At 38.4% G+C, this 144,179-nt stretch overlaps 1 protein-coding gene and 4 pseudogenes across 1 annotated transcript; 2 read left to right on the top strand and 3 right to left on the bottom strand.

Annotated features, from left to right (window-relative positions):
* Nucleotides 1-8,290: 8,290 nt before the first annotated feature.
* LOC118574985 lies at nt 8,291-8,883 on the top strand (annotated as a pseudogene).
* A 26,939-nt stretch (nt 8,884-35,822) lies between these two features.
* Nucleotides 35,823-36,692, bottom strand: LOC118574996 (annotated as a pseudogene).
* A 43,174-nt stretch (nt 36,693-79,866) lies between these two features.
* Nucleotides 79,867-104,610, bottom strand: LOC118574987 (vomeronasal type-2 receptor 116-like). The gene is made up of 8 exons (XM_036175735.1): nt 104,369-104,610; nt 94,999-95,290; nt 93,836-94,642; nt 93,299-93,517; nt 91,639-91,762; nt 87,537-87,539; nt 85,141-86,012; nt 79,867-79,920 (listed from the first exon to the last, which is right to left on the bottom strand). Exons 1-8 carry the CDS (start codon nt 104,608-104,610, stop codon nt 79,867-79,869), a joined length of 2,613 nt encoding a protein of 870 aa, XP_036031628.1.
* On the bottom strand, nt 80,043-80,849 carry LOC118574997 (annotated as a pseudogene).
* Nucleotides 104,611-117,032: 12,422 nt separating the features above from the next.
* Nucleotides 117,033-139,182, top strand: LOC118574986 (annotated as a pseudogene).
* Nucleotides 139,183-144,179: the final 4,997 nt, after the last annotated feature.

The raw sequence follows: 144,179 nt of genomic DNA, 5'->3' as shown, positions 1-144,179 counted from the left end.
ATTAACCTCCCAACTCTTCAGGCCTCCTAGTAACAACAGGGAAGGGGCATTTTGCACTTCTGGCTTTGGCTCCTCAACCCACTTCCCGGTCCTCTCTCACTAGGTATACCAGCTTTCTTTGTGAAGGCCATACAAACTTCATTTTAGGGTAGGGCCTCCTACTGTGCTTAGTTCCAAGAAGGACCTCAGGAATGTTCAATATGTTCCTGCAGACATTCTGTCTGCAGTCTATGGCCCTTGAAGATATCCAGATAATACTGTTCAGTGGATTGTGGTTCCCCACCAAAAGTCTAACCCAATGGTTTCAAATGTGGCTTCATGTTGAAAGTCTAGACCAATAGTTTAAAAAAAAATCACCTTTCCCCATATCCCTTCTACCCAGTCCCATGCATGTAATTCCCAGCTTTTGAGATTCTCAGTAATAACTCTCTACACCTGAGCTAGCAGCCACAGCCACATTTTCTTTCATCTCCCTTGTGATGGCCCAGATAGAACCTGACAATAAAAGGAACCTTATTTGCTTACATCGGAAACTGGCTTCTTGGTGGTCTTTGGGGCTTTAGTGAAATGGGTGCAACACCCCTTAGGTCACTCTTCTAAACCCATCCACTCTCCTCTCTTCCTCTACACCCAGGCAATATGGCACATTCCGCCAATCTCTGTTTCCCTCCCTCTTAGTCTCAGACTGCCTTCCACACACTCCAGCTGTCAGACTGCTCTGGACCAGCTCTGCACAGTCTTCCCATGTGCTAGCTGCCAGCATAGACTGGATCCTAGAATTGGATATAAGAGAACACTGCATTCCCCATGTCTGACCCTCTTATCCTGAGTTTGGACTACTTCATATTGAAATTGTCCAGTCTAATGTCTCATTTTGGGATTCCAGTTCCTGGCCTATAAACTCACATAGATAAAGTCAACCATCACTGGAAATCCTGATGCTCAGTTTCCATACTACCACTGAGCTAAATCTCCAACCTTCAGAAGCATTTTCAATGAAGGAAGAGGAGGTGGGAAGGATATAAGAAGGGGTGGACCAGACAGTGGTGGCGTATGCCAGGCAGAAGCAAGTTCCAGGAAAGGCGCTGTGCGACCCCCAGAGAGACCACCAAAGACAAGCATGCTGGATGCAAAAGCAAGGTTTAATTCTGGATATACAAGCCTAGGCAGGGACTTCATCCAACAGATCCAACACAGTGGAGGCTGGAGGAAGTCCCCACCTCTGTGCAAGCTCAGTTTTTAAAGGCAAAAACCACAAAGTTACGTCATTTAGGGGTGCTAGTATGGGTACAATTCTGATTGGCTCGATTCCAGGGACTTTCTAAAAATCATGGCTTAATCTTTACTTCTAAGGGAGTGGTTGCCTGCCACCATCTCTCATTGGCTGCCCTCAGGTGGGGACATTTTTCTGGTTAGTTACCCTGGAAACCAGGGTTGGGACATTCTTTGGTCAAACAGTTACCTAGGGAACCAGGGAGAGGACATTCCATAGTCCAGTAGTCATTACCCCATGACTACCTTATGACTCTATACTTTGACACTTCCTGGTTTCTGGAATCTGGACTGACTGGTTTCAGTAACTCATGGCCTGTATCTAAAAGGAGAAATCTTAGGTATTAGTTTAAGGGTGAAAGCATTTTGGTCTTATTTCTAAGGTGGCTCATTTTGGTCTCAGAGTGCAAAGCTATGCAGAGAAACTCTGTCTCAGAAAAAAAAATGTAGTTCATTGAAAAAAAAAAAAGGGGGGGGGAAGAGTGAAAATTGACATGATTTACCATTCTGCAGACTTCATACTGTGGTGATATTTTATTTGTGCTGAAATGTGATTTTATTTGTATGTTAATAAATAAAAGTGAGTGTGGGTCAGAGTTAATAGCAAGCCATAGCAGAAGTCTGGCAGTGGTAGCACACGCTCTTAATCCTGATCACTTCACAGGCAGATCTCTGTGTGTTCAAGGACACCACCAGCATGGAGACACGTGCCTTTAATCCTAATACCAACCATAGAAGACCTGGAGGTCTGTATAGACTGGCAGTGATGAGGTCATGTGGTTGAGTTTACAACCAATGAGAAGGCCAAACAGAAATGTAGTGCGTAGCCATTCCAGTGTTGGCCTAGAAGTTCCAACCCCCATTAAGGCTTCGGTAATGGTCATGCCTACAAGGCAGGGCTGAGAGAGGATGCTGAAGACCCAGGATCCTAATGAGAGGGATCTCTTGGTGCCCAGTCCCTGGATGCTGGAGGTAGAAAGAGCAGAGTTCTCCATACCTTTGCCAGACCCTACCACCTACCTATCCCTTCATTTGTAAGTTATGCCACAAACTAAACTTCACTTTTAACTACGTGGAGTGGCCTTAATAATTTCACCAATATCTGGAGCTCACATGGAGCAAATTCCAAAGGCCTGGGCGGCTCCCACCCTCAGCCTCCTTCCTGGCTGGCAGGTACCTAAACCTGCCTGCAAAGTTCCATATAACCAGGCAATGCCTACATGGTTCCATTCCCAAAAGAGGGAGCAGCTAGTCCTGTCTCGGTTCCCTAGCTTAGCCCACAGACCAGCAAATACCACTGTGACTGAGGCATTTCCCCCTCCTCCCTTAGTGCCAGCTCCCTGCCATCTTGGCTCCTGTCTTTAGCTGCTGCCAGCCTAGGTCGCCAGCAGGCCCTGCTTGGGAGCTATTCCAACACCTCCTGCTGGCTGAAAAGTGCAAATGCATCACCCAAAACCATGGAAAGGTAAGCTAGGTAAACAAGCATCTTCTTTCAAGTAATAGTACTTGATAATTTTAAACCTTAAAACTGACTAACAAATTTTGCATAATTCTTGTAATATGGCTGACAACATTACCTTACAAGAATTTAAAAACCTTTTTGCCTGTATGATGAATGACATTTTCCTGGAAATATATGACCTCCCTAAGGCATATCTGGCCTGTACCATTTTGGCACTCATTGTAATAATACACACAGTGTTCCAACACTAGTTTAATAATAAGAACAAAGATGAGTCATTATTGAGACTGATACAGGCTTTAAAAGAGGATTTACAGGCTTTCAAAATAGCAATGAAGGCTTACAAAAAAAGATTTTTTCTCTGGAATCTGCAAACCAGGATTTACAGGCTTTCAAAGATAGTAATGAAGGCTAACAGAAAAAGATTCTTTCTCTGGAATCTGCTAATCAGGATTTACAAAACAGGCTTGAATCAAAAATTGACTTTATTGACAATAAATGTGAACATTTAATGGATAGAATACTAACTCTCCAGACACTATAAGGAAGAAAGATTATCATTAATTGATGAGATAAGGTCCATGGAATCATGTGTTTCTGAAGAACATAAAAAATTCCATGATCCCATGAGAAATCTGGAGTCCCTTGCAGGAGAGGAGGCTCACTCCCTAGAAGAGACCAAGGTGCTCGTTTGCAAGCCCTGGAAGAAACTCTCAGTAAACATGACAAGGGACCTAATAAGCAGAAGGGCAAGACCATACAGGTTATAACATCTCTAAATGGCTCTCATACAATGGCTTATCCTGTTATCATCCATGAGAAACCAGCAGATGACACACACCCCGAGCCATATACGACATATACATTTACAACCAATTTCAACAAGGGACTTTAAAAATATAAAGGAAGCAGTAATTACATATGGGATACACTCCACATATGTAAAACAGATGTTAAACTCGTGGTCTACTTCACATAGAATCATTTCAAATGACTGGCATCAGTTAATTTCAGCTGAGTTTGGCTGAAACATTTGTCAAAAGATGGACTACTAAAAATGTGTTGGATATGTCTGATATCTCTTGGCTTAGTTTTGATGAAGGGCTTTTAAGGCTCAGGGAAATTGTAATAGTAGAGTGGCTATGCTGCTTAATACCTGTCCTTTCTTAATGGGAAAACACAGAAGACATAGCCTTCACAAATCACATAAGATGCAAAATGGTGATAGGAGCACCAGCAAATTTTAAAGGTTTTCTTATTGCCCCTATTCTTGTGCCAGACCTTAGGGAGGGACATACTGCTGCTCAATTCGATGAATTAAATGCATGTAGGCTTAATTGGGCTCTGAGATAGGAGAGGGTAAGTGGAAGCACTTAATTGTCAAAGGTAAAGTAATTATAGTTATTGTATTTGGCAGCACCGACAAAGTAGTGTCCACAATGGCCTAACATAAAAGGGTCAGCACAGGCAAAATTAACTTTATGGTGGCATCACTCATACTGAGTTTTTTATACTGGTTATTCAATCATTATGTTTCCAGGCACCAAATAGTTAAGAAGCATACAATTTTTTTTCTTTGATTTGTATAAGTAGAAAAATTCTGAAATGTCCTCATTTGTGTATGATACTCCATCCCATTTATCAAGTGACTCAGAAAACTACTTGCTTTGTCTGGGTTCTGGAACAGGAAAAGGCTTTACAATAGATCCAGGCTGCAATGCAGGCTGCTCTACTATGTGCACCATATGATACAGAATAACTAATGATACTTAAAGTATCATTGGCAGATAGAGATGCTGTTTGGAGCCTTTGGCAGTCCCTTAGAGATGAATCACAGAAAAGGCATTTGGGATTTTGGAGTGAGGCTTTACCAAAATCTACAGACAATTATTCTCCCTTTGAAAAATATCTCCATGTCTGCTACTGGACCTTAGTGAAAACTGAATGTTGACAGTGGACCATCAATTTACCATGTTACCTAAAATTTTTATCTTTAGTAGGATGTTATCTGACCTGCCAGTTCACAGATTAGGATATATACACTAGCAATCCATTATCCAATGGAAGTGGTATATATGTGATCAAGCCCAACATGGTCCTGAAGAAAAGTAACATATAGAAGTTGCCCAATTGCCTATGGTTTATACTCCTATTTCAAGGCCATCTCCTAGCAAAAAATGTACCTATAACCTCATGGGATGTTGCTTATATACATTTGACTGAGGAAGAGAAGATAATGGTGTTGTTTATGGATTGTTCTGCATGTTATGCAGGCACCATCCCTCAGTGAACAGCTGCAGAATTACAACTCCTTCCTGGGAGAGACCTAAAACATACCTGCAAAGGGAAATATTCTGAGTGGGCAGAACTTCTGGAAGTACACATTGTTATACATTTTCCTTGGAAGGAGAAATGGCCACATGTTCAATTCTTCATTGATTCATGAATTTAATTGGCTGAATGGTCATGGAATTAGAAAGAGCTTGACTGGATAATTGGTGAGAACAACTTCTGGGGAAGAAGTATGTGGATAGAGCTCTTAAATTTGGTAAAGGATTGGAAGATATCTATGTCCCATTTACATGCATATCAAAAGAAGCCTTCAGCTGAAGTGGAGTTCAACAATCAAGTGTATTGGATGACCTATTTTGTGGACAGTCAGCCTCTTTCCCCAGAAGTCTTTGTCATTGCCTAGTGGACCCATGTATAAAGTAGTTATGCTGGCAGAGCCTGAGATTATGCATGGACTCCACAACACAGATTTTCAATCACTAATGATGACCTGCCTGTGGCTGCTGCTGAGTCTAAGATCTGCCAATATCAAAAACTAACACTGAGCCCAATATATGAGACCATTCCCTGGCTAATTTAACCTTCTCATGCCCTTAATCCTAGAAGTTAAGAAAGGAATAAATGTATGCAGAGGGGTGACTGATCCAGATTACCCTGGGGTGGTTGGATTGCTTCTCCAAAAATAGAGGTAAGAATCAATATTTGTGTCGTGCAGGACATCATATAGGTTGTCTCTTGGTGCCACCCTGTCCTGTCTTTAACATCAATGGAAAAACACAACAGCCTAATCCTAGCAGAACATCAATGGACACAGACCTGTCAGGAATGAAGGTATAGGTCACTCCTCTAGAAAAAGAGTCAAGAACTATTGAGGTGCTTTCCTAGGGAGAAGAGATTACAGAATTGGTGGTAGAGGAAGGTAGTTATTAAACACTAGTTAAGGTCATGCAATCAAATGCAGGATCAAGGATTATAATTAACAGGAGTGTTTCTGACATATTTTGTTAAGAATGCATTTGTATAGATATTTGTGTTTTCTTTCCTCATTTTATTTACAGTGTGATGTAATCTCAGGTTAAACATTATTAATGGTTATCACATTTAAGTTTGAGATATTGAAAGAATATGACCCATGGTAAATTACACTTATTTTGTATTTGTAATGGGGTTATAACTGTGTGGGATAGTTCTGTCATGTTTATATATTATTTAGACCTGGTTTGGCTTTCATTTGGAAATTAACCATAATAACATAAGGAGATAAGATTCTCTGCCAAGCTGACAGGGAGCAGACTGTTGATGGCTATTTTTATCTGTCGAATGACCACATTGGGAATTAACTAAAACACAAAATTGGAGTGGTATACTTGTCAAGGATTGTGCCTAATTTGAAGTGGGAAGATCCGTTTCTACTCTGGATTTTAAAGTAGGAATATACAACTTCAACCCAAATATTTTGAGTTGGGTAAAACCCACTTTTTATCTGGGCCACACTTTCTGTTGAAAGCATATATAAGAACATGGATGAAGGAAACATTTGCTGTTTGCTTGCTTGCCTCAGCTAGAGAGCATGTCCATTCCTTCACTGGCATTAGAGCCTATTTTGGGATTCCCATGAAGACTGAGGACCTGATGAGATATCAGGCCTCATAGACTGAGCAAATTATGGATTATCTGACCTTCCTTTCATAGGAAGCCATTGTTGAATTAGTTGGAACAGAGCCTGTAAGTACTCGCAATAAATTCTCCATATATATACATACATACATACATAAATACATACATATATATATATGTATGTATACACACACACACACACACACACACACACACATATATATATATATATATAAAGTCATTCAATAATTTGTCTTATCCAAGGGAACCCTAACTAATATTCCATCTAAGCTGATGACTCCTGCCTTTACTTCTCCATTACTTTCCAGACATCAGTGAAGGATTTTCTTATTGCCCTATATATGACAGTGAGCATTGTTTAAATAGGCACTCTGGATGGATTCCCAAAATCTGTTGTACTCATCACATTGAATTCAGCATAAGAAGCCAGATCAGTTGTTGTTGAGATTCAATAATGGTAGTTAAGTTTACCTCTTCAGAGGTTGGAATGATGAGAGCAAAAGATAGATGTTTTCTAGTTACGTTAAGATAAAAGATACAAAAATAGCCAAACATTGCAAGGTCCTTTTTGTATTAAATATGATCTTCAATTTTGGAATTCCTAAAGACTCTACTCAAAGTCATTACTATTACTTTTTATTAGTACTCAGAAGCAATGAAGTGTTATGTTAGAGAAAATAATAGTATTTATGTGCACCAATTGAAACGTGTGAAAGTAATTTAACTAAACAATGTTATACATAGATTATTGTTTAAAAAGTAACACATAAAGGAATATATCTCACCAAGTGTTTATTGGATATACCCAGGCTCCTATGCTTGAAATCTTGATTCCCAGATGATGGTGTTGTTTTGAAATGTTTGAGAATCCAAAGAATGTACAGCTGTGATGGCGTCAAGCCTTGAATTTCATAGCCTATTCTTGTTTCCAGTGTTCTCCATAAACCTTATTCCACCGAGGCATAAGGAGATGAGGACCCCCAATGGCCCAGTCTTGCTCACATGGTAATGTCTGACACTAGCTCTTCCCCACCATGAAGGATTGTTTCTTCTTAAACCGCGAGATAAAATAAACCTTTTCTCTCTTAATTCCTTTCATTAGATGTTCTGCCATGGTATTGAGAAAACAACTTATGCCGCAAGGAATAAAACAATCTGAAAATTCAGCATAGTAAATTTTATGAAAACAATTAGAGGTACAGTAAAATAAAGACAAGCATGTGCTTCTTGGAAGATTTAATATTGTTGACATAACCAAATCTATAGGTTCAGTGCACTCTAGCAAAATATCAAATAGCATTTATTTTCAATACAAGTTATCAAAATTGTATTGACTAAAATTGGATCCAAAGACTTAAAAAAAAAAAATCTTGAAACAAAACCAAAGGGGGAAAAAAACAACAACCTGGAGCCGGAGTGTCCAGATGGTTGCAGCTGATGGACAATCATCCTACACCCTGTGAGGCGCCAGAGGTCCAGGGATGAACGAACCCTGGTGGACATTTCCACTGCTCAGACTGGAAGGGACTGGGTGCATTGGGAAGGGAAGCTCCTGCACAGATCACTGTGTGCAGAACCTTGGAGAACACCCCAAGGCGTCTTCTCTGAATCAAACTATGGTGAAAGATGTTTTGCAAAGGCAAGAAGCAACACAGCAGCAGCAGTTCCCAGAGCAGTGAGATCAGCATGAAAAGCAAATCTGTGGATTCCAGACTTAGTGGTCTCTTGAGATCCAGCACCATTGTCAGCCTTGATACGGACTCCACCAAAATCTCAGGACAAAGCAACAATTTAGATACGTGTGCCAAGTTTTGAATAAAGTATGTTGGTGCCATCGAGAAACTGGACTTGTCTCAGGGGAAGAGTCTCCAAGGACCATTGGACCTGATAAATTATATAAATGTCACCCAGCAAGATGGAAAGCTGCTTTTTGTTCCCCTGGAGGAGGAGTTTATTCTGGGTGTTTCTAAGAACGGCATAAAAGTCTCAACCACGGATCAGCATGACGTTTTGCATAGGCATGCCCTATATTTAATCATCCAGATGGTGTGCTAAGTCGATGGCCTGGGAGGCGGGAAGAGCTTGCTGGCACTCAAGACCATAGATGCTGGCAATGAAGAATGCAGCCCGTGGGTTTGCCTGTGTAACAGGCTGGAGCAAGCCCAAGCAATCTGCAAGGTTTTATCCACAACTCAATGTTGACATCCGCCAAGTCCTGAACTCTGCAGTCAAGTGGAAGCTGACCTTGAGAGCTCACCTGGTCCTCCATCTTTCAGCTTTCCATATGCAGTGGTGAACTATTAGAGGCTGTAATGACATGACCCAGTTTTCTAAAGAAAGTGCAATGTGTAAAATATCAGTCATCATTAAAAGTCATTAACAGCAAACAAACAAACAAACAAACAAACAAAAAAACCCAAACCAAAACAAAACAAAAAGCCAAAAACCAACCTCTCAAACAAAGCCAAAGGAATCACATTGTTTTTCTTGAAGCATAGGACACAGAGGAATCCAGATAGGAGAGACCTAGCATTATCCCCCTTGGCTACCTTTCACAGGACTAGAAAGGGCTGTTCTGTCTCCTGTTGTTCATTGTAACACTCTTCACAATAGTCTTGAGAGGAATCGACAGAGATGTCCATTACCTTGTGACTCGGTAGAGATCTTGTGGTTAATAAATTTCAGGAAACACTATTTGGCCCTTAAAGAAAGAAGAAATAAAATAAAATAAAATTAAAAACAAGAAAAAAGTAAAATGCTTAAACTTGGCATATTTTCAAGTGTCATTCCAAATGTTTATATTCATGCCTGTAGACTACTATCACTTTCAGTATGGGGTAGAGACAAATCATTTTGCAGAGGCTGATAGTTAATCCAGAGATTGACTCCTGGTCAAAGTCCTGAGAACAAATGACCTGTGAATGCTCAGCCATAAATAGGACATCTATGTTATCTCTTACCAGGCTCTAAGTACCTCTCAGGAAAAAAAAAAAGGTGTATATAATTTCAGAGCAGTAGAATGGGGAAGGGGTACCATGCAGATACAACATGGTCATTACAATCCTGACACTCAGCAGCCATGGATTCCTACCCAAGATTGGACCTTTCAACATTCTATTGGTAGAGGAAGTACCCATACATCACAAAATTTCTTGAGGATCTAATGGCTATTACTGGCTAGTAGAGGAGGGGACACATTTTTTTTCAACAATGTAGCCTTTAGGGAATTAGGATGATGAACAGGGTTCAGAGGGAAAGAAATGAATAAAAGAGGGTAATGGGCATGAATATAATCAGTATATATTGTATTTATGAATGAACTAACAAAGCAAAAATAAAAATTAAAATTAAAAAAATACAACATACCTGTGATTTATAGTCACATGGGTGGGACAGGAGATCATTACATTTAATAAAGCAGCTGTAGAAAAGCAAAGAGCCCATAGTGTTAATTATATTTCATGAAAAAGAGTTAATATTTCAGAACTGGAAAGTAAAAATCCAATTCTCAGCAAGTTGGAAGAGTAGGTGAGATACAAGGACACAGAAAACTTACATTAGATGATTATTAATGACTTGTGATTCTTACAAATCACCAACTGGAGAAAACTACTCAGAGATACTGCTGGTTACTGAGGCTTGCATTGTCAATTGCTCTAAATAGGACCTGAAGTGACAATTCCCACACTTTGAGAAGGTGAGGTCACAGAGTTACCAGTCTTTATCTCAGCTTTGCTTTGTACCTCCCATATATCCAAATGGACAATCAAGCTGGTATGGAGACTGAGTCAGGTGAGCAATATAATCTTAGGGTAGTCTGTAAGGGAAGTGAGCCTTTCATTTTTACTGTAGCCAACAATGACTTTAGGAAAGAACAAATCCACTACAAAACTCATTAACAAAGAAATCAATTCCAAGATATGAGATAGCTGAGTTATTAAGAAAATGGAATAACATATGACCTTGTGCCAATCTTGTTGTGACTCATATTTTATTTCCTTGATAATGGCTTTTTAAAAATAATCTACCTGAATTTTGACATCTGAGGGCTATAAAGCCACTCTGCTACTCAGATGTTATAATAGAAAAGATAATCAAAAAATTCAAAGTTTCTATAAGCTTGACTTTTAAATTATCATGATGATAATAAAGAGAAGAGTGGGAAGGCTAGCGAGAAGGCTGATAGTTAAGAGCACTTCCTGCTGTTACAGAGGACCAGGGTTCAATTCCCAGCCCTACACAACAGTTCACAATGGTGTGTAAGTGTACCTTAAAGAGGCAGAGGCAGGTAGGCAGAATGGCATGGACGACGGCTGCAATTGTAATAAAAACCAGAAACGGAGCTACCACCCACTGAGGAGTCAATGAAAATAAGCTCCTAATCAAGAGCTTGGAACAGGGATGCCTTTAATCCCAACACTTGAGGAATGAGCCATCTCCATGGGATGAGACCAGAAGGGAGCTACACACTGTCTGAGGCCAACCCAGAGCCCAGCTGCTGATCCTGTGTAACCCAACAATTTGGAGGTGTTGCTGAGACCACCATACTCAGTTGAAATCCATCCGGGAGAGGAATCAGAAACCTACAGTTTGCAGCCTGAGGAAATAAGAACAGCTGAGAAGTTGATAAATGAGCAAAACATGACCTGAGAACACAAAAAAAGGCACTGCCCAACCACCTAAACAGATCACCAGAATCATTAAGTATACATTTCACTGACTGAGAACTGGTAAGCTCCCATTTCCAGACCAGCAGATCAAGTCTCTAACTCCTAGGCCCTACCCATTGGAGTCCTAGTGACCAGACAGCTACCTTTCCCTACTCTACCATCCCTCCACAAAAAAAAAACTCAAACAAGAAAACAAACAAACAAAAAAACTAACCCCTATGAACCTAACAACCACCGAAGCCATAAGCACACCCTACATCAACCTGGAAAACTGCTCCCAGAGACAGAACCCACTAACACTGATTTGACTAAGCTGATCATGAAGAAACAGAGCCCAACAGCACCAATTTAACAAAAAATCCTAGTGAACCAAGACTAACAATTAGAACAAGAGAGGCACCTTCATACACAGATACTGCCTGTACTGAACAGAGGAAAAGATGAGTAGACACCAGTGCAAAAACACAGGCAACCTGCATGGGACTAAACTAGGCCCACTGAATGTGGGTGACTGTTTTGTGTCATGATCTGTTTGTCAGATCCATGGCAGCAGGACCAGGACCTATCCCAGGTGCATGACCTGACTTTTTGAGATCCATTCCCTGTGGTGGGATACCTTGCTCAGCTTTGATACAATGGGGAAGGGCTAGGCTCTCCTTCAACTTGGTATGCCAGACTTTGTTGACTACCATAGGAGGCCTTACCCACCCTGAGGAGTGGATGGGGGTATAGTGGGAGGGAGGTGAGGAGGCAGGAGAAAGGGAAGGAGGGAGAATTGGGGTTGATATGTAAAATGAAAAAAAATTTAATACATAAATATATTGAAAAAAGTTTACCAACCAAAAAAAAAAGCCCAGGACCAGATGATTTCAGTGCAGAATTCTATCAGACTTTCAAATAAGAACTAATATCAACACTCTTCAAATTATTCCACACAATAGAATCAGGGGGAACACTACCAAGCTCTTTCTATGAAGCTACAATTACCGTGATTCCTTACCCAAAGAAAGATGCAAAAAAGAAAGAGAATTACAGACCAATCTCCCTCATGAACACTGATGCAAAAATACTGAACAAAATATTGGCAAACCAAATACAAGAATACATCAAAAAAATATCCATCATGATCAAGTAGGTTTCATCCCAGGGACACAAGGATGGTTCAACATATGAAAATCTGTCAATGTAATATACCATATAAACAAACTCAAAGGAAAAAAATGACGTGATCCTCTCATTAGATGCTGAAAAAGCCTTTGACAAAATCCAACACTCCTTCCTGATAACGGTCTTTGAGAGATCAGGAATACAAGGAACATTTCTAAACATAATAAAGACAATTTATAGCAAGCCAACAGCCACTATCAAATTAATGATGAGAAACTCAAACCAATACCACTAAAATCTGGAACAAGACATGGCTGTCTACTTTCCCTATATTTTACTCAATTAGTACTTGTAACTAAAGAGTTTCTCTCTGGGTCCCATCAAACCACAGCAGTCCTGCAGCCCACTTATAAAATAAACACACAGACACTTATATTATTTAAACTGTTTGGCCCAATGGCTCAGGCTTCTAGCTAGCTGTTTTTATATTTTAAATTAACCAATTTCTATTAATCTATACATTGCCATGTGGCTCATGGCTTACCATTACCTTACATCTTCCTAGTCATGGCAGCAGCTGGCCATCTCTCTCCACCCCAGCCCTTACCTCCCAGAATTCTCTTCTCTCTTGTCCTGCCTATACTTCCTGCCTGGCCACTGGCCAAACAGCATTTTATTTATACAGAGTGATATCCACTTCAAGTACTAGAAGTTCTAGCTAGAGCAATAAGACAACACAAAGAGATCAAAGAGATACAAATTGGAAAGGAAGAAGTCAAACTTTCACTATTTGCAGATGATATGATAGTATACATAAGTGACCCAAAAAATTCTACCAGGGAACTCCTAGAGTTGAAAAACTCATTCAGTAAAGTGTCAGGATACAAGATCAAATAAAAAAAAATCAGTAGCCCTCCTGTACATAAATGATAAAAAAGGGCTGAGAAGGAAGTCAGAGAAACATAACCCTTTACAATAGCCACAAATAATATAACATACCTTGGGATAACACTAACTAAACAAGTGAAGGACCTTTAAATCTCTAAAGAAAGTATTTGAAGAAGATATCAGAAAATGCAAGGATATCCCATGCTCATGGATAGGTAAGATTAACATAGAAAAAATTGCAATCTTACCAAAAGCATCTACAGATTCAATGCAATCTCCATAAAAATCCCAACACAATTCTTCACAGACTTGGAAAGAAAAATACTCAACTTCATATGGAAAAACAAAAGACCCAGGATAGCTAAAAGAATCCTGTATGTTAAAGCAACCTCTGGAGGCATCAACATTCCTGACCTCAAGCTCTATTTTGAGATACAGTAATAAAAACAGCCTGGTACTGATATGAAAAGCAATATACAGACCAATGGAATCAAACTGAAGACCCTGATGTTAATCCACACACATCTGAACACTTGATTTTTGACAAAGAAGCCAACACAATACAATGGAAAAAAGAAAGTATCTTCAACAAATGGTGCTGGCATAACTGGATGTCTATATGTAAAAGATTGCAAATAGATCCATATCTGTCACCGTGCACAAAACTCAATTCCATGTGGATCAAAGACATCAACATAAATCCTGTTACACTAAATTTAAAAAAAGAGAAGGTAGGAAATACTTTTGAATTCATTGGCACTGGAGACCACTTCCTAAATATAACACCAACAGCACAAACACTAAACACAACAATTAATCAATGGGACCACTTGAAACTTTTGCAGGGCAAAAGATATGGTCAATAAGACAAAAAGACAGCCTACAGAATGGGAAAAGATCTTCACCAAGCACACATCTGACAGAGGATTGATTTCCACAGTATATAAAGAACTCAAGAAATTAGACATCAAAATAGTGAACAATCCAATTAAACAATGGGCTAAAGAGCTAAACAGAGAATTCACAAAACAAGAATCACAAATGGCTGAAAGACATTTAAAGAAATGCTCAGTATCCTTAATTATCAGAGAAATGCAAATCAAAATGAGTCTGAGATACTACCTTACACCTGTCAGAATGGCAGTGATCAAAAACACTAATGACAATCAATGTTGAAGAGGATGCGGAGCTAAAGGAACACTACTCCACTGTTGGTAAGAATGCAAACTTGTACAATCACTTTGGATGTCAGTATGGTGGCTCCTCAGAAAATTGGCAATCGAAATACCTCAAGACACAGCCATACCACTCTTGGGCATATACCCAAGGAATGCTCAATCATACCACAAAGATACATGCTCAACTATGTTCATAGAAGCATTATGGATGACTGTTGCTTATAATAAGATTTGGTTTTGTTCAATTACTGAGCAACCCTCAATGAAATATTACACTATTAAGGTAAAAATTCATACTGTATCAAACTGATAATAGAAAAATAAATAAATTAATTAATCTAAACAAATAAAAAAGAGGTTGGGGATTTAGCTCAGTGGTAGAACTCTTGCCTAGCAAGCACAAGGCCATGGGTTGGATCCTCAGCTCCCCCCCACAAAAAAAAAGAAAAAAGAAAAGAAAAATTTGAGCTATTAAAAAAAAAACAGGGTTGGGGATTTAGCTCAGTGGTAGAGTGCTTGCCTAGCAAACACATGGCCCTGGGTTTGATCCTCAGCTCTGGCAAAAAACAAACCAACCAACCAACAAACAAACGTATTTTTGCTAAAGCTAAAAGAGGAAACTAGGAGTTGATCCTTCCTCTCCACATTCTATTCTTTCCCTTGTATTATATATTTTAAATTTTTATTGGTATATTCTGCTGGAGTATCCACTACAGACAAGCACTGCAGGGCTCCAATTGCAATTCACCCTCTGGAGCGATGGAAGGATCTTTCTACTAACACTTGGAGGGGAACCTGCCTAGGACAATTTTAAGAGCCATGCCATATTGCCTGCCTGAGTTAAGTTTCTGTTGTCCAGTAATGAGCCACTAACCAGAAACTTTTGACATGCCTGGACAAGTCTTGATTTATTAGAATATAACTTAACATTTCCTTATCTTTCTGCTATAGTGACCATTAGTAACAATGTTTTGTGGTTAGGTTGCTTCGTTGTGTTGCTTGGCAACTCGACAGTGCCCTGATCTTTTCCCATAGGCAGTTTCCTGGTCTGCTTACTATAAAAATCACCTGAGAAAAACAAAATTTTGCAGTTTGGTCAGAATACTGTATTGCTGTCAATTCTTTGTGTTTCTTGTCCCTTTCATTCACCATTCCCCCTTCTAGGGTTTCTGCTGAAGATCCCACTGGTTGGGACAACTGGAACCAATCTGATGTTGCTGTGGGCCCAGACTTCTGCTTATGTCTTTCCTCAGGACAATGAAATTCTTCATTGGGTTTCTGAGCACTGAGTGCACCCTGTGGCTACAGCTGAAGCCCAACATGGCAGAGACCTATTGGGCCTTCATGAAAAACTCTCCCCTTCTGACGCCAATGGGGATTGAAAGCCCAATAGGGCCAGTGTTGGCAAGCATTAACATGAGCCTAGGAACTGCACCCATGCGGTTGGATTCTCCAGAAGGTAATGTATGGTAATTTAAAAGCTGTACCTTAAAAAGAACCGTCTTACCAGTCATCCCACAATTTGTCGGTATAAACTTTGTCAGGTTCATGGGTTGGGGTGGAAGAGGCACAAGGAAGGAGAAGAGGAAGGTAGGTAGAGGAAGAAGGAGTTAGGGTGAGGGAGAAGGAGAGGGAAGAGTATAGGGACAGAGAGACAGAGACAGAGAGAAAGAGAGAGACAGTGCTCGGGAAGGAGAGAAGGAGAGGAAGGTAGGGGCATGAATTGGGAGGGAGAGATTGGTGAACTAGGAAAGAAGAGGGAGGAAAAGGGATGTAAATATTTTTATAATGCAAGTTTATCACAGCAGTTCTAAATCCATTCAATAATGCAAAGGTTTAGATATAATCTGGGGGTTGTGGAGAAATCTTTGATTTTCAATTGTTTAAAGATTTCTGATGACTGGGCAGAGAACTTTTGGAAAAAAGACAAGAAAGACCCATATATATGAGATAACCATTCATGAAACCTGATCTTTTATAAAATCACCTGTACTAAAGCTGGAGAGAAACAGCTTTCAGATAGAACAGAAATTTTTTTTTTGATTTATTTTACTTTTTTTGTTGCCTGACGTTTTTTTCCATTTACATATGAATGTTAGGCATTTTCCCTCTCTTTTCCCCTTTCTCATTTCCCTACTCTCCCAGAGAAACCAGGGGGTGTCTATAAACAAATTCAAGTACTGTGCATTTTTATAAAAGGGACTTGAACTGTAACTGGAGTTTTTCTGCCTGGCCCACGGTCAGGACAAATCTCTCTCATCTGACATTCATACAGCCTCTCAGACCCAACCAAGTAAACACACAGAGACTTATTTTACTTATAAACTGTACGGCCATGGCAGGCTTCTTGCTAACTATTCTCATTTCTTAAACCAACCCATTTCTATTCGTCTATAAGTTGCCACGTGGCTTGTGGCTTATCGGTATCTTACATCTTCTCATGGCAGCTGCTGGCAGCATCTCCCTGCCTCTCCTTTCACTTCCCAGAAATCTCTACTCTGCTTGTGCTGCCTATACTTCCTGCCTGGCTACTGGCCAATCAGCATTTTATTTATACAGAGTGATATCCTCAGCACAAAACTTTTGTTTATTTACAGGGGGACTAGAAACCAGAACTTTGAAGATACAAACAGATAGATGACATGTGATTCCTTGTTGCTCTGGTCATTGTTTCACTTAGGGTAACACAGTCTCCATGTTGGAGCAGATAATTTAATTATCTTTACATTATTTTCTGACTCTTGAAGCCTCTAGAAATCCAAATAACTGTTAAAGTTAAAAACCTTCCTTTTTTGATTTGACAGAAAAGTGGAAATGCTGTGAGATAATGCTCTTGTACACTGCTTTAATAAAACAGTGATCGGCCAGTAGCCAGGCAGGAAGTATATAGAGAAAAAGGAATATATGCAGTTATATAAAAGAAACAGATAGTTTTTTAAAAAGTGTTTAAAGGGACAGTAAAAATGATATAAAAAATAAGCCATGTAAAGATGGAAATCACACAGTGAGTCTGGATTATATTGTCATTGGGATTTTTAATTGAAGAGAGGCATTGATTGTAAAGGCTACTCAGGTAAACCAATATGCATATTTTAAAGGTATCTTGACACCAAAATTTATGTCTAAGGATATGTTGCTTTGGAAAAGAGGTTCTGCTTTTGTTTCCACAGAAGATGAGAACTCTTGGATTGTTTCTAGGCTCATATGGTTTGATCAAGTATGACCCCCTGAGAGGTCTCCAGATGTTTCAACATCCAGAACAGCTTCAATGTAACTGGCACAGACAATGCAGCCTCACAGACTACTCCAGTCAGGACTTGACTATAATTCTTAATTTTCTCAGGATCCCCATAAAATTACCAGTGTCCCCAACCAGCAGTAAGTAGTATGAGAAGCTACACCCAAATTCCTAATATATTGTTTATACCTGTTTATTTTTATTTAAAAGGGACTGATTATAATTGCAATGTCTTTCTAAAAAAGGGGATTTGATATAGATATGATAGGGTAAAGGGGGTAGATTATTGAATCTACTTATATAGAGCAACAACTTGTTTAAAGTGTTTTACATTGCTATGGATTTTAATTTATTGATACAAATTTAAAGTTAATTTTGTTATACTGTATGTATACTTTTATTCTTGTTTAAGGTATTATGTTTATGCAACACATTTAAAAATGTAACATATAGTTGATAAATACAAATTAATAGTCAAATTTATAGCCATGTTAAGTTTTTTAGGTATACAAAGATATATTTCAGATAGATAGGTAATCTTCAAACACTTCAAATACCTACAGAATATTGCATTCAAAATGTTTTAAAAAGTTAGGCTTTCTGGACAATCAGATATGTCTGCTCCTAGCAGCACCAATTTACTTCAAAGAGGAAGATGGGCATTGAAGACACTCCATATGGAGTATATCTTCTTTGCAGAACTGGCCATTTGGGCAAGAAACTGCTCCTGCCTAGACTTCTTGGCAGTATGTTATATAAACTGGACATGCAGGACCCATGGAAAAATGACAGTAAATTTTTCAAAAAAACAAGGCAAAATGATCCTTCAGATTGCTGTTTTGCAGAAGAGACTGCCAGATATTCTATAGGACACAGGGAGAAGCAACTGAGAAATTCCAAGCCTATAGGATGAAGATGGATGCCCCAACATTGCAGAGGAACTTTGGGTGACTGTCCAGGCAGCCAGATGTCTCTGTCCTTCTAGAATTTTGGAAGTTGCTTATGATGTTCTTCCTGTTTACTTTGGTAATATTATATGTTTTTGGGGTCTTTGATGTATTTGTAGACTGAATAGTTATAATTGTAATTTTGGTTATGATAAATGATAAATTGAATATGAAACTTTAGACTCACAAACATAGAATAGATGATAGGATATTTTCTTTAATTTTGCCAAATACAAATAGACTAGATGTTGTAACTGTGATTCTTGCTTGATAACTGTTCTATTATATGCAATTTTATTATGTTAAAGTTAAAACCTTCCTTTTTGATTAGACAGAAAAGGAGAAATACTGTGGGATAATGCTCTTGTACACTGTGTTAATAAAATGCTGATTGAGCAGTAGCCAGGCAGGAAGTATAGTTGGGGCAAGCAGACTAGGGAAATTCTGGGAAGAGGAAGGGCAGAGTGTGGAGTTGCAAGCCAGACACAGAGGAAGCAAGATGACAAGGCAGAACTGAGAAAAGGTAACAAGCCATGTGGCTAAACATATATAAGAATTATGAGTTAATTAAGTGTAAGAGTTAGTCAGTAATAAGCCTGAGCTAATGGCAGAGAGGTTATAATTAATACAAGATTCAAAGTGATTATTTTATAAGTGGCTGAGGGACTGCAGGGTCTGGCAGAACCAGAGAAACTTTCAGTTGCAAAGAACCACACAAACTAATGTAAGTCATAGTGTTACATATTGTCAATGGATATTTTACCTCAAGAAAAAGAAATTGCCCAGACATTTCCGTCAGAAAATGGCCTCTCACACTTTAGCAGGAACCCAGTTTATAGTACAAACTATAGCTGGAATTTTAGGAAATTTCTCTCTTCTGTATCATTGTGTCTCTCTGTGTGTCTCTGGATTTAGGTTCAAGTCCACAGATGTTATAGTTCAGAACCTGACTGTAGCCAACTCCCTTATCATGCTTTCCAAAGGAATCCCACAGACCATGACAGCAGTTGGAATAAAATATTTCCTTATGAGTTTGGATGTATATACATTCTTTATATAGACAGAATGGCCAGTAGCATGTCAACTGTGATAACCTGCATACTTAGTTTCTTTCAGGTAATCAAGATGAGCACCATTAACTCCAGCTGCAAGAAGCTTAAAACAAAAGCCCCCCCCCCCAGTACATTGGTGTATCTGCTTTTCTGTGTTGGATCCTAGATATGTTTGCGACCTTTATTTTTCACTCTGTATATCCACAACAAATGGAATTTCAAAAACATCACATGGAAATGAGATTCTGGGTACTGCTCTGCAGGGCTTCAGAATGGAATCATAGGTTCATTGTATATAGTCATATTATTGGTACCTGAAGTTTTTTTTATTATTATTATATTTGTGTTTTAATTTTACACATCAGCCATGGGTTCCCCTGTCCTCCCCCCTCCTGCCAGCATCCCCACCTTCTCCTTATCCCCTCACCTTCATTCCCATCTCCTCCAGGGCCAAGACTCCCCTGGAGATTCATTTAAACCTGGTGCATTCAGTATAGGCAGGTCCAGTCCCCTCCTTCCAGGCTGAGCAAAGTGTCCCTGTGTAAGCCCAATGTTCCAAACTGCCAGCTCATGCACTAAGGACAGGTCTGGGTCCCACTGCCTGGGTGCCTCCGAAACAGTTCAAGCTATTCAATTGTCTCACTTATCCAGCTGGCCTGATCCAGCTGGGGGCTCCACAGCCTTTGGTTCATAATTCATGTGTTGCCATTCATTTGTCTATTTGTCCCTGTGCTTTTCCAATCTTGGTCTCAACAATTCACACTCTTACAGTCCCTCCTCTTTCTCGACAATTGGACACCTGGAGCTCCATCTGGGGACTGGCTGAGGATCTCTGCATCCACTTCCATCAGTTATTGGATGAGAGTTGCAGCATCCATTTTCCTGCAAACCTCATGATGTCATTGTTTTTCTCTGCTGAGTAGTATTCCATTGTGTATATGTACCATATTTTCTTTATCCATTCTTCAGTTGTACATTCCCATCAGCACTGGAGAAGAGTTCCCCTTGCTTCACATCCTAGAGCATAAGCTGTCTTCTGTGTTTTTGATCTTAGCCATTCTGAAAGGTGTAAGATGGTATCTCTGAGTTACTTTGATTTGCATTTCCCAGATAATTAGGGATGTTGATCAATTCCGTAAATGTCTTTCAGCCATTTGAGTTTCCTCTGTTGAGAATTCTCTGTTTAGTTCTATAGCCCTTTTCTTAATTGGACTGTTGGGCATTTTGATGTCTAATTTCTTGAGTTCTTTATATATTCTGGATATCAGCCCTCTATCAGATGTGGGGTTGGTGAAGACCTTTTTCCCATTCTGTAGGCTGTCGCTTTGTCTTGTTGACCATGTCCTTTGCTCTACAAAAGCTTCTCAGTTTCAACAGGTCCCATTGATTGATTGTTACTCTCAGTGTCTGTGCTACTGGTATTATATTTAGAAAGTGATCTCCAGTGCCAATTCGTTCAAGAGTACTTCCTACTTTCTCTACTATCAGGTTCAGAGTAACTGGATTTGTGTTGAGGCCTTTGATCCACTTGGATTTAAGTTTTGTGCATGGTGACAGATATGGATATATTTGCAGCCTTCTACACATTGACATCCAGTTATGCCAGCACCATTTGTTGAAGATGCTTTCTTTTTTCTATTGTACATTTTTGGCTTCTTTGTCAAAAATTGTATTTTCATAGGTGTGCGGGTTAATGTCAGGGTCTTCAATTCGATTCCATTGTTCCATATGTTATGTTGGTTTTTATGCCCATACCAAGCTGTTTTTATTACTGTAGCTCTATAGTAGAGCTTGAGGTCGGGGATTGTGATGCCTCTAGAGGTTGTTTTATTGTACAGGATTCTTTTGGCTATCCTGTTTTTTTTGTTTTTCCATATGAACTTGAGTATTATTCTTTCCAGATTTGTGAAGAATTGTGTTGGTAATTTAATGGGGATTGCATTGAATCTGTAGATTGCTTTTGGTAAGATTGCCATTTTTACTATGTTAATCCTGCCTATCCATGAGCATGGGAGATCTTCCATTTTTCTGACATCTTCTTCAATTTCTTAATACTGGCAAACAGACTCCAAGAACACATCAAAACAATTATCCACCATGATCAAGTAGGCTTCATCCCAGGGATGCAAGGGTGGTTCAACATACGAAAGTCCGTCAATGTAGTACACCATATAAACAAACTCAAAGAAAAAAACCACTTGATCATCTCACTAGATGCAGAAAAGGCATTTGACAAAATCCAACACCCCTTCATTGTGAAGTTCTTGGAACGATCAGGAATACAGGGAACCTACCTAAACATAATAAAGGCAATCTACACCAAGCCAACAGCCAACATCAAATTAAATGGAGAGATACTCAAAGCAATACCACTAAAATCAGGAACAAGGCAAGGCTGTCTCCTCTCCCCATACTTATTCAATATAGTACTTGAAGTTCTAGCCAGAGGTATAAGACAACATAAGGAGATTAAGGGGATACAAATTATAAAGGAAGAAGTCAAGCTTTCCCTATTTGGAGATGACATGATAGTGTACAGAAGTAATCCCAAAAATTCAACCAAGGATCTGATAAAGCTAATTAAATCCTTCAGCAACATTGCAGGATACAAGATCAACTTAAAAAAATCAGTTGCCCTCCTATATACAATAGACAAACAGGCTGAGAGTGAAATCAGTGATACATCACCTTTTACAATAGCCGCAAATGATAGAAAATACCTTGGGGTTACTCTCACTAAGTATGTGAAGGACCTATATGGTACCTGAAGTTTCATTATCAGGGCTCATGCTGTAGTCTATCTTCTTTTTATACATTCTCATTCACCTTTTATGCTTATATTGCTGCCTTTAATATTTCCTGTAAGTGGCTAATAAACACCTATGCCCTAATTTCTACATGTTTCCCAATCATGAGCCCTTAGGTTTTAATGATCCATGACATTATTGTAACAAGATTCTGGACCAAATTCAGAAAGTCTGTCAGATGAATGTAACATTTATTTTTCTTCACCTAATATAGGTTTATACAAAGACAAATGTGCAACCCATGGAGAAAGACAAACTTCTTCTTTTGTTTTTGATTTTTCCAGAACTGAGGACTGAACCCAGGGCCTTGGGCTTGCTAGGCAAGTGCTTTACCACTGAGCTAAATCCCGAACCTTGAAAGACAAGCTTCTTAAAGTAGACACTAAGCCTAGTTGGGATTTCTCTAGATGGTTGAATGTGAAATTCTAGATTATAGACAAATATGTCTTACAGCAAGGATTCACCCTCTTTCACTCTAATGATCCCAGTCATGATACATTTCTTGAAAAAATTAAATATACCTTGTGTCTATTAATATGCTTGATGCAGAGATAATGCATGAAAAGAGTGGCAAATATTCTTAAAGACACAAAGAGCACTCTGCTGGGACTGTGCAGTACATGTAAGTCTCATGGCAAGGGGCCTTAGTGGGTTTCTTTCAGGATTATCTTTATAGAAAACATCGACCCTGGACTTTACAGACAACTTCACTTACTCATGACTATTACAGATTTTTTTCTCATGTGAAAACATTGTGTTACTCAAGACACAGGTGGGACAGGTTTACTGCTTCTGTCAAGAGTTTGGCATTTCTGGAGTTACCAGGGTGGCTCCATGGTTAAAGTGTTTGTTGTACAAACATGAGAACCTCAGTTCAGATCCCCAGCACCCATGAAAACACCAGCATGGTGGTACCTGTTTACAATTCCAGTGCCCAGGGAGGATAATGATAGATACCAGCTCTGCAGCCAGCCAGTGTAGCCAGAATGTAGCTCAGTGAGGGACCCTATCTCAAAAATACAAAGGTGTGGCTAAACTTGTCTGTCTGACAGAAATTTCTGGCCTCCACATGCATCTGCATGGGCAAGAGAATAGACAGTCCACACATCCACATGTACACACACACACACACACACACACACACACACACACACACACTCACACACACTCACAGACATACAGGAACTTCTTTGCTTTACCACTTATTTTCTGCCATAGTGTTTAGCCTTATCTCATGCCCAGAGATAGACCCAGTTGTTACTGTGGACTGAAATCAGAAACCATGAACCTTGGTAAATCATTTTGCTTTAAGTTGTGTTATATTCATGAGTATTTAATAAAACAGCAGAAATAATTTAAAAAAATTACATTAAAATCCCCAAAGTGAGAACTGTGGTGCACTTAAGAAAGGACAGTGAACCAAACGGAGATTGTCTGCTTGCTTCCCTGGAAAGACTGGAGATCCCATATATTCTCTGATTTGTATGAGGAATGTCCCCATGGGCTCTTGTGTTTGAACTGTTGGTCCTTGTCTGCTGGTGCTGTGTCGGGAGGTTGTGGAACCTGTAGACTGTCGGACCTCGTTGGAGTGGGCACATGCATCACTAGAGGAAACCTTAGTGCTTTCATGGCCTGGTCTACTGCCTGTGCTCACTGTGCTTTCTGACCCAAGCTGAGCCTGTGCCCTGCTGTCATGCTTTCCCCACCACCATGCTCTGTTTCTCCCCTGGAACTTGGAGCGTTATCTCATACAGGGGTGGAGCCAAGCATAAAACTTCAAGGTCCACCACAGTGACACACTTTTTGCTAATGTACGGTACACATGCTAGCTATGGAAACAGTAAGTCACAGTTCCAGTGATCACATTTATGTAAGGGGCCGATGTGCACAGAAGAAAAGAATGTGCATATTTATGAGCAATAGGGAAACTATGGTTTCTATTCCAAGGCAGGAGAAACTTGAAGTATAAACACAGGACTTAGTCAGATTTTACTTTTTAATTAAGAGGCTCTGTCAATGAACAGCCTCTGAACTCTCTTGTCCCTTCCTCTTATATTCCTAATCTGAGCAACCTAAAAAGGCTTTGTGGTCCTTTCTTTGACACTGGAGAGAAGGAAGCTTAACTGCCATTCAGTACATTCATCTTATTCCTACACTCTCACCACTAAAAAACACCCCACCATATGTCATCCTATCATCACTCTTTGTTTATTTATTTAGGAAACAATTGCAAGACTGCCTGATCAACTCACAGAAAATTTCATAATGACAAATATCCTACAAGTTTATCCAGTAAACTCAGTACAATGATACATTATAAACTATAAGGGGCAAAATAGAAAAATGTAAATAGTAAGATGATGTTAGATGGAACATTCTTCTGATATATGGTATCCACTGGAGAGTGGTTGATCTACCAGGGAAGATACTCTTAGGCAAACTCACTCTTCCTCTGCCAGCAATGATCAACTAACAATAAGTCCTCAGTTAGGGTGGTACTTCATGCCCTCCCCTCTCCATGCAGGAAGTTTGTCTGACTAGAGGTTCTGCAGCTCTTGTACATGCTGTCACAATACGTAGGAACGAGTAAATGTTTTCTAAAAGCCTATGGTTAATCTTGCCCCTGAGTTAAGGGCAGTGTTCAATGAAGAGATGAATGATGAAGGATATGACCAAGAAGGAGCTGTTTTACTTCCTGGTAACAGGAATTACTATTTATACTTCACCATTTTTGCAACAGGCCACCAGGACAAACTCAAGAGCAATGGGGTCTATCAAAACAACGATAAATTTTTGTGGTCTGATATTTGGGTCAAATAAAAAAAAATAAATCTAAAGCACCTGTTTCATTAGCAACACCTACAAAATACTACATTCTCTAAGTGACTCATGTATTTAGATGGCTTTAAAAACTCCTGTCTTCTCAATTATAATTACAAACTAATTCATGGCTCATCCATAATACATTTTTCTTAACTATCTGGCCTAGATCAAATAATTAATACTTAAAAAATTTAAAGCAATTTATTTTTATTTTATGTGAGTGAGTTTCTTGCCTACATATATGTCTGTACACCATGTGCATTCAGTGCCCACAAAGGCTAGAAAGAAGGCTTAGGAGGACCTAGAAGGGGAGTTTTAGATGATTGCTAGTCTCCATGTGGATCCTGGGAATCAAAACTGCGGAGTCATCTTTCCAGCCCCAAGTCATTAACATTCAAAATAGTCATTAGAAACACATCAATTCACTTCATTTATGTTCAAATGCATTTTGAATTAAAGGACAACAGATTTCTCATCATTAGCCTTTTTTCAGAAGTTTCTAGCTAATTTAGCAGAGACTTGTACAGGCATTTTGTAAGGTGGTCTACAGTGAGCTGTACATGGTGTACACACATGTGACTAGTAGGCCAACCTACTTCATGCTTCAGCCTGATGCATGCCTGACTATGAACCTTTCCCATGAAACCCACCAACAGAAGCCACTGCAGAAGTTGAATGTCAGGGATCATTGTCAGGTGATCTACTGAAGATTTCAGGGAGCCATGGCTGATTGCAAGCCAACCTGCCTCTAAGACTACTTCAAGGCAAGAGAAGTTACCAAGTCTACAAAATAGCATTTCAGTGAAGAGCCAACCTGTGCCTGGAAAAGCAATCTCCTGACTCTTCTTTCTGCTTATCTTCTGGGCTTCTTTTCAGGTAATGTCCTTCTTGAGCAGTGCTGCTCAATTCCTAATTTGTCTTATAATAAAAACCCATAGCCAGATATTGGGGTAAATGCTGAAAGATCAGAGAGACAAGGGAAGAAGCCACTAGAGAAACTTCTTACCACTACAGAATCTTCAGGTTGAAAGGGGCACCTAACTCCTATCTTCTCCTGCCTTATATTCCTTTCTCTGACCAGCCATATCACCTCCTGTCTCAAACTTCCTAGTGCTAGCATTAAAATGTGTGACTCTCAAGTACTGGGATTAAAGGTGTGTATCACCAGTGCCTGGCTCTGTTTCTCTTTTAGACTGTATTAATCTTATGTAGTCCAAGGTGGCTTTGAACTCACAGAAATGCAGATGGGTTTCTGTCTCCTGAGTGCTAGGATTAAAGATGTGTGCCATCACTGCCTGGCCTCTATGTTTAATCTAGTGGCTGTCTCTGTCCTCTGATCTTTAGGCAAATTTTATTTTCTAGAGTACAAACAAAATATCACCATAAACAGTGATAGTGCTGAACAAGGATCTTTTGCCTACTCAACTAGTAAAACTGTATACCCAGAAAAAAGAAACTAGATTCATTTCTGATACACTGTGCAAAAATTGACCCAAGGACCTTAACTTAAAACACCAAATGCTGAAACTGCTAGAGGAAAAACTGGGAATGCTGGTGAAGATATAGATGTAGACTAGAATTTCCTGAAGAGAATTCCAGCAGCTTGAGAACCAGCCCCAAGAATCAACAAGAAGTTGAATAGTTTCTTTATAGCAAAGAAACCATGAGCAGAGCAAGCAAACGGGGCCCAGAATGGGAGCAGATCTTCTCCAGCTCTACTTCAGACAGGGAGCAAATATCCCCTTTACAAAGCACTGCAAATATAAGTCCGTGAAACCATCACAAACCCACAATACTCATAAATTAACAAATGGATAACTGAAACACACAAGCAATTTTCAATAAAGAAACAATAATGGCCAATAAGTGTTTTTAAAGAAATGATCAACATTCTTATTCATTAGGGCAAAACAAATGAAAACTACTTTGAGAAACTACCTCAGCCCTAGTCAGAATATCTATCTGAAGATATCTGAGGAGTACTGAAAAGGATTTGAGAAAGAATGGAATCCTTATTCTTTGCAGGTTGGATATACTAGTGCAGTCATTATGGAAATCAGAGTGTACTTTTTAAAAAATTAAAAATGCACCTACCATATGAAATAGCAAGTCCATTGATGTTCATGTACTCAATGATGTGACATCCTTCCAGGAAGACACTTGCACACCTATATTCATTGCTGTTATATTCATGCTGGCAAGGATATAGAACTGGCATAGATGTCCATCAAAAGGTAACGGATAATAACATGGGGATACATGTATATAGTGGAATTTCATTCAGTCATAAAGAAAGATAAAATTATGAATGTAGCAGAAAAATGGAGGACCTAGTCAAAGCATAATAGTAGTGTCAGTAATTTAAGTTCAGAAGAATGAAAATGTAGTATGAATCTTAATTGTTCTTGTTAATAAAACTCAAACCTGAGGCCAGTTATTGGGGTGAATGCTGGAAGATCAGAGAACCAGAACAAGCCATGGCTATCTTACCTTGCTAGTTCCTCAAGCTGATCCTTTTTCCTTAGGCTGGAAGCTTCTGAGTCCTCCTCCACATGAATCTCAGCTGAACTGTGTTGCTCCAAAGCCTGAACACTTAACCAACCAAATGTTTAACTAACTACATGCTTTTATCCTTAGTTCCTGGTCCTCACGTCTTATATATCTTTCTCTTTCTGCCCCCACTCCCTGGGATTAAAGGTTGGGTTTCTGGGATTAAAGGCATGGGTCATCATGCTTAGCTGTTTCTAAGTGGCCTTGAACTGAGAGATCCGGCTAGCTCTCCCTCTCAAGTGTTGGGATTAAAGGCGTGTAACACCGCCACCCAACTTCTGCTATGGCTTACTCTTCCCATTTTCTAGCCACCATTTGTGGCTCTGTATCTAGTGTCTGTCTGTTCTCTGACCCCCGATGTGCTTATTTCGGGGAACACACAATATTTCAGGGAACACAATACCACCACATGAAAACTTCATGTTCTTCCTCATATGCAGATCCTAGCTTATTGTCCATTTTTCCCCTATTGCTGTGTTAAGACAGTATGACCAGGGCAGCTTATAAATGAAGAGTTTGTCATGCACTTGCTTATGTAAGTTCCATAGTCTTAGAGTCCATAACCATTATTGGGGGAGCATGGCATCTATCAGGCAGGCAGGCAGGCAGAGCACTGCAGCTGTGGCTGAGAGCTCACATCTGTAGACACAGCCTTAATACAGAGAGAGCTAACTGGAAATAGTGAGGTCTTTAGAAACATCAAAGTGGCACACTGTCTCCAACAAGGCCATGCCTACTAATGGTTCCCACATAGTACTGCTAACTGGTAACAAAGTACTCAAATATATGAGAACACGGTGGGCTGTTCTCATTCAACCCACCACAGAAGCCAAGTTCATGATAAGGTTTCTGGATCCAGAAATCCCATGCTTTGAAACAATACCTCAAACACACTGTTTGGGAGATCAACTCTGCAGTCTATCTCACTTCAGAATGTGAAACAATCTGCACATGCATGTCTGAGGAATGCAAAAGGGATTGTCTCATGAAAGTAAGGATTAAGTCATAGAATAGTATGCTACTCTACCACCATGGAGCAAGCATGCACGAACTGCAGAGGAGTGGACTAGTGCAACAGGCAGGTGGCTTGCTCAGAGCCCTTGGCCTTTCTCAGCTTTGCTCCTGGATGCTCACAGGTCCATGGTTCCTTGTGTGCTGCAGCATTCATTGTTTTCATGTTTCTGATGCTTTTGATGTTTTCCAATAAGGTAGCCTTCCTGAAAAATTTAAAAAGCACATTTTGTCTTCATATCCTGGAACTCCTCTTATTCATGGTTTGGGTCATGTTTTAAAACACTAGATAAGTGCCTTGGAGCTTACAGAAACAGCCTGTAATTGCCTTCTTCTGGCAAGTGCTGGGATTATGGACTTGAAGAATTTCTATAGGATAATTGATACCTGAAATCTAATTACTAATGTACTGTCTAGTATTAATTCAGATTATTTCTCTTACTCAAAGATATAAAATAATCTTGGAGGAATGAACACTCACAGAAACTTGCAAGATATTATAGAGACAATCTGATAAGAGAGTAGAACCCATAATAGTTCCATAATAAAATATGAATAGTTTATACAGAAACAAGCTGAAAAGAGGACTCGCATGGAAGGGACCATGTTCTTATATGAGTGAGTGGCATCTTTCCTTGTAGGGATAGATTAGTCATCCCCAGAAATACTTCCATATCTGACATGAACTTCTTTTATAAGATGGAAAAGTCTTCAAAACAGGAAGGAGCAATGAGTGTCAAGTATCATAGGTGTGTCTGAATTCCTCTATGATACTGATCTTCCAGGACAATTAAGGCTGCTCAGACATTATTTGAGACTCAAGAGACCTTATGTCCAGGCATAGCTACCATCCATTTAACTCTTGATTGGAGTGCTTGACATCTGTGGACAAATGTTTATATGAAGTATACTCAGGTCTTTAATAGTACAAAATGAGATTCTCTGAATCAAAACACACATGTGTTGAAGAATTTGAAGGTTTATTGACTTTTTAAGACTTCATGATTATGAGTTGTTGGCTTTTTGGAGATCAAGAGCAAACTTTTATTATTATTATTATTATTATTATATTTATGTTTTAATTTTACACATTAGCCATGGGTTCCCCTGTCCTCCTCCCTCCCGCCCCCACATCTACCTTCTCTCCATCCGATCTCCTCCATTCCCATCTCCTCCAGGGCTAAGACTCCCCTGGGGATTCATTTAAACCTGGTGGATTCAGTACAGGCAGGTCCAGTCCCGTCCTTCCAAGCTGAGCAAAGTGTCCCTATGTAAGCTCAAAGTTCCAAACAGCCAGCTCATGCACTAAGGACAGGTCCCAGTCCCACAGCCTGGATGCCTCCCAAGCAGTTCAAGCTATTCAATTGTCTCACTTATCTAGTTGGCCTGATCCAGCTGGGGGCTCCACAGCCATTGCTCCAGGTATCCAATTGTTGAGAAAGAGGAGGGACTGTAAGAGCATGAATTGTTGAGACCAAGATTGCAAAAAGCACAGGGCCAAATAGCCAAATGAATGGAAGCACTTAAATTATGAACCACGGCTGTGAAGAGCAAACTTTTTTTGAGCTACCACTAGTACCCTTAATGGTGATTACCAACAACCTCTGTGTCTGAGTCAGCATCTTATTATCTCTCAGATTAAATATTTGAAGTACAATTGCTTAGGAGACCACTAGTTTCCACCTAAGTCAAATTGTCATCAAATAACATTTGAAGCCCATAGCAGATATTTTTTGCCTTGCTAAAACACTGATAATCCAATGTACCAACCATGTATCTGACAAATACAGATGGAACATTTTAAGTGGAAATTGTTTATCCCAGTTTGCTTTCTGTTGCTGTGACAAACACTATCACCAACAGGAACATGTGGAGCGAAGGGTTTATTTTAGCTTAGAGTCTATCTTAGAATGCAGTATAGCCTGCTATCTGAAGGCAAGACTGGACTCAGAGAACATAGCAGAATTCTGCTTCCTGGCTTGCATTTCCTGGCTTTCTCAATCTGCATTTTTATATAATCCAGGATGTCCCCAGAGACATCACAGCTCACAGTGAGCTGTTTTCTCCTACATCAATAATCAACTAGGAAAATGGCCCACAGACATGGCTATGAACCAGTATAATGGAGCCAATATCTTGATTAAGGTTTCCTCTTTCCTGATGATTCTAACTTGTGTGAATTAAACAATAATAACACCAATAGAAATGAACACACACCACCACCAACTAAGCAGCACACTATTCTAATTGCAAGCCTGTAACTGAGACAGGAGGAGACTCGGAGATTAGGGGGAGTAGAAGGAGGGAAAATGATAATCAGGACATATTTTATGAGAGACTATTGAAAATAAAAGTGGGGGTGTAAGATCGCTTTTTCTAAGTTTCACGACTAACTCTACCATTCTCAAAGCATTTGTACAGCAAGCTAGCTGGGAGTTGTGCGAACACCATGATAACAAAGAAACTGAGAATCATCTCAAGTGAAAGTGATAGGACAAAGTAGAGTGTATCTGATAGGGAGAGGTTCTAAATTGGCTGGATGTCACAATTTGGTGTTTGGCTCATGAGGTTTGAGGCTACAACAAAGTTAATGCTGGGTATTCAGGTTCATGTAGCAGAGTATATTTTTTTGAATTTACACTGTGGTGTGCATATGTCAACAGAGAAAGATGGGCTTTCAGGAAGGGGCTTTAGGCATAATTTAGGTCACTAATATTTCCCTGATTTCATTTCAAACAATACAGAGCAAAGACTTTTAAGTTGGTTGCAGGTGTGTGAGCTAATATTATTGTACAATGCTATAGAAGGGTTTTTGGAAGTTTCAGCCTAAGGCTAAGGCCAAAATGCAGAAAAATCAGGGAAACTTTAGGATGTGATAATGAAGAAAGCTGACAAATGAAGCTTGTAATGAAAATGATGTTAAAGGCTAGATTGAAAAACCATTCAGTCCTCTAATCTTCATTTCCTCCCTTACTAGTCAAATATATTCTAATTGGAATTCTTCACAGTTTTATCTCAGTACCAAAAATATTGCTCCAATAAATTATCAGTGAAAATGCATATTGAACATAGTTGAGATAGACTACTGTGACTTTGGGGAAAATACTTTCTTCCTTAGGGACTGAACCTGGATATAGGTGGACAGGTCTGGCTGCAGTGTGTTTTACTCTCATCTTGTGATTCACGTTCTGAAAGGACTATGTCCTCCTGTCTTGTGGGAGATGAAAGGGAAAGGAGCAAAGAGATGGGGCTGAGGATGGAGAAGCTCATGATGTGCATGTTAGAGGTTATTGCTCATTGTTAGCAATCACTAATCCCTTCTCTTATGGTTAATTTACAATAGTCAGATTCATCGCAATATTGTTTTCATTCTAAATTGGAATTTGCTGGAGGCCATGGGAGTATACAGCAGGTGACAACTAGCATTCAACAGGTCTACCCACCAGACAAATAAATCTCCAATGAGGAGCCCCCACCTGGCAAAGCTGCAGAGTCACTGACTATAGACGACTGGTTGTTTCTGTCTGTAATTTTTCTCATGGGCCACTTCACTTCTTCCCTAATATTAGCTACAGATATATTTCCTACTGCTTGTGTGTTTATCTTGAGTAAATATTCCATCTTTGGGCACAATACAGCTGTGGATGCTCAGGAAGATGATTTCTGCTTAAGTGTACAATTCTAATAATACTAGAATATTTTTTGTATGTGACATTGGAAAGTAACAGTATTCTCAGTTACAAAGACAGCCTTTTAAACATTGAGCTAAGATTTTAAAGCAAATTCAAAACAGACTGGCTTCCCATGGAGATGAATATACAAGGACAAATTCCCAGGTGTTTATTGCCGAATCAAAGTCAGACTTGAAGCAACTTTTGTAGACATAACTCTCCACAGTAGTTGACTTTCTGCGCATAGTCCCAGCCTCAGTTTATGTTATAGGCTCAAGGCTCAGCCAACTAACTGTTTACTTTCTGTCTGAGAACTGTAACCATTTAGGCTACATGGAAGGCCAAGCATTACTCACTGGCTCGTCAATGTGACCTCCCTAGCCTGACAAGAACTGTACGACTTCCTATGTGTAATGAGAATGGATTAGACACAGAAAATGTAACATACAATTGTCCAGACTTTGGCTGTTATAATAGTAGAGGGAGTAGTGAGAGGTGTGTATGTGCTGAGTGAGGGATGTAGCTGAATGGGCAGAGAAAAAAGTGTGAGAAATGAAAAGAAGAAGGAGGAGGAGGAGGAGGAGGAGGAGGAGGAGGAGGAGGAGGAGGAGGAGAAGAAGAAGAAGAAGAAGAAGAAGAAGAAGAAGAAGAAGAAGAAGAAGAAGCAGAAGAAGCAGCTTGAGAGAAGTGTGAGAGAAGATTGGAACTAAAGAGAACTGGAACTAGAGAGCATTGGAACCAAAGGTTTATAATAGAGAGCATTGGAACCAAAGGTTTAGAATAGACAGAGTTGAAACCAAAGGTTTAGAAGAGAGAGAATTAGCACTGAATATTTAGAACTACAGAACTGAAACTAAAGAAATAGAGACAATTCTAACAAGAGAATTAGAGCTGAAGAAGAATAAAAGAGAGTGACCCTCAGATCATGTGTGCTTACTATAGATCAGAAATCTGTCTATTCCTGCTCTTGAGAAGTCTTTCTCTGAGTAACTCTGGGTAGCAGTTCTGGGAGCTGGATTCTCAGTCTGCTAAATGAAGTGACATCAAGAAAATGACTGACGGGTACTTTCTTTCTATATCTCTGGGTTATCATTTTGGGAGTATCTCACAAGGAAGAGAGAACACCTTTGAGGAGACTAGAAGTTCAGTGGTGAATTTCCATCACACTGCAGGATCTAAAATTCTCAAAAACCTCAGATTCCAGGGCAAGGTTTATATCCCATATTACTCACACTCATCTCAACCAAGGTGGAAGTTCTCAAATAATTGTATAAATCTTGTTTATAGGATGATGGTCAAGTTTGAGTGGTTTCTGGGTATGGGAGTAGAAATGAGGTGTTTTGAACCCTCCCATTCATCCTAAGGGATTTCTCATAATATCTTGGAGTCCCTTGGCCATGGACCAATCCTCGTTGGGCAGAGCCTCCATATGTGCACACTTTACCCCTCCTTTCTCATTTTCTCTCTTTCAAGAAAAGAATTGCAATATTTTATGGTAGAATACAATTGTCAGAGTTTGTATGAGATAGGTCAATTTGATGGGCACCATGTAAATTAAGATGAACAAACACAGTGAGACATTTTTAGTTACATATAGAATGTATGAAAGCTTAATTTATAGAATCCCAGTAGAAGAGCAGAAAATCCAGGAACAGAGGAGTAAGAGAAATGAGGAAATGTTTGTCAAGATATACAAATTTTCAGCAATAAAATGAATCAGTTTTAGGTCTGGAGAGATGGCTAAAGTGACAAAATTCTTACTATGGAAACATGTACACCTGAGTTTCATCTCCAGCAACTACAGGAATGTAAATGAAGCTTCAGGCACCTGTAATTGCAAAGGTAGAGACAGGAGGATCTCTGGCCCTGGCTGACCATCCACTCTAGCTGGACTCATGAGCTTCAGGTTCTCTAACACTCACAAAGACATGCAGGTCCAAGGCTCTAAAGTATACAATAGTGACTACACTTGTTGTTCTTGTCCGTGGAAGGTGTTAACACAGATCTTAGAAGTCCTCATCTCAAGAAATTGGTCATAGAAATATGGGTTTTAGAGTTTGTATTGCTATGATAAAACACCACAAGTGAAAGGTATTTGGGGAGGAAATAATTTTGTTTCTCTTATATTTCCGAGCAACAATCTATCACCACGAGAAGGAAAGGCAGGAGCTCAAGGCAGAAACCTGAAGGCAAAGACTGAAGCAGATACCATGGATATAATCCGGTTACAGGCTTCCTTTCTCTGTCCTGCTTAGGCTGCTTTCTGAGACACCCTTCAGACCACCTGCCAAGGGCTTGCACCATCCACTGTGAGTAGAGCTCTTCCACATCAAACATTAATCAAGAAAATAACTGACAGACTGTTCATGGGACAATCTGGTGTGGTCATTTATTCAGTTGAGGTTCTCTTTTTCCAAATCACTCTAGCTGTGTTGTTGACATAAAACTACACATAAAACTATATGCCATATGATTTGATAATGGTAATCTATTTTTCATTTTATATGTACACATAAATACACATATGCATGTAGGATGTTTTTCACCACATATAACCTAAAAATGAAATTTCATTTTTCAATCATACTGCAATAAATCTGGAAAAATATTTGCCCCCCCCAAACCAAGGATTTATAGAAGTCAACATAGAAAAAGTAGTATACAAATGTCCGTTGCCTGCGAAAACCTTCTTCAGTACTGGTGTTATTACACTCACATGCAGACTATCCTTTAATAGTCATATCCTATCAAGTTTCTAAATGTTTTCTGTTAGGAGCATGAAATGCTATTTGATTATCTTCACTTGTATATATATTTATTTGGTTGGCAAGTGAAGTGGCTAAGGAAAAACTATCCAATGATTTTTAATCTGTTGCTGTAGAAAAAGGCAAGATAAATGTTAAAAAAGTAGATTGTAAATCAAACCATTGTTTTACAAACTGTGACAAATTCATAACTTATATAAATTGATTAATATTCTTCATGTCACAAAATAATATAGGATATGAAAACATATAATTTATAATATGTTCACAAATTGTATGTATAAATGTTAGTTCATGAATGCACACCACCTGCTTTTATGACATGATTGAATATATATACATGATTCAATAAAATGTATACATTATTCAAAAACACATAATTTTGATGTCACTGATATGGTTAGAATATTGTATTCCCTGCACAGGCAAAACAGGGTGGAGACTCACAGAGTTAACGATTGATCAGCAGAAAGGGACTCACAGTTGGGAAACATGCAGCAACTACTGAAGCCATGCTTACCAGAAAAGAACCTGGACTATACAGAAGAGCCAAATTCATTTGTATGAGGCAAGAAAGAGTGTAAAAGCAGACAAAGGTGCTCACCAAGAGCAGAATGGTTTTTGTGGCTCTGGATTCAGGGAAGGACTTGAGGGAGAAGTTGCTTCTATGAATGTGCTTCATTTTCTGCTTGTGTCTGTAGAGGATGAAAACCATGGAGCTGCTGGACCAAAGCATTAGCAATATGAAAAAAACATCAGGAGTTGTGAGTAACACTGCAGAGAAAGTGTTAAAGTCTTTGTCATGATGAACAGAATAACAGAGTTCAAAGTGTTTAAGACGTGTCATATTCCTATGATTCAATCTTGCGGTAATGATCATAGGAAAACTAACATTTACTATGAGGGCCAGGATCCAACTCATGTACATACCAGCAGCAATGTAACTGGGAGATTTGACTTTAAGCTGAGACCACCTGGAGCCCGATGGACTGACGGTAATGGCCTGGAAGATACTCAAGAAGCAGGTGCTGCTTAGGGTCACACCCCTACCTACTCTGTAAAGATAGATGATCAGTTTGCACTCAAAATCATTAAGGAAGTCTTTCAAACCAAAAGTTGCCATTGTCTGCGGTACACCTTTACACAGGAGAGTTAAGAAGTTGGCTACAATCAAGTGCTGCCGAATCCAGTCTGTGAACCTTAACCTGATCCCAGAGAATTAAAGCAGCAGGTAGTTGTAGACTAGGAAGGAGTTGCCCAAGACTCCAGCCATACATTGTGATAAAAAGATCACTCTTATGACCATGTCACTGGTTTCCATGATGTTAACAACTTGTTTCAGGATCATAGCATGGGAACATGAGGCATGGGCGGTCTATATTCATAATAAGACCAATGCAGAATGCTTCTTTAATTTTTTCTTAAACAAGGAATCAAAAGGCAGCATCATAAGCTAAGAGAGAGTGTATAATGTATTAAAGATAGTATATACAATTTAGTCAATGTTCACAGTCTGTGTAGAAGCCTTTGCTCTAGCTCCAGTTATGTAGATGAGGAAAAGTGAGATAAGCTAATCTGAGTCAATTATTGTAAATTCAACCATGGGTAATGATAAAGTGAGGACACAAAGTCAACTGTTAGGCTAGTGATCTCCACAACTACCTGTAAAATTATTCAAGTCAGTTCTTAAAATGAACAACCCTGTACTTAGATTTGATATTTATACATTTTTATCTTTTCAAAATTACTGTTGTTGCATGCTTTTTTTTGTAGTGAAAGTTTTATGTGTGTACTGTTTCTTGCATAAGGAAATACCTACTCCTAGTGAATACTGGGTATTTTAATGCACAGCAGGAATTATAACCATGCAGGAACTGATCACAGGAGAAATAATATACATCAGGGCAAAAACAGCCCACTTTTCAGCTAACTGCCCAATGGTTTATTAATATTTGTATGAGAAAAGCAAACAAAATGATAGTCTAATGGAAACCACTCATATTCACATGCCTTGCCTTAATTTCAGGAAGGAAAAGAACCCCAAAGTAAATGTGTATAGAGCACCCACAGTATGACTACAGATCTGGTGGCACATCTCAGTGCTACCTGAACAAGTGATCTCTGAGGAGGGAAGTAAGTTTTGCACACCACCCAACTTTGCTGTGATATGTACACACTGACCATTTTTCAGCATAAAGTTTGTGCTTGAAGTATTTGGGGCTGGAGAGATGGCATAGTAGCTAAGAACACTGGTTGCTCTTCCAAAGTATCCAAGTTCAATTCCCAGCACAGATGGTAGCTTACAATTGTCTGTGTCTACAGTTCTGGGTGTTCCAATTCCTTCTTCTGGCCTCTGAGCATTCCAGGCATACATGTGATGCACAGACGTGTGTGCAGGTTTTCACATAAAAATAAAAATGGAGTGAATAAATCTCCACTTTTAGATTAGTACTATTAAAAAACAAATAAATAGGCTGGGTGGTTGTGTTGCACACCTTTAATCCCAGCACTTGGGAGGCAGAGCCAGGCGGATCTCTGAGAATTGGAAGCTAGCCTGGTCTACAGAGCAAGATCCAGGACAGGCACCAAAACTACACAGAGAAACCCAGTCTCAACACCCCCTCCAAAAAAAAAGCCAAATAAATAAAATATAGCATTCCTTAGAAAAGCTTTAGATTCACAGCTATATTGTAATAGCTAAACAAAATTTCAATTTTCTTTTCCACACCAATGTATCCTCAAGTAGCAAATTATTCCAACATATAATTTCTAACTAAAGGAAGAATTAAGAAAGAATTTATGTGTAAACACGATGGTCCACATCTGACTGGCAGTGTTTAAATTATTAAACAGTGGTGCTTATTTTCTTGAGCATGATTTAGGAGGGAAGCTGCCTCATCATAGTATCAGACTACATGAATTTCAGGGTAGAAGCAGTCCCTGTTTCCATCAATAGCCTCCTGTGATAGTTTGAGATATTTTACTCAAGCACTCTGCATGCAGATATGCTTTCTGCATGGGATTCCATGGTTCCCTTACCTTCCTCCCACTCTCTGAAGCACACCTGGGGAAACTGTAGAATCAGCTCATCAGTAGGAAGAATTCCCAGAGTCATAGCTTTCCAGTATACTGCTTTCAAGGCAAGTTCTCAGCTCCTTGCATTCTAGTTTTCATTATCAGTTGGAGTAAATCACAAGAATTCTAGTGAGTGGAGGATTCACGGAGGTGAGAACGACAGAGACTGTGTTCTGTGTCTATCATCTCATGTTTGTTTTGCCCATGTCTTCAGCCCATGCTTCAGATCTTTCTCTAATTGCTAGTTGGCTTTGTTATGCAACCCAATTCAATTCCAAGTTTACTTTTCTAGATGTCTTGTTTAGCTGGACTCTTCAGATTAGTTTTGCTTTGTGGATTTAGACTCACAAACTTCATTGAATGCACTCCAAGTGTTGTTTCCCTTCTCAGGATGGCAAGCTCACATCCAGGGTCTTATTGTCCCTGACGTTCACTAGAGGCAGGCAATCAGTGCCTGAGATATGGTTCTGTGATTTTGTGACCTGTCTCCCCTGAGACCTGCGATTAAATTTTCACCTTCAGTAGTAGTGTTTACACAACTTTGCATGAAGCAAGGGAAACTTTTCTGAGCATCTCTTCCCCAAGTGTCAGATATTAAAAGCAATTAAAAGTTTCTTGCAATCCTCTCAATGAAATGTTACAGTTTGGAGCTGCTGTTATCTGTTGAGTTCCTTCGAGACCAGTATGAATGATGAAATTCTGATGTCTGTCATCTATACATCCTCAAGGCATGCTTGCATCATTTCATTTCATGATTACCTGATGTGTCGTATGGCCAAATCCACTTTATCCATTTTTGAATTGAGAACTCTGCCTCTTTAATTATGGAAGAGAGAGAGATTCCATGATAATCATATCTTATTTGTGTTTTCTAAGCTAATAGTACTGATCAGAATGTGACTAATTCACATTCTCATTAGAAAATATTGAGATCAAGTGTAGTCTTCAAAGTTAATTCTTTTAGGTTTGCATAATAACTGAAGCCAATCTGCTATTGACATTTTGTAAGAAAATCTCATTTTTAAGTATTGGTTGATACTAGTTTTAGGAGGGAAACAGACTATTTTCAATACAAGAAATAAGATGTTCTGAAAAGAACTCTTCCCGGATGATGCAACAGTTTGAGATAATAACCTTCCCCTGTGCTCCTGTAAACTCTCACACTGATCTTATTGGTCTATTAAGATTGACTTGGCTGAGGTCATTTTCTTCATTTATTACCAATACACCACCTGAGATGAATACACATTTGTATTTTGTCAGGAAATACCATACAGCATAATTTTCATCTTGATAGCGACAAGGAGAATTAAAGTTTGGCTGGGTGTGAGAAGCTGCACAGTTCCTATACTTGGGAATAAGATATACAGGTGGCCAATGGATATAGCTAGCTGTACCTGAGTTACATGTGATAGTATTCTTTCTTCCTGTAGTGGCAGTTGCATGTTCCCTTGAATAAGTGATAGGACATGCAAATAAGTTGAGCTACCCAAGAATGGAACCTCTTTAGTTGGGACACCAGAACACCAGACTTCCTGTATGTGGCCTGGGGTGGCATCCTCCATAGAGAATGTTGTCTACCACTGAATACAGGGATGTAATTAAAACAAGATTGACTGAAAGACATATTGCAATTCTAGAAAGTAGCACTTTAGGGACAAGGTCACTGCTCAGCCTTTGCTCTGGGTAATAAGACACACAGCAGAATCTCAGCTGTCTGCCAGAAAACCCATGAATGGTAAAGGAAGTGAAAAGAGCGGATAAACGTCACTTGTGTTCTAGCCTATGAATTAGCCTCTGATTTGTCAGGAGATGGTAAGATGAGTGTATTGAGTTGCTACTTCTTCTCTTTATTAGATTTAAAAACCAGCAAGAACTTTTGAGAGAGTGCTGGGTTAGTACACAACGCACAACCATTTAAAAACATTCCTGTATAGCAAATGAGTAATTATTAGGAGAATCATCAGTGATGGGAAGAATTTCTTAAAACTTTAAAGCAGTGGTTCTGAACCTTCCTAATACTTCAACTCTTTAGTAAAGTTCATCATGTTGTGGTGACCCCCAATCATAAAATTATTTTTATTGCTAGTTTATAACTGTAATTTTGCTACTGTTATAAATCCCAATGTAAATATCTAACATACAGAATATAGAATATATGACCCCTTTGAAAGTGTTGGTTGACCCCCAAAGGGGTCATAATCCACAGGTTGAAAACTGCTACCTCAAAGTGATATATTCCTAGTTCTCTTTTTTCCTTTTATTGAAAATAGATTTATCTCTTATTTAATGCATCCTGATTATGGATTTCATCCGCTCTTCTCCCAATTCCTTGGCACTTCCTGTCACACTCTGATCTATTGCTTTTTCTGTTTGTCATTGGAAAACAGAATGGCTTGTAAGGGACAATAAAATAACATAATAATATTGTATAATAATATGATATAAAAAAAACCTCTAACACATTGAATTTGGACAAAAATAGAAGGGAAATGTGTTGTTATATTTTGTTTGTGCTCTAACAAATAAAGCTTGGCTGAAGATCAGAGGATGGAGCTAGCCACTAGAAAACCATTAAGGTCAGGCAGTGGTGGAACACACTTTTAATCTCAGCACTTGGGGGGGAGGAAGCAGAAAGATCAGGAGTTCAAGGCCACCCCAAGCTACAAGGTTGATCTAGTCCAAAATATAAAAAGAGCAGGTAGTGGTGGCATACACCTTTGATCCCAGCACTTGGGATCTCATGCCTTTAATTCTAGCACTGGGGAGGTAGAGACAGAAAATGATACGGCTGGGCAGAGAAAGGAAGTGACAAGGTGGGAGGAGAGAGGAGCTCAGCTTCCTCTTAGACTGAGAAGTCATGGATGTAAGAGGTGGCTATGACTTGCTCCTTTGGATCTCTGAACTTTCAGCATTTACCCCTATATCTGACTCATTAAGACCAATTAGAGTTTGTGGTACAAAAGAGTCTAAGAAAAAGCACATAAACTGACACCAACTCATTCAAACACTCAGGAATTCCATAAGAGCACTAAACAGGAAGCCAAAACATATTTGCAGAGGACCTTGTGCAGACCCATATATATATATATATATATATATATATATATATATATATATATATATATATATATATATAGCCTCAGTGTCTGTAAGTTCATATGAGCGTGATCAGGTTGATTTAGTGGATCTTATTTTCTTGGTGTCTTCCATCCCCTTTGGCTTGTAAGACTGGCTCTTTCTGCTTTCTCTTTCAAAAATTTTCCACAACCATGAGTGGCAGGATTTGATGACGACATTCTGTTTAGGGCTGAGTGTTCTAAGGTTTCTCACTTTGTATAGTATTGTAATGTCTGCCTGCCAGTCTTTGTATCTATTTCCATCTGCTGCAGAAGGAAGCTACCTATTAGAGATAAAGACTACAAAGGAGTATTGACCAATCTGATTACTGTGGTAGGCCAGTTCAGGCTCCTTCTCCACTATTGGTAGTAGTCTAATCTGGGGTCATCCTTGCGGATTCCTGGGAATTTACTTAGCACCAGGTTTCTCCCTAACCCCATAATGTCTCCCTCTATCAAGATATCTCTTTCATTGCTTCTCACTCCACCCATCTCCCAGCTGGATCATCCCATTCCCTCATGTTCTCATCCCCCTCTCCCCTTCCCTCTGTTGCCTGCCCCTCATACCCAGTTTACTCATGGAGATCTCATTTGTTTCCCCTTCCCAAGGTGACTCATGCATCCCACTTAGGGTCCTCCTTGTTTCCTAGCTTCTCTGGATCTGTGGTTTGTAGTTGGATTATCTTTTTCTTTATATCTAGTATCCACTTATGAGTGAATATATACCATATTTGTCTTTCTGAGTCTGGGTTATCTCACTCCACAGAGCCTTCATCCAGTAAATGTTGAAAGCAGATGCAGAGATCCATAACCTAGCACCAGGCTGAGTTCCAGGAGTGCAGATGAAGAGAGGGAAGAAGGATTATATGAAAAGTGGAGTCAAGATCATGATGGGGAAATCTACACTGAACCAAGCTCATTGAATTTCATGAACTTCAGACTGATAGCTGTAGAACCTTTATGGGACCAGCCTAGACCCTCTGTATATGTGGAGCAGTGTTGCAGCTGAGTCTGTTTGAGAGACCACTGTGTAGCTGGAGACCTTCTCTCCAGCCCCCGCCAAGCCCTGTTATTCTGACCGCCTACTTATAAAATAAAAACACAGACATTTATATTACTTAAACTGCTCAGGCCTACCATTGTATAGCTCTTACTCTTATATTCAGCCCATTTCTACTCATCTATACTTGCCACATGGCTTGTGGCTTACCTGTACCTTACATCTCGCTTGTCATGGTGGCAGCTGGCAGCTCTCCCTGCCTCTCCTTCCACTTCCCAGAATTCTCATCTCTGCTTGTCCCACCTATACTTCCTGCCTGGCTACTGGCCAATCACTGTTTTATTTTAACCAATCAGAGCAACACATTTGACATACTTGAACATCCCACAGCACCCCTGGCAGTGTGATCAAGATCTATCCATGGTGCATGAGCTAGCAGTTTGGATCCCATTACTTATGGTCAGACACCTTGCTTACATTTGATGAGGGGCTCGGTCTTGCCTTAACTGAATATACCAGGTTTTTCTGTCCCCTCATGGGAGGACTTGCCCTTTTGAAGGAGAGGATGGGGTTGAGTCATGGGGGAAGTGGGGTGGGGAGCAGGAAGAGGGATGAGAGGAGGATCTGTGCTTTGTTTGTAAAATGAATAAATTTTTAAAATAAAAACAAAACAAAAATATAAGTAATACAGGAAAAAAACACACACACACACAAAGGAGACCACTAGTACAGAGGCCTCTGTGAGGACTGTAATCTAGGAACCCAATGAGATGAATCAGACAATGAAAAGGGAGATAGTAATGTCCAAGTGATAGAAAATACACTTCAACCCTGACACTTAACACATGGGAAGTTTGTATATTCCTGAGGGAGGAAAATTTGTGGAAAGTTAAGGAACTTCTGTGGTTTGTCAGTACTTCATGCTAATATGAGACATGCATGTATTGAAACAGTATGAGCAGACATGTTGCTGGGTATCCTGCCAGAACTGAGGGACTAGCTATAGCAGAAGGCTCAACATGCTTTAGCAAGTCCCTGTTACATCCTTTGTTTGAGCTGAGTTTGTCAGTATAGGCTACTCCTTCAAAATATACAGCAGGAATAAACAGTGGTCCCACAGCCATAGGAGCAACCTGCAGTAAGACAGATGGATGGCTTATGGAGAATAAAAATGGAGTAAGGGGGTTTGATTTGGAGAGACTGGCCAAATTTCATCTATTGATTAATGTCATAAGAAAGGCAACAAAACCAGGAGACTGAAAAAGGCTGACAACCTGAGTGTAGTTTGCAGGACAAGTCTTATGTTTATTACATCTCCCGTGATAACAATTATGTGATCACAGTTCAGCAGAGAAGTCTGCTTTACAGGCCAGTCTGATCAAAATTGTATAAAGCATAAAATGTTATTTGTCTTCAGAATAACATCTCAGGTAGGGGAACATCATTTATCCTAACTCTTCTCTAGAAATTGAGGAAAGTCACAGGAATTGCTGTGTTCCTACTCAGGTTTCTTTTCTGGAATTTCAAATTTCCTTCTGAGAAACATATCAACATTAATGTTTCCAAGAACATGCCATAAGTTTAGTATATTATCACACAACCTCTATTCTAAGCTCAACTCTGGATGGCATAGTGCTCTGCATCCATGATAGTCTCCTCAGAATGACTCTATTGAAAAACAGTAGGTTCAGATTAGGAGATGTTTTATGAATTGCTGAAGCTTGCTTATATTTTATTGTAGTAACCTCTTATCTGCAGAATATCAAGACCCACTGGTACTTGCTTTGAGAAGACAAAGATCCTGTTCACCCCTGGCAAAGTGTTTATAACCCTTGAGTGTTTCACAATATTGGGAAATCATGTGGAAAATTGTAAAACTGCAGTAAGGAGTCCAGAAAAGTGCACTCTGTATTAATGGGAAAGGACATTTAGTCAACGTGCTTTAAAGTGTATGGGTAAAATTTCCAGTGATAGGTGTGAGCTCCATTTCCTCCTCCATATCACATTGCCTTTTGTTGCTATAGTTGATGACTGATGTTCCCTCTTTGCTGGCTTCTACAGTCCCAGAAGTCACTGTTCTAGCTGATGCAGGTAAATTGTCCCTGAGAGTTTTAGTCATTCATGGTTTTGGTGTATTACATTGTCAGGACACTGAGTAAGTTGTGCCCAGGGGTAAAATAGTAGCATGGAAATTATAGTAATAGCCAAATTATTCCTGAATGCATTTAAGTTTTTCATAGGAAGTTTATGGCAAGTATTCCTGACCATGTTAGAAACATTTAACTGGAGATGTCATAGGACCTACAGGTGAGGCAAATGCTGTTGTATTGATAAACATGATGACAGCTTCTTGAACCTTGAATCTTATTACCATAGATTATATATTGTTTATACTTCTAGTGTGCAGCAGTTTTTGCACAATGTTAAATTCACTGAGTTGCTGAAAATAAATTATTATTGATGTAGTATCATTGGTTAATTCTCAGACATAAATTATAGATCACAAATAAACATATGTATTAGAATTTTGAGACTTGTAGAACACAGAAGAGGGGACATAAAGATTGTATGAGAGAGAAAAAATGCCATGTAATGTAACTATTTTCTCAGATTTGAAGCATTTGCTCTTGGAGGCAAGAGTAACTCATGACGTTCATGAAGGATAAAGGACAGTAATGTTAAAGAGTCATAGAGAAAGTGTATTGTAGACTTAGATATAAAGTGGCAAAGGAGAGCAGAGGATTTATGGGGGATGATGATGCTAGAAGTAGACACAGGTTAAAGTTAGCATGAATATAAGGAGGAGGTTGAGTCACAGAGAAGTAAGGCATATCACCCAAGAAGAACTCTAACAAGAAAATGAAGGAGCTAGAGAAGACCCAGGGTATGGCTGAGATAAATAACCCAAGAGGAACAGAACATTGAGAAATAACAACCTTGAGTATATGGGGTGTTATAGAGAGACTAGATTAATAGAGTTGGGTTAATCCCTGAGAGTGAAAGCTGAGGCATAGTCTGCTGTTGGACATAAATGCTTAAGGAAGGAAAAGAGACACCAGAATTAGGAAGTGGCCTTTGCAGATGTGACAAAACTTTCAGAATATCAAACTAAAGTTTGTAGAATACAGAACTTCCAAATGACAGTCATACAATTTTGTAAAATAAAAATCTCAGGAGACATCATCATCCCAGGTTTAAAGTTATGTTATAGAAGGGTTGTAGGAAAAACAGTATGTTACTAGCATAAAAACAAATTCACTGACCATTGGTTAAAACTGAGACCTGACATATAAGCCCACACTTTCAGAAGTACCTACTTTTGACAGAGATGACATTGGAGAAAACACAGCATTTTCAAGAAATGGTACTTCTCAAATTGAAGAGCCCCTATGTAGCAGAATGAAAATTCACCCTTATATCCTGTAACACGAATCTCAAATGGTCTTATTAATAAAAACAAATCTCAGTGCCAGCTATTGGAGTGAATCCTGAAAGATCAGAGAAGCAGAACAAGTCACAGCTAACCTCACCTCACCAACTTTTCAGGCGATTTGGTTTCCTCAAACTGGAAGCCTCTGAGTATTCATCCAAATGGATCTCGGCCAAATTGCTGCTAAAACCTTAAAAGCTAGAAAGCCTCTAGTTCCTGTTCCTCATGCCTTATATATTTTTTCTGCTTCCTGCCATCACTTCCTAGGATTAAAGGCATGTGTCTTTCCCAACCAAGACATGAGATCTCAAGTCTTGGGATTAAAGTTATATGCCACCATGTCTGGCTCTGTTTCCAGTGTGGCCTTGAAGTCACAGAGATCCATATGGATCTCTGCCTCCCAAGTAATAGGATTAAAGGTGTGTGTGGAACTATTTTCTGGCCTCCTTGTCTATCTAGTGGCTGTTCTGTTCTCTAACCCCAGAGGGCACACAATATATTTGGGGATGCAATATTACCACAGTCTCCATTTTTGTATATATATTGGCTTTAATTTTTATTCACACAATGTATTTTGATCACATCAGTTTTCATTTCCTACCTCCTCCGAGATTTTCTGCACTCCCTCCTATCATATGGATTTTATGCTCTTTCCATCTCTCTCTCCAAACCCAAACCCAAACCACTAAAGAGAACAATGCCCTCTAAATTGAAAATGACAAAAAAATACCAATCTAAATCAAAATTGCTAAAAAAAGAAAAGTAAATATGGAGTACTTTTTGTGTTGGTCGACTAGACCTGACAATGCTGCCTGCCCTGGAATGTGAGTGATATCTTTCCACTGGAGAAAACTCATTTCCCTCTCTCAGCTGGAATCAATTGCCAAATGCTTATTTCTTTGGGATGGGACTGTGTAACAACCTTCCCTTCTCCATGTTGATCCCAATTTATCTGGCTTGAACTTGTTCAGGTATCATGCTTGCTGTCACAATTGTTCTTAGATTCTTACTCTAATCATATTGAAAACGCAGTGTCAATGTATTGAGGACCTAACTGAAGTCATAACACCCTGAATATGAAAGAGGAGAAAGTAGGGCTCACACTTGAATTTATAGGCATGAGAAGGGACTTTTAGAAGAGAACCTTAAGACACAGCAATAATCGAAAATTGGATTACATGAAAGTAGAAAGCTTCTCTGCAGTAATGGATGCCATTGGAATGAAGAGACAGCCTGCAAAATGAGAAAATACTTTACCAGATATTCATCTGACAGTAGGTTAGATCTAGCATAGGCAAAGAACAACAGCATAAAAACAAACAAACACCAAACAAAAACTAAAGAAGACAAACACCTAATTACAGTTGGGACATCAAACTACACACAGCTCTCAAAAGATAAAATGCAAGTGTTAAACATCCTTAGCAATCAAGTAAATATAAATTCAAACTACTTTGATATATTATATTACCCAAATCAGAATGGCTACTGATAAGAAATACTGATGTGAGTATGGGGAACGTGGAACATTTATTCACTGCTGGTAGGAATACAAACCTGCAAAGGCAGTATGTAAATTAGTGTGGAGGTTCCTCAAAAAGCTAGAAATAGATCTACTACACAACACAGATAAAGCACTCCTAGTTTATTTACCCAAAGCACGATATTATATATTATTTTGTAGTTACCTGCTCATCCATGTTCAGTGTTACTCTATCCAGAATAGCCAGGAAATGGAAAAGGGAACCAGCATGGATGTCCATCAACTGATCATTAAGATATGGCATATTTATTCAATGGAATATTATTCATATATGAAGGAAACTAAAATTATGATATTTGCATGTAAGTGAGAAGAGCTGTAATAGTGATTATTGTTGAGGCAAACTAGACCAAGAAACACAACAGTTTGTGTTTTCTCTCTTTGGTATATGCTGTCTTTGAGTCTTTATTTATAAGTTTTTCATTTGGAATACCTATAGAGATTATGAAATTATTGCAGGGCCATTGGGGTGTATCTCAAAGTAGCAGAGATAGAATATTGTGATATCAGGGGTTAAGAAGAATAATGAAACTGAAAGGGTTAAATAATATGGGGATAGAAAAGCAGGTTAGAAGAGGGAAAAATAAATGTAGAAAAGGAAAATCAGATAAAAGGAAGAAAACTCAATGGAAAACTAACATCCATTTATTTACAAGTATAACTTTTATTGTAGTAACATAAATGGGTCTTCTTTTTTATTATTTGAGATAGGGTTTCTCTATGTAGCTTTGCACCTTTCCTGGAACTCATTTTGTAGACCAGGCTGGCTTCAAACTCACAGAGATCTGCCTGCCTTTGCCTCCTGAGTGCTGGGATAAAAGGCGTGTGCCATCACTGCCTGGGAAATGGCTCTTCTTTTAAAAGCCAATTACTAAATAATAAAATACCTTAAAATCAATTATTAATTATTTTGTTTCTAAATACTTTTAATGTGAGCAGAAGAGATCTCAATAGTGCTAGACCTGGGTTATATTTTATACTTTTCTGAGAGATGCTTAATTAAGTAAGTAAAAACTTATTGTACATATTTTCAGAGTTTATAAAATATAGTGACACAATAACCACGGAACAAACAGTACAGAGAAGAGGATAGTGCTATAGTTCTATTGAGTGTGACAAATTCCCCCTAAAATAATTTTATTTAGAATTTAAAATTTGCTTCTGGAACAAGCAATGTAAGAAAAATGCAGGCACAGACAAATTGTAATAGAGTAAATGCCAATAAATGTGGATTCATGTGTGTGCTCATATGTGTCTGTCATTCATGGTACCAATAGACTATTTCTCATTGTACAAAGAGTTGTGAGGATGACTGAGTATAGCATAAAACATTATGAATAAATGTGCATTGTGTGTATTCCTCAGAGGATCATGAGGTATTTGTATTCCCGACACAAGTAAATCATAGGGTCAATACATTGAAGTTGCAGCTCAAAAGCCAAAAGGGACTCATGTTTGGAAAATACTCTGATATTACAGTAGACCTGGTCAATAGGAACCAGATTGGATTATAAACAAGAGTCAAATACACTAGACAGATACAGGAAAGCTTGTGAAAGCAGACAAAGGTGTTCACCAGGAGAAGGATGTTTTTGTATGCTCTCATATTTGATGAAGACTGAGCTGAGATCTTGCTCTGGGCATGTGTTTCATTCTTTGTGTAGGATGAGAAACATAGACTTGCTATGTGCACATAGAATCAGGAAATGATAGGTATACCACATGAAGAAATTTATCAGTTTTTTCAAGATTAACAAAAGATCAGTACCCAGAGATCCTTATCATTGAAACATTTTTATTGTGCTGTTTTGAAGTTTATGTGAAAAACTATATAAATAATGAGGTTCAAAGTACAACTAACATTTATAATGGAAACAACATTACTTGGAGTTGACAGTGATGGGCTGGTAGACATTCAGGAAGATGGTACTAACAATGGAAAGTCTCTTGTTCACTCTGTGGGGATATCAAAGTCCTTTGCATTCAAAATTTTTGAGGAAGTCTTTTCAATCAAAATCTGCCATTGTTTGTGGCACTCCTTAATATCAGAGAACTAAGAAGTTTCCTACATTTGAGTGTGTCAGAATCCAGTCTGTAGAACTGAAACTTCTCTATGTAAAGCAACGAAACAGATAGCAGTAGTGTAGAAAGAAATTGCTTAGAACTCCAAATTTCATCTGTGATAATAAGGTCAGTCTTATGGTCACCTCACTGTTTGACTTGTATGGTTCTGTTGTTTGAGTGTCAGGTTCCTGCATGGAAGATATGCCATGGTCTGTTTTGTGATGAGTCCCTTGAAATCCATCTTTTTCCATTTGCCATGTTCTATTAGATTATAGTCAATGTTTTTCTCAGTAAAAAGATCCTAGGACTTAAATTTATAGAGCTTTAGCAATGTACAAGTCCCTAATATGAAGGTGGCAAAAAGACAACTTTCCCCACATTCATCATATATGTAGACTTTTCTGCTATGATGAGTTTGATTCTGAAGATAAAGGATAAGGGGAACTGAGTTATGTAACAAATCAGTGAGTGTTTGTAAGTTTGGTCTTGATTAAGGTTAAAGTGGAGCCTTGAGCCTGGTTGCTATCTAAATAGACATGACAATGGTTCAACAGACTCCTGAAATTTAGCTACATGGAAGCTTCTAATAAACCTATCATATCCCTATTTGTCCTTATACATATCTATTCTCTTATAAAGTGGGCATATTTATTGTTTTTACTGTAAATGGTTTCCATATCTTTGTGAATATTTACTATATAGGTCATGTTAGTTATGAGTGTTGAAGTATTTTAGTGATAATTGACACATGGAAGGAAATACAATTAATTTGTGCATGTAAAGTGCATGATGCAATATTATCTCAATATTAGCAATGTGTTAATGACCAATATGTATTGCCATCTGGGGGCCAGCCCCCAGCTGCACAGTGCTCAAAGAGAATACACACCATCAATGTGTACTATGACTTTTTTATGTAATGGGGTTAGGGAAAAAGACACTCCCACACTCTCTTGATGGTTTCCTTCTTCTAACTCTCTTGATGTTCTCCTAATTTCTCATTCTTGATGTTTTCCTTCTAACTTTTACATTTTTGATGGTTTCCTTCTAACTCCATCTTTACTCAATGTTTCCCTTCTAATTCTCTCATTCTTGATGTTTTCCTTCTAACTCATTTTAACTCTATCTGTATTCCTTCCTTTAGAGATTATATACCTCAGCAAAATATTTCAGTCAATATAAAAATTACAATGTGGTTACATTATTTATTATTATTATCATTATTATTTCTGTGTCTTTTTTAATTAAGGAATTTTTATTCATTTTATATATCAACCACAGATCCCTCTCTCTTTCCTCCTCCCACCCTACTAGACTACAACCCACAACTACAGAGAAGCTTGCTAACAAGGATGGATGCATGCTTAACAGGGGTGCATGGATCACCCTAGGAAGAGGAAATAGAAAAGATCTCCATGAGTAAATGGGGGATGAGCAGAGATAATGGAAGATATATTCTGTTTTTCAAGTGAATGATTACAATGAATACAAACAAAAACCAGCATGTTTTCATACTTCTTACATGATTAACCATTTTATGTATTACAGATAAAATACCAGTTATCCCAAGAACCCAGCTACTTGTTATAGATTAACTGTGTAGAAAAGTAAGATATTCTTCTCAGTGAGGTCTATTACTGACAAGGTGAATTTTCCAGTTACAAAGTAAGGACCACTTACTTTATTGCTTATCTTGAAAGGTAATCTTAAAAGGGATCTTAAAGAAATCACAAACCTAAACTTTTATATATGAAAAAGAATCAGTCAGCTCTACATTAAACCTTTAGGGTACATACTTAACTCATCAACAGTTTTTTAAATCAGGAAATTGAAGGCAGAAATGGGTATAAGAAATTAATCCTCACTTTTGATATCAACCATCCCTACTAAGGTATGTTTGTTAGCTAGTAAGAGTTGAGCTGTTTTGTATTTTTTTTTTTTGACCTCAGCTATATGTCCTCGTGAACTCTACATTGTATTTTGGGGTTTTTCATCTCAAAGCTATTATCAAAACCTCTGATCTAACCTCAAGTTATTTTAAGGCTTTGTTTTCAGCTAATGATGCACACCAAAACCTGTGACTGCACCTTTAAGTACTAAGATTAAAGGAATTTTTACCAGCCTGGCTCCTTGGACTCAATTGTTTTTTTCTTAATTATTAACCTAAGTCAGTCTATATGGCTTCTCAATAGAAACTCATGTGTTCTAGGTGTGTATATATGTTTGTATGTAATCAACAAGAACCATGGTTTCTGTAAAATACTAATAGTCAGATACTAGTATATAAAATGTGAAGTTATGGCTCTGTATACATTTTTTAAGGAAATCAAACAAAATAAAATAAAGCCCATTTTGTTGTTGTAGGAAGTCAAACATGCCAAGTACTTCAGCTATGGCCACTGTCACCAAGTAAAGCTGTACTTGAATGCGATGATGATGACTGGTACAGAGCTGGTAAAGTGGGGATGGCACAGTGGAGAGTACTGTTTTGGGAGAGGGGAAGAGGACACAAAAACCCATTCATCTAACTCCATTCACAGTTTCTCCTCAGAAGTCCTCTCTTTAGTATGTTTCACAGATGCCAGTTCCCAAGAGCCGTACTGCTCTTGCTGGCAGGGTAGGAAGCTTCTCTGACATCCAGGCTGCCAGCTACTGGCAAACATTAAAGCATGCATCAGCTACATGGACACCTGCCACTCTCTGGCAGGCTGGTGCAGTCTCTTTCTAAGCTGCTTCTATCAGAAAAGACGCCACTTTTTAAACAGAGCCAGATTTATATATTAGCCCTGTAAAATAGTGAGCCCTGGGCTTTAGGCTTAATGAAGCTGGTTAATTTAAAAGAGAAAGAAATAAAGGATTTGACTTTATAAACTAGGTACTAAAATAAAATAAAAAACCTGAATTTTAAATGTTTTTCTTTAACTTTTTATTTCAATTTTCAATTAATAAAAACATTAATTTTAGTGTTTTCAATTATGGCTTGAAGTAAGTTCTTTGTAAATTTATGTGTGTCCACTGGTGCTGGTATGGGTCTTACTGAGTCACGGAAACAAGAGAAGGCTCATTGTTGCTCAGATACTGCCAAAGCCAAGGTTCTAACACACTGTCTCAAATCGCTACAGCAACTATTTCCAAAATCATGGAACTATCTATTTCTATTATAAACACAGAATTATGATATAGGGAAACATCTAACTTATCACTTTAGTACAAACTAGCAAATAAAAAGTGCAACTCCTGGTGGTAGCTGGTTACTATTCTCTGTTCACAGTTCAACTCTTCTGGGCCACAGCAAAAATCTTAATCTATGTGTAATCCAGAATGTGATACCCATAGTCTGTTCCCAGCCTGTATGAGGACAGTCTCATTTTTACTTCACTGTTTATCTGAACCATTAACATTTTGGCAAATTGTTTTGTGAGGATTTTTCAAATAAAAATATTCCATGTCACCACAACCTGTCAAAATGACACTGAGAGATAAATACTAGCATAAACAAATTCAGGAGTATTAATTTTGATGACCTCACTTAAAACCTGAGTTTAGTGACAATAAAATCTCTGCTCACTCAACTTTGTTCCACTGCTTGCTGGCTTCTACACATCCTCTTTGTAACTATAAAAATAGAAAAAGCATCCAAAGTCAACAACTTACTGTGAAAACCCATTTTCCTCCCCCAACTCTGGGCTGCTTGCTCCATATGTGAGCTTTCCTAATTCATTCAAAAATCACTCTGTCACTTAGCTGTGTGCTTCAGAGTTCTAAGGCCCTTTTGGCAGGTGAGTGATGCAGTACTAATGGAAGTTTCCAATCTGCCTGTTCATTACTCCACAAACCAAAATCTCTTCAGTTAAAGTATCAGGACTGTTCATTTGTCATCCTAAGAAACAATTCTCTGTGATACTAGGAGAGAATTGCCATCTACTGTAACATTGTATGGTAATGTGCCTTATAGGAAATTCAAAGCTAACAGACTAAAGTTGATTCTAAAAATCTATACAGACACAACACTAACTGCCTACATGGCTCTTACTAGATTAAGGGAATAAAGTAGGAGTTTTTTTCCTTGTTTTTTGATTGTTTTAGAGGAGTCAAGGACTTAACAGAGCTTCCAAAGGAACGGGATGAGTTTCTAGAACAGGAGAGCCTGGCTGAGCAGTTTACACAGAAACTGGATTATCAATGTCTCAGCACATCACTGACCACTTGACTCTATTTTGTAAAACATTTAAATGAAATACAAATATTTTTTGTTTGTTGGTCTGTAATAACAAAGTGCATGTATCTCAACATGGAACTTATTTAAGGGTGTTAGAATGTTCAAACATAAGACCAAAATGAGGCCACTTAGACATTTTAGTTCAGTTTGTTTTAACAAAATTGTGAACTTAAAACCAAGCCCCCCTCCAAAAAAAAGGAACCCCAAAGGGTGACCTAGTAATATAATGAATTGCAGTTACTTGAAATAAAAATTGGGATGATTTAAAATGGCCAATTGAGATAAATTCATTAAAACACATCTGTGGATAGCAACTCTAAAGATTTTAAATTCGAAAAGTAAAAGCCACCATCAACTTTGTCTTTGTGTCAGTAGAATCACTGATGTGAAGCTCCCAAGGCCAGAATTTGGAAATGTAAATTGTGACAAGAGCAGCTAGACTCAAAAATCTCTGCAAATACCTTCTTTTTAAAGCACATCTTTTCTGTGTGGTAGTTGGGAAAAAACTGAAAACAAAAGCTTTTCTCATAAAAAAATGCTTAGGTTTTTCAAAAGTAATATATCCTGCATTCTAAAATTTAAGTCCTTTAAATATCACAAATTTATGCTTAGGCCTTACAAAAGATAGTTATCCTTTAAGGATGCCTTTTTCTTTAGCTACCCTGGTGGCTTCTATGGAAGGGATCATGACTGGCTTTCATCTCTTCACAATATTTTCCATATATTCTGGTGAAAAGTATATAACTAGGCATTCCTCTCTTATATCAACTTTAAATAAATCTTAAATGTTAATATATATATACAATTATCTCTTGTAGTTGTGTTTCCTATAATGGGCCCATAGACAAATGTCCTCAAAAATGTGCAGTCTTAATGGAACAGAAAAAGTCCTTTTTATCACTTTATATTTAAAACTGGTCAGGCACCTTTATAAAAAAGATTTTGGCAGTGGGCAACTAACGATATGTTTTCATGGTTATATGGTATAATCAAATCTCTCATAATGGTTGGATACAAGATTTGTCATCAGCAATGAAAATCTACAGTGAAGAGTGTTCTTCACAGGGGGGCTGCCAGGGACATCCTAACTAAAGAATTCTCAATATAGGGTAGACTGAAACACTTTCAACCAAGAAATCTGAAAAGAATTCTTCAACAGTTCATCTCTGATTCTTATTTATATCTTCCTTTTTTTCCTGACTCTTAACAGAATAAAAAAAATACAAAACTTGGAACCAAAAACACAATTCCTGATCATAATTTAACGTAGTCTTTACCATACTTAAAAAAGGATTCTAACATGTGTTTTAGAATTTATTTATTAGTAGGCACAATTTTGTGACCCCAAAATTCACCCAAGAAACTGATACAGCTAATAAAACCTTCAGCAACATTGCAGGATACAAGATCAACTCAAAAAAATCAGTAGCCCTCCTATATACAGCAGACAAACAGGCCGAGAAGGAATTCAGAGACACATCACCATTTACAATAGCCTCAAATGATATGAAATACCTTGGGGTTACACTAACTAAGCACGTGAAGGACCTATATGACAAGAACTTTAAGTCCCTGAAAAAAGAAATTGAAGAAGATATCAGAAAATGGAAAGATCTCCCATGCTCATGGATAGGTAGTATTATCATAGTAAAAATGGCAATCTTACCAAAAGCAATCTACAGATTCAACACAATCCCCATCAAATTACCAACACAATTCTTCACAGATCTGGACAGAATAATACTCAACTTCATATGGAAAAACAAAAATCCCAGGATAGCCAAAAGAATCCTGTACAACAAAACAACCTCTGGAGGCATCACGATCCCCGACCTCAAGCTCTACTATAGAGCTACTGTAATAAAAACAGCTTGGTATGGGCATAAAAACCGACATGTGGACCAATGGAATTGAATTGGAGACCCTGATATTAACCCGCACACCTATGAACATATAATTTTTGACAAAAAAGCCAAAAATGTACACTGGAAAAAAGAAAGCATCTTCAACAAATAGTGCTGGCATAACTGGGTGACAATGTGTAGAAGGCTGCAAATAGATCCATATCTGTCACCGTGCACAAAACTTAAATCCAAGTGGATCAAAGACCTCAACATAAATCCAGCTACACTGAACCTGATAGAAGAGAAAGTAGGAAGTACTCTTCAATGCATTGGCACCAGAGATCACTTTCTAAATATAACACCAGTAGCACAGACACTGAGAGAAACAATCAATCAATGGGACCTCTTGAAACTGAGAACCTTTTGTAGAGCAAAGGACACAGTCAACAAGACAAAGTGACAGCCTACAGAATGGGAAAAGGTCTTCACCAACCCCACATCTGACAGAGGGCTGATATCCAGAATATATAAATAACTCAAGAAATTAGACATCAAAATGCTCAATAGTCCAATTAAGAAATGGGTTGTAGAACTAAACAGAGAATTTTCCAGAGAGGAAGTTCAAATGGCTGAAAGATATTTAAGGAATTGCTCAACATCCCTAATTATCCAGGAAATGCAAATCAAAATGACTCTGAGATACCACCTTACACCTATCAGAATGGCTAAGATGAAAAGCACAGAAGACAGCTTATGCTGGAGAGGATGTGGAGCAAGGGCAAGTCTCCTCCACTGCTGGTGGGAATGCCAGCTTATACAGCCACTTTGGAAATCAATATGGTGCTTCCTGAGAAAATTGGGGATCCATCTCCCCCAAGACCCTGCTATAGCACTCTTGGGCATATACCCAAGGAATGCTCAATCAAGGGCATTTGCTCAGTTATGTTCATATCAGCTTTGTTTGTAATATCCAGAACCTGAAAACAACTTAGATGCCCTTCAACTGAAGAATGGATAAAGAAAATATGGTACATATACACAATGGAGTACTACTCAGCAGAGAAAAACAATGACATCATGAGGTTTGCAGGCAAATGGATGGATCTAGAAAAAAAATCACCTGAGTGAGGTAACCCATTCTCGGAAGGACAAACACGGTATGTACTCACTCATAGGAGGATAATAGATGTAAAACAAAGATGACTAGACTGCTACACAACTCCAGGGAGGCTACCTAGAAAATGGGACCCTAGGAAAGACCCAAGGATCACCCAATGACAGAGAAATGGATGAGATCTACATGAACAACCTGGATGACAGTGGGAAAAATGAAGGGCAAAGATCACGGGAAAGAAAGCTTAGGGGAGCAGGAGATCCCAGCTGGATCAAGAACAGAAAGGGAGAACGAGAAATAACAGACGATGATAAATGAAGACCACATGAGAACAGGCATAGGCAGAGTGCTTGGGAGGTCCCCAAAAAACTACAATGATACATCCTCTGTAGACTGCTGGCAATGGTCCAGAGAAAGCCTGATCTGACCTAGTCTGGTGATCAGATGGCTAAATACCCTAACAGTCATCTTGGAACTATCATCCAATAACTGATGGAAGTGGATGCAGAGATCCTCAGCCAGGCCCAGGTGTCCAACTGTCAAGAAAGAGGAGGGTACGCAAGAGTGTGAATTGTTGAACCCAAGATTGTAAAAAGCACTGGGAGAAATAGCCAAACGAATGGAAGCACATGAATTATGAACCAAAGGCTGTGGAGCCCCCAGCTGTATCAGGCCCTCTGGATAAGTGAGACAATTGAATAGCTTGATCTGCTTGGGAGGCATCCAGGCTGTGGGACCAGGATCTGTCCTTAGTGCATGAGCTGGCTGTTTGAAACCTTGGGCTTATACAGGGACACTTTGCTCAGTCTGGAAGGAGGTGACAGGACCTGCCTGTACTGAATCCGCCAGGTTTAAATGAATCCCCTGGGGTGCCTTGATCCTGGAGGACATGGGAAAGGAGGGGAGGTGCTGGAGGGAAGGTGAGTGTGGGGGCAGGAGGGGGGAGGACATTGGAACCCATGGCTGATGTATAAAATTTAAAACACATAATAATGAACAAAAAAAACTGGTCAGGCATCTTTATAGAAATGATTTGAGCAGTGGACAACTATCCATATGTTTTCATGGTTATATGGTATATTCAAATCTGTCATAAGGGTTGATTACAAGATTTGTCATCAGCAATGAAAATCAACAGTGAAGAGTGTCCTTATTAGAACCCCTTGGCTAAGATTTAGAAAATTCTGCATTCTTTGTCAGGAAGGCCTTAGGTACCCCATCAATACAACATTGCCGTTACTCCTGTTGGAACATGATATGGTGATATTTTATTTGTACTAAAATGTGATTTTATTTGTATGTTAATAAAGTTGCCTTGGGGTCAGAGCAAGCCATAGCAGAAGCTGGGCGGTGGTGGTGCACACCTTTAATCCCAGCACTTGGAAGCCAGAGCTAGGCAGATCTCTGTGTGTTCAAGAACACAGCCAGCATGGAGACACATGCCTTTAATCTCAATACTACCAATAGAATACCTGGAGGTCCGTATAGACAGGCAGTGACAAGGAGGTCATGTAGTTGTGTTTACAACCAATGAGAAGGCAGAACAGAAAGTCTATGAAAAGGAAAAACACACAGAAGTAGGTGTCTTGCAGAGAGGAAGGACAGCAGCGGCAGGAAGGGTAAGGTTTTAAGTCTCAGCTCTTAACTATTGCTCTTGGCTTTTAACTCTGCAATTGGCTCCATGTTTCTTATTTAATAAAACCATTCATATATACCATGAGAATTACATGATAATTGCTATAGACACCACATACTGTGATTTTTGTGATAGGAAAATTAAGATGGGATTGGTCTGGAATACCCCTTCCTACAGCATGGAATTCATGGTGCTAGAAGATTTTATGCAATTTGCTGAGTGGAAAAGTTATCCATGCTTTTACTCAGTTATGAACTTTAAAAACTATGATATCAGGTTGGGGATTTAGCTCAATGGTAGAGAGCTTGCCTAGCAAGTGCATGGCCCTGGGTTTGGTCCTCAGCTCTTAAAAAAAAAAAAAAAACTATGATATCTACCTCACAAGTAAGCTATTCCCATTTGTACAATAATGGCAGAAGGGTTTGGGCACAACCAACCACTCTTTGATTGGATGTGAGGCAGCCACACAGAAGGGAACCAGTATGCATTACTGTAGGTCATCTCAAAAGTACTTGGTAACAGAAGTCATAGGACATGATGGGGAATTAATTCTACTGCTTTGGTAAAGTGACACATCACAGAACCACATTCTAAAATATGTGCTAACTTCAGAAGATAATTAAATGCTAAGACATAATCAGAGAAGGGTCTTTTTCAGTGAGCTACAATGAAGCCATAGAAAAATGGCCCCATGAGGAGCTGAGAATAAATTAGAGCTAGTGCTTATTCTTTAGCAAGACATGCATACCTTACCATCCAAAGCAAAGTAAGCATTTGAGAGGAGATGACATAAATAATGTAAGATTCAGAAGTTAAGAGAAGATAGAGATAAAATCTGCACTATTCCATCTTATGCATAATACACAGCTCCAGAGTCATGATCATTTCAAACTCTGTAGAGGATTGGACTTAGTCTGCACAAGAATGGGCCAACATCAAGGCAAGAGTGAAGGAAGAACTAAGAAGAACTATGGCTTACTGCTGAAATCTTTAGTATTGATAAGTTAGGAAGAGGGTACATCAGTGTCTTTAATTGTCTAAAAATTGTTGACTCATTTAGATAAAAAGGACAGTTCCAATCTATACACTGAAGGCATTGGCTAACCTAAACAGATCACAGAACAAAACCAAAAGTCATGAACCTGAGAAAAGAAACGATGTGGAGGAGGAGGGTTAACAAGGATGAGAGGGCAATAAGAAGGGATGGAGGGAGTGAACAGAATGAATTATGTACATACATGAAACTGTCAAATTACTGACGTAACAGTAAATAATAAAATCTTGAAAATAAAGGAAAACACACAGTAAATTAAAGAGGTAGGGTGTAAAATGTCAAAATGTTTGCTAGCTACACAACTAAGAGTATTAATATCTAGAAAATATAGGAAATCAATAAATCCTAACAGTAAACATCATAATAAAATATGATATTTTCAGTCTACCAGTGGCCAGTGTACATATGAAAAATTGTTCAACCTTACAATCCACCAGAGAAATGCAAATTAGAACAAAAGTATATTTTCCCTCCTCCCATGTTCAAGTGTACATAGTTAAGAGGAGAAAAATGCAAGTAAAGCTGGAGAGAAAATGAGCAGAACAGAAACCTTACACATTTCTGGAGGTAATATCAAATATTTAATCTATTATGGATTTAAGTGGTGCTTCAGGACACGAGAATATATCATAAAAACGCAGCTGGTTATGGCAAAGTCACTACCTGGAGGGATCAGGGAATTCCTCCAAAGAACGCCAAATTCCAAGTGCCTTTTGGTGTTATTTGGCTTGTTATATATTAGCTGTATTCTGTTATGAAGATCATGTGTGCCTTCATAGTTTTCCCAATGGATTTTTCCCTAAGAGGGCTAACAGTGTGGACTGGACTGATCATTCTCTGGACATACACATTCCAGGTATTTGGAGAACAGCCCCAGGAAAGGCTTTCACTGGAATAAGATATCTTCCTCAACCACTTTCAAGGACTAGCAGTAATAATAGTCCACATGAAAGCCTCCTCCTAATTTAAGGTAAATTCCGCAAGAAGACACTGCCTAGATCAGATAGACATTAAATAATAGCTTTACACAATTTAGCTCAGCCCCTCTTTTCTTACAGCCTTACTAACTTTATAGTCCTCTAACTCCTCACCTAACCACTTCTAGGAATATTTAGATAACTTTCTGTGCTGACAGCTATGCTCAATCAGAACCCCAGTTCAAGCCTCCCTGTAATTATTATCATTGGCAGCATCTGTCCAGGTCCATCCCCAGAAGGAGGAAAGGACCTTATTAAAGATACCTCTGTACTCTCTAAGAACAGACTTAAGCATCCAGGCTACCTGTTTGAGAAGGCCTGGTGGATGTGCCAATTAAGCTTAAATTCCTCCTTTCCCAAATCTTACCTACAGTTCCAGATCTCCCTTTAACTATCACCAGAGGCATCTAGCTGTACACAGGTTTTCTATTGACAGAGCACACTTTCTCCCAACCTTCAGAAAAACAGCAGTAAGCTCAGACAGATAGGAGCCACAGGAAAAAAAGGCAGTTTTATTTTCTCCTATTTACCTAGCAACTTAAAGATTTTTTTTAAAGCATTTTCTATTAATTATGTTTAAGAGTATAGTTGAGCACACAAGAACCATCTTTTTAGATATTACCTGAATTTAGCCCTTAGTTAATTCATTTCCCCATTGGTCACTTCCCTTTGGGGTTTCAAATAGTAATTACTGGTTACTGCCTCTCTGTGATTCTTAATCACCCCTCTGTTTGACCCTAGTAGCCTGGCTTTGCACAGCTATGGGAGTACTGCTTGTAAGTGTATATATATACCGGACTCCCAGGGCACAGGAGGATGGAGAAGAGAAAGAGAATTGAAGAACTAGATGGGTCAGAACCTGGAAGGAACAAACTGAAATGGGGAAGAACTAGGATTGAAGGACTAGAAGAGAGTGCTAGAGGAATGAGATGGAAGCTGAGGAAGAGCCAGATGGGGAAGTACTAGCTGGGTAAGAACAAGCTGAAAAGGACCTAGATGAGGCAGAATTAAGATGAGATAATTAAGATAGAACTTAGAGGGAACAATAAATAAATATAGAGAGAAATCAGGCAAGAAAGGAGCTAGACACGAGAACAGAACTGAAGCTGTGTATAAAGAATGTTATGCCAGAAGACTTAAAGCAAGTGGCTTATAGAGCATGGTGTGTTGAGATTCTTTTTCCCGAAAATATTCCCTGTCATTAGTAGTTCTCTCTCCTGAGCCCCTGGGATGTATAATATTAAGGCTGGTCCCACTAATATTATACAAGAAAGTGGGAAATCTTAAAAAAAAAACTCAAAATGTCTACCACATGACACTTCTTTATTTTCCAAAGTATTCACCCAATATACTCCAAGTCAATATAACACAGAGATGCTTGTACACCAATGTTTACTAAAGATTTTCTGATATCCAAGTGATGAAAACAACTTAGATGTATATAAAGACAGGAATGAGTCGAGATAATATGATTCACACACACACACACAGTAAGTGATTTTCATTAATAAAGGAGAATAACATTGTCATTTGCAGAAAAATGAATGTAAATGAAGAGAATAATATTTATGAAAATAAATGCACCAAAAGATACATATTACAGGTTAATTCTCATGTTTTCTTCTTAAATTCATACATTTAGATAAAATTATACACACACTTACATATAGAGACAGCATAAAGTAATGGGAACAGTCCTTAGGGAAAAAAAGGAACTAATGGGATAGGAAAGGGAGTGGAGGAAGTTTGGGAGCATGCAAGTCATGTGTTCATTAACATAAATACCTGTATTAAAATATCCTTACATAACCCAGTATAATTTTCAGGGAATATACACAAATCAAATTTTGAATCACATATTGCTTAAAAAGCCTCCTAGGGCTAATAGCTCATATGACAAAGTTATTGTGAATGAGTATCTGAGATAAATTACAAAATAACAAATGAAGCACCTACAAAAATAGTTGAGTAAGTGTCTTTGGGCATAATTGAGCATACTTTGAGCATATGCCCAAGAGTGGTACTGCTGGATCTTGAGGTAGATTGATTCCCAATATTCTACTGTGACAATGTTACTGTGAACTTTGGCTTTATATAAACTCTATTGACATTACTGGGTTTTATGATAATGGCTTGGGAGACATTCAGGAGTCAGATGCTGCCAACAGACACATCTATGCCCACTCTGTGTAGTTAGAAAAGAGGTTTGCATAGAAAAAAATTGAGGTTCTCTTTCAGTCCTAATATTACCATTGTCTGGGGAAACTTCTATACACAGTTGAGTTAAAATGTTGCTTATGAGCAGGGGAGTGGTTGTGCAGCACTTGGGAGGCACAGGCAGGTGGATTTCTGTGAGTTCAAGGCCAGTCTGTTCTACAGAGTGAGGTCCAGGACAGGATCTAAAGATACACAGAGAAACCCTGTCTCAAAAAAAAAAAAAAGATGATGCTTTGGAGATGTATCAGTCTTATTAAATAAGAAACACAGAGCCAAATGCAGAGTTAAAATCCCAAGAGGTCAGAGCAATAGCTAAGAGCTAAAATCCCATTCTTACCCTTTACTGCCACTGCTGTCCTTCCCCTCAGCAAGAGACTTACTTCCTGTGTATCTGTCTTTGTATTGACTTTCTGTTCTGCCTTCTCATTGGTTGTAAACCCAACCACATGATCTCCTCACCACTGCCTGTCTATATAGACCTCAAGGTCTTCTACAGTTAGTATTGAGATTAAAGGTGTGTGTCTCCATGCTGGCAGAGACACAGAGATCTGTCTGTCATGTGATCGGGATTAAAGGTGTGAGTCACTACCACCCGGCTTCTGCTATGGCTTGCTATTAGCTCTGACCCCCCAGGCAACTTTATTTGTTAACATACAAACAAAATGACATTTCAGTACAAATAAAATATCACCATATTTCCCCTTTTCTATTTTAATGAAAAGAAAAAAGAAAAAAAGTTATAACTCATATAAGAAAAACTATATACAAAGGTACAATAACTATATTGTATATACTGTATATACAAGCAATAAATACCTAAACAATGTCTAGTCTATTTGCATTTGACAAATTCAGAGAAAATAATTCCATTATCGATCCTATTTTGGTAAGTCCAAAATGTACCTGATTCACTTTCTATCCTAATTTATATTACTAACAGAACTGTCTTATAATGCCTTTAATATTTATACACTTATACCTCTTGAGTGAGTTTCTTTTCTGAAATTCTTAACAAGGAAAACTATAACTATATGTATAACTAACAAATATTCAACTCCCTCAGAGGCCCAAGATGAATTCCACTAGTGTCTTGTTTTTGATCTTAGCCACTCTGACAGGTGTAAGGTGGTATCTCAGAGTCATTTTGATTTGCATTTCCTGGATAATTAGGGATGTTGAGCAATTCCGTAAATGTCTTTCAGCCATTTGAACTTCCTCTGTTGAGAATTCTCTGTTTAGTTCCATAGGCCCATTTCTTAATTGGACTGTTGGGCATTTTGACGTCTCATATCTTGAGTTCTTTATATATTCTGGATATCAGCCCTATGTCAGATGTGGGGTTGGTGAAGACCTTTTCCCAATCTGTAGGCTGTCACTTTGTCTTGTTGACCATGTCCTTTGCTCTACAAAAGCTTCTCAGTTACAACAGGTCCCATTGATTGATTGTTTCTCTCAGTGTCTGTGCTACTGGTGTTATATTTAGAAAGTGATCTCTGGTGCCAATGTGTTCAAGAGTATTTCCTACTTTCTCTTCTATCAGGTTCAGAGTAACTGGATTTATGTTGAGGTCTTTGATCCACTTGGACTTAAGTTTTGTGCAAGGTGACAGATATGGATCTATTTGCAGCCTTCTACACATTGACATCCAGTTATGCCAGCATCATTTGTTGAAAATGCTTTCTTTTTTCCATTGTACATTTTTGGCTTCTTTGTCAAAAATTGTATGTTCATAGGTGTGCAGGTTAATGTCAGGGTTTTCAATTTCATTCCATTGGTCTACATGTCAGTTTTTATGCCAGTACCAAGCTGTTTTTTATTACTGTAGCTCTATAGTAGAGCTTGAGGTCGGGGATTCTGAAGCCTCCAATGTTGTTTTATTGTACAAGATTCTTTTGGCTATCCTGGGATTTTTGTTTTTCCATATGAAGTTGAGTATTATTCTTTCCAGATCTGTGAAGAATTGTGTTGGTAATTTGATGGGGATTGTGTTGAATCTGTAGATTGCTTTTGGTAAGATTGCCATTTTTACTATGTTAATACTACCTATCCATGAGCATGGGAGATCTTTCCATTTTCTGACATCTTCTTCAATTTCTTTTTTCAGGGACTTAAAGTTCTTGTCATATAGGTCGTTCACATGCTTAGTTAGAGTAAGCCCAAGGTATTTTGTATCATTTTTGGCTATTGTAAATGGTGACGTATCTCTGATTTCCTTCTCAGTCTGTTTGTGTATTGTATATATGAGGGCTACTGATTTTTTGAGATGATTTTGTATCCTGCAATGTTGCTGAAGGTTTTTATTAGCTGTATCAGTTCCTTGGTTGAATTTTGTGGTCACTCATGTATACTATCATGTCATCTGCAAATATGGAAAGCTTGACTTCTTCCTTTCTAATTTATATCCCCTTAATCTCCTTATGTTGTCTTATTTCTCTGGCTAGAACTTCAAGTACTATATTGAATAAGTATAGGGAGAGGGGACATCCTTGCCTTGTTCCTGATTTTAGTGGTATTGCTTTGAGTTTCTCTCCATTTAATTTGATGTTGGCTGTTGGCTTGCTGTAGATTGCCTTTATGATGTTTAGGTATGTTCCCTGTGTTCCTGATTGTTCCAAGTCCTTTATCATGAAGGGGTGTTGGATTTTGTCAAATGCCTTTTCTACATCTAGTGAGATGATCATGTGTTTTTTTTCTTTGAGTTTATTTATATGGCATATTACATTGATGGACTTTTGTATGTTGAACCACCCTTGCATCCCTGGGATGAAGCCTATATAATTATGGTGGATAATTGTTTTGATGTGTTCTTGGAATCTGTTTGCCAGAATTTTATTGAGTATTTTTGAATCAATGTTCATGAGGGGGATAAGTCTGTAGTTCTCTTTCTTTGTTGCATCTTTGTTTGGTTTAGGAATCATGGTAATTATAGCCTCATAGAAGGAGTTTGGTAATATTCCTTCTGCTTCTATTGTGTGGAACAATTTAAAGAGTATTGGTATTAAGTCTTCTTTGAAGATCTGGTAGAATTGTGCACTGAAACCATGTAGTCCTTGGGGTTTTTTTTGTTGGGTGACTTTTAATGACTGATTCTATTTCCTTAGGGTTATTGGACTATTTAAATGGTTTATCTGGTCTTGATTTAACTTATGAATGTGGTACCTATCCACAAGATTATCCATTTCTTTTAGATTTTCCAGTTTTGTGGAGTAGAGTTTTTTGAAGTATGGACTGATGATTCTCTGGATTTCCTCATTGTCTGTTGCTATGTACCCCTTTTCATTTCTGATTTTGTTAGTTTGGATGCTCTCTCTCTCTGTGTCTTTTGGTTAGTTTGGATAAGGACTTGTCTATCTTGTTGATCTCAAAGAACCAACTCTTTGTTTCATTAATCCTTTGTATTGTTCTCTTTATTTGTATTTTATTGATTTCAGCTCTCAATTTGATAATTTCCTGGTGTCTCTTCCTCCTGGGAGACTTTGCTTCTTCCTGTTCAAGGGTTTTCAGGTGTGCTGTCAAGGCACTAGTGTGAGATTTCTCCAGCTTTTTTATGTGGGCATTTAGAGCTATGAATTTCCCTCTTAGCATTGCTTTTGTAGTATCCCATAAGTTTGGGTATATGGTGTATTCATTTTCATTGATCTCCAGGAAGTCTTTAATTCTTTCTTTCTTTCTTTCTTCCTTCCTTCCTTTCTTTCTTTCTTTCTTTCTTTCTTTCTTTCTTTCTTTCTTTCTTTCTTTCTTTCCTTCCCTTCCCTTCCCCTACCTTCCTTCCTTCCTTCCTTCCTTCCTTCCTTCCTTCCTTCCTTCCTTCCTTTCTTTCTTTTCTTTCTTTCTTTCTTTATTTCATTCTTTCTTTCTTCCTTAACCAATTGGTGAATCAGTTGAGCATTATTCAGTTTCCATGAGATAGGAGGATTTCTGTAGGATTTTTTTGTTGTTGTGGTTGATGAAATCTAACTTTAAACCATGGTGGTCTGATCAAACACAGGAGGTTATTCCAATTTTTGAGTATCTGTTGAGGTTTGCTTTGTGGCTAAGTATGTGTTCGATTTTAGAGAAGGTTCCATGCAGTTCTGAGAAGAAGGTATATTCTTTTTTGTTCCGGTGGAATGTTCTGTAGATATCGATTAAGTCCATTTGAACCATAACATCAGTTAAGACCATTATTTCTCTGTTAAGTGTCAATTTGGCAGATCTGTCCAGAGGTGAAAGTGGGATATTTAGGTCCCCCACTAGTAATGTGTGGGGTTTTATATGTTTTTCAAGCTTTAGTAAGATTTCTTTTACATATGTAGGTACCCTTGTGTTTGGGGCATAAATGTTCAGAATTGAGACTTCATCTTGGTGGATCTTTCTTGTGATGAGTCTGTAATGTCCTTCATCATCTCTTTTGATTAATTTTAGTTTGAAGTCTATTTTGCTGGATATTAGGATGGCTATACCAGCTTGCTTTTTAAGACCATTTGATTGGAAAGTCTCTTCCCAGCCTTTTATTCTTAGGAGGTGTCTATCTTTGAATTTGAGGTGTGTTTCTTGTATGCAGCAGAAAGATGGGTCCTGTTTTCGTATCCACTCTGTCAGTCTTTGTCTTTTTATAGTTGAATTAAGTCCATTGATATTAAGGGATATTAATGACCAGTGATTGTTCATTCTTGTTATTATTTTTATTTTTTGGTGGTAGTGTGTGTGTACTTCTCTTCTTTGGGGTTTACTGCTGTGGTGTTATCTATTGCCTGTGTTTTCATGGGTGTATCTGCCTTCCTTAGGTTGGAATTTTCCTTCTAGTGCTTTCTGTAGGGCTGGGTTTGTGGATAAGTATTGTTTAAATCTGGTTTTGTCTTGGATGGTCTTGTTCACTCCATCTATAATGACTGAAAGTTTTGCTGGTTATATTAGTCTAGGCTGGCATCCATTGTCTCTCAGTGTCTGCATTGTGTCTGTCCAGGTCCTTCTGACTTACAAAGTCTCCGTTGAGAAATCAGGTGCTTTTCTGATGGGTTTGCCTTTATAAGTCCCTTGGCCTTTTTACTTTGCTGCCCTTAATATTGTTTCTTTATTCTGTACATTTAGTTGTTTAATTATTATGTGGCGAGGGGACTTTTTTTGTGGGTCTAGTCTAGTTTGGTGTTCTTTAGCCTTCTTGTATCTTCATAGTCATTTCTTTCTTTAAGGTGGGAAAGTTTTTTCTCTGATCTTGTTAAATATATTTTCTGTGCCTTTGAGTTGTTATTCTTCTCCTCCTCCCTCCATCTCTATTATTTGTAGGTTTGGTCTTCTCATGGTGTCCTAAATTTCTTGTATATTTTGGGTCATGATTTTGTTGGTTTTAGTGTTTTCTTTGACTGATTAATTTATTTCTTTTACACTATATCTTCAACACCAGAGATCCTCTCTTCCATTTCTTGCGTTCTGTTGATTATACTTGCATCTGAAGTTCCTGTATGTTTACTCAGATTTTCTATTTCCAACATTCCTTCTGCTATTGTCTTCTTCATGTTTTCTATTTCCCTCTTCAGGTCTTGGATTGTCTCCCTTGCTTTTTCATGATTTTCATTCAGGGACTTATTGTTTTCTTCTGCTTCAATTGTCCTTTCCTCTAGTTTTTTTTTTATTTTTTATAGTGTTCTTCCCATTTTTTGTTTGTCTGTTCCTCCACTTCATTTTTGATTTCTTCTATATAAGGCTTTAGCCTCTTCATGATGTAACTTATAAGGTTGTTTTCTTCTTCTTCTTCCATTCTGTGATGTTCAGGTCTAGCTGTTGGAGGAGGGCTAGGTTCTGGTGATGCTGTATGGCTCTTTATTTTGTTGTATGTACTTCTGGCTTGACATCTGCCCATCTCCTCTTGGGTTCATTCTTGGTCTTATCAGTGTACTTGGTTCAGACAGAGCTGACAGATTTAGGGAGCCTCTCTGTGGTCCAGATGGAGCTCTTGGCCGGATGGGAGCTCTGGTCCAGATGAGAGTGCTGGTCAGACAGGAGCTAGGGGGCTGGACTCTGAGTCTCAGGAAGTCCCTGGGATCTCCTTATCTTGTCCAGATGGGAGTTCCATGATGGGATGGAAGCTCTGGTCTAGATGGGAGTTCTGGGGCAGTTGGTAGCGGGGGCGGGGGTGGTGGTGCCCTCTGGTCCAGATGGGAGTTCAGGGTGGATGGGAGCTGGGTGCTGGTCTCTGAGTCTCAGGAAGTGGCTGGGTTCTAAGGCAAATACGTGTGTGGGCAGGGTTGAGACTGCAGGGTCTGCCTGCAGTCTTGGAAAAGGGGAGCCTTCCTGTAGAGCCTGACGAATGGCCTGAAACTGTGCCCAAGTTGGGCAGGTCCTCCCGGCATGGCTCTCTGTATTCCATTTTAAATTAAGACATCCCTTAAGCATCTAAGATACTTTAATTCACCAGTTCCTTTTAGAATCACATGTCTCTCAGCAGCTGCCTATTGTTCATCAACATGCAAAAACTTTGAAGACAGTAAAAAACACCATGAAAGGCACAGACTCCATGTTTGTTTCCAAGCTTTACATGCCCTATTCTCCTTATTTTACTTTACTCTTTCTTTAAAGATTTTAGTTAGTTATTTTTAAACTATTTGCTTTTTCCTATGACTATGTCCATTTTCTTTTCCTTCTTAGGCACTTCTGCACATCTGTAATGTTGTTTTTTTTTTTTTTAAACTGGGGCTATTTTTTGGTTCACCTGTGGCATTCTGACATTGTGAGCCAAACAATAAACAGCCAGGTAGCAGCTAGGCCCTCTGCCTTGAGGTTCAGACAGTTGATACCATCCCTGCCTTGGTTTTTTGAGAGGTGAGTCCTAAAACTGTGGATATGGCTGAGAACTGCATTTAACTGTGAGCTGCATTTAACTAAGAGTTGCATTTTATTGACTTAGTTCTAGGAAGCTAGTGCCCATACTAGGGCAGTTATTTATACTGTGATTGCTGTTTCTACTTAGCATACTGGGTGCTCAAGTGCTCTGCTACACAGCAGTGCCTCTTAAAGGATCCCTGTTTCTGTCTCTGTTTTTCACACCCTATGTGAGAATTCATGCACCACATTGGATGCCATTTGTAGCTGAAATTTTCTTTCTTTTTTTAAATAATTTTTTTATTAGATGATTTTCTATTCATTTTATATACCAACCACATATTCCACTGTCCTCACTATTCTTGCACCCCCCAGCCTTCCCCCACAACCAACCACCCATTTTCACTTCATCCAAGGCAAGGTCTCCCATGATGAGTCATCAGAACCTGACACATTTAGTTGAGGCACTTCCAAGCCCTTCCTCCCTGCACCAAGGTTGAGCAAAGTGTCTCAGCATAGGCACTCGGTTCCAAAAAGCCAGCTCCTGCATTAGTGACAGGTCCAATCCCACTGCCTGGGGGCCCCCTATACAGTTCAAGTGAAACACTGTCTTCCTTATCTTATCTTATCTTATCTTAAAGGGCCTACCTAGTACAGTACCATAGGGGCTCCTCAGCTATTGCTTCACAGGTCATGTGTTTCCACTAGTTTGGCTTGTTGTCTCTGCAGTTTTTCCAGTCATGGTTTCAATATTCTTTGCTGATAGATTCCCTCTTCTCTCTCATCAATTGGACTCCTGGAGCTCTGCCTAGGACCCAGCCATGGACCTTTGCATCTGTTTCCATCAGTCCCTGGATGAGGGGTTCTATGATGACAGTTAGGGTCATCAGAGTAGGTCAGCCCAGGTACCCTCTCAACTATTGCCAGAAGATTATGGTGGAGTCATCCTTGTAGATTCCTGGGAACCTCCCTAGCGCTCTGTTTCTCCCTATTCCCATGGTATCTTCATTTATCATGTTAACTTTTTTATCTTGCTCTCCCACACTATTCCCATTCAAGCTCAAACCTCCTGCTCCCCTAAGGTCTCATCCCCCATCCCTGGCCCTTTATTTCCCCCACCCTTTACCCCTAGTTTGTTCATGTTGATCTCACCCATTTTTCCATCACTGGCTAATCTATGCATGCTTCCTAGGGTCCTCCTTACTAGCTAACCTCCCTGGAGCTATCAGTTGTACTCTGGTTATCATTTGTTTTATATCTAGTATCCACTTATGAGTGAGTACATACCATGTGTTTTCCTTCTGAGTCTTGTCTACCTCACTCACAATGATATTTTCTAGTACCATCCATTTGCCTGCAAACCTCATGATGCTGTTGCTTTCCTCTGCAGAGTAGTGACTCCATTGTGCATTTGTACCACAGTTTCTTTATCCATCCCTCAGTTGAGGGGCATCTAGGTTGTTTCCAGGTTCTGGCTATTGCAAATAATGCTTCCATGAACATAGTTGAACATGTGTCCTTGTGGTATGATTGAGCACTACTAGGCTATATGCCCATGAGTGGTATAGCTGGGTCTTGAGGGAGGTTGATTCCCAATTTTCTGAGAAACTGCCATACAGATTTCCAGATTGGCTGTTCAAGTTTGCATTCCCACCAGCAGTGTAGGAGTGTTCCCCTTGCTCCACCTCCCCTCCAGCATATGCTGGCTTCAGTGTTTTTGATCTTAGTCATTCTAACATGTACCAAGATGGTATATCAGAGTCATTTTGATTTGCATTTCTCTAATGACTAAGGATGTTGACAAATTTCATAAATGTCTATCATCCATTTTAGCTTCTTCTATTGAGAATTCTCTGTTTAGCTCTGTAGCCCATTTTTTAAATTGGACTCTTAGGCATTTTGATGTCTTCATAGTTTCTTTTAGTTCTTTATATATTCTGGAAAACAGCCCTCTGCCAGATGTGGGGTTGGTGAAGAAATTTTTTCATTCTGTAAGCTATTGTTTTGTCTTATTGACTATGTACTTTGCCCTACACAAGCTTCTCAGTTTCAAGAGGTCCCATTTAATAATTGTTGCTTTCAGTGTCTGTTCTTCTAGTGTTATATATAGGAAGTGATCTCTGGTGCCAATTCATTCAAGACTACTTCTTACTTTCTCTTTTATCAGGTTCACAGTAACTGGATTCATGTTGAGGTCTTTGATCCACTTGGACTTAAGTTTTGTGCACAGGTGACAGATATGGATCTATTTTCAGTCATCTATATGTTGACATCCAGTTATGCTAGCACCATTTGTTGAAGGTGCTTTCTTTTTTCCACTTTACAGTTTTGGCTTCTATGTCAAATATCTTATGTTCATAGGTGTGCAGATTAATGTCAGGGCTTCAATTCCATTGGTCCACATGTCGGTTTTTATGCCAGTACCAAGCTGTTTTTATTACTGTAGCTCTATAGTAGAGCTAGAAGTCATGGAATGTGATTCCCTCAGAGGTTGCTTTATTGTATAAGAATTTATTAGCTATCCTGGGTATTTTGAATTTCCATATAAAGATGAAATTTTCTATGGGCTTCCAATCCACTTCCTAATAAAGACACAGAGTCTTATTAATAATTATGAATTCTTGTCTTTACTTTTGGATTACACCAACAACACTTATAACTGAATTTAACTAGTTTATACTCATTTCCATTTATTTGGTTCAGTGCTTTTAACTTTTCTTTCATTGTGTATGCCTTACTTTTCTGCTTCCCCCATGTCTGTCTGTCTTGCCCCTGGTTTCTTCCTGGCATCTCTCTTCTTCCATCCTCAAGCCTAAATTCCTCTTCCTACATACTGTCCCTGCCCAGAAGGCCTGACTATACCTCCTCTCTCACTGTTAGCTGTTTAGCCTCTTTTTAGATCAATAAGGAACCTTAGAAAGGCAACATAAAACAGCACGACACCTTTACATACTTAAATAAATGCAACATGTCTTTTCAAGTTAAAGAGGTACACTTTTCCAATTCCATTTATTCTTTTGCAAATTTCACAAATTATATTTTCCAACTTTAGAAAATTATTTTTGTTTTTACACTATATTTTCATTATCTACTCTTATTTTGGTGGATATCTAAATGGGTTCTAGTTCCTTGTTATTGCAAATAGACTGGCAATGAATGTGAATGAACAAGTATTTCTCAAGTTTTCAAAAGTGTTTTGTGGGTATGTGCATATAATTCCTGTAGCTGGTGATTCAGTGTTTTTATTCTTAATAAAATTTAAGCCTCCACCTAGATTTCTGCAGTGACTGCACCTATTACTACCCACAACCCACATGCAGAGTGGATAATCATTCCTAATTTCTCTCCGTCTCTCCATTTGTTCTCATTGATTTTCTTGTTATAACCATTTGGGTCTGTGCAAAAGGAAATCTTCACGATCTTAATTCAAATCTTTCTAATAGATTAGTATGCTGAAAATTAATAAGCAATGTTTAATGTCTTTCGTATTCCTTCTTTTCAGAACTGTTCATTTCTTTAGACTTCTGACTGGCAATTTTGTATTCATAGTTTTTTCTTTTCATATTTATTTACATATATGATTTATTAAACCTTGTATTATGTAGTTTGCAATGATTTTTGACCATTCTGCCAGTTTTCTTCTCTGAAATATACTTCCCTTTGCTGTGAGGAAAATAATTTCATGTACTCTCATTTGCTGATTCTTGAAACATATTCCCATGCAGCTGAATTGCATAAAGTCCGTCCTTCATCTGTAATTTCATGTGTAATTTCTATATTTTCTTCCTAAGGTTTCAGTGTTTTAGGTTTTGTGTGAAACCTCTGGCTCATTTTGAACTGGTGTCTGTGAAGGGTGTGAGATATGGATCTATTTCTGTCTGTGAATGAATGTGAAGTATTGTCAAAAATGCTTCTTAAACTCCAGAGCATGTTTGCTTGATACCCTCATCATAAACAGTGGCCCATAGAAGTTCACATTAGTTTTGAATCAGGTTCTCCACTGAGCCTTGAGTCACTGGTGGACATGCACTTGTGGACATGACATAGGACTATGAAGAATGTAGAATAGATACCAATTAGAGAAGAGCATAAGGTTCTCAGAGGTGCAGTGATATCTGCTCATGAATAATTTCTAAGAGTGAGATGGGAAGAGCAGGAAATGAGGGGACCACAGAATATAGGTTTTTGGTAGTCCTGATGGAGATGGTAAGAAAAAGATGACTATTTCTATTAGAGACTCTGCACCACATAGATCATCTAGAAGATCATGGTAAGAAAGCAGTAATAGTTTTGTAGAATCCCAAACAGAACATATAAGAAGAGGTGACTCATAAGTCTGAGGATGTTAGCCATATTTTCAGAATATAAGATGGAGACATTTTGGGAAAAGTGGAACATGGTTGACATAATCAGTTAGAGTTTTTGATAGTTACTAGGGGAAGAAGCATTGAAGGAAAACAGTGAACGAGCTTTAAACTTGGTCTTGATTTCTCTTATATATCAGCAATATCCCTTGAGTAGAGATGACCAAACTTAAGGGATAGCCAAAGAGAGAGAGAGCCAACTGAATCTGTACAGGTAGGAAAAGTGGTGACTTCACTTTCAACTTATTTATCAATGAAAATAGAATAGTGAATTTGTTTAGAAGAAATGCATTGTCTTTTCTAGGAAAAGAGGTGTCTTTTTACAAACTCATGAAAGACCTGTGAGAGGAAGATTGCTTTATAGACCTTCACAGCCAAGACCTCAACTGAGGGAGATTCCTGTGGCCATCATGTTACATTATAAAAGAATTTTCACTTCATTCTGCCTTGTTATGAGAAAATCAGTGACACTGAATGAAAAAGAAATGGAAATATAAATTATAAAAGAGTACACATGTAATACTAGCTGAACACTGTCCTGATTCAAGAAAACAGAGAAAAAAGTAATTAAAATAAATTATAAAGAAGCAGGTTATTGGCTAAAAAAAGGAAGTGAGGGTATTTCAAAGTTGCAAACTGAGTTTCTGCCAAACATTTGTAACTGGGACAGAAATGAACACTACCAAATAGAATATTTATATTCTATATAGGAATAAGCACAAACATCTCTTGATGACAGGCTACCACACTTAGAAATTCCAAGAATATGAAAATGCAATGTCCTTGGAGATGGGTGGAACAGGACCAAATGATGATCAGAGAGTAACATTCTAGTAAATACCTAAGCAGGGAAATACTTCTATGCATCAGTAAGAAGAACACACAGAAAATGGTGTAATGTTTTCCAGGCTATAGATTGGGCAGTGGCAGATTGCTGCAGATTTCCCCATGGATGTATTTGGCAATCATAAGAGAAGTCACAGAGAGCAGACCCAGGAAGCTTTTACCAAATTTTAGAAATCACTCAGAACGGAACAGTATGGTAAACTGAAATTGCCTTCAAGGGGGCACCAAGAGGACATGACATGTGGAGGGACATAATCTGAAGAAATATGTACATAAGAATGGATAGTGGCAAAGACAGTGGCACCTTGTTCTGTAGCAATGTGGAAAGGTGGGGTTTCCTAACTGGAGACTAGATGATTCACAAATATCTCTCAGATTCCAGATTAATGTCTGTCCTGATCTATGCTGTTCTTTTTGCACATTAGTCATCATTATCCAAATCTTATTATGGGATTTTGAAGATGATGTGACATTTTAGAGTTTAGACCTTTGAGTGAGTGTAAATGATTATCATTACAATTATTCGTTAAAATTATTCTTTCCTATCCAGAGGGCCTCATCCAGCTGGGGGCTCCACAGCTTTTGGTTCACAGTTCATGTGTTTCCATTAGTTTGGCTATTTGTCCCTGTGCTTTTTCCAATCTTGGTCTCAACAATTCATGCTCTTACAATCCCTTCTCTTTATCAATAATTGGACTCCTGGAGCTCCACCTGGGACCTGGCCCAGGATCTCTGCATCCACTTCCATCAGTTATTGGATGAGAGTTCTTGTATGACAGTTAGGGAGTTTGGCCATCCTATCACCAGAGCAGGTCAGTTGGTTCTTTCTGTCAACCATTGCCAGTACTCTACAGTGGAGGTATCATTGTGGATTTCTGGAGACACTTTGCTCAACCTGGAAGGAGGGGACAGAACCTGCCTGGACTGAATCAACCAAGTTGAGCTTAATCCCCAAGGGAATCTTTGCCCTGGAGGAGATGGGAATGGGGGGAATGGGGTGCTGGCTGGGTCTCGGCAGGAGAGAGGAGGACAGGGGAACTCAAGGCTGATATGTAAAATTAAATTAAAAATTAATAATTAAAACATTTTTCTAACCACCAAACTTCAAAGGTAATCTCCACTTCTGATTCCAACATATAGTGTTTGTTTCATCATCTCCCATGTGAGGACTTGATACCATAAGTTCTCATCAGCATGATACTGCCATTATTTTCTTACAGCACAAAATTGTATAAAATTTCTAAAACCATTTTAAACCAGGTGAGGTTGATACCTTTTAAGTGCTTCATCTCAGCTAATTTCTTTCAACCTCATAAGAAGTAACTAATGCCAATATACACAAATTGTTTAACTCCAGTGGAAATCACATTGTGCTTATCTTTTTCTCCATAAAGTATCTTTGCTAGATTTACTTCCTTAGGCCTACTGTTGAACTGAGCTGACTCTGATGGGCTCTGCTCCTGTCCACTGTGCTCATAACAGTGATCTCCCAACTTATCACTCACTCACTTTTAATTCTATGCATTAATGTTCTTTTTTTATACATGAATCCTAATGTATTCAAGACAAATTACTGACATATCATGCTGGATAACAAACATTTAAGGGAATTTATGAACAAATATGAAAAATAAAACCAGGAACAAAAGTCCACCACCCTTTTACAGACAACCATACTTGAAATAAATATCACATAATGCGTGACAGGTAAACAAAAATGGAACATTTTGATGATAGCCATCCCATTCTATTCATTGCAGCAGATGAATAATTCTCACTAAGTGAAAGCAAAAAAGATGAACAAAAACCACAGAAGGAATATAAGTTCCACAAAATAAACTTCATTAATTGGATTTGCAACACATATCCCACACTTCAATATCTACCTCAAATGTGGCAACATAGAAGACACAATGTAGTCTTCACATCAGTCTTTAGGGAACTTACTTCAAGGGTACAGTGAAAAAGATTTGAAACAAGTTTTGTTCCTTGAAACTGGAAACAACTGTGATGTCTAAAGTCTTAATCAAATCGTTTATGTGAATAGGGGGTTTTAATTAACATAAGCCTCTGAGTGTTTACTTGGGTCCCAGGGGCTGCATGTCAGGTGGGTGAGAGAGATTTGTTCTCACCACTGGCATGCTGGAACACAGGAAAACTTCAGCTACAAGCAACAGAAAAGGCAGTATCACACATTTATGGACTTTTATACCTGGATTCATTATCTCATGTGATTAAATAGAAGTATGAAACTTAAGAGTTTACCCTATCATTTAAATTCATAGGCCTTTAGTCCAAGTAAGTTTCCAGGTATAATTCAAATAAAGGACATCATAATTCTTGAACAGATTATTGTCATGAGTCAATTTTTCCTACAGAATAAATAACCTTTGTATACAAATTTCTAAAGGTCTTATTAATAAAAAAACAACAAATCCAGGTATTGGGGTGAATGCTGAAAGATCATAGAAACAGAAAAATCCACATCCAACCTCACCTTGCCAACTTCTCAGTCGATCTTGTTTCCTCAAACTGAAAACCTCTGAGTCCTGACCTGAATGGATCTCAGCTGAACTGTTGCTTAAAAGCCTATAAGCTTTAAAAGCCTCTACTTTCTTGTCCATATGCCTTGTATACTATTTTGCTTCCTGCCATCATTTCCTGGGATTGAGGGCATGTGTCTTTACCAAGCATCCCATGCTGGGATTAATGGAATGTGACAATAACGCCTGGCCTCTATGTCTAATCAAGTGGCTATTCTGTTTTTTGACCCAAGACAAGTTTTCTTAGGGTTCACAAAAAATATCACCACATTCCTCGTTTATTGTCTAAAAAAGTTATAACTAATCAAACAATCTATATACAATAAGTGCAATAAGTATATACAACATACACGGTCAAGAATTACATTAATAATCTCTAGTCCATTAAAATTTGACAAATTCAGAAGAAAGCCTTCATTATATACATTAACAATGTACAATCCATTAATATTTGACAAATTCTGAGAAAGAGGAGGGACTTCAAGAGCATGAATTTTTGAGAGCAAGACTGGAAAAAGAACAGGGACAAACAGCTAAACTAATGGAAACACATGAACTACGAACCAAAAGCTGTGGAGCCCCCAAGTGGACCAGGCCCTCTGGACAAGTGAGACAATTGAACAGCCTGAACTGTCTGGGAGGCACCCAGGCAGTGGGACCCGGACCTGTCCCTAGTGCATGAGCTGACCCCCTGGAACTCCGGGCCCACACAGAGACACCCCCGCTCAGCCTGGAAGGAGGGACTGGGACCTGCCTGCACTGAATCCACCAGATGGAGCTGAATCCGCAAGGGAGTCCTGGCCCTGGAGGAGATGGGAACAGAGGGGAGTGGCTGGGGGAAGGCGGGGATGGGGTGGGAGGGAGGAGGACAGGGGAACCAAAACCAAAACACAAACACAATTTTAAAAAAATTAAAAAAAATATTTGACAAATTCAGACAAATATTTCATTAGTTATGCTATGTAAAACAAGTAGTTCCTTTCATAAATTATATTCAATAATCTACTGATTTATCTTATCATATCCATATTCTCTTTTCTTTTCAGAGTAGATTCAAAATCTACCTTTTAATCTTACCATTTCTATATGTTCCCTGTTTTCTCTTCAGGATAGATTTAATAATCTGTACTTTTTGATATCCCCATTTTATGTTTTCTTTTTTTAAAAAACAAGTTCCCTGTATCTAATCTCCTTTGTTTAACTGTTTTTTGACCATTAACAGATTAACAACTTGTAACCAACGAACATAAACAATGATAATATCCATAAATCTTTACATGACCAAAGAACCACCTACCTTACCTTTTGGGAATGTGGGTGTTGTCTTCTTAAAATCACTTGCTGCATTCTAGGGGTGAAGATATTTTTACAGATTCCTGAAAATACAATTTTGAGTTAATTGTCAAGTTCTGTATCATTTGTCTAGTCTATGCATAATGGGAAAGTTTGGGGCTTGTCTCAATTTCTTGTTTCAGTAGTCTGTGGTGCTAGATCATCTCAGCTAGCCATCTCAAAATTGTCCTGAGCAGTTTGTAGTCCAAAGAAGATGTTTTGGTGATGATAATCACCTTGTTGGCTTTATCATAGTCTATGTGGAATCATCATTGTGGGATCCCACCATACTTTTGAAGATTTCAAGGTTGCTATTAGGCATGGTCATGGATCCCTGCAGAATATTTTTTGCCTCCTCTGTGGTTTGGAGCAATCACAATATAATAAAAGTCTTTGTCTAGGAACCATGAATGTTCTTCCCTAGAAGGGAATATCTTCAAAGCAACTTCTCCCCACATCTTGCCTCAAAAAACTTCTCCAAACTGACCTTTGTCAATGTTTTCTTATAACACGAAGATTCTGGCAATTGTTCTCTTAACAAGCAGCAGTAAACTCTTTTCTCCAGTAGCAGTATCACCATCACCACCAATATGAAAAGAAGCAGCTGGCAACTTGAAGCAATAGCCACCACTTCTGTGGTTCGGCCAGTGCTATCTGTAGCCTGGCCCAGGCACAGCTTCTCCTCAACAAGCCTCACTGGCTGGCCTCAAACGTGGGATCTTCCTACTTCCACCTCCTTCAGCAAATCCTAACACCATGCACTACCACAACTGGCCACATGAAGCTCAGACCTGGGCTGGGGCCTGCAAGTCCACAGGCAAGTAGCTTTTATGTGAATTCATATGTTATGAGTTGGGCACAAGATGCAGATAAACTTCTGAAGGTCTTATTACTATAAATAAACCCAGAGCCAGGTACTGGGGTGAACACTGAAAGATCAGAGAAACAGAAGAATACACATCCAACCTCAAACGTTATGTTGGCTAAAGATCATATAAATTCATATATATTCAGATTTTTGTTATGAGTGTTTCCAGATGTTCAAAGCCTACTGTTATAATCAAAGGATTTAAGAGACTAATTATTTACAACAAATTTTACAGTTATATGGTTACTCTATTTTGTGACTATGCTTTACCACACTGATTACATTCATTGGATTTCTTTCCAGTATTTGTTCTTTTTTGCACTTGAAGATTACTGTGATCTGCAAATGCTTTGCCACACAGATTACATTGGTAGGATTTCTTTCCAGTTTATGTTTTTTTCATGCCTTTGGAGACTATTGTGATGAGCAAAGGCTTTAGCACATTGCTTTTATCAAAAGAGTTTCTCTCTAGTATGTGTTTTTTTATGCCTTTGAAGATGACTGGACTGTGCAAAGGCTTTACCATACTGATTACATTCATAGGGATTTTCTCCAGTATGTGTTCTTTCATGTCTTTGAAGAGTACTGGCATGTGCAAAGGCTTTACCATATTCATTACATTCATTGGTTATTGATCCAGTATGCATTCTTTTGTGTAATTGAAGATGCCTATGATGTGCAAAAGCTTTATCACATTTATTACAGTCATAGGGTGTCTCTCCAGTATGTGTTCTTTTATGCACATAGAGATTCCTGTGGTATGCAAAGGCCTTACCACACTAAATACATCTGTAGGGTTTCTCTCCAGTGTATGTACTTTTATGCCTTGAAGATCATTGGGATGTACAAAGGCTTTATCACATTCATTACATTCATAGGGTTTCTCTCCAGTATCTGTTCTTTTATGTAATTGAAGATGATTGTGATAAGCAAAGGCTTCACCATATTCATTACTTTCACAGAATTTCTCTCCAGTATGTGTTCTTTTTTGCAAATGAAAAGCACCATATTGTGCAAAGGCTTTACCATATTGATTGCATGCATAGCATTTCTCTCTAGTATATGTTATTCTATGAATTTGAAGAGTACTGCAATGAGCATAGGCTTTACCACACTCATTACATTAATAGGATTTCTCTCCTGTATGGGATCTTTTATGTCTTTGAAACTGACAGTCATATGCAAAGTCTTTACCACATTGAGTATATACAGGAGGTTTCTCTCCAGTTTGGCTTCTTTCATTCCTTTCATGTCTTCTGGAGCTTTGACAATGTTCTTCAATACTATGGTCTTCCCAACTCTATCCAATAATAGTAAGGTTTCTGTAGGTCTCCAGCATTGCATCTTTGTAGAGATTCTTCTGGGAAGGATCCAGCAAAGTCAACTCTTCCCAAGTGAAGGCAACATGCACATTACCATAGGTCAGTGCAATCATGTCATGGTTTGTCAGCTCAGCCATACTCTCTACTCAGCTCCCTGCAGCAACAATCACAGCACACCACACCAAACAAAACTGCTGGTGCCAACTCTTTTTCAAAGCAAAGCCACTGCTGGGCATTGGTGGCACACGCCTTTAATCCCAGCACTCAGGAGGCAGAGGCAGGTAGATCTCTGTGAGTTCTAGGCCAGCCTGGTCTACAAAGCAAAGCTTTAATGTTCTTAACAAATATTAGATATCCATCAGGCATCTCTATTAGCTGCACACTGTGAGAGGTTCCATTTCCTCTCACCTAAATAAAGGTGAAGTTAGAAAGAACAAAAGAAAACATTCTGAAACAAGTGAATGAGCCTTTCTGCCATGCTCCCTTGTGCTACTTCCTTCAGAACATAACTGGGAATGGTAACCTGCTAAACTATAGCTTGGGGAGACAATCTCCTTATGTAATTTTCAGCTTAACAGTAATGGATAATGCAACATTCCATTCATACAATTGTCTGGAATAACTAACCTCTGACTCAAACAGCTCCATCTTTTGTCACTGTTTATTTTTTGAGGCAGTATGTGAATTAGAATATTTCTTCAATAAAAGTCTTTTTTTACTGCCTTTTGGGAAATTACTCCTCATATTGGGTTGCCGTTCCCAGCCTTAAAAAATGAGGAGGTGCTTATACTTATTGTAGCATTATATGCCATGTTCTGTTGACATCCATAGGAGATCTGCCCTTTCCTGAACAGAAAATGAGCTATAATGGATTCAAGCTTGGGAAAAGATGTGAGGTGGAGTGGAAGGACTGTAAGGAATGAGGAAGGGAAAACTGCAAACAGGATATAAAATAAAGAAGAAAGAAAGAAACAAGGAAAAAGAGAATAAAAAATAATATTTCTCTCTCCCTCTACTTTTCTTTAAATTGTCCTTTATATCTCACTCTGATCTTCAAATTCAAGGTACCCTTCTTATTTAATTGTTATCACATGCAAATGTGTATTTGGATTGGCATATGTATGCCTAAATATAGCATGCTGAGGACTTGTAACATTACAAGAATGCATATTTACTACACTAAGTGTTTGTTACTGAACAAACACTTTTTAAACAACTCCTAGATGCCAGCTTAATTCATTTGTCTGTTGTAATTTGTATAGGGCTGAGGATCTTATCAAGGACATGCATGTCATAGTAACACAATGAGTACTAGAGTGACAGAAATATCTTGGTGGTAACCTACACATCTCTAATTAGTCTCAAAACCAGCTTAAACAAGAGGAATGCTATGTCAATAAACTACCTGCCTTGGAATTTTCTGTGTTCCCTTCCAAAAGATCACTGAAGCTGAGTCACTTTACTATTATAAACTGCCAAGTCTGCATGTATCCTTGCAATGGACACACACACACACACACAGACACACAGACACAAACACTGACACAGACACAGACACAGACACACACACACACACACACACACACACACAGAGAAAGACAGAGAGAAAGCTAAAGATGGGTAGAGAGAGAGAAGGAAGGGTGAGTGGGGGAGAAAGTGTTGAGGAAAATTAGATAGGACCTTTCATCTATGTGTCTAAGAGCCTTAATCCCTCATGAAATAGACTTTCCAGGTGCAGGCAGTTGGGTTGTAGTCCCCACACTAGTGTTAAGAGCTCCTCATCTCTATTCTGTAATGAAGCCTAGTAGATGTACTGGGCACACAGCATCGCTTTTAGAGGAACTGAGCCTGTGGTTCTTAATGGTACTTTAGAAGAAGGGTTAGATGTGGTTTATGGCTTCCCTTAGGAATGACTTTTAGCAACAAAAACATTTTAAAACTTTTTATGGTACTTTCCTTCTTGAGAATATGGATTTTGTTATTCTAAGTTACTTTTGACTTCAAGCAAAGTACTTCCTTTATAGATGCTCATTATGAAAAAGCAGTAGGATGTTAGTAGAATTTTTATTCATACAACTCTTTATAAGATTGATGTAAGTTTCAGGGTAATTTCATAACATATCTAATTACTTACTTAGTAAGGGAATCTGAAGACCAACTGTAAAAGCATAGATGACATATATCAACTTTGAGTGCCAATGAATAGAAACATTTTTATTTTTTAGATTTTAATGAAATTACATCATTTTTCTGTTCTTTTTTCTCCCAATAAATTCTCCTGTTTACCCATTCCTTTTCTCTTTCAAACTTATTATATTGTTTTATAATTGTTATTACATATATACATATATGTTTGTTTGAGTAGATTTTAGGAGTATACATGTTTATAAATAATGATACATAACATATAACTTGTATTTATATGCACAAATAACCTATGCATTTAATTGAAATAATATATATGATTCCAATATATTTATATGTACATATATAATCCTAAATTATTATATGAACACCATTTTGTCTTACAAATCATTTAGTTAGCTTGCCCATGGTAGAATGTTTCTTCATCTGTCAGTATTACTTTGTACAATGTATTTTTTACATGGTTGAGGAGATTTTGCCAATCCTATCAGAAGTAAAAAGTTGTAGTTCTTGATCAGCTCATAATTAGGAATTCATGTTTATTAGACTTTCTGTGTTGTTATGGTCAATTTATGACATTGCTAGAAGACCACCGCAAAGCAAACTACTTGGTCCTCAGGCTCTTACATTCTATTTCATCTTCCTCAGTGAAATCTGAAACTTAGGAATGGCAATAGTATTTATTGTAAATATATCAGGTGGAACTGGGATCCACAATTCTTCATTTTGATTGGCTGTGGCTTTTGATCATTGTGTAAATCTGTTTCAATATGACATGTCCTTAAATAGATGTGAGGAATAGACTTAATTGTATGTATGCAAACAATTATTTAGAATGTTTAGGGGCTATGCTGCTGTAGTGCAGAGGCAGTTGCAGTTTCTCCTCTGAGATCCAAAAGTTCATTCACTCTTGGTAGTTGGTTTAGTTTCCATAACTAAGCATGTTTTTCCCTTTCGCCAGCAGGAATTCTGTTCAATTACAGCTAACAACTCACTTTGTGATCCTCCTAGCCTAATATATTGACATAAGAACAAATAAGTCACCACAACAAGGATAAAACCCACAGTAGTAAAGGTCTAACAATTTTGTACAACTTTAATTTTATTTAATGATGTGGAAATGGAAAATATTTTATTTAATATATTGTATGTATTTTTAGAAACTGGTGATGAATTCTGGAGAAATGCAAAATAATAAATGTGCACATTGTAACATATTCATGTATTTAGATGAAGAATCCTTACCAGTTCATGGAAAAGCAATTTAATTGAAAGAAGAATTCAGATAAATATGTAAATATCTAGACTTAAAGAGAAAGTGGATGTATTCATCACAACTTAACACAATTGAAAATATGACATATGTCCTCAGAGGATAAATAAGGAAGTGGTGCTCCATGATATTCAACCTAGGTACTTGCTCTGAGTGTCTGCCATTTGACATTGGGTAATATAGTTCTTACTAAGTCTACATTATAACTTAGCATGCAATATATTATGTAATGACTGGTGAAGTATTATATTCTCAAAAGCTTACATTCACATTTTGAAAATCCTGTGTTCTTCAGTATAATCCCTCAAATCCAAATGGAGCATGATAATTTACTGAAGGGCCTTGGGGTCTTAAGAAACAGATTGATGCCCTTGTACAACTCTGGTATGTTGAAAGCTGAATATGAAACAAAATTATAATCTACATATTTTGTCACAGAGATTGGAAGACAAGACAAAAATTTATTGGAATCCACTTTCAAAATTTAAAAGAACATGTGATTAACACAACTAGCAATGAGAATATGCATGATTCTCATAAACATTTAAATCAATAACATAAATATTAATTGTTTATATTAGAGAAGATTATGGTAGGGTGCTGTGATTGGCCATCTTTAATTCCAGAAGAGTAGAGGCAGATGTAGGTAAATCTCTGAGTTCAAAATAACATGATATTCACAGAAAGTTTCAGAAAAGCCCAGATGTATACTGAGGTCCTGCTAATATGAAAATAAAATCTGGATTTTAAGCATGCATCACTCTATTGGCTTCATTATAAAGAATCTATAATACAATTGATTAAAAACATAATAGCCCAAGTGAATGAAACCTATACTATAATGGTATAACACACTTTTGCAATAGATATCAACTGGACTTCATCTTTGAAATTTATCACTTATCATAAGAACTATGTTTAATTTTGTACTTTGTTTTATGAGGGTTATTCTGCCTAGAATTTGGCCTATTCCTGATATGATTAACTGAGTTCTTATCTGGCCTTACTAAGATTATATAACACTTAGGGGCAAAAATGAAACCAAGGAGGGCTGCACTAGAAGCCAAGATAGAGAAGACTTCCATAGCCACCATGACCTTCCCCTTGGTGCTGTGGTAGACAGGGAGGAATGTGACCCAGACACAGAAGAACACCAGCATGCTAAATGATAGGAACTTGGCTTCATTGAATGTGTCTGGCAGATTCCGGGACAAGAAAGCCACAATGTAACTTCCAATTGCCAAGGAACAGAGGTATCCAAGTATACCATGGAAGGCAAGATCTGAGCCCTTGTTACATACAAGTATGATATGTCCATGTTCAGCATGAGCATCTTTGTCAAGGAAGGGAGGAGAGGTTCCTAGCCAGATTCCACAGAGGACAAGGTGGACCAGAGTACATATGGGGATTATAAGGTTTGGAGCCTTTGATATTATTAACCACCTCACCACTTTCCTTGGAAAAGTGACCTTGAAGGCAATAAGCACAGTGATAGCTTTAGCCAACACAGTGGCCAGAGCCACAGTGAAAGCACCTCCAAATGTGATCTGCTGCAGGATACAGGTTGTGGTGTTGGGACGGCCAATGAAGAGGAAAGAACAGAGAAAAGAAACAGTGAGTGTGATGAGCAACATGTAACTGAGGGTCCTATTATTAGCCTTGACAATTGGAGTGTCTCTGTGCTTCACAAATAGTGCAAGAACCACAGCTGTGAGTACAGAGAAGCAGAGAGCTATGATTGTGAGAGACATCCCCAAGGGGTCCTTATGGTCGAGAAAACTCACAGATTTCTGTAGGCAATGCTTCTTCTCTGTGTTTGCATAATGACTTTCTGGACATTTCATGCACTTTTCCATATCTGGTAAAAAATGAAGGTGATATTTTGTCCAAATTGATGTTATCCCTGTAATTCTAACCCATTTCTCTGTACCTGTTCACAGGATTGTTATCAACATCACTTTCCTTCTCAGGGAGAAATAAGTATGGGCTCTGTAGTGAATACTTACATATTTATAATGCACACCTTCCTTAATGGATATTTCAGTTATTATTTATATGCACACATAAACTGTATGGCTACAACTCACCCCTTTTTCCTTGTGTTCCATTACTTACTGTCTCCATCATTTACTTCCCAACTTATTGTGCTTTCTATATCTTCTTTTTTATTTTAATACACATCGAGTCTATTCTGTGATGGTTGTATTACAGGTTATAGGGGAATCTACTGGAATTTGCATAGCATTTCAGAATTCACAACCCTAAAGAAAAGAGATGTCCCTCTTTTGTAAGTAGTTATCAATTACCAATAGCTTCTCATACTACCCATAATCTTTATAGTGATATAAATTAAATAAACCTTTTCTCTCTTATATACTTTCAGTGTCTCTGTCTTACTGGTATATCTTTTTGCAAGTCTTTAGAATATGGAGTTACAGTGCATAAACATGCTTTCTTTTTGATTCCACATCCTAAGTTATATCCACATTATGAATCTGAATAGTGCAAAAGAGAGAAAATGGCCTGTGAAATAATTTTGATAATATTTTGTTTTTAAGCATAGGTTCTCAAATTTCTTATCATTATAAAATACTTTGACTCTTTCCTGTGGATGCTTTAGTAAGTAGACCTTGCTATATTGTTACAGGATTGAATAGTGCACTAGTGAACAGTTGTAATTCTAGTTAGGGAAATATCAGAACTATTTTAGAGTATGAAATAAAACATTCCTTTACTATTCTTCTCTTGAAAATTTGCCAAAGTCATCTTGTATTTGAAGTATATTAACAATGATTTATGCATGCCAGATTTCTACTATCATTTTTCCTGTGTTTGTAAAAGAAACTTATCACCAGACTTTTAATTTTATTTTATTGATAAATTTATTAACATATCATTGAATAATCATCAGTAGAATCAAATTTAATTTTATAGCGCTTGTAAATATTTCTTCCTTACATCTATTGTGACACATTGATATATCTGTTGTCAGGATCTACTTTCAAGGTATTGCCTCAGACTCTGTTATTTCATTCTCTTTTATATGGAGGTATTTATTTTCTTGTGGTTTTAACCTTTCAATGGAGGACTAACATGTAAAACTCCATTCCTTGCTAAAGGCACATGGTACATGTAATACAACACACACATACACATATATGCATATATAAATATATATATTTTAATATACTCTAACATTTTTATACATTGAATCAGTAATCTATCCTAAAAATATCTGACATAATTTAGTTACATAATTTTTAGAACTATGCTTATTAATTAGAATCTTAAAGGACTTTCCATGGGTAAGTAAAGCATTCCTATATATATGAATGTGCACAATTTGTGCTTAGATATTCACTAAATAAGTACTTTTAATTACCAGCTTGAGGGTACAGTCTATGATATCTCAAGTGCAGACACTCATGGGAGAAGTTTCAAAAAGTTTGTAAATTTAGAGGTCATGAAATACTGCAATGGAATAGAAAGTTACAGACACAGCAGGGCAGTTGAATACATAAATATTAGGTATGGTATCATGCATATCATGCCTAAAAAGCATAAGTATGATGACCTATCATCAAGTATGTATGGTTGCCATAAAATACTACCCTTAACTAAGAAGCTATTTGACCTCACAGGTGCTATAAGAGGAAAACTCCTTAATGCTTAAGAAGGTGGCCCTGACTAATTGCTGTGGATATTGCTCTGTGTAAATAAAGTTCTGATTGGCCAGTGGCCAGGCAGGAAGTATAGGCGGGACAAGAGAGAAGAGAATGCTAGGAAGTAGAAGGTTGGAGAGACCACCTACCGCCACCATGAAAAGCAACATGTAAAGACACTGGTAAGCCACAAGCCATGTGGCAAAGTATAGACTAACAAAAATGGGTTAATTTAAGATAGAAAAGGTAGATAACAAGAGGCCTGCCATGGCCATATAGTTTGTAAGCAATATAAGTTTTTGTGTGCTTTCTTGGTTGGGTCTGAGCGACTGTGGGACTGGCGGGTAAGAGATTTGTCCTGACTGGGCCAGGCAGGAAAACTCTAACTACAAATTGTGTCCAACGTGTTGGCAAGAGTTTCCACCTAAAACCTGAGAAAAAAGATTCTAAGACGGAGCTAAAAACAGCTTCCTAGTTGTCTTTCCTAAGTTAGCGGCAGCCTGCCGTTTTGAGCTTCTATGGCGGGTTTCTGGCGTGTGCGTCTGATCTGCCTGTGGCGGGAATGAGAGGTCTACAAGCAGCACTTTGCTCTGCTGCATGATGGATTTAGCCTTTGCCAGTTAAAAAAAAAAGATTTCTAGGCTATGCACTGCTTTGATAGAACTACTTCTAATAGTTGATGGTACACATGGCTCCAGACCCAGAGCTGGCTGTAAACTGTAACACCGCCATGTTGGGAAGCTGAGGTGGGCGGAGCCAGCAGCCAAAGCAGAGTTTCAGTCTTACAAAGATGGATATTACACAGAAAATCTGGTTTGTCTTGTCTTTGGGATTTTTAACTACAAAAAAAGACTTGATCGTAAAAACTGTTGAGTTAAACAAATATGTAAATTTTAAAGGTACCTTAACTTCAAAATTTGGATATAAGGATATGTTGCTTTGGAAAAGAGTCTCTGCTTTTGTTTCCACAGAAAGCCAGAGGCTGTGGATTTGTTCCAGATTAAGATACATCAGGTTTGATCAGCCAAGACCACCTGAAAGGTCTCCGATGACACCATGGCCCAGATGATCTGACATCCAGAATGGTTTCAAGGCAACTGGATCAGAGGTTCACCCTAATGGACTACTCTATAATCCTAAAATTTTCTTTGTATCCCCATAAGATACAGCGCCCCCCTCCAGCAGGAAGTAGTAAGAGAAACTACGCCCACATTCCCAAAATTATCAAGCTGGCTTTGGAGATGGAATTGGCTCACTCCTTCTCTAAACCCAGACATATTGCTAAAAGGAAAGGTTAAGCGATTCTTGTGTCCCAAATCAGAAGAGCCCTCTGGTGTGGGACAGACAAAAAACAATATTTTTCTTTAAAACAGGTTGATTATAAATGTGATCTCTTTCTAAAGAAAAAGAGGGGATATGATATAGATATAATAGGATAAAAGGGTAGATTAAGGAACTTACTTCTAAAGAGCAACAACTTGTTTAAAATGTTTTACATTGGTATGGATTTTAGTCTATTGATACAAACTTAAAATTAATTTTGTTATACTGTGTGTATATTTCTAATCGTGTTTAAGGTATTATGTTTGTATAGCTCATTTTAAATTAAAATGGATAATTAAAAATAGATTAATAATTAGTCATCTATGATAATTATACTCATAGCCATGTTAGTTAAGTCTTCTAGATATACATAGACATATTTCAGATAGATAGGTAATCTTCAAATACTTCAAAGACCTACAGAATATGGCATTTAAAATACTTTTAAAATTTAGACTTTCTGGACAGTGAGACATGTCTGCTCCTGGCAGCACCGATTTACTTCAGAGAGGAGGATGGGCATTGAAGATATTTCATATGGAGTTTATCTTCACTTTGGCAAAAATAGCCATTTGGGCAAGAAACTGTTCTTGCCTGGACTGCTTGATCAACTAGACATACAGGACCCATAGAAAGGTGACCACTAAACTTTGCTTGACAAAATGGTCCTTCAGGTTCCTGCTTCACAGAGGAAACTGCCAGACATTCTACAGGACACTGAGAGAAGTGCTCGAGAGACTCTAGCCCTGTGGGCTAAAGAGAAATGCACCAACTTTACAAAGGATCATTAGGTGACTGTCCAGGCTGCCAGCTGTCTCTGTCTACACTTGCAAGACTCCTAAAAAATGCTTACATCCTTCTCCTGGTTCTCAGGTAATATTATATCCTTCTGAGGTCTTTGATGTGGTTGAAGATGAGATAGTTATAATTTCCTCAGTTATGATAAAAGATAAGTTAGATATAAAACCTTAGACTCACAAATATAAGATAGGTAGGATATCTTCTTTAATAATGTAACTGTAATTCTTGCTTGATAATTGTTTTGTTATATGTAATTGTACTATGTAAAAGTTAAAACCTTCCTAAAAAAAAAAAAAAGAAAAGAAAAGGGGAAGTGCTGTGGATATTGCTCTGTGTAAATAAAGTTCTGATTGGCCAGTGGCCAGGCAGGAAGTATAGGTGGGACAAGAGAGAAGAGAATGCTAGGAAGTAGAAGGTTGGAGAGACCACCTACCACCGCCATGAAAAGCAGCATGTAAAGACACTGGTAAGCCACAAGCCATGTGGCAAAGTATAGACTAACAAAAATGGGTTAATTTAAGATAGAAAAGGTAGATAACAAGAGGCCTGCCACAGCCATACAGTTTGTAAGCAATATAAGTTTTTGTGTGCTTTCTTGGTTGGGTCTGAGCGACTGTGGGTCTGGCGGGTAAGAGATTTGTCCTGACTGGGCCAGGCAGGAAAACTCTAACTACAACTAATCAATTAATACTCCACTGGGGCCTACAATATAGAGTATTTGGGTAGCATAAATTGTATTTAGTGAGTTTTTCTTAATTATTTAAAATTAAGAGAGAACAAATTAGATAGGTATATAAGTTACAGATTTGGGAGGGTATGAATGTCAAATACATAGTATAAAATTCTCAAAGAAGGGTTAGGAAATTTAGCTCAGTTATAGAGTGCTTGCCTAGCAAGTGCAAGGCACTTGGTTCAGTCCTCAGCTCTGAAAAAAAAAAAAGAAAAAAAGAACAAAAATTCTCAAAGAAAAAGAATTGTTAAAAAATTTCAAAATTGGAATAACCCCAGTAACCAATTTCGTACTAGGTATGAAAATACTAGCTTTTAAAGAATTTTATTCCCAATGAAACATGCTGTGAATACGTTCCTGACCTGTTCTTCTAAATGCAGATTCTATATTCCATTGCAACTCTCAGGTCTTGGTAAGTGCTCCATAACAGAGTGTAGAAACTGCCTTCAGTCTATTATTTCATATACTACTTCTCTAAATTGAAGCAAAAATGGACATAATCACTAAGGAAATTTGAAATTTTTGTTATTATTTACAGCCAAAAAATATATATTGGGGTTATTAAACCCAAATTTCTAATCTTTAGCAATGTATGAAAAAGCTTGCTGGAAAGAATCATTAGAATTACCTCTGAGCTATAATCATTATTGAAATACAGTTATAAAATACCTAATTTTGATACTTTTATGAATTATGTTTTACATTGTGTGTGGGGAAAATGCATATTGTTCAGCACAGAGGAAAGAAGTTTCCTGCAGCAAACAATATCTGCAGAAGATCATAGATATAAGTCAATTACACATTTTAATGTTTATTCTTTACTATTTCAAGACATGGTAATGCACATTTCATATCCTAAATAAGAGAAGGAATAAATTTGTCTGACTTCTTTCTTGATATTTTTCAGGTTTTTAGATAATGCAGAATCCTGTAGAAATGAGGAACCATTCCTGTAGATTTATTCTTACCTGTCTCATTGGAAATCTCATTGTCTGCACAAGGTGTGCAATCATAGCAGCAAACAGCCTTGCCCTCTAGGGAAATTTTCCTGAATCCAGGACCACAGATCTCTCTGCATACAGAATGCGGAGTCTGAGAAAAATGGAAGCAAAGTTAACAAATTCTCATGGTTCCTTGAAAACCTCAATAATAATGTTTTTTAATATCACACAATTAATTTCAAAGTTTTATTCCCGTAAATTTCAAAAAGATCTCAAGCATCTGTGATCTACAGAAGATTGGTCTAAGGATTTTCCCACACTTAGACTAGAGTATAGTGGGGAAGGAAAAAATTATGATGCTGGTAGATCATAAAAGCCATGACCTAGAAGTTCAAATGGATTTTCCAGATAGTTCCTGCCTCTATACTTACTTTCTAAGTAAGTGTTGTGAAAGTTTTATTTTCATAATGATTGTGAATGTTGATTGTCAACTTTATAGGACTTATAATCATGATGTAAACATATTTATTGTTGGGTATTTTGTGAGTATTCTAAAAGAGAAGTTTAAAGGGTTCACTCTAAGAGTGAGCATCATCATTCCAAAGGTTGTTGTGTGAGAATGAATGAGAATGTGAAAAAGGTGATCTGTGGTATTTACATTATTATACTGACTGAGGATATGATGTCACTGTGAATTTCATGTTCCTAGAGTAATACATTTGCAAAGATAAGGGCTGCATTCTCATACTGTCTGCCAAAAGAAACACTTTCTTATTGTAATATTGGGTATGTATGTATTTGCAGCAACAGAAAAGGAGAGAAACATACACACATGCTCACTATAATATTGTCCCATTTAAGAGGTAGATAAAAGAAAAATGATAACTATTTATGGTCTGTAATTTTTAAGCATGGAATCAAAATGAATGAACTTTTCAAATTTCAGATACAGTGAAGGAATTCAAATAGAGACATTGTGTATTGCTTTGAAAAAAAAGTGGCAATCACAAGCACAGATATGTGACTACATATTTCCTCAAGGTTGGTGCTATCTTGAGAGTTATTGATATTTTAAGAATTGGAGACTTATTGGAAGAATTCTTTCAATGATTGGAGTTTTGATGATTTGTGAGCCTGTCCAATCCCAGTATTACTATCTACTTCCAATGTGTGGACTGAGATTTTTGATTGAGGTTTCTGCCCATCTCTCCATGAGTGCCATTCATTGGTGTGCTTCCTGACCATAAAGGACTCCCATAGCTTTAGAAAGGTAAGTCCGATAAACTCATTTTATTCAAAAGTCACTTTTGGTGATAGTGTTTGATCATAGAAAGAAAACAGAACTTATTCAGTTTGTGTTGTGAATGAAAAGAATTTCTTCTTCAGAGTGTGCTCAGAGATATTATGAGGATTGCATGTACTACTTCTGAGATGAACTTAATTTGTGTCAACTTGATAAAAACTATCCCATGCATCACTGAGTAATAATGGACATTTAAAGCTAAGAACTCCCACTTTTGAGAATCAGGGAATGATAAATCATTGTCTTCTAGTAGTTATGTTTTATATTTCTCTACTTGGAATTTATTTTAATGGGATTTAATTTCAAAACCAGGAGTTGCTATAATGGGCGATGTGTTTGTGTTATTATGATAAGTTGAATGCGTTGAGATAATATATAACTCACCTCTGAATATCCTTTTGGCCATTGTACCATCTGCTTAGTCAAAGACAACTGTTGACCCTGGGGAAAACTGGGTGAAAATGTTCCAACTTTCACTTTTCGCACAAGGCCCTTTGGAAAATTCCAAAAGTTGAGAATATCATACTTAGTATCATGTAGCTTCTGTTTCCATTCTAGAGCCATGTTGGCTCCCGCATGGATATTCCTCAAGAAAGGATGCAGCTGAAAGTGATGCAAGAACATATTTTAAAGTGGATGTGAGTGGTTGACCAGAAATACATTATTGAGTGACTATCACTGGTCATGATCTCTGGTGTAGTCTATCAAACAAGGTTTCACATATTTCAACATTTTGCATATAATATATGTATAAATACACATATCCACAAAGACAAATATGTATATATGCATATGTAGGTTGTATGCATATATACAATTTTTTATGTAAAATGTTGAAATATGTAATACCTTTTTTGGTGCCTGTGAAAAGTCTTAAAATGTCACATTGTTGATGCTCTAATACATTGGAAGGGATTTTACCTGCCAGGGGCAGAACACCATTTTTTCCCCATTTCCAAATGGTTGCATTTGTACTTGCTGAAGACTCATCTCATGGAGACTCTGGGCCACAGTATAAACAGCCTTGTATGTATTATAGCTGTCTTCATTCATTGCTGTGTCCAAAATGTTTCTAGGCAGAAATTCCAAGGAAGCATTGGGATGGCAGTTCTCCAAAAGATGACAATCCAGTTCTGAAAATGAGCACTTGAAGAACATCATCCACAATTTAGGAAGGTAATTGTCTTCTGGGTATTTATAAGGATTAACTGTTTGGATAAAATTTTTAAATTCAATGACCTGTTCATGGTGTTGTGAAAAAATGAGACTTCCATGGAATGAATCCAGCAAAAAATAATCAGCGATATTAGTAAGGTCCCATTCAGAGGTCATGAGCCAAACTTTCCTTGTCAAAATCTGTTGCCCTAGATTTCGCATTAAACCTTGTAGTGAATCATTGTCACCATAAATGATGATGATATTGGCTGATGATTCCTGGACCATGCCAAGACCTTTCCAGTATTTGTATGACAATGAATTCCATGTACTTTGGATCATTTCAACAAAAGCTATGCAGACTTGATTTTTCTCCATCTTTTCTCTGATATCTGATAGAAACCGAGTCCCTCTGTGATCATCTGGGATAAGTAAACCAACCCAGGTCCAGCCAAAATGAACAATCAGAGAGACCATGGCAAGAGACAGAGATGTGCCTTTGGGGGCCATCTGGTAGAGAGAAGTAAACTGACTTTGGTCACTGAGGATAGGATCAAAAGGACCAACAGTGAGCTGAAGAGACAACAGTTTGGAACAAGAGAAAGAACAATGGCATTATGCAAAATCCTCGTTCTGCAGAAACAGATGGAAATGGTCAGCACAATGATGGATTCACCATTAATTAAAGTCAAATTTATCTGACAGAATTTTTCAGAAAATTACTAGCCTGTCTTCCATCTTTATTAATTCTCCTTGTTTACTCCATCCTCCCCTTTCTTTCCTTCCCAAGTGACTGAAATAGAAGTCCATCTCCAATTGTCTGGACACTGTCATCAATATCTTACTAATCCAAATGTCTGACTTTTTCTTTACTATAGCCCAAAATATCAGTAAAGTAGACCCGGCTCTTCTCCCATACAACTCCTCACCTGTGGAAATTTGTAGAGCTGAAGCAGAGTCTCAATATGAGCAGATTTTGCCCACGATGGTCCTGTTAGTACAGCAGCTGACACTCTCTTTTTTACACAGTTATAATTACAGTAGGGACTACTCAGCCCTGTGAGCCAAATAAGGGGATTCATAAGAATGTTTTTCTCACTGTATGGGACATTATAAAAATCAAATCCCAGAGATATGTTGGGTAAAAGATGAGGGTTCCTGTTAATCTGTTCAATGGCAAACACCAGGGACAGTACCAACTGGTATATTTTAAAATTGTACCTGCAGAAATTGAATAAAAATACACCTGAGGAAATTACAGACCACACAGAGCTACAGATTTAGTGCAATGGTTTTCTAGTGCAAATATTAGTGTTTATATGAAATCCACATTAAAAATTTTCCACCAAATGCTTGGAACTCAACTCACTATATTACCTTGTTAGGATGATATAAGATCATGTCGGTGTGAACCATATAATATGCAGTCCCATGACTGCTCACTGTAATTTTTATTGTTTTTGGTACACAAAAAATTTTACTTGTAAATGTAAAGAAAGTCACTTACAAAATACCATATCTCCTGCTGCATTGTTTTTTGTTGTGTGATTCATTTTTATAAATATTTGGGAAACTTTGACTACATTGTATTTGTGTGAGATTATATTACTTTTGTGTCGTTTATATGTGTGGCACTGTGTGTGAAATGTTTGAAATTTAAATGTTATGTGGGCAAGACAGAGAATAACCTCCACAAGCAGATGTTGCTTTACTTTTCCTTTTAATAGTGGTTCTACTCATCCATTTGCATATGCCTGGATTTATTTATTGCATACTTCCTGGGCTTTTAGTGTATAAGTCTTTCCTCTTGCTCATCATCCCTAGATTGCACATGTTCACTTAAGAAATTTTTGTGGACCTCTACTCAGGTAATCTCACTTGCACCTCAGGCATTTTTACCTTCTGAGATATTCCTTAATTGTCAATGTCTGAAATTTAGAAATATAGGTTTCATTAGACTACCATAACATATTGCTTAATAAATCTCATTGCCAAGCAATGGAAACCAGTTTTTGAATTGTTGTTTTTAGGGGAGTCCAAGAGACTTCCTCCCAAACTATAAACAGTTGCCCATGTCCTTTGTACCTTTTACAATAAGAAGGAAATATCTTATTGAAGATATCACACACTTCAAAAGTGAAAAGATCAATCTGTATTTACCAGGAAGCTTCCCTACTGAGGACTGGCTCCCAACATTACAGACACAGTCATACGACCTCAAAATGAAGAAAAGCTACCAGTAGTCCTATCCTTATGTAAGGAGAATGAATAACTACAACAGTCAGCAGAGTGAGATATTCTTATAGGTGCAATTATGACACTTATAGCCTTGGATAACTGAGATTTACCAAATTGGACTTAAGGCATGATGGGATAGGAAGGAAACTATGCCTGTAACTGTACTTGTAATATAGACAGCTACCTGTAGCATAAGGAATAGACTCTAGAGGAGAACCTACTCCTGCCAGTTTTCATAACTAGTATAATCTCTAACTGCAATCTAAACTTAACCTTATACCCACAAATAAGTATAGCTCTCCCCCTGTATAAATTTGCTTCTTTATATGATAGACACAGCTCATTAAAGGATGTTGTAATTTGTAATAATATATTGTTTAGTCAACTGCAGGGTATCTAACCCCAATTAATATATATTTACAATACAATGCCTACACTGAAGACAGGAAAATTCATAGATGATGGGTCAAAAAACTGTTGTTATGAGAAAGAGATGAGGATGAATGTTGCCAACCTTAACCTTTTATGAGGCCACAGTCACTCTGATTTCAAGCCAAAAAGAGACGCAACAAAGAAATATAATTACAGACCAATCTCCCTCATGAACATTGACACAAAAATACTCAATATAATGTTGGCAAATGAACTCTAAGAACATATCAAAAAATTATTCACCATGAACAATTAGACTTCATCCTAGAGCTGCAAGGATGGTTCAACATACAGAAATATATCAATGAAATACATCATATAAATGGACTGATAGAAAAGAACCATGCGATCATTTCAATAGAAGCTGAAAAGGCTTCTGACAGAATCCAACACACTTTCATGATAAAGGACTTGGAGAGATCAGGAATACAAGTAACATATTAAACATGATAAAAACAATTTACTGCAAGCAAAATCCAACATCAAATCAAATGGAGAGAAACTCAAACCAATTCCACTAAAATCAGGAACAAGACAAGTCTGTCTTCTATCCTCATATGTATTAAATATAGTACTAGAAATTCCAGCTACAGCAATAATACCAAAAAAGACTCTCAAGTGTATAAAAATTAGAAAGGAAGAAGTCCAAATTTTGCTATTTGCATATGATATCTTTGTATACATAACTGACACCAAATATTATACCATGGAATTCCTACCACTAATAAACACCTTCCATACTGTGGCAGTACACAAGATTAACTTAAGAAATCATTAACCTTCCTATATACAAATGATAATTTGGCTGAGAAAGAAATCAGAGAAACATCACCCTTTAAAATACCCACAAATAATATAATATACCCTGGGGTAACTCTATTTGAGCCAGTGAAATACCTGCATGGCAAGAACTATAAATCTCTGAAGAAAGAAATTGAAGAAGATACAAGAAAATGGAAATATCTCCCATGCTCATGGATAGGTAGGATTTACATAGTAAAATTGGCAATGTTATCAAAAGCAATCTACATATTCCATAAAATCCCCATCAAAATTCCAACACAATTCTTCACAGACATAGGAAGTACAATACTCAACTTCATTAGGAAAAACAGAAAACACTGTGTAGCTTATAGATTCCTGTACAACAAAGCCCCCTCTGGAGGCATCAGCATCCCTAACATCAAGCTCTACTATAGAGCTATAGTAATAAAAACAGCTTGGTATTGGCATAAAAACTGATATGTGGAACAACGGAATTGAATTTTTGACCCTGACATTAATTCTCACCCCACTGAACACCTGACTTTTGACAAGGAAGCCAAAACTGTACAATGAAAACAAGAAAGCATCTTCAGTAAATGGTGCTGTCATAATTGGATGACAACATGGAGAAGAATGTAAATGGATCCATATCTATCACCATGCAGAAAACTCAAGGAGAAGTGGATCCAGACCTCAATCAAAAAACCAGATACTCTACATCTGATAGAAGAGAAAGTATGATGTTGTCTTGAATGCATTGATACAGGAGACTACTTCCTATATATAACACCAGTAGCACAGACACTGGGAGCAACAATTAATAAATGGGACCTCCTGAAACTAGAAGCTTCTATAAGGCAAAATATACAGTAAACAACATAAAACAACAGCCTACAGAATGGGAACCCCCCCCAAAACCCACATCTTACATAAGGCTGATCTCTAAAATATATAAAGAACTCAAGAAACTGTACATCAAAATAATGAACAATCCAATTTAAAAAGTGTGCTATCAAGCTAAAGTGAGAATTCTTATAGGAAGAATTTCAAATAGCCCAAAGAATTTTCAGGAATTGCTCAACATCCTTATTCATCAGGGAGATGCTAATCAAAACAACTCTGAGATACTGTCTTACAACTGTTAGAATGGCTAAGATCAAAAGGACTGAAGACAGCTTATGGTGGAGGGGGTGTGGAGCAAGGGCAACACTCTGCCAATGTGAGTGGGAGATCAAATTTATACAACCACTTTGGAAATCAGTGTGGTGGATTCTCAGAAAATTGGGAATCAATCTTCCACAAGACCCAGCTATACCACTCTTGGGCATATACCCAAGGAATTCTCAGTGTTAACAGAGACACACACACACAAAACTATTTTCATAGCAGCAATCTACATAATAGCCAGAACCTGGAAACAACGTAGATGCCCTTCAAATGAAGAATGGATTAAGAAAATGTGGTATATATACACAACGGAGTACTACTCAGCAGAGAAAATCAATGACATGTATTTGCAGGCAAATGAATGGAACTGGGAAGTATTATTCTGAGAAAGGTAAGGCAGACTCAGAAAAAGAAACATGGCATGTACTCACTCATAAGTGGATACTAGAAGTAAAGCAAAGGATAACCAGACAAGAACCCACAACTCCAGAGAAGCAAACTAACAACAAAGGCCCAAAGAGGGACACATGGATCACCTAGGAAGAGGAAAGAGATGAGATCTCAGTGAGTGAAATGGGGGTGAGAAGTGGGCAATGGTGGGTAGGGGATGGGGCATGAGAACATAAAGGAATGTGATGGTCAAGTTGTAACAAGGATGGAGTAAGAAAGCAGTGAAAGAGATACCATGATAGAGGAAGATATCATGGGTAAAGAGAGAAACCTGGTGCTAGGGAAGTTGCCAGGAATCCCCAAGGATGACCCCAAACTAGACTACTAAAAATAGCGGAAAGGTTGCCTGAACTAAACAGTCTTGCCCCAGTGATCAGATCTGTGAGTGACCTACCTGTCATGACAGATATTTTCTCCAATGACTGATGGAGAGAGATGAAGAGATCCATAGCCAAACACCAGGCAGTGGTCCATGTGGTTCAGTCAGAGAGAGAGAGGAGGGATTCTAGGAGCAAGTGCATCAGGATCATGACAGGGAAACCTACAGAGAAGACCAAACCTAACTAGTGGGAACTCATGAAAATTGGATCAATGACTGTGAAGCGTGCATGGGACTGGATGAGGTCATCTGCATTGTGAGACAATTAGGCACCTTGATCTTGGGGGAACTTCTGGCTGTAGAATCAGAAGCCATCTCTGGTGCATGAGAGGGCTTTTAGAGCCCTCTACCTATGATGGGACACCTCAAAGTACAGCCTTGAGGCAGGGAGAAGGGCTTGGACTTGTCTCTACTGTATTATTCCCCCATGGGAGTACTTGACATCTTGTGGGGAGTGAGGGATATGGGTTGGGGGGATGCTCTGTGGAAGGAGAAGGAGGGAAGAGGGGGATCTTTTATTGTGTAAAATGAGTGAAAATTTTTTCTTAATTAAAAATAATAAGGAGCTGCAGAGGCAGGCAGTGCCTTGCCCCCATTTTGGGTAACTGTTGTATTGCTTGCAATCCCTAACCTTGATATCCTCCCTAATCTAATTCCACCCTCCTGAATGCTTAAGGGAAGCTCTTTGTCTATGTATCCAGCATATTGGGCATTAACAACTTAGATGCAAGTTTGTAAATCATCAGAAGCAGGGTAGGGGATTTAGCTCAGTGTTAGAGTGCTTGCCTAGTAAGTGCAAGGCCCTGAGTTCGATCCTCAGCTCAAAAACAACAACAACAACAACAACAACAACAACAAAACCCATCATAAGCAAAATTCTGCCCAGACCTCCACCCTCCCTTACGGCATTTGGAATTCGAAATAAGAAGAAGAGCTGGTGAAGACGATAATGGGGAAACCCACAGAGACAGCTGAGCAGTGCTAGTTGTAGCTCCCTGACTCTGGACTGACAGCTCGGGAAGCTGCATGGGACCGAACTAGGCCTGCTGAATTTGGGTGACAGTTGCACGGCATGATCAGTTTCTGGGGTCCCTGGCAACAGGACCAGGACTTATCCCAGGTGCATGAACTGGCTTCTTAGAGCCCATTCCCTATGGTGGGATACGTTGCTCAGCCTTGATACAATGGGGAGGAGCTAGGCTCTCCTTCAACTTGGTATGTCAGACTTTGTTGACTACCATGGGAGGCCTTACCCACTCTGAGGAGTGGATGGAGGTGGAGTGGGAGAGAGGTGAGCGGGCAGGAGAATGGGATGGAGGGAGAACTGGGGTTGGTATGTAAAATGAAAAAAAATTAATAAATAAATATATTAAAAATAATAATAAAGAAAAGAAATTAGCAAAAATGTTGAGAAATAAAAATACAAGATTCTAACTATACAGAAATATATTTTAGTAACTCATGATGTACAATATTGTCAATGGATGATAATTGTAGATGACAGAAGAACATATTGGAAGTCATAGAAATCTTGGAATGTGGTATAGGAATTACTGTCCCTGAATCACATAATTTCCATTGGACATCAGAGATGTCATTAATTTTTTATTCAATTACATTGGATACAATAGTGACATTGGACAACTTAATATTTTGTTAATCTCATCAGACTAAATCAATCTAAAATGGTCTGAATTGTTACTGAATATGAATGCGGTGTTAGATAGGCACATGCATTTCTGGAAATGACACATTGAGATAAACATTAAAAGAATCACCACAGTGATAACTCTGACTGCCATCAGTGCTCACTTCTTGAGACCCCAAAAACATTATTACACCAGGTAGGTTGGTGTGCATCTGATTAGCTGCCTGTATGTGTGTTTCTGGTTGTGTTGTAATATATCAGGACAGAGTACATATTCTTTGTGAAACACCCTAAGAAAAATGGAGCTAGCAAGTAAGATCTCAGTGCTAATGGAAAGGCCATACTGAGGATGAACCTAACACAGTGGCTAAAACAGAACAAACAACAAAAAAGTGTTTTTAAAATAAATGAATATAATCCACATAGACATTCATAAAAGGATATGGAGAACATTCAAGGATCAATCTGCCCTTATGAAGAGAAAAGGCTACAAAGCTTCAACTCATGGAGAGAGGGCCATCAGTAATGAGGCCACAGGCAACAATGGATGGAAGAGCTCAGAATCATGACAGTTAAGGGTAGAGCCATTTTCACTGCTAATACACAGAAGGAGGACACATGGGGGAAAACATGCAGGTGACTTTCTATGTATGAGTTATGCTTCAGAAAATTGATTGTTATATCTCTTTATTGCTGGTTTTTCAATTCTGAAAAATAAAATATACATATATTTACATGTATGTAGTGTTGCCCTTAACTATTTGTCCTAAAAAGACAATGAAACTGGCCATTACTATTATTAAAAAGCAATGTTGATAAATCTTCATCAGTCCAAGTTACAGAATTTGTTCAAAAATTGTGGCATTTTATAATTAATGTCTTTTTTTTTCTTTTTTCTTTTTGAGATAGGGTTTCTCTGTGTGGCTTTGCTCCTTTCCTGGATCTCACTCGGTAAACCAGGCTGGCCTTGAACTCACAAAGTTCCGCCTGCCTCTGCCTCCAGAGTGCTGGGATTAAAGGCGTGAGGCACCACCTCCCGGCTCTATAATCGATGTCTTATCCTGAATGTTTCATGAACAAAACTGCCGAAACATGATATGAATGAGGAGGAGAATATTAGACACACCAAAGTGGCTGGGAGAAAGACCATAAGGTATTAATCCTAAACAAAAAATTATAGGCAACCTAGGAATGGTAAGCGTCAGAGAAATCTTCTATAGGGAAAAGCAACCCATTCAAATATCAAATGATTTCTCTCAAAAATATACAATAGCGTAGCTTTATATATTCTGACCTGCTTGTATTTAGGAACACACAAAAATATGTGTGTGTGTGTAAACATATGTCCATGTATTAACTTTATAAATAGCCCATGAATTTGAAAGGGAAGAAGTAGAGTTATGTGGGAAGGTTTGGAGGTAAGGAAGGAAAAGAGAAATGCTCCAACAATGTTATATTTTCAAAATTAAATTAAGTAATAAAAAATTGTAAAACAAGCATTCCACTGCAAAATATTTTAGAATAAGCTGCAAATAAATACTTCCAGAAACTTCACATAAAAAGGTGTATATTTATAGTAGAGGAGAAAAACCCTTAACATCCAAATTGTGAGATATAAAATTCATATGATACATGAATTTATATCACATCATAAACATAAGAAATATTTGTAGATTTGGGAAAATCTAGTTTAACATATCAAGTTAATCACATTTTTTAATTAACTGGGAGGGACATGTTCTTCATCTCATACATTTCTAGAGATAATACCAATTTTAACTTGGAAGTGTACCAGTTATCATATATAATAGTATTTGCCATATGGGACAAAATATGTTTCACCCAGGGCAAAATCTTTACACTGAGTATGGTATGAGTTTGATCTCAACATACACATGGTAGGAGGTGAAGTTAGCCTTTCACAGATGAACTTTCACCAGCATATGAGATCTGAGGCATGAGTATGCATTGAAAAAAGTGGTAAAAATGCTTTGAAACATCTGTATCATGTGAATTCCAATAGGCTAATTCATATTGCCACTAAAAGATCACTTACATTAATCTGGAAGTTGGCATAAAATTTTTAATGTTCATATAGTATATTTTCTGAACAGTTATTATAGTCTTAAAGTATTATCCATTTAGTAATTTAGAACACACAAAAACCAATTTAGTGCAGCAAGATTCCTGCCTACAGCTTATAAGTGTTGTAATGTTGATCACTAAGATGAGTATTTCTAGGCATGCAAAAATTCAGAAACAATTGAATAGAGACAAAGAGACAGAGCATAAGAGAGCAGATAAATTCCTTCTCTTAACATATATATGCACTCTCATACTGTAATAAAGGATGTAATAAGGAGCCCTAGAAAATGATGTTAGTTCTGAGATATATATGTATCTTATACCCTAACCTCTATGTCAAAATTTAGGAAAGTTGTTATACAACACTAGATTTTGAGGGAGGAAAGGAATGGGGGAAAGGTACATATATTAATCTTTTGTAGTACAAAAGTATTTTCTTACCACAAACTTAGTTTGATTTTATTTCTGAAGTAATACAAAACAAGCCCCATGTGGCCATGTTCAAATCAATGTATCTTATGAACACACCTGTGAAAATGAGATAAAATGTTATTTAAGATGCATGGAACAACATTTAAAAAGGCAAAAGTGTGTGGCAGTAATAGATGAGTAAAAAATTAATTTAATTACAGGAACCTTGAAGACAGACAGAGATGTCTAAACACGAAGAACCACTCCCAACGTCTAAGTTTGACACTTTTACTCCTAAGTCAGTGGCATCTTGCGACTCTACTATCACATCCCTCTGTAGTAACAGCTTTTGGGTGCACCACCTTTTTTCACAAGAGTACATCTTGACTTCTACTCTACCCTGAAGAGGCAGGTCTAACTTTGACAAAACCATCTTTCTACTGAAAATCTAACATGAAAAACATGTTACTTAAAGGCACGACCAAGTAAGATCATAGGACTGCAATTGTGTAATCATATTTAGAAACAATTATCAATTAACAAACAAGAAAACTTATTTTATCATCTTTGAGAAAATAAAATAAAAGAAGAGTAACATGCTACTAAATAAGAAATTTTGAATTTTTCTTCAAAAAAATGGAAGTTTGGGGGATTGAATACATATATCACCTGGGTCATATGTAATATGAAATCTGAAACCAGACAAATGAGTATCACCACTTACTGTATGTGAACATCAGTGAAATAGTATAGCAGATTAGGATGTGGAACTTTTTTGCTTGTGTAGATAGTATGAACTGGGAAAAATACACCCATGACCACATCTCCTTCATGGTGAAAATCTTCTTTGATTCTGACATAACACTCAGAGAAACTGTAGGCAAATACATAACTGTGATTAGACAAGATCCTGATAACAGTAAACAAAAGAAAATATCCTATTAACACACATGTCTGCTCAGACATAAGTCTGAAGGATCCAGATCTCACAGTGTCCAGCAGGTTTTTACTTAGCTCTGGTGTTTGGGATCATATGTACTTCTAACTTTGTTGATGAGTGAGGTTGTCACAGTAATCACTCTGAGCACTTTCTTATTTCCCCCTCTACTGCCATTGGGATTTCTGGAACTCTTTCTACCCTTGGGCTCTGCATCTGGGGCCCTATATTCAGGTGAAAAACAAGCTGAAAAATATGTTTATAGATTTTCTTCTGTGCCCAAAAGCACCATGATTTCAGCAAAAACAATAAGCAGTAAGAGCTCAGGGATGAAGTACTCCTTGGCTTATTTGGCCACAAGAATGAAACAAGAAACTTTTCATATGAAAACACCTATGGTTGTTGTAAACAGGCCATATCAGAGGATGACTTTCCAAGTGCAGTGTGAAAGAGAAGGGGCCAAACTCCCATGCTGAACAAAACCAAGCAGAATAATTGAGACATAATGATTTAACAAACCAAAGGAAATCAGTAGATTCTACTTTGCTTAGTGTCTGTATTTCAGAATTTTCTTCCTTCTATGTTACATCCAAATATGCAGATCAATGTAATTCCACACCTAATACAACCCATTAATTTCTCACTTTGAGAGAATTAATGGTCCTGTTATATTATTCAGTTACAAATTGGCCAATTATTTGAGAAATAAAGTTTCCTGTTTAGATGCTGGACTTTGACTTCTGCCCCACTGCTGTCCTATTTAATCCTCAGTAAACCCTTGAGTAGGTAATTTGTAGATAATCCACACCTACTGGGTTTACCAGCTTCTTACCCTATTATAAGAATATGATGATGATGGGAAATCCTTTTCTGTATAAAGCATAATAATTTAAACCTGTGGATTCCTTCTAAGCTAATATGGTTTGATCAACCAAGAACCCCTGAAAGGTCAATAACACCTCAAATACTCCTACAGCCAGATTTTAACTATAACTCAAATTTTATCAGGATCCTCATAAGATTGCCATAATCCCCAACCAATAGGAAGTAGTATTGGAAGCTATGCCCAAAATTCCAATTATTGTTTATAAATGTTTATTTTTATTTAAAAGTGGTTGAGTATAAATGCAATCTCTTTCTAAAAAGAAAAGAGGATATAGATATGATAGGATAAAATGAGACCAAGGGCTGTGGAGCCCCCAGCTGGATCAGGCCCTCTGGAAAAGTGAGACAATTGAATAGCTTGATCTGTTTGGGAGGCACCCAGGCAATGGGACCCGGACCTGTCCTTGGTTCAAGAGCTAGTTGTTTGGAACCTTGGGACACATGCTCAGCCTGGAAGTAGGGGACCAGGTTCTGCCTGTACTGAATCCACCAGGTTTAAATGAGTTCCAAGGGGTGTCTTAGTCCTGGAGGAGATGGGAATGGAGGGGAGGGGATGGGGGAAAGGTGGGGGTGGAGGCAGGAGGGGGAAACACAGGGGAACCCATGGCTGATGTATAAAATTAAAACACATAATAATAATAATAATAATAATAATAATAATAATAATAAAGGATGGATTATTGAACCTACTTTTAAAGAGCAACAATTTGTTTTAAATGTTTTACATTGCTATGGATTTTGGTTTATTGCTACAAATTTAAAGTTAATATTGTTACACTCTCTATATATTTTTATTCCTGTTGAAGGTATTATGTTTATGCACCTCATTTAAAAATGTAATATATTGCTAAGAAATACAAATTAATAGTCAATTGGTTTTTGTTTTTCGAGATGGGTTTCTATGCATAGTTTTGGTGCCTGCCCTGAATCTCACTCTATAGACCAGGCTAGCCTCAAACTCACAAAGATCCACCTGGCTCTGCCTCCAGAGTGCTGGGATTAAAGGCATGCTCCACTACCACTAAGCTAATACTCAAATTTATAGTCATGTTAATTAAGTTTTTTTAGATATACAAAGATATATTTCAAGTGGGTAGGTAATCTTCAAACACTTCAAAGACCTACAAAATATGACATTTGAAGTGTTTTAAGAACTTAGGCTTTTCTGGACATTGAAATATGTCTGCTACTTGGTAGCACCAATCTACTTCAAAGAAGATCATAGGCGTTGAAGAACCTCCACAAGAAGCTTGATTTCTTTATGACAGAAGATTGCCATTTGGGAAAAAAAACCACTGCTTGAGCCTGAATAGTATGTTTTATAACTTGTATAACTTAAGACATGCAGGACCTATAAATACATGAACATTGAATTTTGCAAAAATAATGCACAGTGGTACTCCAGGTTATTGCTTTGTAGAGGAGACTGTCAGACATTGTTCCTGAAACAAGGAGAAGTAACTGAGAAACTATAGGTCTATAGGCTGAAGATAGATGCCACAACATTAAGGAGGAACTTTGAATGACTTTCCAGGTATCCAGATAACTCTGTTATTTCTAGAATTTTGGAAATTGCTTACTATGCACTGGGTGCTTACTTAGGTAATATTATATCTTTGTGAGGTCTTTGATGAAGTTTGACTAGATAGTTATAATTATAGTTTTTCCTTAATTACGATAAAAGATAAAGTAGATATAAGACTTTTAGATTCACAAATATAGGATAGATGATAGAACATTTTCTTTTATTTTATCAAATACAAATAGATTAGATAGTGTACCTGTAACTCTTGCTTGATAACTTTTGTTATATAGAACTTTACTGTTAATGCTAAAACTCTCCTTCTTGATTAGACAGAAAAGCGGAAGTGCATAGTATGCTGTGAATATTTATTGCTCACATTTGTTAATAAGTAAATCTGCATTGGCCTATGGCAGGGCAGAATGGAGCCAGGTGGGAAATCCAAGTGAGACAGAGAAGAAAAGTCAAGTCAGGGCAGATGCTATGAGCTGCTGCCAGGAGAAATAATATGTGAGATAATAAGTAATTCCACAAAGCCATGCAGCAACATTTGGATTAATAGGAATGGGTTGAGTTAAGTTGAAAGGACTAGGTAATATAAGGTAAAGCCATAGGCCATAATACTGTAATTAAAATAAGCCTGAGTGATTATTTTTAAGTAGCTGCAGGGCCGTGGGTGGGAGAAATTCATCCCAGCTCCATGGCCAGGCAGGATGAGAGAATTCCCACTTACAAACTCTACTTGCACAATGCAATATGAAGCATACAACACTAGATCTCTTCTGAGTTACTGATCCCACTTCCAAAGTCTCTTTACTTGGGACATGTACTACAGGGAAGAATCCAGTGCCTGAGACATGGCTGTGTGATTCCAAGGGTTTTCCCCAATTATCTCACCTGTAAATACTGTAAGTATGCAGCTATGTGGAGCATACTGTAGAGACCAGCTGACCTGTGCAAGAGTACCTGAATAGAGGAGTGAGGATTAAGAAAGAAAAAGACAAAAGACAGAAGATAGAATCAGGAGGGCTCTCAGTAAATACTGCAATAGCCCCGATTTTATTTATCATAGCCTTTTTATACCCTAAACAAGGCAGGGGGTGGAGGAGGGAAGTCCTTCTTACCATGGTTCAAGGAACAAACAAGCATAAACACCTCCTTAATTATCAAAACATTTAGTAACCATACTTTTGACCATACACCCTATTATTTGGCCTTGATGAGCCAGAGGTCTAGTAACTAATTCTTTGGTCAAATATCCTGTTATTCAACCTTGAGGACCAAAGTCAAACTTGAACTCTCTGAACTTAAGTTGTGATGGAATCAATTCACAATCTGGAATCTCTTTCAGCTCTCACAATGCCCTCCTTTATTGTTTAAGGTTCCCCAAAAACCCCTCAGATGTCTGTGCCTGTATTATGTTACCTTTTTCAGCTAACAGGTCTTATCCATCTTAGTCTCATAAATTCTATCACATATTCTCTGCTTAGGTAGTAAAATTGTAAAAAAAAAATGGTAAAAAAATGGACTTACCTGTATTTAACTACCAACATCTGGAAAATTTCAAGGGAGGATGCAGAAATTAACTCCATGTAGCACTGAACCAACTTTCCACCAAGAGTTCACAAATAACTTGATAATAATAGACAGGCAAATAATAGCTAGGAATATACATGTTCCTATGGCTGCAATACACTCTAATAACAGAGTAAAGGATGATTAAGATGGAAAGACCATTTTAAATTGTTCAAAGCTGTCTTTAGCAGTTTAACCTGCTTCAAAATCCAATATTTCTTTTTTAGCCACATCAAATCTAAGAATTCAATAGCATCACAACAAATTCCGCTCAGGTGAGCTCTAACGTTTTTCCAACCAGTAACAATTTCATTATGAAGAGTCAGGGTTACAAAGAATAATGGGTTAACACGATAATTTTAGTATGATTATTAAAAATGAACATACAACTGGTTAATTACAGTTCCCATAACTTACTTAAAAAACAGGGTACATTAATACAAGCTAATTCTGATTTATTCAAGCGACAAGAAAATATGTTTTTTGTTGTGAATGTGGTAGGAATAACTCCATAATACTGAACATCTTTTTTTTTCCCTCTACTAAAATCTAATGCATCACTGCCTCCAGCTTCCACAGATAACTTTGGGTTGCTCCCATTCTCTGAGTACCAAATACCAACAGTAAAACTTTCATCCCATTCCTCATCATCATTTTGGAGGGCCTCTTTAGTACCTCCTAATTTGGTTTACGGACCAATCTAGCACATATCTCTGAAATCCAGTGATACTAAACTGAAGACGGACTTCAGCCACACATTGCTTTCATAACAGTGTTGTATTATTCCCATAAATCTCTTTCCCACAGAGGGAAAATCTCTGAGTCACTTGTTTTCAGGCCTTCTATTTCCTTTTGGCAACAAAAGATAAACAGTATAATGGCAAAAGTGACCTCCATGTCCTAATATACAGTGTGGCTAAATGTTCAAAAACTCAATCACAGTTTTATTTTGGAAAAACAGATAGGCATTACTCAGACAGATCCATAATAATTAATACTCAAAGAGGTCTGGAAAATTGTGTAGCATGTCTATCAAGAAGCTGAGAATGATTAACCATAACCGTAATCTCTTTCCTTTTCCTGACTAGAGGATGGAATATTGGGGGATCAGGAACATGGGTTCAGTAAATCTTACTCCAATCCCTCTGGGAAAGCATCAGCAACCACAATATCATCTGGACTAACATTTCTCTCTTCTGTACACCACACCAAATGCTGAGGCAGCCATCTAGCTTCATTTTCTTCCTGTGAAAAAAACACAAACATGCCCTTTACCCCATATCAAAAGAGGGTTGTACTAGGTGGTTGTGGCGCACACCTTTAATCCCAGCACTCAGTAGGCAGAGGCAGGTGGACCTCTGTGATTTCGAGGCCAGCCTGGTCTACAAAGCAAGTTCCAGAAAAGGCACAAAGCTACACAGAGAAAGCCTGTCTCGAAAAACAAAAAACAAAACAAAACAAAAAAAAAACAACAACAACAAAAAAGGAATAACCCAGTGCAAAGATCCTTCCATTTCACCTGAGCAAAATTGTTGTAGTGCCATCATGCCAAAATCTGTATGTGGCAGATTGATCATGGGCATCCAATTCAAAATATTTCAAATAAAGAGGGAATAATTGTATGCATTATGTGGTGACTGAGGATATAAGTCCCCCTTTTTATTTTTTGAAGATAGATCTTGTCACTGCTATGGACTCAATCAACAAGACTTTGTCCTGTGTTATGCTCAATTTTCCATTGAGAACAAAATTGCTAAAAAGCTTTACTAATATATCCCAAACCATTATCTGTTTTTGTAATTTTAGAAATCCCCATATATGAAAAGCATGTTAAGAAATGCACTATCCCGTGCTTGGTACCTTCCCCAATTTGCCCAATAGACATCAAAAAATTTGAATAGGTATTGACTGTCAAATGCACATATTTTAATTTGCCTAATTATGCAACATGAGTAACATCCATTTGCCATAAATGATTGGAAAGATGGACTCAAGGATTTACCCCTAAGGACGGCACAGGCAAATACTGTGGACACACATCACATTGTTTAACGAACTGACTAGCAACTTCCCTGGTAAGGCCAAAAGGTTTTCTTAAACTACTGCTATTCTGATAATGAAGGGCTTTGTGACTGTTGAGCCAATTCTACCTGGGACAAGGTCACCATCTGTGTTAACTTATCAGCTGATGTATTATCATCAGATAGAGGTCTGAGACAATTGTAATGAGCACTAATATGAACCACAAAGCATGACAGCTTTCTTTCATGAATGGCATCTTTATTTGCTGAAATAACATCCTAACGTGACCATCAGTAGTTTCAATGCATGAAACCGTCTCTATAAATTGAAGGGCTCGAAAATATAATGACAATCAGTATACAAATTAAATGAGCTATTTACAAAAAAAAAAAACCTGGAAAACCATAGTCACAGTTCAAAATTCTGCTATCTGAGCTGAAGCTCGAGCTGTTTGTACTGCATAAACTTTACCATTCACGACATAAGCATCTCTTCCATTGAAGTAACCATTAGTAAAAACCAGCATAGTATCTTTTATGGGATCTTTTATCACAACTTTAGAAAATATAAATGAATGCATTTGGGCAAATTGAAACAATCAATCAGCTGGAAAATTATTATCAATTTGGCCCCAAAACTGAGCAAAAGCATTTACCCAAAAATCATTATATTAAGATAAACTATTAGCTTGTTGTTTAGTAAAGGAATGTTGACCACACTTGGTTCTCTACCAAAATACCACTTAGAATCTATCCAGGTTTTCTGTGTTAAACAAGATACTGCTTCATAATAAGAGTTCAAGACGCAGGCTGGTGAAACAGCTAGATTCAAACACAATAACAGCCCATTTTGCAATAAAAAAAGCTGTTGGAGTTTGTCATGTGGGAAGCACATAGATTCCCCATGGTTTTGCATAGTCAACATAGCATGTTTGCTGATGCTGAATGGCATGCTCCACCTGAGCCAGTACTTGTCTAGCAACATCTGTAAGATACCTAGGGAAACTAGGACCACTATTTCCTGTAAGAATCTCACTGAGGGGCTCCAGATCTCCCACAGACAACTTCAAATAAGACCATAGCCATTGAACATCCCCAATAATTTTTGAAAACCATTCAAAGTTTGCAAGCTATGTTTCCTAATTTCCATTTTCTGAGGTTTATTTTCTTTAGAATACAATATATGTCCCAAATAATGAAAAGGCAGCTGTCTTTGCACTTTCCTGGAGCAATTAACAACCCTGCATGAACCAAACTCTGCTGAAGCTGTATAGATGTGGCAAGCAAAACTCCTTCATTTTTATGGGTAAGCTAAATATCACTTATATAACAGGATTCCCCTGGATATCCTTCTTAGAATTACATTTATTAGCCCATTGCTTCCTTCTCATGAATCCACAACAGGTAATCCTCTTGTGACAGGCATGCTTAGGCCATCTGTTTCCAATCTCTGGGAGGCAAGGCTTCTATCAATCCCTGGGAACATTTGAAACCCTTATACATCCTTCCCTCTGCCAGCTGCTTCTCCAACACTAGCTTGCAGTGGAGATGCCTGACTAAGGGTGAGGGTTTGCCATGTTCCGGGAGGACTTTGCACCATAGGCAAATTTTCTCCATTGATAGACGGCCCCCAAGTAGATCTAATCCAGCCCTTACTGTAGAATGAGGAGTGCTCTTCTGAGCAGAGGAGACCTGCGGAGTCTCCAATTTGGTGAAAGGGAAACTACTCCATCTCTCAAGCCTCCTTAGTTTCATTACAAAATTTGTGCTTCTCACCATTCATGGTCAGAAGCAGAGCAGGTGAAAACTCCTGATTATTCTATTTAGTGGCTTCTTCCCCAAGCTCAGCTTTACCACCAGGATTGAACTGATCATCATCAAACAGTCTTGTAAAGGAGTCTGTGTCTAGTGGCTCCTCTGGTGTCATGGAGTGTTTTGTTTCACTTTTAACCATTTCAGTGGGAAATACCTTCTGCTGTTCGTGGTACAAATTAAAAGTGTCCCTGATAAGTGCCCACAGAATAAGTGCATCCACTGTGACCTTCCCAGGGCCACGCTCATTATAATGCTGGTGGACTTTGACTACAATTATCCCCCATGTGTCTGTATCCAAGGTCTCATGCTTGGGAACCCAAGGACACACTTGCTCTACAAACTAAAACATTTCTGTACTGGCTGCTGCCCTACTTTATCTCCTCTGACTTTTAAAATATCTTTGAGCAATATATAAACAGTTGTCTATTATTACCCTACCCCATATTTACAATTTCACTCCCAAGTTACTCACTGCACTTCCACTTTAATAATATCTGAGTGCTCCATTCACCTGAGTGCCTTTCATGAAGCCCCTCCCACGCCCCAGTTTTTAAATCCCCTGTTTAGGCACCACATGTCAGGAACAACTGAGTTGTCCAACAGAACCTGAAATGGGGAGTGTAGCTTAAAAATAGACAAGAGACAGAAGATAGAATTGGGAGGGCTCTCAATGAATACAGCAGTAACCCCAAATTTATTTTGTAAAGCATTTTTTATACACAAAGCAAGATGGGCAAAATACTTCCTCATCATGATTCAAGGAACAAACAAGCATAAACATCCCCTTATTATAAAAACATCTAGTAACCACATCTTTGTCCAAACATCCTGTTATTCAGCCTTGAGGAGCAAATACAGGCTTGAACTATCTGACCTTAAGTCAAGATGGAATGAAGCCACAAGCTGGAGTCAGTGTAGCTCCCACAATTATATCCTTATGTTTCTCTCAATTTTCTCAGGATCTGTTGTAAAGTCATCTTTTTAACATCTAGCTTCATTAATTTAGATATTCTCTCTCATTTTGTTGACTAATTTGTCTAAGGCCTTGTCATCTTCTTGATTTCTTTGAGGAAACAACCTTTCATTTCTTGTATTCTTCATTTGGTTTATGCTGTTGCTCTTTGTTTCCACCTCATTGACTTCATTGTTGATTTTCACAGCCCTGATTTGTAGCCCTCTTATTTCTTTTTATCTACCATTTTCAAGTATTGTTTTTCTAGATATTTCAAGTGTGTAATGAAGGTATTAATAAGAAATCACTCCAGTATGTTTATGTAGGCATTCAGTGCCTTGAACTTGCCTCTTAGAACTGCCTTCATTGTACCCCATATTTTGGATATTCTGTGTTTTCATATTCATCCTTGGTTTCTGTCTTGACTCACTGTTCATTCAGGAGTGAGTTGGTCAGCTTCCATGAATTGTATATTTCCTGTTGGTATTTTTGGTATTCAACTTTAATTCATAGTGGTGGGACAGAGTCCAGGGTATTATTTCAATTTTCATATAACTGTGGAGACTTGTTTATTCCTTATTGGTGGTCAGTTTTGGAGGAAGCTTTGTGAACTCTTGGAAAAAGGAATATTATTTGATGTTTGGTTGCTGTATTCCATAGATGTCTGTCATGTCTATTTTATTCATGATGTTATCTAACTCCAGTGTTTCTTTGTTTAGATTATGTCTGGGAGACCAGCCTACTTGTGATTAGAGTATTGAAGTCAGCTAGTATCACAGTGTTTGGAACAATATGTGATTTTAGCAACAGTACTGTTCCTTTTACAAGCTTATTTTTGTTGTTCCAGTTTCACTTTTTTTCTTTATTATTATTTGTTTTAAATTTTATACATCAGCCATAGGTTCCCCTGTCCTCCCCCTCCCGCCCCCCCCCCCACCTTCCCCCCAGCCTCTCCCCTCCATTCCCATGTCCTCCAGGACCAAGACACCCTTGGGGATTCATTTAAACATGGTGGATTCAGTACAGGCAGGTCCTTTCACCTCCTTTCAGACTGAGCGAAGTGTCCCTAGTAAGCCCAAGGTTTCAAACAGCTAGCTCATGCATTAAGGACAGATCCTGGTCCCACAGACTGGGTGCCTCCCAAACAGATCAAGCTATTCAATTGTCTCACTTATCCAGAGGGCCTCCACAGCCTTTGGTTCATAATTCATGTGCTTCCATTTGTTTGGCTATTTGTCCCTGTGCTTTTTGCAATCTTGGATAATTGGAGAAAAAATTATCCTGAGTGAGGTAACCCAGACTCAGAAGGACAAACAAGGTATGTACTCACTCATAGGAGGATACCAGATGTAAAACAAAGATGACTAGACTGCTACACAACTCCAGGGAGGCTACCAAGAAAACGGGACCCTAGGAAAGACACAGCAATCACCCAATGACAGAGAAATGGATGAGATCTACATGAACAACCTGGACAACAGTGGGAGTAATGAAGGGCAAGATTTGAGGGAAAGAATGCTTAGGGGAGCAGGAGATCCCAGCTGGATCAAGAACAGAAAGGGAGAACGAGGAATAACAGACAATGATAAATGAAGACCACATGAGAACAGGATTAGGCAGAGTGCTCGACAGGTCCCCAGAAATCCACAATGATATATCCTCTGTAGTCTGCTTGCAATGGTCGAGAGAAAGCCTGATCTGACCTAGTCTGGTGATCAGATGACTAAACACCCTAACAGTCATCTTGGAACTCTCATCCAATAACTGATGGAATTGAATGCAGAGATCCTCAGCCATGCCCCAGGTGGAGCTCCAGGTGTCCAACCATCAAGAAAGAGGAGAGTCTGCAAGATCATGAATTGTTGAACCCCTTTACAAGCTCTTGTACCTGCATTTGGTGCATGCATGCTTAGAATTATTAGATGTTTTCACTATATTTTCCCTTTGATTATTATGTAATATCCTTCTCAACATATTCTGTTTAGTTTGGGCTTGAAATTTATTTTATCATATAATATAAAAATAGGTATACCTGCTCTCATCTTAGATTCATTTCCTTGTAATATTTTATAATCTTTTTTAAAGTATGCAGTGACTGACCTTGACTGTGAAGTGTGTATCTTTGAATCATCAGAAAAATTCACCTTGTTTTTTATTCAATCTGCTAGTCAGTATAGGATGTTAGTAGAGTGATAGGCTCACCTGTTCCATACTTAAAATGAAGAAATTATTATTTTCAACATGTTTCTAAAATAAAAATGTCTATACTGGGAGAAATGTTAGTCTTATTTCTTACTATTAGATTAAAGCTGAGAGTAAGAAGAATTATCTTCATGCATTCCTTGTCATTCAAGTATAAATTAATTTATTCCATTGTTTGCATTAGAGGGCAACTTTTTTTTACTCTCTATTGATTTTATTGTCCAGATTCACCTTTGCTCAAGCATCTTTATTCTTTGGAGGGGGTAAGCCTTAACACACGCTCCCTTGGCTAACATATTTGGTGTACTCTCTCTCTCTTTTATTCATTTTACATACCTACCATAGATCCTCCTCTCTTCCTTCCTTCTGCTCTGCCCCTGCCTTCCCCCCTCCCCAACCCACCTCCAGTAGGGTAAGTTCATCCTCTTGTCCAACAATGTAAGTTCTCCCATGGGAGAACAGCTAAATCTGGTACATATGGTTAAGGCAGGATCAAGCCATTCCTGGCTGCATCAAGGGTGAGCAGGGTGTCCTACCACAGGTAATGGGATCCAGAAAGCCAGTTCTTGAACCAGTGATAGATCCTGAGCACACTGCCAGAGTCCCCTCAAACAGACCCAGCTTCACAATCATCTCCCATATGCAGAAGGTCTAGTGTGGTCCCATGTAGGATCCATAGCTATAGAGGACAACCGTTTAAAAAAAAGTTTCATGTGAATGGCAGAATAATTAATTTCACAACATATTTAATTACTTTGTAAGGAAAGCTAAAGAACAACATTAAAAATATAGAAGATATAAATCAACTTTAAATGCCAATTAATAGAACTTCATTGTCATTTTTCATATTATAGTGAAATTACATCATATTTCCCTTGACTTCTTTCTGACTAAATGATCCTGAATACCCATTCTTTCTCTATTATAAACTCATGGACTCTTTTTTTAAGTTTTTATTACATACATACCTTTAAATATCTGTGAGTACATTTTACAAATATAAATGTACATATAATTCCTATACATAATATATAGCTTATATAATATATAACTTATACATATAATTTCAATCATAACATAAAGTATGTACTATATTATTAATATATACAAATACATATAAATATATAATCCTAAATTGTATATGAATACCATTTTGTCTTACAAATCATTTAGTGTGCTCTGCCTCATGGAAGACTTTTTCTTCCTCTGCCATCTTTACTTTGTTGCCTGTAGTCCTTGTATGGCTGAGGTCTATTGTGGGTTTCCATTCACATCTGCATGCCTATTGTTGTGTTCCTAGTTCATCTCATATTTATGAAGTCTTGTTGATCAGACATTATTGGGTCTAACTCATATCATGTAACTTGCTTTGGATACATTATCACTAATTGTATTTCACCAAGGGAAAGACAAAGAATGCAGATTATGATGATTGTGAAAAGACCACCTTTTATAATGATGCCCGTGCAATTACATAACATGACTTGGTATGATAATTCAGCTTTACAGGTACTTAGACAGCTTCATGAATTAATAAGGCCGAGAAGATTTGTTGCAGCATTGATATTAGGGATAGCAGCATTAATATCTATTATTACTACTTTTGCCATTGCTACCACCGCCCTGGTTCAAGAGATTCATACAGCTCAATTTGTGAATGATTTGAATAAGAATATTTCCTTTGCATTATCTGAACAAGCAATTATAGACAAGAAATTAGAGGAAAAGGTTAATATATTAGAGAAAGTACTGTTAGCCTTAGGACAAGATGTTGCCAATATTAAGAAACTTATGGAAACTAGATGTCATCAAGAATACAAGGCTATTTGTGTGACTCCACTTCCTAACAATTCCTCTGAGAATTGGGATAAAGTTAAGCATCATTTGTTGGGGGTATGGAAGGATTCTTCCATTACTCATGATTTAGAAGCCATTCAAAAGGACATATCGGCCATGAGCCAAGCTCGTATACAAGCCGGCTCATCGAATGTCTTACCACAAGGATTGCAAGAAGACCTTAAGGCCATGAATTCCTTAGATTGGATTCAATATTTTATTTTCATAGGCATTCTTGCCTTAATTGTAGTTTGTGTTATCGTGATTTTCCCTTGTCTCTTCAGGACAATAACCAGATCTCTAGGCAGCGTGCGTGAGGACCTGTATGCCTTCCGCCTTAAAAACAAAAAAGGGGGAACTGCCACGCCCATGACGGTGTCGCCTGCGTGACAAATGCCTTGGATAAGGTAGTTACGTGGGAAAGGGGGGCTCGCAGTCCTCGGGTCTATGCCCCCGGCGACCCCTCATCAATTTGCCCGAATCAAGGTGCCAGGCTACACGGAACCACGCAGATCTGCTTGCAGAGGCTGGCTGGCACTCTGCCTTCTTCTCTTTGCAGCTGTAATTATTGTTGTTTCCTTGTGTATTAATTCCAAGAAGTTAACTCTTAATGTTCCTGATGTGCCCCATAAAGAGAGTAATGATTCCTCAAAAGTGGCTTCAATACCCCCACCTATGATTCAAGCTTTTAGGCCAACAGTTCAAGAGGGTCCCTAAAGTTTGGAGGAATTCATGAATGATTTAGAGCAGAAAGAATTTATGATTCAGAAGGACAAAGACTCTATCGAAGAGAGAATGAAAGTAAAGGTACAGGCACTCATAGGCAATCCACACGCGCAGCCGACAGCAGCTGCAAGGAAGCAGTTACAGGAATTAGCCATTCCTATAAGAATTATTCAGAGACAAATAAAGTTTCTCATCAAGGGTCGATGGTGGCAACCCCCTAACTTTAATCTTAGATATAATAATTATTTAGAGCCATTACCTTTTATGGGAGCTTATGACGTACATGGGAACCGATGTGTGAATCATAATGGTATGAAAACAGAATGGCATAAGTTACAGTTCATGGAAAGATTAGCTAGGTACCGACCCCCCTGGTGCCTTCTCACCCACAGGCAAAGGTTAAGATATTTTCATACAAATGAAACCATGGTTAGAACAATGATGAAAAGGGTTTAATTTTGATACAGAACAAAGGTGTAGAAGAAAAACTACAGCTAGGGCCATAATGTTCTCTGTCCGGATGAGGAACCACAAAAGAAAAAGTAAAGGCTATACTCATGAGATCTGTTAATCATTCTGAGAAAAGTGTGTGACTACATTGTTGATTCTATGTCTATCACCCTACTGGCCGATTGCCGTGTTTCCTCAAGTAACTGTATAAAATTCACTGCTTGGTCTGAGTAAAATTGCAGCAGCTTCACAACATACTCTCGTGTCTGTGGCTGTCTGTCATTCGCCGAATCCCACTTATCCTGAGTACCTTCACCCTGTTTTCCCTCGGTCTGGTGGTCTAGCTGAGATCCAGTCCGCGGCAGATATATTCTGTTTTTCAGTGAATGATTACAATGAATACAAACAAAAACCAGAATGTTTTCATACTTCTTACATGATTAAACATTTTATGTATTACAGATAAAATACCAGTTATCCGAAGAACCCAGCTACTTGTTATAGATTAACTGTGTAGAAAAGTAAGATATTATTCCCAGTGAGGTCTATTACTGACAAGCTGAATTTTCCAGTTACAAAGAAAGGACCACTTACTTTATTGCTTATCTTGAAAGGTAATCTTAAAAGGGATCTTAAAGAAATCACAAACCTAAACTTTTATATATGAAAAAGAATCAGTCAGCTCTACATTAAACCTTTAGGGTACATACTTAACTCATCAACAGTTTTTTATATCAGGAGATTGAAGGCAGAAATGGGTATAAGAAATTTGTCCTCACTTTTGATCATCAACCATCCCTACCAAGGTATGTTTGTTAGCTAGTAAGAGTTGAGATGTTTTGTATTTTTTTTTTTTTTTGACCTCAGCTATATGTCCTTGTGAACTCGACATTGTATTCTGGGGTTTTTCATCTCAAAGCTATTATCAAAACATCTGATCTAACATCAAGTTATTTTAAGGCTTTGTTTTCAGCTAATGATGCACACCAAAACCTGTGACTGAACTTTTCAGTACTAAGATTAAAGGAATTTTTACCAGTCTGGCTCCTTGGACTCAATTGTTTTTTCTTAATTATTAACCTAAGTCAGTCTATATGGCTTCTCAATAGGAACTCATGTGTTCTAGGTGTGTGACAATTCTTCATATTTATTTTTGTTCATCAAAACTCTTGATAAACTAACATTATTATTATTAATTAGACAGTACGTAGCTTAGGAAGGAATCATCTTAATAGAAGTCCACAGGTAAAAATGCACAGTAGAATGAGGCATTTCCATGAGACAAACATACTACATTGCCGGCAGTGGGATCTCCCCACACTCATTAGCAACAAACACGTAAAGGCACACTAGAAGCAAAAGTCATTCTGGAGTCTGTGGTCTCAGGCCTTACCTATGCAAGATTCAGCCATCAGGGATTCACCTCCTGGTGGGCTGATACCATGAAGTCAACTGTCATCTGCTGCTCCTCTGACATGGCCACCAGCAAATACAGATTTGTGTTAAAGGTATGGTTTAACATCATGGGACAATATAAAACAATAACATCAATGTGTAATCTAAGACTAGGAAGAAATTAAACTATTGCTGAGTGGAGATGATCCATCCAAGTAACAAACAATATGTGTTAGTCAAACAATTAGCAATGAATTAAAACTGCTAAGTGGTTATGATAGGAACATGTATACAAACTATCACACATATGCAATCCTCATGTGACAAATATGTATTTGTGAGAATAGGAAAATTGATATTAAGAGGGCAAAAACAGAACAGTGACACTCTTTAAAGAAGTCACAAAAGAAATTTATAGTAAATCCGTAATTTTTTCATTAAAAAGCTTGTGTTCCCTCTAAGTTTCTTTTGCTCACAGTATTTTTTTCACAGCAATAAAAATCTAACTTGAACACCTTGTAAGATGCTTTATACCAAAACAGAACATTTAAGAGAAAAAAACAATCTAGGAACTTTATGGGATGAGCTCAGGTCTTCGAAATCGGTGATTGATCTAAGACCTAGTATACTTGTGAACTAAACATTATAAAGTTCCATCCCTGCATCATCATACTGGGGACCAAGGTTGTCCGATTAATACAACAATTACTCTCTGACCCACAGCATACATGCCTGAGGGGAACAAAACATAGACTGAGTACCTGGTATAAGTATGAATGAATTTTAGCTCTAACAGGATAAATACACAAAATTGGAAAAGAACGTGGAAATTTAAGATAACATAAAACTTTCCTTCACTAATATGAAGTGAAATGTAAAGGCAATCTGCACTGTGACTTTAATAATAAAAGCTACACATGTTATAAATATAAAAGGACATGAAGAGCTCTCTTTGAGACAGACTACATTGTGTCACCATGTGTAGTCATCATGCAGTCACATGTGACCAATTTAGGAAAAGTTATTGAGCAGTTTATGGTTGACTCTTACACAAAGGTTAAACACATTCATACCATTATTTTAAATGTCTAGTGTGAAAATGACATCAATATGAACTAATGTTATAAAGTACAATGTTTGAAAATATACCCATTAGTAAAGCATTAAGTAGGATTATGAGTTTTAAAATGGGAAATGCAACAGTATGAAAATAAATTTTAAAAGGAGAAATGAACAGATAAAATAAAGTAGAACAGGGGATAGAAGAAGGCATAACTAATATAAGTGTTGATTATATTTTGATATACATCTCAGCACAGATGTTTAAAGCATATATTGCCTGAGTGAGTACATTGACTGCCTCAAAAAATACACCTTCAAAATAAACTTAAAAGCAAATGAAAATAATTTTATTTAACATGTTTGTCATCAAACATAGCAATAAAATGTAAAATAAATTACTTTTTTGTTAAAACATTTTATTACTCTTTTATTTATTAATGCTATAAATCCTAAAAATTAGGTTTTTATTCAGTCTTAATTTAACATTTCAAATATGTGAGTTGTACCCATTATTCTGTAATATTTAGTGAGGATAATAAATGTCACATTAACAAATACATACTGCCTTATATAAGTATATGAAATATATACTTATACACACATCCAAATTCATAATGTAAAGGCTCATCCATCTTCATATTAAATGCCTGTTCAAGGTGTTCTTCCCATTCCTTAAGGAGATGAAGAAGAAACACCTGGACAGAATGGATTCATGGCTCAAGAGCAGAAAGGGACTTACAGTGGAGAAACACTCAGCAAGTAATACAGACACCTCAAGCAGGAACAAGCTGTGATTAACAGAAAGTAATAATATTCCATTAATATAATAACATTGACCATAGTGAATGGTGTAAGATGAAATGTCTGGATATTTTAACTTGTATTTAAGTGATGGCTAATTATTTTTAAAATTTCTATTCTTTCTTCCTTCCTTCCTTCCTTCCTTCCTTCCTTCCTTCCTTCCTTCCTTCCTTCCTTCCTTCCTTCCTGTCTTGATTTACTTATGTATGCAGGGGTCTGTCTGCATGTATGCCTGCAGGCCAGAAGAGGGCACCAGACCTAATTATAGATGGTTTTAAGCCACCATGTGGTTCATGGGCAAGGAACTCAGGCTCTTTGGAAGGGCCACCAGTGTTCCTAACCTCTGAGCCATTTCTGCAGCCCTTAACATTTCTTTAATGTTTCTTAGCCATTTGTGTTTCATCTTTTGAGAACTCTTTATTTACCTCTGTACCCATTTTAAAATTGAGATATTTGCTTTCTTGATGTTCAATTTTTTTTAGTTCTTTATGTATTTCAAATACTAATACTCTATTTTGGGAGTTTATTCTTGATGCTGAGGTGATACTCATGCATTCAGCATAAATTTATAACCTGTTTTCTAATTCGATCTGTATGCTTGGTCTTTTTATTGAAGAAATAAGGCCATTAATATTGAGAGATGTCAATGAGAAGTGTTTCATTATTTCTTTTCTTTTCTTTTATAATTTAGTCTAATTTTTCATATCAGCCACGGATTCCCCTGTCCTCCTTGCAATTGTATGATTTTGCCCATTTTAATTTACTGGTCTGTGATTATATATTTCTTGTGTCTTGTTGGATGTGGTAACTTCCTCATTCTACAATACTCCTTTTAATGCTTTCAAGTGGGCTGGATGGATTGAGAAAAATTGCTTAAATTTGGCTTTATAGTAGAATGTTTTTCTTCATCCCTGTGATGGATAATTTTGCTGTATACAGTATTCTGGGCTAGAAGCAATGATCTCAGAGTTTGTTGAACTTTGGTACAGTTCCTTCTGACTTTAAAAATTCTCCATGAGCAGTTGGATGTTATTCTAATGGGTCCGCCATTATTATATGTGGCTTCATCCTTTTTTCCAGCTTTTAATATTCTTTCTCTATTCTCTCTGTTTAGTATTTTGATTATTATGTATTTGGGAAATTTCTTTTCTGAACCTATTTGATGTTGTGTGTGCTTCCTGGACCTTGATAAATAGCACATTCACATGATTGGGAAAGTTTACTAATTAAAAAAAAATATTTACTGTGATTTTGACATGAGTTTTCTTCTTCTTCCTCTATCTCTGTTATATTTACACTATTATCCTTACATAGTATCTCAGATCTCCTGACAGTTTTGTGCTTGGAAATTTTTATATTAAACATTTTTAAACTGTGGTATCCATTTATTTTCTTCCTTTATTCAGCAGTTGAAATTATCTCTTTTATATCTTCTACTATGTTGATAAAGCTGATGTCTGAGATTTTTTTGTTTTTTTGTTTTACATCATACTTTTTTTCATTCTGATATAAGTTTGAGTTTTCCTTAATGGTTTCAATTCTACTTTCTTGTCTTGAACTCTTTTCCTTCTTTCACTTCATAATTATATTTGTTTTTGTGTTCTTAATTAAGGGATTTATTCGTGTTCCCTTTTAGGTTCTTGAGCAGGTCCTGTTGCTCAGATACTGCCAAGGCCTAGGTTCTTACACACTGTCTCAAATTACTACAGCAACTGTTTCCAAAATCATGGAACTATCTAATTCTATTATAAAAACAGAATTATGATATAAGGAAACATCTGACTTATCACTTTAGTACAAACTAACAAATAAAAAGTGCAACTCCTGGTCTTAGCTGGTTACTCTTCTCTCTTCACAGTTCAACTCTTCTGGGCCACAGCAAAAGTCTTAATCTATGTGTAATCCAGAATGTGATACCCATAGTCTCTTCTCAGCCTGTATGAGGACAGTCTAATTTTTACTTCACTGTTTATCTGAACCATTAATGTTCTGGCAAATTGTTTTGTGAGGATTTTTCAAATAAAAATATTCCATGTCACCACAACCCGTCAAAAATGACACTGAGAGATAAATACTAGCATAAACAAATTTAGGAGTATTAATTTTGATGACCTCACTTAAAACCTGAGTTTAGTGATAATAAAATCTCTGCTCACTCAACTTTGTTCTGCTGCTTGCTGGCTTGTACACATCCTCTTTGTAACTATAAAAATAGAAAAAGCATCCAAAGTCAATAATTTACTGTGAAAACCCATTTTCCTCCCACACCTCTGGGCTGCTTGCTCCATGTGTGAACATTCCTAATTCATTCAAAAATCACTCTGTCACTTAGCTGTGTTCTTCAGAGTTCTAAGTCCCTTTTGGCAGGTGAGTGATGCAGTACCAATGGAAGTTTCCAATATGCCTGGTCATTACTCCACAAATCAAAATCTCTTCAGTTAAAGTATCAGGACTGTTCATTTGTCATCCTAAGAAACAATTCTCTGTGTTACTAGGAGAGAATTGTCATCTACTGTAACATTGTGTGGTAATGGGCCTTATAGGAAATTCAAAGCTAACAGACTACAGCTGATTCTGAAAATCTATACAGACATCACTAACTGCCAACATAGCTCGTACTAGATTAAGGGAATGAAGTAGGAGTTTTTTCCTTGTTTTTTTGTTTGTTTTAGTGGAGTCAAAGACTTAACAGAGCTTCCAAAAAAAACGGGATGAGATTCTAGAAAAAGAGAGCCTGGCTGAGCAGTTTACACAGTAACTGGATTACCTATGTCTCAGCACATCAGTGGCACTGACCACTTGACTCTGTTTTGTAAAACATTTAAATAAAATACAAATATTTTTTGTTTGTTGGTCTTTAATAACAAAGTGCATGCATCTTAACATGGAACTTATTTAAGGGTGTTAGAATGTTCAAATATAAGACCAAAATGAGGCCACTTAGACACTTTAGTTCAGTTTGTTTTAACAAAACTGTGAACTTAAAACCAAGCCCCCCCCAAAAAAAGGAACCCCACAAGGTGACCTAGTAATATGATGAATTGCAGTTACTTGAAATAAAAATTGGGATGATTTAAAATGGCCAATTGAGATTAATTCATTGAAACACATCTGTGGATAGCAACTCTAAAGATTTTAAATTCGAAAAGTAAAAGCCACCATCAACTTTGTCTTTGTGTCAGTAGAATCAATGATGTGAAGCTCCCAAGGCCAGAATTTGGAAATGTAAATTGTGACAAGAGCAGCTAGACCCAACATCTAGGCAAAAACCTTCTTTCTAAAGCACATCCTTTCTCTTTGGTAGTTGGGAAAAAAACTGAAAACAAAAAAGCTTGTCTCATATAAAATGCTTAGCTTTTTCAAAAGAAATTTATCCTGCATTCTAAAATTAAAGTCCTTTTATATCACAAAGTTACCCTTAGGCCTTACAAAAGATAGTTATCCTTTAAGGATGCCTTTTTGTTTAGCTACCCTGGTGGCTTCTATGGAAGGGATCATGACTGGCTTTCATCTCTTTACAATATTTTCCATATATTCTGGTGAAAAGTATATATGTAGGTGCTCCTCTCTTATATCAACTTTAAATAAACCTTAAATGTTACTATATATACAATTATCTCTTGTAGTTGTGTTTCCTATAATGGGCCCATAGACAAATGTCCTCAAAAATGTGCTGTCTTAATGGAATAGAAAAAGTCCTTTGTATCACTTTATATTAAAAATTGGTCAGGCACCTTTATAAAAATATTTGGGCAGTGGGCAACTAACCATATGTTTTCATGGTTATATGGTATATCCAAATCTCTCATAAGGGTTGGTTACAAGATTTGTCATCAGCAATGAAAATCTACAGTGAAGAGTCTCCTTTACAGAGGGGCTGCCAGGGACATCCTAACTCAAGAATTCTCAAGATAGGGTAGACTGAAACACTTTCAACCAAGAAATCTGAAAGGAATTCTTCAACAGTTCATCTCTGATTCTTATTTATTACTTCCTTTTTTCCCTGACTCTCAACAGAATAAAAAAAATACAAAACTTGGAACCAAAAACATAATTCCTGATCATAATTTAACGTAGTCTTTACCATACTTAAAATGGGATTCTAATATGAGTTTTAGAATTTATTTATTAGTAGGCACAATTTTGTGTCCCCAAAATTCACCCAAGAAACTGATACAGCTAGTGAAACCTTCAGCAACATTGCAGGATACAAGATCAACTCAAAAAAATCAGTAGCCCTCCTATATACAGCAGACAAACAGGCTGAGAAGGAAATCAGAGACACATCACCATTTACAATAGCCTCAAATGATATAAAATACCTTGGGGTTACACTGACTAAGCACGTGAAGGACCTATATGACAAGAACTTTAAGTCCCTGAAAAAAGAAATTGAAGAAGATGTCAGAAAATGGGAAGATCTCCCATGCTCATGGATAGGCAAATTAACATAGCAAAATTGGTGATCTTACCACAAGCAATCTACAGATTCGATGCAGTCCCCATCAAATTACCAACACAATTCTTCACAGATCTGGAAAGAATAATACTCAACTTCATATGGAAAAACAAAAAACCCAGGATAGCCATAAGAATACTATACAATAAAACAACCTCTGAAGGCATCACAATCCTTGACCTCAAGCTCTACTATAGAGCTACTGTAATAAAAACAGCTTGGTACTGGCATAAAAACCAACATGTGGACCAATGGAATTGAATTGGAGACCCTGACATTAACCCGCACACCTATGAACATATAATTTTTGATAAAGAAGCCAAAAATGTACAATGGAATAAAGAAAGCATCTTCAACAAATGGTGCTGGCATAAGTGGATGTCAATGTGTAGAAGGCTGCAAATAGATCCATATCTGTCACCATGCACAAAACTTAAATCCAAGTGGATCAAAGACCTCAACATAAATCCAGTTACTCTGAACCTGACAGTAGAGAAAGTAGGAAGTACTCTTGAACGCATTGGCACCAGAGATCACTTTCTAAATATAACGCCAGTAGGACAGACACTGAGAGAAACAATCAATCAATGGGACCTGTTGTAACTGAGAAGTTTTTGTAGAGCAAAGGACACAGTCAACATGACAAAGTGACAGCCTTCAGAATGGGAAATGGTCTTCACCAACCCCACATCTGACAGAGGGCTGATATCCAGAATATATAAATAACTCAAGAAATTAGACATCAAAATGCTCAATAGTCCAATTAAGAAATGGGCTATAGAACTAAACAGAGAATTCTCAACAGAGGAAGTTCAAATGGCTGAAAGACATTTAAGGAATTGCTCAACATCCCTAATTATCCAGGAAATGCAAATCAAAAAGTCTCTGAGATACCATCTTACACCTGTCAGAATGGCTAAGATCAAAAACACAGAAGACAGCTTATGCTGGAGAGGATGTGGAGCAAGGGGAACTCCCCTCCACTGCTGGTGGGAATGCAAGCTTATACAGCCACTTTGGAAATCAATATGGCGCTTCCTGAGAAAATTGGGGATCCATCTCCCCCAAGACCCAGCTATAGCACTCTTGGGCATATACCCAAGGAATGCTCAATCAAGGGCTTTTGCTCAGCTATGTTCATATCAGCTTTGTTTGTAATAGCCAGAACCTGGAAAAAACCTGGATGCCCTTTAACTGAACAATGGATAAAGAAAATATGGTACATATATGGAGTACTACTCAGCAGAGAAAAACAATGACATCATGAGGTTTGCAGGAAAATGGATGGATCTAGAAAAAAAATCACCTGAGTGAGGTAACCCATTCTCAGAAGGACAAACACGGTATGTACTCACTCATAGGAGGATAATAGATGTAAAACAAAGATGACTAGACTGCTACACAACTCCAGGAAGGCTACCTAGAAAATGGGACCCAAGGAAAGACCCAAGGATCTCCCAATGACAGAGAAAAGGATGAGATCTACATGACCAACCTGGACGACAGTGGGAGTAATGAAGGGCAAGATTTGTGGGAAAGAAAGCTTAGGGGAGCAGGAGATTCTAGCTGGATCAAGAACAGAAAGGGAGAATGAGAAATAACAGACGATGATAAATGAAGATCACATGACAACAGGAATAGGCAGAGTGCTTGGGAGGTCCCCAAAAAACTACAATGATACATCCTCTGTAGACTGCTGGCAATGGTCGAGAGAAAGCCTGATCTGACCTAGTCTGGTGATCAGATGGCTAAACACCCTAACAGTCATCTTTGAACTATCATCCAATAATTGATGGAAGTGGATGCAGAGATCCTCAGCCAGGCCCAGGTGTCCAACTGTCAAGAAAGAGGAGGGTATGCAAGAGCGTGAATTGTTGAACCCAAGATTGCAAAAAGCACTGGAGAAATAGCCAAATGAATGGAAGCACATGAATTATGAACCAAAGGCTGTGGAGCCCTCAGCTGGATCAGGCCCTCTGGATAAGTGAGACAATTGAATAGCTTGATCTGCTTGGGAGGTACCCAGTCTGTGGGACCAGCATCTGTCCTTAGTGCATGAGCTGGCTGTTTGGAACCTTGGGCTTACACAGGGACACTTTGCTCAGTCTGGAAGGAGGGAACAGGACCTGCCTGTACTGAATCCGCCAGGTTTAAATGAATCCCCTGGGGTGCCTTGATCCTGGAGGACATGGGAAAGGAGGGGAGGTTCTGGAGGGAAGGTGAGTGTGGGGGCAGGAGGGGGGAGGACATTGGAACCCATGGCTGATGTATAAAATTTAAAATACATAATAATGAAGAAAAATAACTGGTCAGGCACCTTTATAAAAAAGATTTGGGCAGTGGGCAACTAACCATATATTTTCATGGTTATATGGTATATTCAAATCTCTCATAAGGGTTGGTTACAAGATTTGTAATCAGCAATGAAAATCTACAGTGAAGAGTCTCCTTTACAGAGGCGCTGCCAGGGACGACCTAACTCAAGAATTCTCAAGATAGGGTAGACTGAAACACTTTCAACCAAGAAACCTGAAAAGAATTCTTCAACACTTCATCTCTGATTCTTATTTATTTCTTCCTTTTTTTTTTTTCCTGACTCTTAACAGAATAAAAAAAAAAAATACAAAACATGGAACCAAAAACATAATTCCTGATCATAATTTAACGTAGTCTTTACCATACTTAAAATAGAATTCTAATACGAGTTTTAGAATTTATTTATTAGTAGGCACAAATTTTTTTTTGAGCTGAGGATCGATCCCATAGGCACAATTTTAAAATATCATATATGACATTACAATAAAAGTGACTGACTTTCCTACTTGATTTTTCTGAAAGTCACACACTTATGCTTGGGAGCAAATGAGCTCCTGTGTAGTGTCCTGGCACTCCCAAGTTGGGTAACTGCCTCCCTTCTTGCCAACCTTGACTTTGATGTCCTCCCTATGCTGATTCCCTGCTGGTCTCCACCCTCCTGAACGCTCACTGGAGGTTCTTTGTCTGTGGATCCTGCATTTGGTGTAAACAGCTTAGATGCAAGAATGTAGAGCATTCAGTAGAGAACTTCTGCCCTCCAGGGGTTTTTCCATTGTGCTGTAAGCCTGTATTTAAGGTTTCTTGCCTTCTTCAATAAAGGGCATTTGGTATCCTGCTAGCATGATTGACTCTTTTGTCTCTGTTTTTCAATCCACAGCCCCTTGCTTGGACATGGTAAACAGGTGGTGGTAGTACAGTCTCTATCGCCAACACTCCTGATTCAGATGAAGAACTGGAAATAAAGGCTAGGGTTGTATCTCAGTGAATGACCATGTACAAATAATGCATAATGTCTCCAGTTCAATTCTCAGTATTAAGAAGAAAAAAGTAGAATTATGATAGGAGAATATGTACAAAGAGAGACAGGGAAAGTGATAAATTAAATTTCAGAATTAATAAACTTTAAAGAAACAAGTTACTATAATGTAAAAAGTAAGGCCTGGCATTGGAATACAATTCAGATCATGTTTCTGACTAAGGAACTATAGTTAGTTATGGGTGTGGTGACATGTGTCTATAATATATCATGCCAGCAAGGGCTGTCCAGGAACTAAGGCAAGAGGATCATGAGTTCTGGGCCAGCCTGGACTACATATGATCCTGTCACAAAACAGAAGAAAGTATTCAAAGTCAAATAAAAAACATATGTCATTTCTATTTTCTAACCCCATCAGGAGCAATCATAATGATGAACCTTAGGGCGATTTTCTATATAGAAAAATTACTCAAAAGTTTATTATTCATGGACTCTTGAATATTTCAGATCAAAGAGGCTTTGATGGCCCTAGATTTAAAAAAAAAGTATATCCCAATCTAGAGTACTATATAAATTTCATCATTTGAGTAGCAAAGTTTTTAGATTTTAGTGTTTAGAACACGTCGCTCCCCCAATTTCTGAGTCATAGGTGATCATTTACAACCTTTTATCTTTCACATTATTTATTACATCCCGTGAAAACTCTAACAGCTTTTAACAAACTTGGTAATACCTCAAAATATTTTAGAATAAGGACAATGTACTGTTGTCATATGTGATCTTGTAAACAATCTTAATTGGGTTAAGAATGTAGTCTCAAGGGCCAGGGATTTAGCTCAGTTGTAGAGTGCTTGCCTAGCAAGCTCAAGGCCCCTGGGTTCAATCCTCAGTTCCAAAAAAAGAATGTAGCCTCAAAACAGAATTCTTTTATTTTGTCCAAAACAGTACAGCATAAACATACCCAACAATACATAAACCTATATATAAAATATAGAATATCTTCAATAGTTTTCATTTATAGGGCAGCACAATAGTATATGCAAGTGAAAGTATTGTTGATGGGGCAAGAGGACACTTAATCTGGGCAATGTCCTATTTAGTCAGGTATCAGCATTCAAAGGCCAGGTAAACATTCATTCTAGTAAGGAAAACTGTATTAAAACAATTCCTATAAAGCTGGGGTATACATACCTCATTCTGCACCCTGGCTATTCCATACACAGCCTGAGTCCTCTCAGTCACACCTCTTAGCCTTTGGAGTGGTACTATAGAGGTACAGGAACTGCCTGCCCAATACCAATTTTTCACCATGAAAATTCATAATGGCTTAAAAAAAGAATATGCTGGATTTCAAAAGTGATTTACCTTCATTGGAAAAGAATTACCATAAATACTTCCAAAACTATAGGATTTATAACACCCTGCATCTAGGAGTAAACGTTTACTTAGACATTTTAAAAGTCTGTTTAGTAACTTCCAATGAGCCCTGTCATCTCAGGAAGGTCAACAATGACAAACTTTCTTCTGTATCTGCTGCTGCCCACCTTTAACAATGGGAGGAAGAACTGCCATGTTTAAAATCAGCTGCTTTCCCTTAAGTCTCAGAGTTATGTCCTGTTTCAATGTTACCTTATTGTATATATACAGAAGCAATCTTTAAGCTATGAAAACAAAACAAAACAAAGCAACCCTCAAATGTCAGGGCTTACAAAGGGAACTCTTCTTTGTCTGAAAAATTAAATTTAAACATAGAACACCAAGCTCGGGCACTTTCCAAAAACCAAAACTGAGGAGGCCAAATCACAGAATCACTCAACAGAATAGAAGACAACTCTGACTTGGGGGGTCTTCTCTGGGAGCCTCAGCATTATCACTGCTCTTTGGTTGCTCTTGCACTTCCTGCTCCTTTTCTGCAAGCCCACCAAGAGACCCCAAAGGGGAAGAGCTTTCACAATTCTGGGTTGAGGAGACCTGTGAAATCACAGGCATTTGAACAGAAGAGTTGCTTTCAAAAGTGTGTTCTCCAAGATCATACTGAACAAGAGGCTCTTCTTGCTCCTGGTTTAAGTATTCTGGCACTAAGAAATCACTTCATGCTTTAGGTGATGCATCTTTAGCAAGTAAGCCCTGGTGAACTTTCTTCCACAGCAGTCACACTGAAATGGTTTAATTCCTGACTGAATAAATAAGCATGTGCTATTTTAGGTTCTGAATCGAACCCCATAGGTTGGACACTGAAAAGGCGAGACCATCAATGTGGACCATGCCCTGAAAGCACGGACCCATAGGTTTTGCCAGGAGACACCCAATGTGTGTCTCATGCTGAAGACAGTCATTGTCAGTGACTGCCAGAGGCTCACAGACCAAGGCCTTTACACCATTGCACATTGCTGCCCAGGAAGTCTCAGGATGTTACAATATCTCCAAGGAAGCTGTCTTTGATGTGGTGTCCCTCTGTCCCAACCTGGAGCATCTGGATGTGTCAGGGTGCTCCAAAGTTCCTTGCATCAGCTTGACCTGGGAGGCCTCCATTAAACTGCCCCCCCCTTGCATGACAAACAGATTTCCATCTGATACCTTTATATGATGGACTGCTTCATGCTGGAGGATGAAGGCTCACTGCACCTAGCTCACACACCTCTATCTGCGCCCTTGTGTCCGCCTCACTGATGAGGGCCTCCACTACCTTGTGATCTACTGTGTTGGGAACCACAAATTGTATAGCTGTGCCTTGACTTTTCTTGCTTGGATGATCTGGCATAACTGCACCCATTGAATTGCAAAAACAATCATTCCCAGAAAAAACACAAAGTGTACTTTTAGATTAAACTTCCTGGAGTGTGTTTGATTGATCATTTGTTCAAAGCATTGGACCAAAGAGACCTCTCCCTAACCCTTTTCTAATTGATTGATCGGTTGTTTGAGCACTGGACCAAAGAGACCTCGTCCTGAACCCTTTTCTAACAATTTTTTTATCTCCCTCCCTTCGCCTCATATCCACCAGTATATAAGCTTGCTTCACTTTGCAATAAATGAGACCTTGACCTGACTCAGACTGACTCTGTCTTTCTTTATGTGCCTGGTCTCCTTTGTCTCTCACCCCCATTGGTCTTTCAGGTGGTGCCTCCTTGGGTCTGACCTAATAACCTGGCCTGCAGGACGGGACAAGTGGTGCCTCAACGTGGGTCCCGAGGCACGGTGGCCTACCGGGCAGATAGCAGAGCTCTGGACAACGCAAGGTAGAGACGCGAGGTAGAGACTACCAGACCGCATCACTCGTGCAACCTGGGAGAGTCTTGAGGTAAGCATAGTCATCCCATAGCCATGGGCAAAGGATTATCAAAAAAAGGTTCTTTTTATTAAAGAAATGAAGGGCAATCTCAGGGAGAGAGGACTAAGGGTTAAGAAAAAGGATCTGATAAAATTCTTCTGTTTTGTGGAGAAGTGCCCTTGGCTGGTAGTTAATGGCCCAGGGATTCACCCACTAACTTGGAATAAGGTTGGAAGAGACATCAACAAATTACTTAAACAGTGAGAAAATGTTCCTGATGCTTTCTTTAGTTTTTATGGTGTGATCAGAGATATTTTAAAAGAGGCAGAGGGAGACGGGCGTGTTTCACATTTATTAGCCCTTTCGGAGGATTTTCTCTCTGACTCCTCCTGCTGGACACCCGATAATGAGTCCAGAGCTGAGGTGGCTGCTCCGCCAAAGAAAGAAAGTAAAACAGAGACAGGTGCTGCACCCCAGGCAGCCGCTCCACCTAAGACTAATGGGGAACCTTGAGATCACAGGCAGCCCTGAGGCTGCCCATGCCTCGCGTGGCCCCTCCCTTATTGATGAGCCTATCCCTGCCACTGAATTAATCCCACCTTTGTTAAAGCCTCCCGCCCCGATCAAATCCTATAAAAAGATTTATCCTGTCATTTATAAGAATGCAGCAGGCGATGACTGGATTGACCCTTCTTCAGAAATCAGCCTGGAAGAAGTGGCCTTTTGGCTAGCCACCAAATAGATGAGAGGAGCCTTCACTGGCCCTCTCTGCCTCCCTATGTCACTCCCACTCCCAATGACCCAAGTGCACATTCGTCAACAATGACAAGACAAATGGGACCTGTTATACCTGGAATGCAGGGCCTCTTAGAAACCAAAAGTAGGCAAGACCAAAAGGGCACTGACTGCAATGTCCCTCTCTTTCCCAGTAATGACCCGCTATGGCACTCAATCACAGGATGTGGGGGAACAGGCAGACACCACTCAGGGTGCTGACAGAGATACTGAGGTTATGGAACAGGGGACTTCGGCCTTGGAGGGAGAGGAGGAGGACCCAGTGGAGAATCATGACACTGACCAAGTTATATATACAAAACTAAAAATAAAACATCTGAAGGATTTACACTCAGCAGTCAAAAATTATGGCATTAATGCACCCTTCACAATTTCAGTTCTTGAAGGGCTGGGGCAGGGGGGTAATCTGTTGCCTCATGAATGGAATAAGGTGGTTAAGTCAGTGTTAACTCGGAGCCAATTTTTAACCTGGAAGGCCGAGTTTATAGACAGAGCTGAAACACAGGCCGTCATAAATAAGAAAAGTCCTCAGATGTCTTCATGGTCCTCTGACAAGATTTCAGGGAGAGGCAAACAACAGAGGAAAAACAACGGAAACTTCCAGCAGGGCTTCTGGCACAGACGGCCCAAGCGGCGCTGGTGGCCTGGTGAGCTGTGCCTACGACAGGGGCAGCCACCACCTCCCTGTCTAAAATAGTCCAAGGCAACAGTGAACCTTACGCCCAGTTCGTTGCCAGGCTGCTAGAAGCGACTGAAAGAATCCTGGGAGAAGATGGTTTAGAAAATATTGTGGTCAAGCAATTAGCTATAGAAAATGCCAATGCAGCCTGCAGGGTGGCCTTGAGGGGCAAAACTAAGGCTATGGACCTCAATGGCATGATTAAGCTGTGTAGTGAAGTAGACTCCTTTGATCATAAGATTTCTAAGTCCATTAGTATGGCCACAGGTGCCATGCTCCAGGCGCCCGCTAGAGGGCCTAATAATGGAACCAAAAACTTTCAAATGCGGGCACCCGGGACATTTTGCCAGAGAATGCCTGGTGCCCAGGGTGAGAGATCCCACCCCTTAATGATAATCTGAGAAACCCACCCCCAGGGCTCTGCCCTCGATGCAAAAGGGGTCGGCATTGGGCCAGAGACTGTCGCTCCAAGACTGATGTTAATGGCCAGCCGTTATCTGTGGTCTTGGGAAATGGGCTGTGGGCCCCATCTCGGGGCCCCACTCATCCATCACAGCCCTGTATAACACCCAACAACCCCTTCAACAACAATCAAGAACAGGGAACCCCAGTGCCCCAGACAGCCTTGGCCCAACTTGCTCAAGCCTATCCCAAGCCACACCAGGAAGTGTAGGACTGGACCTCTGTTCCTCCACCACCCGGATTGTAACCCTGGAAGAGGGCATGGTGATTATAGAGACCAGGATCCTTGCCCCCCCTCTTCCTCTACCCCTGCCTGGGATGTTCTTTCTTATTATAGGACGAGCTTTCAGCTCACTGCAAGGACTCTCTATCATTCCTTCCATAGTTGATTCTGATTATCAGGGAGAGAGAAAATTCCTGGCCCTAGCCTCTAGGGGTCCTATCACCATCCATGTGGGCCAACGTATCGCTCAGGCTCTCCCTCTCCCGATAGTTGGACAATTTCCCCATAAGGGTCCAACTCATGGTCTTTCAGAACCAGGATCATCAAACATATTCTGGGTCCAACAATTAACAGAGAGCCGACCTACAATTAAACTTTTCTCTGGAGGGAAAACAATTTCTGGACCTTTTGGACACAGGCGCTGATGCCACTGTCATAGCCAAAAAATATTGGCCTGATTCATGGCCACTGGAGCCCACTGCCACACATTTAAAGGGGATAGGCCAAATCCAAAATACACTACAAAGCTCTAGATTTCTAAAATGGGAGGACACCGGGGGAAATACTGGAACAGTAAGGCCCTTTGTGGTTGAAGGGTTGCCAATAAACCTGTGGGGAAGAGATATAATGATACAGATGGGGATCATCATGATGAGTCCCAATGATAAAGTGAACCAAATGATGCTAAAGACAGGCTTTCTGCCTGGCAAAGGGTTAGGGAAGTTTGAACAGGGGCAAACTCAGCCCATCATGCCCATCCCCAAGCTGGACAAAAGGGGATTAGGGACAGACCTTTCTTCCTAAGGACCACTGCTCCTCCTGCATACCAAGTCGATAAAATAACTTGGAAGTCTGACGACCCTGTTTGGATAGACCAGTGGTCCATGCCTCAGGAAAAAGTTCAAACTGCCCTCCAGTTGGTGCAGGAACAATTAGAACAACAGCATCTTGAGCCTTCCACATCTCCATGGAACACTCCCATCTTTGTAATAAAGAAAAAAAACTGGAAAACGGAGGTTGTTACAGGATCTTAGGGAAGTAAATAAGACTATGGTCCCTATGGGGGCATTACAGCCTGGATTGCCATCTTCTGTGGCTATCCCTAAAAAATATTTTAAGATTGTTATAGATATCAAAGATTGCTTTTCCTCTATCCCCCTGCATCCTCTGGATTGCAAACCATTTGCCTTCTCTATACCTGTTGTGAGTCATATTGGACCCAACCCCCGATTTCAATGGAAAGTATTGCCCCAAGGTATGGCCAATTCAACCACACTATGTCAAAAATATGTAGCTCAATCCATTGATCCGGTGAGAATCCAGTACCCTGATGCTTATATTATACACTATATGGATGATCTATTAATAGCAGGGGAGTCTGAAGAAAAAACAATATATAGCCCAAAAGATAATTACTTTACTTCAAGGCCGAGGATTCTATATAGCCCCAGAAAAGATACAGACCCAATACCCCTTCTTGTTTTTAGGATTTGAGTTACATCCAGACCTTCTTTATACCCAGAAAATTCAGATCAAGAGAGGCAAGCTCCGTTGTCTTAATGACTTCTAGAAGCTTCTGGGGTATATCAATTGGCTACGACCTTATTTAAAAATAACCAAGGGAGAAGTATGTCCCCTCGAAGATATTCTCAAAGGGGATTCTGATCCTCGGTCCCCCAGATATCTTACTGTAGATGCAGAAAAGGCACTACAAAAAGTTGAGTCAGCCATCACCCAACAATACACAGGATATTTTGAGTCGGCCTCACCTTTATATCTGACAATGTTTTCTACAGAATTTGCCCCCATGGGACTGCTTTGGCAAGAACCTGTGCCCTTACTTTGGGTATACCTTCCTGTTGCTAAGAGAAAAATCCTCCCCACCTACCCCTCCTTGGCTTGCCAATTGATCATGCTGGGGATAAAAACTTCCACATACTTTGGGTGGGACCCTGATGTTGTTATTATGCCATATGATAAAGTGCGGCGAGCTCCTCGACCAGCGAGGAAGAACGACCACCATTCGAGGATTCTTCTCAGATCACACTTTATTGGAGCGCTTCTTGGTTGAGGGAGAGCGGGAGGTGAGGGGCTGCCACGCCCATGACGGTGTCGCCTGCGTGACAAATGCCTTGGATAAGGTAGTTACGTGGGAAAGGGGGGCTCGCGGCCCTCGGGTCTATGCCCCCGGCGACCCCTCATCAATTTGCCCGAATCAAGGTGCCAGGCTACACGGAACCACGCAGATCTGCTTGCAGAGGCTGGCTGGCACTCTGCCTTCTTCTCTTTGCAGCTGTAATTATTGTTGTTTCCTTGTGTATTAATTCCAAGAAGTTAACTCTTAATATTCCTGATGTGCCCCATAAAGAGAGTAATGATTCCTCAAAAGTGGCTTCAATACCCCCACCTATGATTCAAGCTTTTAGGCCAACAGTTCAAGAGGGTCTCTAAAGTTTGGAGGAATTCATGAATGATTTAGAGCAGAAAGAACTTATGATTCAGAAGGACAAAGACTCTAGCGAAGAGAGAATGAAAGTAAAGTTCAGGCACTCATAGACAATTCACACGCACAGCTGACAGCAGCTGCGAGGAACCAGTTACAGGAATTAGCCATTCCTACAAGAATTATTCAGGGACAAATAGAGTTTCTCATCAAGGGTCGATGGTGGCAACCCCCTAACTTTAATCTTAGATACAATAATTATTTAGAGCCATTACCTTTTACGGGAGCTTATGACGTACATGGGAACTGATGTGTGAATCATAATGGTATGAAAACAGAATGGCATAAGTTACAGTTCATGGAAAGATTAGCTAGGTACCGACCCCCCTGGTGCCTTCTCACCCACAGGTAAAGGTTAAAATATTTTCACACAAATGAAACCATGGTTAGAACAATGATGAAAAGGGTATAATTTTGATACAGAACAAAGGTGTAGAAGGAGAACTACAGCTAGGGCCGTAATGTTCTCTGTCCGGATGAGGAACCACAAAAGAAAAAGTAAAGGCTATACTCATGAGATCTGTTAATCATTCTGAGAAAAGTGTGTAACTACATTGTTGATTCTATGTTTGTCACCCTACTGGCCGATTGCCGTGCTTCCCCAAGTAACTGTATAAAATTCACTGCTTGGTCTGAGTAAAATTGCAGCAGCTTCACAACATACTCTCGTGTCTGTGGCTGTCTGTCATTCGCCGAATCCCACTTATCCTGAGTACCTTCACCCCGTTCTCCCTCGGTCTGGTGGTCTAGCTGAGATCCAGTCCGCGGCAAGGGGCCCCAAGAACCAAAAGGCAGCTGCTTATATAGGGAACCAAGTGAACGGGTCAATCTGTGATTGGATCCCGCCAGAATGCAAGCATGGGGAGCCACGGGATAGGCTGAGGCCATAAGGCCAAATTACCATATATGCGCATGCGCAAGCATCGAGGCGCGCAGCCCAGCAAGCACAGCCAAATATGGAGTTGTTTACAGCAAAGCTGTCAGGAAGTCGGTGCCATCTTAGAATGGCAGCTCCCTATAATAAAGAACAGCTTGAATGGCTATGCACCCGTAGTCCTGATTGGGCCATCCTAGTTTGTACCTATATAGGGAAATTTGATACAGAAATGCCCAGTAATAAACTCCTACAATTCTTTTCCCTTACTTCTTTTGTTTTTCTCACTACTGCATGTCCATCAAGGAGCTGAGTGTCAGTGACTACCGCTTTGTCAGAGACTTTGGCCTGCAGGGGATAGCTAAGCTGGAGTCCCGCTTGTGGTACCTCAGGATCACCCACTGTGGCTGTATCACAGATGTGGGCATTCATTATGTGGCTAAGTAATGTAGCAAATTACGCTACCTCAATGCGAGGGGCTGTGAGGACATCACGGACCATGGCATGGAGTACCTTGCCAAGAACTGCACAAAACTTAAGTCTCTGGACATAGGCAAATGTCCTCTGGTCTCTGACATGGGCCTTGAATCCCTGGCTTTGAACTGTTTCAATCTCAAGAGGTTAAGCCTCAAGTCCTGTAAGAGCATCACGGGCCAAAGCCTGTAGATCATGGCCTCAAACTGCTTTGACCTGCAGATGCTGAACGTCCAGGACTGGGAAGCTTCAGCAGAGGCTCTGAGGTTCGTGAACCTGCACTGCAAGTACTGTATCATTGAGCTTACCAACTCTGCTTTCTTCTGAAGGGACAGCTTCCATTGGGCATGTTTTCACAGCAACATGAACCAATGCTTTGTAAACGCAGCCAACGTGAGCACCCACACCCACTCATAGCCCCTATTTCTTCCACGAACATTCTTAGGAGTCTGGCTTTTTATTTTTATTTCTTATGAGCAAATGAGGTCAAAGAAAGGAAGGAGGAAAACCAAATTTCTACCATGTTAAACTGCTTCTGGTCAGTTTGTTTGTACATATCCTTTCACAAAGGATGCACCTCAGCAGGCTGGTCACTGTGTCTTCTGAAACGCACCTCACCCCATCTTCCCTTCCCCCTCTTATACACTAGCCATGCCCCAATGTTCCACACCCTCATTTTCCAACCCTGCAACAGCTACAGCATTAAGCGTCTGAATATGCCCTCTGAAGCTGCTTATTAAACTAGTTGGTGTACATAAGCCCCACTCCTAAATCCCACATCAAACAAAATTGGGGTTAAAGTAATGTTAACACTTTATATGTGTGAATGCATTATGGCAAATCACAATGCATAAGAGGAGACATGTTTTCTCCCCAGCTCTGCCATTAACTAGCTGTGTGACCTTGTTCAAAACACCTCACCTTTCAGGGCATCAGCTTCCCACCACCAGATGCCAGAGGTAGGGGGCGAGCCTCATGCCCCTTTTAGAGTTGAGAGACTAGTGATGCCAATAAGCACAATTTTGCATAAAGAACTTGGTGTAAAGCACACAGAGAACACTTCTGAGAGAACTGGTTGTGTGGATGAGCTGTGCTTTTAGGAGGTTCTGTGGGGTAACCATCAGTGCACATAGGGTCCAGAGTGCACATGGTGTCTTGAGTCCATATAGGGTCCTGGGTTCACATAGGGTCCTGGGTGCATATAGGGTCCTGTGCACATATCCTTTTACTCTCCTCTGAGAACCAACACAACTCTGTTTGGTGGGCTAGGCTTTTGCACATCTTCTGCCATGTTGGATGCTTTGACTTGCATGCACATATGCTGTAGCATTCTTTCATACCACCACATCCAACCTAGGCAGGCAGGAGAGTGCACCATGACTGGAAGCCTGTATCTCCCTGTCAGCTTGCATCCTTTGAACATTTTTCAAATCCAAGTAAAGACCCTTATAATTTTTAATTAACAAATGAGTTCCAAGGGAATCCACATCCTTAAAGGTGTTTCTAACCCTTCTCAGTACACATATGCTAAGCTTCAGGCACATCTGTCCTGCAGCGGGCAGGGACAGACACCTTGGTCCTTTGTCATTCACATTTTATCTCGACTCCTGTCATCCATTTATTTCTCCATGAAATGAGGCCCATTGGTGTTAAGTTTATGTGTCTAATTGTATGAACACCACCTTGCCTGCTGTCTGCATGTTTTCCACTAAATAATGTAAAACAGACTTGCAAGTGTTTCAATATTGGTCACTCAGAAGTGCCAGGCACACAGAAGAGGGAACACACTGATCAGCCAGATGCTGGTCCACGCACCAAAGCATTGGGACAGAACATGAAAATCATTTCAAAATTTGAATTTTAAGTTGATGGACTTTCAAATGGTCCCTTCTGAATAGAATGCAATTTACTGGTTTCATTTTTAAAGAATCAGATAGTCAGAAGAAATCCTGTCACTTTTCCCCCCATGAACTCCAGTTGTATTTTGTTAGTACACCCAGTACTTTCCCCAATTCATTCTCTGGCTTCTTTCCTTCTCCATCACTGCTGAAACAGTTCACCCACCTTCTTCTCCAAGTGTCTATCCTCCAATCCCAGAGCCTCTGCCTCTCCAAGCCAAGCATGCTACATTTGCTACAGACCAAGCCTATCACTGCTCGACAACTGCACTCTAGCTGTAGGCTCCGGTATGTACTATTGCCTTGTGTTGGGAAGGAGTTGTGAAGTGAGGAGCTGGCAACTCTTCAGAAGGGTCTGTCATTCATCCTGTGAATCCCAGCTTCTTCAGTTCACACCATCATCAGCACAGATGGGTGAGCAAGATGATGTCACAGGGAAAACAAAAGTTTTGGCTGGGGACAGGACCTAGTGACAGCCATTGAGTTTAGAATCATAGAAGAACTTCAGCATAGCATCCCTCTGCCCTCTGACTTGTGGCTTTGCTTCAAGTTTGAGTTGAAGAGTCCCCGTGGATTGTCTGTAACCCTTGATACTGGAACATTCCAAATGTTTTGGTTTACTACTCCCCAGAGTGAGCAGGGGAATCCCAAGTGATCCCTGAGCCATTTTCAGTAACTCTGTCATCACTGACTGAGTATATCACCTGAACTGTCTTTCATGTGAGAGCCAGGGGACATTTCACACTCAGTGGTTGCCCAGACCATGTGTCTTTCCCAGTTTCTCCCTTTCCCATCCTCTTCACCCATTCTGCTCTCAATTAGGGTAGGGGTATAGATCTGTGACAGAGGTTCCTAGGAATAGCTCGGTAGATTTTCTTGAGGCCAAGAAGAAGGCCTCATTAAGAAATGTATCTGTTTTAAAACATGGCTTCCTTCCTTGCTCTGCTCAATTGAATGCTCATGTGTTGTTGCTGTTGTTTGTTTGTTTGTTTGTTTCTCTTTAACTCTAATGTTCAAATCACTGTGTGCTCTATGACTCCAGAAAGACTTAATTTACTTCCGTCAAGAAATAAATCAGTATGTTGGCAGAAAATATAATTAAAAAAAAGAAAAGAGAAAAAAAGTGGAAAATGATTTAGTAAGCACAGAACTGATAATATCCAGGTAGAAAATGTCCCATTATCCCAGTTAGGGAAATTGTTTAAATACAATATTCCAAAGAAGTTATTAAACATTTTACATTCTTTGGAATTAAAGTGAATATCAATGTCATTGTAGTTCAAAAACAACAAAAATATGTAAGTGTTGATTAGGAATAACACTGCAGTTTAAGCAGGAATTACACAATGCAACTTAATAACTCAGACACTGCCACCTTGAGGAATTAGTTTTGTACATTACACATCCTGTGGAAGAGGAGATTTGATTTTGAAGCTAGATTTCACACTGGTGAGAGGATTCACTGGGCAGGGATGCCTGTTTCCAAGGCTGAAAACAGAAGTTCCATCCCTAGGACGTACACGGTGGGAAGATAGAACTGTTTCCCACAAGTTAATTCTCTGACTATCTGGCCAGCACCTGGCTAGTTCCATGGCACACACACATGGATAAATTAATGTAATTTTAAAATTAAAAATATATTTGCATGTAATGGAGTGGAAAAAAGAAAGACTCTTTTTCATTTCCAGACTCTGCTTGCTCTTTTGCTGTTTTCGATTCTGTTTCACTGTACCTAGTGTATGCCACAATTAAAAGGGAACTTATGAGCTTCTTGATGATCTGTGAGACTGTGTCTCCATGGTCATCTATATTACATTGTGTATGAGAATTGTTTGTAAGAGAACTTGGTGACCATGAAGAAATAGGTCATGTTTGTCCTTTAAACCCAGGGAAAGAAGTATAAGGTGACTGACTGTGAATGCATGAAACAGTTCGTAGCCTTGGTTTTCCGTGTCTGTGCTATCACATCCATAAATAAAATTGCAATTAACTTTTATGTCTGACAGTTATATGTAGATTTCATACATCTCACTATTACTTCTATGATGTGGTTATGCAATGCTGCAGTGATACATGACTGTAACTACCTGACATAAGTGGTAGCTGAAATATAGTTTGACACAATTGTGCTAAGTGCTACAACCTAGAATTAGTGGTGATGTGCAATGCAGGATTTTAGTGAGAGGTGTCAAGTGTTCAGTGAACTCTACACCCTAGAGCCACTTCATTAGGTTGTGAGAACGCTCTTACCTTGGGGAAGAGAGATCACTTCTGCTTTTGACTTTACACTTTTACTGAGGCCCTCTTCTAGTTAAAACTTTTGATCCTATGAGTAATATCAATTGTGAGGTGTCGTGACATGGATGTGACTGATAGGGAAGTACAGAAATAGCAGGAAAGTTAAAACTCAGTTCAGAGTGTGGAGGATGACAATCTGAGTGAGGCAATGACAGTTTTCAGTAATGAGATCAACACTACATTTTCCTAATAAACTGGACTGTAAAAATTCATCTAAGGGAAGGATTGAATGGCTACTGACAGAAGAAACGTACTGACATTGTAGATTGAGAGCTTCTCTCCAGGTCCCATTAAGCCCCAGCAGTCCAGTAGCCACTTATAAAATAAACACACAGATATTTATATTATTTAAACTGCTTGGCCATTAGCTTAGGCCTACCATTGTCAACAATGGAGACAAGAGCGCTTTTGAATATAGGCAAGAATTAATACAATTCATTTCAATAAAGCAGGACAGCAGATAATAAATTAGATGAAAAATATACAGAGTAAATCAGAGGAGTTATCAATGAGAACATGGGAAGTACTAAATTTCATTTGAAGAATTGATAAGCAGATGAGAAATGGGAAGGAACCATCCAAGTGCAAGATAGCAAACCACTAACTCTTATATTAAATAAACAGTACTCTCAATAATCCAACCAGTAACTGCTGTGGAAAATTCTTTTGTACACTGTGAAGCTTTGTCCCTGTGATTTAATATGGAAGCTGATTGGCTGACATCTAGACAGGATAAGGCTAGGTGAAAATATCAGACTTGATGTTTGTTATTTAGCGGCGCTCTTAACCCCCGAGGAACACGTCCTGAACACGAGAAATCCAGCTTTTTGAAGAGTGGGCCGCGCATCCATACAGGACTGCATGTGGCTACTCCACGCATGTGCATAGATTACATGCACGCTTTACGCAACCATGTACAGCCACCAAGTCCCGGTCCCAAGAGATGTTTGACCCAGAAATGGCTATTTTGAACTGGAAATAACTAGGCGGTCCACCAGGCAAGCCCAACCGTGTGGACATGTTGTGATTTCCTATCACTTGGGGTAGAACATGAATTAATAGAAATGGGTTAACTTGTAAGAGGTAGTTATAAGCCTGAGCTATTTTCTGGGCATTTGTAATTAGTGT

Source organism: Onychomys torridus, unplaced genomic scaffold (assembly GCF_903995425.1).
Source record: "Onychomys torridus unplaced genomic scaffold, mOncTor1.1, whole genome shotgun sequence".
Classification (NCBI taxonomy): Eukaryota; Metazoa; Chordata; class Mammalia; order Rodentia; family Cricetidae; genus Onychomys; species Onychomys torridus.
Note: the sequence above shows the minus strand (reverse complement) of the source record. Positions and strands in the feature narration are given on the sequence as shown.

Coding starts and splice junctions, on each gene's coding strand:
- LOC118574987 (XM_036175735.1), bottom strand. CDS start 104,610: ATGTCTGAGCAGACATGTGTGTTAATAGGATATTTTCTTTTGTTTACT. Junction 95,291..104,368: donor TTCACTGATGTTCACATACA/GTAAGTGGTGAT, acceptor CAATTTCTGCAG/GTACAATTTTAAAATATACC. Junction 91,763..93,298: donor GGCCAAAAGGATATTCAGAG/GTGAGTTATATA, acceptor CATTTTTCTCAG/ACTCCGCATTCTGTATGCAG.